Source organism: Phyllobates terribilis, unplaced genomic scaffold (assembly GCF_046119375.1).
Source record: "Phyllobates terribilis strain yellow unplaced genomic scaffold, ASM4611937v1 Scaffold_1__5_contigs__length_1240528914, whole genome shotgun sequence".
In the NCBI taxonomy this organism is placed as follows: Eukaryota; Metazoa; Chordata; class Amphibia; order Anura; family Dendrobatidae; genus Phyllobates; species Phyllobates terribilis.
The window spans coordinates 483,632,219-483,776,397 of record NW_027362761.1 but is presented as its reverse complement, the minus strand read 5'-3'; the positions used below and the strand labels follow the sequence as shown (position 1 = coordinate 483,776,397).

The following is a 144,179-nucleotide window of genomic DNA, read 5'->3' as shown; positions in this document are numbered from 1 at the left end:
ACCCCAAGCGCTCCAAAATTTCTGTTTTCAATTTTCCTTGGTGTCTTGCAAGACCAAGTCATAGTAGGCCTTTTGAGACTCCCCCATCAAGTATGACACCAGCGCCTCTGCCCATTGCTCTGGCAGAAGTTTGTCCTCTTGGCGACCCTCTCAAATACTGACAGAAAGGCCTCTATGTCGTCAGCAGGGGTCATTTTCTGCAGAGTTCTCCTTACTGCCTTCCGGCTGGAAACATGCTTAATTAGGGCCTCCCTTTTGTCTGGCGTTGCTTGCTGGCTTATGGTTGCCTTCACCCAGGATATGCAGTAACTCTTGTAGCAGTCACACGTGTTCGCTGGGAATGCTGCCTGCACTTCTAACACCACCTGTGGTAGAGCGTCTCTCTCGGCTGTACACAGAGGTAGACATGGAACGCTTTCTCTTTAAGTTTCGGATTGGTTTATTAACAATGGCATAAACCAATATAGAGTTCATAAAAATCAACACGGCCCTTCCGGCGTAACAGCAAAGTAAAATAAAACAATACAGCACAGTCCTTGTATCTGCCGGGGTCCAGCCACTCAGGGATAACAACACAGCACAAAAATGCAAGCTCCTCTCTCTGGAGCTAGCCTCTCCAGATACTGAACACCACATGGTTCAAAAGGCTGGCTATTTTAATCCCAGATCACATCCTGGGGTGGAGATATGGTGAACGACCTTCCACCCGCTCTATGGTCGTTCACATAAGCCCAGCCCTTATAAAATGGCTGCTTAACCCCTTGCAACAGTTAGTATGCTGGAGCAAAACCTCTGGGTTCAAAATCACTGACCCTAATAGCCTCAGTGAAACATACCTCCCCTCCAGCAGTTTGGCAGTGACTGTCACAATACACACAAGAAGATATGAACGTAAGTAATGTATATGACTAAAAATACTTTGTGATAATAAGTGTGTACATACAGTATGTCTGGGACATTAATGCCAACAGACTAATCAGTAACAAAACTGAAAGAATGGACACAAGATAAAAAGAAAAGTGAATATCGTGAGTCCTGAAAAATACTAAAAAATGAACTTTATTAATCAAGTAAAAAGGTGTGGAGGACATACAAAAAAAACAGTAAGAGGGCGCATATCATATATTTACTAAAATAATGTATGCAAAAACGTAAAGGGAGACTTACTACTTACTAGAAAATCACCAATATCAACATAACCACAAGAGAAATTTACATGTTGTGGATCTCAAACAGACGCCGCAGGTCAGATTACAGCTAATAGAAGAAATGGGCCGGCACAGCTGTTAGTATAAGTGCAATGGGTAGTTGACACTATTTTGAACAAAAAAAGGGGAAGAGGGTCACACCCCCATATGTACAAAGTACAAGGAAGTAAAGCAAATCCAAAGAAATGGGCCACCACACCATGTTGCGGTAGGATACCTTTTATGCTTTTTTGATCAAAATAGTGTCAATGAAGTACTCTGTTCTTTACAAGTACTATTATTATTTATTTACCGCTGAGTATTTGCTCAATATTTTTATCCTATGGTCTGCCTGTTAAAGGCCAGTGTGAATGTGCACCTACACATTGCACTTACACCAACAGGTGTGCCTGCCCATTTTTTAGGTTTTCCTTTAGTTTCTTGTACTTTGGGGTGTGGCTCCCCCTTTTTGGGCTGTGCATCTTGTGTACATAATTCTCCATGAGCAGATGTAACGCAGTCAGGTCTATGTCCTGTTCTAGCCCTGTCTATTTTGAGGCCTGCTGGTACATAGCGAGGTGAAATACTAGAGTTAGGGACCATCCTGATTGGGTACACCTTGTTGCGTTGGGATGAGCTATGTTTGTATGTTTTTTTATCAAAAGTAGTGTTAACTAAATATTCTATATTATTTAAGTGTATTTTTACTATATATTTACTTACCGCTGGGTATTTGCTCTTTATTTTCATCCTAGGTTTTGCAGGTCAGATGATGCAGCGTAAGAAAAAGCACAGTCAAAAGCAGATTTCTATAAATCCCTCATCTATTTGTAAGACACTGCAGTTTTTGTGCTTTTTTTTGTGCAACATCAAAAACTCAACTTAACCTGAGAGTGCTTGATCTGCATTCTGCACAGCACACAAGCTCTGAATGTGACCTGTCTGGTCCTTGCAGTGGCTGCTTCAACCCCCTAATGACCGCTGGTATGCCTTTTCATGGTGGCCATTAAAGGGCCTTATTCTTCAGCGCCATTTTTTCACGGCGCTGAGAATTAAATAGCTCCCCCCAAAGGTAAGAAAAAAATAAATCTGGATTTTTGTTATAAATGAGTACACATTCACACATGGCTAACGCCACACCTCCACCCAACTGGTCCCTGTACAGACTAGAAAGTCCCTAGCCACAAAACTAAAAACACCACCTCGGCCCTAACTCCCTGAAGGGCTGTTGAGGAGTTTCTCATACCTTCTGAGGAACCAGAGGGGAGGCTGCAACACACTGTCAACAAGGGGAGAAGAGTGTGAAGAAAGATACGAAAACCCTGGGTGAGAAAAACACATTCATATGGGTAGAGAGGGAAAGCTACGGAGAACCAAAAATAAAGGGTACAAAGTATAAACTCCTAGAAACCCAGGAAAATATGCTAAACAGACTCACTGCAAAGAACACAACTGGAGTCTACCAAGCAAGGATAGTCCCTTAGCTGAAAGGCTGGAACTCCTGAACATCTGTATGTGTTCACTTGTGTGGAGCGAGGCCACGCCCCATCTACTAACATGGACGGCAAGTGGGCACATCCAACTAGAAGGCGCGTCCTCGCTCAATACAAGTATATGGAGAGCGAGGCCGGGGGTATGTATAACACCTACATGCCCTCCATTACCGGGTCTCATACCGGCGAATCCCCACAGCGCACAGTGCCTGCGTGACTGCAGACTTAAAACTTTTTCCGGACAGCCCATTTAATTAATTTTTCATCAGCAAGTGTGACCACTTCTATAAAAGCAGAAGTTTGAGCAGTTTGCTGGTTTGAAGCATTCGGGTGTTTATTGACATAACGCCAAGGAGGAGAAACATTAGCACTGAATGAAAATAAGAATTTGTTGCTGCCCACCAATCTGGGAAGGGTTATACTGTATGTCCATTCTCAAGCACTTTGAAGTCCATCATCCTAAAGTGAAATTAAACATTCAAAATGGTTGACAATCTTCCCGGGACTGGACAGCCCAGCAAATTCATCCCAAGGTCAGATTGTGCAATGCTCAGATAAATGGCAAAAACCCAAGAGCAAGTCCTCACAATTTTTAATGTTGAATATCATGGCAGTACAATTAGAAAAAGACTCAATAAGTATTGTTTGTTTGGAAGAATTGCCAGAAGAAAGTCTCTTCTTTCTAAGAACATGGCAGCACAGCTAAAGATTGCAAAGTTGCATCTGAACAAACCACAAGGCATCTGGAACAATGGCCCTTCTACAGAAGAGACCGAAGTGAAGATTAGAGAAAACCAAACACAGCATATCAGCACAAACAACTCATACCAATTGTAAAGCATGGTGATGGAGAGGTAATAATATGGGCTTGTTAACAGCCACCGGACTTGGGCACATTGCAGTCACAAAGTCATCTATGATCTCTACTTCTTTTAGAGTGAAACATGAAGCCATTTATCCAAAATCTGGATGAAACTGGATCATGCAACAGGACAATTATCCAAAGCACAGCAACAAGTCTACCTACAAATGGCTAAGATAAGAAAATCAGTGTTGCCACAGAGCAAACCTCAACCCAATGGAAATGTTAGAACCAAAAAAAAAAAGGAATTGTATGGGAAAAATATCAACAAACCAGATGGTAAATACCCAATCCCAAGAAAAGGCAGCCAGAGAAGAAAGCCATTAAATAATTATACAATTTATTGAGTCTTAAATAGGACAAATATCAAAATATAAAATTGCTACTAATAAACAGTGGTTTCCATAAGAAGCACAACTAGATAAGGCAGATGAAAAAAAGCAAAGGAAGGAGACGATATCACTATAAGCTGCCCCAAGCACCAACCAGATATGTATAGGGCATGTGCATATAAACTGACTAAGATCAAGTGCTACAGATATCATATAATTCTGATTCATAAAATGGTCAATGTTATAGAAGTCAGAGCAATGGTATCAAGTGAGGCTGCAATAATACTCTAATGCCATCAATTGTAGCATCTAGTCACCTGGCATATATACATCACGAATCAGTGGTATATACCAGAGCTCCTTGATATAGTTAGGTAGCTAGAAAACTAATAACCCTTAAAGTAACACTATATAAATATATAGGAATATAAGTGTCTTAAGGGCTATGAAAGATACAGGGTATTAGTGCAAGCAACATTACCTAGAGACATGTTGAAGGTGCGGTGTGCAGGCACAGCTGACAGGGGACTGATAGCGCGCCTCAACGCGCGTTTCGCCTTGATGGCTTCGTCAGGAGGTGTGGCCTGACGAAGCCATCAAGGCGAAACGCGCGTTGAGGCGCGCTATCAGTCCCCTGTCAGCTGTGCCTGCACACCGCACCTTCAACATGTCTCTAGGTAATGTTGCTTGCACTAATACCCTGTATCTTTCATAGCCCTTAAGACACTTATATTCCTATATATTTATATAGTGTTACTTTAAGGGTTATTAGTTTTCTAGCTACCTAACTATATCAAGGAGCTCTGGTATATACCACTGATTCGTGATGTATATATGCCAGGTGACTAGATCCTACAATTGATGGCATTAGAGTATTATTGCAGCCTCACTTGATACCATTGCTCTGACTTCTATAACATTGACCATTTTATGAATCAGAATTATATGATATCTGTAGCACTTGATCTTAGTCAGTTTATATGCACATGCCCTATACAGGGTCGGTCTGGGCTGGCAGGATACCGGGAAATTTCCCGGTGGGCCCCGCCCCCTGCTGCAGAGTAGAGGGGGGAGAAGAGAACAAAAAAAAATCCTGCGGTTTTAAGGGGCACGGGCCCTTTAAAAGCGCAGGCACAGTGTATGCAGGGACGCGCGCACGCAGCGTTCATTACCTGAACCACCGCGGCGCACGTCCCAGTGAAGCAGCTGAAGCTGCGTGTCTCCCTTCGCCGGCCGGCTTATGACGTCATCGTCATGCGCCTGCTGTGAAGGAGGCGCGCAACTCAGGAGAAGGAGGACACCGCACGGGATCGCAGGAAGGTAAGAGGTGTGTGTGTGTGTGTGTGTGTAATGGTCTGGACACACAAGGCAGGGGCCAGCAGGACACACAAGGGGGGGCCCAGCTGGACAGACCCACAAGGGGGGGGCCCAGCTGGACAGACACACAAGGGGGGGCCCAGCTGGACAGACACACAAGGGGGGGCCAAGTTGGACAGACACACAAGGGGGGGGCCCAGCTGGACAGACACACAAGGGGGGGCCCAGCTGGACAGACACACAAGGGGGGGCCCAGCTGGACAGACACACAAGGGGGGCCCAGCTGGACAGACACACAAGGGGGGGCCCAGCTGGACAGACACACAAGGGGGGGCCCAGGTGGACAGACACACAAGGGGGGGCCCAGCTGGACAGACACACAAGGGGGGGCCCAGCTGGACAGACACACAAGGGGGGGCCCAGCTGGACAGACACACAAGGGGGGGCCCAGCTGGACAGACACACAAGGGGGGGCCCAGCTGGACAGACACACAAGGGGGGGGCCCAGCTGGACAGACACACAAGGGGGGCCCAGCTGGACAGACACACAAGGGGGGCCCAGCTGGACAGACACACAAGGGGGGACCCAGCTGGATGGACACACAAGGGGGGCCCAGCTGGATGGACACACAAGGGGGGCCCAGCTGGACGGACACACGAGGGGGGGCCCAGCTGGACGGACACACGAGGGGGGGCCCAGCTGGACGGACACACGAGGGGGGGCCCAGCTGGACGGACACACAAGGGGGGGCCCAGCTGGACACACGAGGGGGGGCCAAGCTGGACACACGAGGGGGGAACCCTGGCTGGACACGCAAGGGGGGGGCCCTGGCTGGACACGCAAGGGGGGAGCCTTGGCTGGACACGCAAGGGGGGAGCCCTGGCTGGACACGCAAGGGAGGGGAGCCCTGGCTGGACACACAAGGGGGAGCCCTGGCAGGACACACAAGGGGGAACCAAGGTGGACCCAGGCAAAGGGGGGTGGGCAGGATGGGTATATGGGGGGCAGGCTGGACACATGGAGGCCAGGATGGATATATGGGGGGCAGGATGGATATATGGGGGGGCAGGATGGATATATGGGGGGGCAAGATGGATATATGGAGGCCAGGATGGATATATGGGGGGGGGCAAGCTGGACTTATGGAGGCCAGGATGGATATATGGGGGAGGGGGGGCAGGCTGAACACATGGAGGCCAGGATGGATATATGGGGGGGGACAGGCTGGACACATGGGGGGCTAGGATGAATATGTGGGGGGGCGGGCTCGATACACATGGGCTAGCATAAATATATGGAGGGGCACGCTGGATATATGGGGGGTGTCAGGATGGATATATGCAGGGGGTAAGGGCAGTATGGATATATGAGGGGAGAGGCTGGACACATGGAGGCCAGGATGAATATGTAGAGGGCAGGCTGGACACATGGAGGATATATGGGGGGGACATATGGGGGCGCAGGCTGGAAACATGGAGGCAAGGATGGATATGTGGGGGGGCAGACTGGCACATGGGGGGGCTAGGATGGGTATATGGGAGGGGGCAGGCTCGATACACATGTGCTAGGATAAATATATGGAGGGGTCACACTAGACAAATGGTGGCCAGAAGGGACATATGGGGGTGCCTGGCTAGACAAGGGACTTCATTACTGTTTGGGAGCCAGATTGAGGAACATACTTTATTAGTTTATGGTGACCAGTGGGGAACATTATTACTTTAGATTCCAATTATTATTACATTATTACTTCTGTAATATAATTTACTTTTTAGGAAATTGTTTTCCATGGGATGGGACAAAAGAGAGGTCCTGTTACTGTGCAGGATGGCACTATGTTGCTTTTTTTCTTCAACTGGTGTAGTGTAGAGGTCGGGGGGGGGGAAGTGGGAATATTCTCTAGAAGAGATCAGTTATTAATAACTGTGTGTTATTTTCTGCAGAGATGATTCCTGGCTGGAAGAAGTGATGGCTGTCTGTGCCAGATGAAGAAGAAAAGCGAAGATGAAGGACTTCACCTAGAGACATCACTGGTGAGTCAGTGTATTACATGTACACTTACACTACACACGTGGTCAAAATTGTTGGTACTCCTCGTTTAATGAAAGAAAAACCCACAATGGTCACAGAAATAACTTCAATCTGATAAATTACAAATTTTTGAAAATGAAGAGATGAAGGTCAGACATTGATTTTCTGCTTCCACAGAATTTAAAAAAAAATTAACCTCATGAAATCGGCCTGGACAGAAATGATGGTTCTTCTTCTTAACTTAATATTTTGTTGAACCTTTTGAGGCAATCACTGCAATCAAACGATTCCTGTAACTGTCAATGAGACTTCTGCGCCTCTCGACAGGTATTTTGGCCGACTCCTCATGAGCAAACTGCTCCAGTTGTCTCGTGTTTGAAGGTTGCCTTTTCCAGAATGTTTCAGCTCTTTCCAAAGATGCTCCATAGGATTTAGGTCAGGGCTCATAGAAGCCACTTCAGAATAGTCCAATGTTTTCCTCTTAGCCATTCTTGGGTGTTTTTAGCTGTGTGTGTTTTGGGTCATTATCCTGTTGCTAGACCTGCGACTGAGACCAAGCTTTCTGACACTGGGCAGCACATTTCTCTCTAGAATCCCTTGATAGTCTTGAGATTTCATTGTACCCTGCACAGATTCAAGACACCCTGTGCCAGGTGCAGCAAAGCAGCGCCAGAACATAACAGAGCCTCCACCATGTTTCACAGTAGGGACAGTGTTCTTTTCTTGATATGCTTCATTTTTCCATCTGTGAACATAGAGCTGATGTGCCTTGCCAAAAACTTCAATTTTTGTCTCATCTGTCCATAGTACATTCTCCCAGAAGCTTTGTGGCTTGTCAACATGTAGTTTGGCAAATTCCAGTCTGGCTTTTTTACTATTTTTTTTTTCAACAATGGTGCTCTCCTTGGTCGTCTTACATGAAGTTCACTTTGGATCAAACAACGGTGGATAGTACGATCTGACACTGATGTTCCTTTAGCTTGAAGTTCACCTTTAATCTCTTTAGAAGTTATTCTGGGCTCTTTTGTTACCATTCATATTATCCGTCTCTTTGATTTGTCATCAATTCTCCTCCTGCACCCACGTCCAGGGAGGTTGGCTACAGTCCCATGGATCTTAAATTTCTGAATAATATGTGCACCTGTAGTCACAGAAACATCAAGCTGCTTGGAGATGGTCTTATAACCTTTACCTTTTAACATGCTTTTCTATAATTTTCTTTCTAATCTCCTGAGACAGCTCTTTCCTTTGCTTCTTCTGGTCCATGTTGAGTGTGGTACACACCATGTCACCAAACAACACAGTGAGTATCTGTAGCCCTATATACAAGCACAGTGAGTATCTGTAGCCCTATATACAAGCACAGTGAGTATCTGTAACCCTATATACAGGCACAGTGAATATCTGTAACCCTATATACAGGCACAGTGAGTATCTGTAACCCTATATACAGGCACAGTGAGTATCTCTAACCCTATATACAGGCACAGTGAGTATCTGTAGCCCTATATACAGGCACAGTGAGTATCTGCAGCCCTATATATAGCACAGTGAGTATCTGTAGCCCTATATACAGGCCCACTGACTGATTACAAGATTGTAGACACCTGTGATGCTAATTAGTGGACACAACTTTATTTAACATGTCCCTTTTGTCACATTATTTTCAGGGGTACCATCATTTCTGTCCAGGCCGATTTCATGAGTTTAATTTTTTTTTTAAATTCAGTGGAAGCAGAAAAGCAATGTCTGACTTTCATTTGTTCATTTTCATAGATTTTTAATTTATTATTACTTTTGTCAGATTCAAGTTATTTTTGTGACCATTGTGGGTTTTTCTTTCATTAAACGAGGGGTACCAACAATTCTGACCATGTGTGTATATAGTATATACAGAACTCCTGTGTATGTCACTGGTGATCACTATATTATGTATACACTATATACAGAGCTTCTGTGTATAATGTCACTTGTGACCACTGTATTACCTGTGCAATATATACAGAGCTCCTGTGTATAATGTCACTGGTGACCACTGTATTACCTGTACACTATATACAGAGCTCCTGTGTATAATGTCACTGGTGACCACTGTATTATCTGTACACTATATACAGAGCTCCTGTGTATAATGTCACTGGTGACCACTGTATTACCTGTGCACTATACACTATGTACAGAGCTCCTGTGTATAATGTCACTGGTGACCACTGTATTACCTGTACACTATATACAGAGCTCCTGTGTATAATGTCACTGGTGACCACTGTAATACCTGTACACTAAATACAGAGCTCCAGTGTATAATGTCACTGGTGATCACTGTATTACCTGTACACTGACACTCTATACAGAGCTCCTGTGTATAATGTCACTGGTGAACCCTGTATTACCTGTACACTGACACTATATACTGAGCTCCAGTGTATAATGTCACTGGTGGTCACTGTATTACCTGTACACTGTACACTATATACAGAGCTCCTGTGTATAATGTCACTGGTGATCCCTGTATTACCTGTACACTGACACTATATACAGAGCTCCTGTGTATAATGTCACTGGTGATCCCTGTATTACCTGTACACTGACACTATATACAGAGCTCCTGTGTATAATGTCACTGGTGGTAATAACAGTGTTGTTAGTATTGTGGTTTGTATTCATGATCAGTATTGTAGTATTTGGTCACTTTGGGGTGGTAATATGTGGTCTGGTCATGGTGTGGCCGTATTTGTTCCTTGTATGTAGTATTATTCGGTCACTATGTGGTGGTAATATGTGATCTAGTCATGGTGTGGCGATATTTGTCTCTTTTGTATGTGGTATTATTGGTGTTGATATAGTGTGGGGGTCGTGATGACATTCCACTCGTCCTCCAGTCACTCCAAATTCAAACTATGAGCATGGGTCAACCATTCAAAGAATGAGTCAGACAACAAGCTGGTTCAAACTCAGAGCACGCTCAGAAGACTACTACAGACAACGTTCTCAGCAATGTTCTATGTTTATTTTTTTACATGCACAAACCTAAATACACTACATAATGGGAGGGGAAAGGGGTTGTCCGGGGCGGGGTAAGCCATGAAAGTCCAGTGTCTGGCCACTCCTGATTGGTCCACATCTCCTTATTTCAGTCTCTGGGCAGATATTGCAGCCGTCAGCTTATAATCTTGTTTCGTTTCTCTGAAATAAGTCTTGGCAACACTGGAACTGTCTTAGTTTAAGTTTCGATTTGAGTAATATGTAGCAAGGAAAGCTTATTGTTATAAGACACAAAATGGTGGTTAGTACATTAGCAAAAAAGCATATAAAAGTTACAAGAATATAAAAGTTACGAAAATATATATATTCTCTTTTTCCCCGACATTCCCCCCTAAACACTAAGCTTTCCCTTGCTTCGGGGCCTTTGAGACTGTCCATGTGTGGGGAGAGGGGAGGTGGATTTCTTCACCCAATCATCTTAGAAGCTGCCCCCTTATGGGACGCCCCCAGACAATCGAGCCCTACCCTGAGTGACACATGGAGTTCTCCCAACTGTCCCTAAACTAAATCTCTCAATTGAACTTTGTCATGGGGGGGCTGGTCAGGCTTGTTCAAAGGAGTGTATTTCTCCATATCTTCTCTTGATTCAGAAAGGTCCCGGAGGTTGGGACAACATTGGTTATATTTTTTCCTGTATAAGGGGACTATGCAGCACAGGACCACCAGACCCAATACTAGTAGACCTCCCATTACTAGACAAACTTGTTGGAGGAATCCCTTGAGCCCTCCCAACCAACCTGAGAAGAAGGAGGTATCTACCCCTGTGTGGTAGCTATCCACCCTGGGACAGACAGTAAGCATATGGAAAGGATATAGAAGAAGGTAGTCATCTTTTATAGACTCGTTCTGTCTTTCTTGCAGTGGGAGGCGTGAATCCAGGTGCTCTTGCCCTCAAGCTTCAGAGCCGTCGGGGTGGTGAGAAGCACAGTGTACGGTCCCTCGAACCGCGGCTGGAGGCAGTCTTTCCGGACAAACTTCTTCACATACACTAGATCGCCTGGGATGAAATCATGTACTGCATCACCTGTAGATTCTGGGAGAGAAGCAGATACTGGAGAGCGGGTGTTAGTCAATTCTTTAGACAGAGCAATCACAAATTTTATCACTCTATCATGTGTTTCAGACAACTCTTGGGGCCTAATCTCTTCTATCTTGGGTGGGGTCCCGAACAAAATTTTATAGGGAGTCAGCCCATGTTTGGCCTGAGGAGTGTGTGTGATATGATACAATACTATGGGGAGTAGGTCGGGCCAGGGGAGGGGATGATCTTGGGTCATTTTCAAGAGCTGGGTCTTGAGTGTGGAATTCATTCTCTCCACTTTGCCTGAACTGGCAGGATGGTATGGAGTGTGGAGGCCCAAATCTGTTCCCAACATGTTCCAGAGTTCTTCGTAGATATTTGTTGTAAAAGCTGGTCCTTGATCCGATTCTATGACTTGGGGAACTCCAAATCTGTAGGCAATTTCGGTGATCAGTTTCTTGGCTGTGACTTTAGCAGTCATGTTGACAACCGGGTAGGCCTCGGGCCAGGCTGAGAACATATCCACGGCTACCAAAACATACTCCTATTTTCCTGCTTTAGGCATTTGGATATGGTCGACTTGTATTCTCTGCCAAGGGTAGTCTGGTTTAGCCAGGTGTTGGAGAGGGACCCGTGCCGTACACGTTGGGTTGCAGGTAGCGCAGACAGAGCAGAATTTTGAGTATGCAGTCACAGTGGAAGAGATTCCGGGTGCAAAGTACAGTTTCTTGATACATGCCAAGGCTTGATTCTTTCCTCTGTGTGTAGGCCCGTGAGCCCATGCTGCCACAGCTGAGTACATGCGTCTAGGCAAGCAAGGCTTCCCATCCACTTGGTAAAGAGTCGAGTTGACCTTTGAATCTTTGCGACCTGCCAGCACAGCTCCTGCCGCTTTCCATTGCTTGACTTCTTCAGTGGGGGTCTTCCTTTGTTCCTCACACAATTTTTCTTCAGGCATCCTGACCCCCCTGGATTCCACTCGTGTCTCCGCTGGACTTGTATGGTCTTCCGCCAGCTGTTTTTTTTGGCTCTTGCTCTAGTGAGCGCCACAGCTACGGTTTGCAGGGTTTCTCCCATCTCTTCTTCCTCTTCCTGCCACTTTGATGACACATTCTCCACTGCTGCAGTCTTGGCTGCTTGGTCAGCTAGGTGGTTGCCCCTGGCTTCTCTGGATTCTAGTCTTCCATGAGCCTTGACCTTGATAACAGCAACCTGAATGGGTAGTTCCAGGGCCTTCATTAGGGCCTTAATCCATGAGACATGTTTCACTGGTGTACCTGCAGCTGTGATGAATCCTCTAGACTTCCACAAGAGTCCAGAATCATTGCAAATTCCATGTCCATACCTGGAATCGGTATATACATATTCGCCTTTGTTCCTGCTGCCAGGTGGCAGGCCTCTGTGAGAGCCACAAGTTCAGCTTCTTGTGCAGACATGTATGGTGGTAAAGCTTCAGCCTTGAGGACTGTTAGGTCCGTTGTGACAGCATATCCCGTGTGGAACTTCCCTTGAGGGTCTGCGAAACGGGATCCATCAGTCCATAGGTGCAAGGCAGGGTCTGCGAGCGGATGTGCCACCATATTCTCTGGAGCAGAAGTCTCTTCCTGCAAAATTTTTATACAATCATGAGGTTCCACCAATGGACCTTCACCCTCTTCACCTTCCCCCCTAGAAGGTGGAAGCAAAGTGGCAGGATTGATAGTCAGACATCTGGTCAGCTGACTTGTCAAGGAGGATGTGAGCAGCGTGGACCGCCTTAAGGCACGTGGGGGCAGTTCGGGCGACAGGGTCCAGGCGGGCTGAGTAGTAGCCCAAAGGCCGATACTTATGATCATAGCGTTGTGCTAGAACTCCAGAGGCATGACCTTCCGATTCCGAGACAAAAAGGTGAAATGGCTGAGTATAGTCTGGTAAGCCCAAGGCCGGGGCAGAGACAACAGCCTGTTTAAAGCGGTCAAAACATAGTCTGTGTTGATGAGAAACACGTGGATCTTCAGCATGAAGCCAAACTGAGCCTTCATTCTTGAGACAGTCGTACAGAGGTTGCATGAGCTTTGAGGCATCAGGGATCCATTGCCTGCAGTAAGTGATGAGGCCAAGGAAAGTCTGCATAGCGGAGTAGGTGGTTGGGAAGGTGATATCCATGATGGCTTGTTTTCTTTCTTCAGTCAGATGTCTAGTACCTTGTGATATACAATGTCCGAGGAAAATGACCTTGGGCAGACACCATTGGACTTTGCCTTTCGAGACTTTACAGTTAGCTGAGTGAAGAAACCAGAGAAGGGATACTGACATCTCTGGCAAATTTTCTTCAGTGCCACAGAGTAAAAGATCATCCACATACTGTAGAAGGGTGACCTGAGGGTTCTCTTGAACCCATGGCTCCAGAATAGATTTCATAGAATGAGTGAATTGGTTAGGAGAGTTCTGGGCTCTTTGCGGAGTCCTGGTCCATGTAAGCTGTGCTCCTTGAAAGGTGAAGGCAGAAAGAAACCACGAATCTTCATGTAAGGGTATACTGAAGAGGGCGTTGGCCAGATCTAACACCGTAAACAAGGTGGCCGTTGGAGGCAGCTGAGACAAAAGGGTGTTTGGGTTAGGTACCACTGGAGTTTCTAAAATGGTAGCTGCATTGACGGCTCTGAGATCCTGAACCAACTGGTATCTTGGAGACTCTCCCGGAGCGGTTTTCTTTTTTACAGAAAAGAGGGGTGTATTGCATGGAGATACACATCTGACAAGGACTCCTGATTCCAGGAGGGAAGCGACTTGGGTACCCAAGCTTTGTTCTTGTGCAGCCTTGAGGGGGTATTGTGGCAACCGTGGGTACCTATGTCCAGGCTTGAGGTGTACTCGGACCGGGGGAACCTGCAGGAGGCCGACGTCCTCTGGCCCACTGGACCACAGAGAGTGAGAGAACTGTGAGGTATCAAGAAGAGTGTGAGGTTGTATGGTCATCATCATGAGAGGGAAGGCTTTAAGAACACAGCGGTCTTCAGTCCCTTGTTCGGAATGAGGGTCCCGCAAAAGAAGCTCCATACCATGGTTTCCGAAGGTAATTGTTGCCTTCATCCGCTCTAAGAGATCGGCTCCCAACAGATTGACAGGGCAAGTTTCAGAGACCAAGAATCTTGTGAGTACTCCGGTGAACGGTCCTGCAGACACAGGGACTGTGAGTGGAGAAGAAATATGTTGGCCTTCTACCCCAACACAGGTGAGGGTATCCGATGATAGGGATACAGAAGGAGGGAGCTGTGCAGAGGAAATGACAGATGTGGCCGCCCCAGTGTCCACCAGGAACTCCAGTGGTTGATGGTCCACCTGTAAAGTGACAGTCCCACAGGCGGCCGTGAGATGCGTAGCCGGGAAAGTGGACACTGGTTGACCGAGCCGTCATTGGCGTGGATGAGATGGTTCACGGGAAGGTCCATGGTTGTGTGGACCGTCACGGAACGACCGGTCATGGTACTGTCTGCGGGTTGGACAGTCTCTGAGAATGTGATTAGGGTTACCACACTCCCAACACAACATTCGTCCTTCAGAATCACGAGATTGTCTTCTATATGTGGGAGGAGTATCATCACCTGTGCCTTTAACCATTACCCACTTGATTCCATGTTGGTTGCCAGGGAGGGGGTGGGTAGCTTTCTTGAGCTTGATATACCATAGCAGGAGCGGCTTTCTTCCTTGGCTTAGTATCCTTTTCCATTTTTAGCATTGATTTTTGGAAAGCTTTAACGATGTCCACCGCGTCGTTGAAAGAAGAAGAACGAATCTCGGGCCGTACTCTCAGGACTTCATCTCTGAGAGCGTCTCGTAGGCCATCTACTAGGGCCTGAACCAACAGGGCGGCCTGCGTCTTGACGTGAGGACTGTATCCGAGATCCTCAAAATGCATGCTGAGTCTTGCAGCATATCTTTCCACAGATTCATCAGGGTCTTGCTGAACATCTTGTACAGACCCAGCTTGATCTGACAAGCGATTCTGAGCCCAGGCTTTTAACTGTTTCATGTATTCTAGGCCAGATTTATACGTACTAAGGGATCCTGCTTTTGTGGAATCCATGGCCTTTTGAAAGCTCTCCGTTTTCGGCTAAGTGAGCCTGGCAATCTGCAGCCAGAGTAGAACCAGCAGCAAGGGCAATTTTACGAGCCAATCCTCCAGCATGGCTCATACAGGTGTTTGCAGGGTTGACTATGGCCCCCACCCGATGTGTAAGGATGTCACCATAGCCTATTGACAGAGTGACAGGGCGTCCTGATGGGTCTACTAGATTACGGGAGCGGCAGGGGTCCCAAACTTCTGAGGGGCTGGGGGGGTGGTGCTCTTTCAGCAGTTGCTTGGAGCAAGGGCCGGAGTATGGGTAATGAATGTGGGGTGGAGGATGCCATAGGAGACGTATGGGGTAAAGGAGGGGGGGGGGCTGGAGTATCTTGAGCCCATCCCTCATCTGGCTCCGTATCGTCTTGAGTAACAGTATGTTGGCGGAGGGAGAGCAGTCTGGCCTGAAATTCTGGGGAGTTGAGGAGGATATCCCCAGGGTTGTGAGTGACTCCCATAGGAAACAGGGGAAGCGTCTCAGCATCGTGGACTGGAGCAGAGGGTGTCACATTAGTTTCAGACGGGTGCTCTGGGACTGCGGGCTTTTCCACCTGTGCTGGTGGCTGGTAATATGCACCGGACGGATCTAGTAGTGGATATAGGCCGGATTGGGGCTTTCCGGGCCTCCCACAACAAGTAAGAGGTGTAGCAAGATGGCCGTTGGAGGGAGGAGGTGGGAGTGGGGGTGGGATTATTCTTGGGGGCAGGCTGGGCATCGTGCAATGGGCGGCCCGCCCAGAGTGGGTTTTGCTCTCCACACACCCGACACGTCCACCCTTCCGGTGATTTGGCGTCGGCGCCATTATAGGGTGGTGACTGAGGGCTCAGTGTAGTGACAGGCATCAAAGGTGCAACGGTCATTTTTGGGGGCACATAACAAATCACATTCTGCAGCTTTCATGTATCCGAACAAAGGCTCGGCATTCTCTGTTCCCCCCTGCACCTTCAGACTTCAAATCACTCGCTACTCTAAGATGTGCTTGAGCCTGGTGCAGAAGTCCTCACCCAACTTTCCCAACTTCTGTGTAACACATTCTTTCCAAACTGAAGGCTGGAGCCTGCCTGTACTAGATAAACCTATCAATTTATATAAATTCTTAACATTCCTAACAGCCTTCTTGCCTTCCCGTGACTCTACTAATTGGATAACCCCCACAGCACCGTCCGGCAACTTGTGAAGTCTCTCAGATTTGAATATACGCAACATTTTCTTATAGAATGCAATGATCTGTCGCGACTCAGATCACTGGTGCAGCCGACAGGTCGCCACCCGTCAGTGTAGAGTACCTCTCAATACACTGATAAGATAGAGAGTACCTCTCAATCTATCCCTTCCCTAACCTTGAATGGCGACTTTACAGTACGACTCACCACGGCACCCTGACTGACAGCAGAACCCCTCCTTATGAGGTTTCTCTGTATAAGACGAAGAGTACCTCTCAATCCGTCTTCTTTCCTACCACGGCACCACCCGTCAGTGTAGAGTACCTCTCAATACACTGATGAGATAGAGAGACACCTCTCAATCTATCTCCTTTGCTAACCTTGAATTTAGAGCAGTCTCTGTGTTAAACGAAGAGCACTCCTCAATTCGTCACAGATTCTTTCTCCCTTACACTACAATTCAGGAATGCTTTGAAACCTCGACTATCAATCACGGGAGGCAGCTATCTAAGAAAAGTACAGTGACCGGGGGAGGAGGAGGTGGTGTGCACACGAGCACGCGCAGGCATGCGACGTCACTCGTTTTAACACTTGCTGGTTCAGGACGTGGTGCGGGACGCCCAAGTTCTCACCACTCGACCGGTCACCCACCCAGATCCAACCTGACAACCCAACAGGAACCGCTGCGGCTGACACACAGGCAAGTGAGACATATAAAATACATCTCAACTTACCGTGTTCGATGGAGGTTGATCAGGCCTCAAATTCAGCCACCGCGGTCACCACCAGGGAAATCAGCGATATGGGTCCGGGAGGGCGGCGTACCGCTAGCCACGCCCCACGTTGGGCGCCATTTGTGGGGGTCGTGATGACATTCCACTCGTCCTCCAGTCACTCCAAATTCAAACTATGAGCATGGGTCAACCATTCAAAGAATGAGTCAGACAACAAGCTGGTTCAAACTCAGAGCACGCTCAGAAGACTACTACAGACAACGTTCTCAGCAATGTTCTATGTTTATTTTTTTACATGCACAAACCTAAATACACTACATAATGGGAGGGGAAAGGGGTTGTCCGGGGCGGGGTAAGCCATGAAAGTCCAGTGTCTGGCCACTCCTGATTGGTCCACATCTCCTTATTTCAGTCTCTGGGCAGATATTGCAGCCGTCAGCTTATAATCTTGTTTCGTTTCTCTGAAATAAGTCTTGGCAACACTGGAACTGTCTTAGTTTAAGTTTCGATTTGAGTAATATGTAGCAAGGAAAGCTTATTGTTATAAGACACAAAATGGTGGTTAGTACATTAGCAAAAAAGCATATAAAAGTTACAAGAATATAAAAGTTACGAAAATATATATATTCTCTTTTTCCCCGACATTAGTGGACTGTGTTGTGTATGGCAGTCATTTTGTTCTTGCTGATATTAACTAGGAAAAGATTTTTTTCCATTAGGCCACAGCCCCACCATCAGTATTCGGTCAGTATTTTTTCTCAGGAGTAGCTGCCAAAACCAGGAGTGGGTGATAAATACAGAATTGGTGACTTGTTTCTATTATACCTTTTCTCTGATTGTTCCTCACCTGCTTTTGGCTCCCACTCCTGAGAAAAATTACTGACCAAATACTGATAGTGGGGCCGCAGCCTTAGAGATTAAATACTTGGACCAGAGCGGCAGAGATGCACTTACAGGGGTTCTCTGGTGAAAACAAGTGTAACATACCTGGCGGCGTCCTTGCATGGTGGTCCATCTCCCACTGTGCAAGAGGGCGCACTTGATCTCCTGTCCAGAATGTCTCTCTGGCTTCCCTCCATGCTGTCTGTTTGTGTCTGTCTCTGCTGCTTAAGGGCGGCGCCCGATCACTTCCTGTCTTTTGTACCTGCTGTGGGTCACACCCCTTGTGCGTCCTCAGCCTATTGCTGTCTGACACTTGGTATATAGCTCAGCAGCTCCCTTCTATCCCTGCCTGAGCATATGTGTTTCTTTCAGTGTGTGCTTGCACTCTGAAGGTGCCAGGTCCCGTCTTTGTTTCCCTGTCCGCCTTTCCTGGAGGCTTGTTTCCAGGCCTGTCTGAACTAAGTCCTGTATGTTTCCTGCCTTGCGGTGTCAGCTCCCGTGTCTGAACTGTGTCCTGTATGTCTCCTGCTTTACGGTATTAGTTCCCGTGTCTGAACTAAGTCCTGTATGTTTCCTGCCTTGCGGTGTCAGCTCCCGTGTCTGAACTGTGTCCTGTATGTCTCCTGCTTTTCGGTATTAGTTCCCGTGTCTGAACTAAGTCCTGTATGTCTCCTGCCTGGCGGTGTCAGCTCCCGTGTCTGAACTGTGTCCTGTATGTCTCCTGCTTTACGGTATTAGTTCCCGTGTCTGAACTAAGTCCTGTATGTCTCCTGCCTTGCGGTGTCAGCTCCCGTGTCTGAACTGTGTCCTGTATCTTGTCTGTCCTGTCTGAACACGCTCCTTGCCTGTTCGTCCCGCCTCTCTGGGGGCAGTATTCCCAGACCCGCTCCTGTATCCCGCTGCAGTGTCGGTCTCCTCCGTACACTCAGTTCCAGTCTGAACTCTCTCCTATCCTTTACCTGTTTTGTCTATGTCCATTCCCTTCCTTTTCCTGCAGAGTCTGTACTCGTACCTAACTCCTGCTTGTTGTCTCTGTACTCCCGTTTGTGAGTTTTTGGTCCACTCGCTACTTCACTGCAAGTACCCTGTGGGTGTCTGGCTCTGTCTTTCCCTTCCTGTCTGTTCCGTGTGAACAGAGTCCTGTCCTGCCCTGCTTCTGCCCGCTGCTCCGGCAGTCCTGTCCTGCCCTGCCTGTACCCTATCCTGCCTGTATTGTTCCTGAGTCCCAGTGTGTACTGGGCCCTATCCTGCCTGTATTGTTCCTGAGTCCCAGTGTGTACTGGGCCCTATCCTGCCTGTATTGTTCCTGAGTCCCGGTGTGTACTGGGCTCTATCCCGCCTGTGTTCCTACCTGCTAGTGCCTCCCCGTCTGCACTCTAGCTGTGCTTGCCTTTACCCGCCTGCCTGCATACCCGCCTGCCTGCATACCCGCCTGCCTGCATACCCGCCTGCCTGCATACCAGTCTGTTCCTGTATTTCCCTGTGTGGGTCAACAGCCGTGTCCGGGGTCTGTCCTGGAGTAGCACCTGGTCCCTCTGCTCGGTTCCTCCTTGGTGCACTGGCGTCGTATGCCGTCGTGCCACCTTGGTCGGATCGGGTAGATACTTAGTTACGCCCCTCCAGGCATACACTCTCCGGCACGGTCCAGTGGAATCACTACCAATCACATGCACACGCCGCTCTAGCCCGGGCGTGTGCATAACAGCATGCTCAGGCCATGGTTCCCGTTGAGCCCCACGGCCTTCGCCCTCTGAGAAGTTTTCCAGCGAATATATGCATTAAAATAAATAAATAAATTTTTTTTCCCTTAGCTGAGTTCCAGGCGAATTACGCACCGTCCAGATGGATCTATCAGCTCTCGTTCCTGCGGATCCGCCACGTTACTATGGGGATCCAAGACAGTGTCGTGCATTTGTGGAGCAATGCATGCTACACTTTAAGGCCTACCCTCTTTATTTTCCTTCCGATTGGGCTAAAGTGGCCTTTATGATGTCTTACCTGGCGGGGGATGCCTTGGAATGGATCAACCCCCTATATGAGACACAGGATCCGATCCTCCGGGACCTAATGGCCTTCCTGGTGGCCTTTCTAATGGTCTTCGATGATCCTAACCCGGAGGCTCCTGCTGAAGCTTCACTTCCCAATATCCCGGAGCAGCCCCAATGGGTAATGTGTGTGGGTAGCGTAATAGTTCTCCAGCCCAATGAGACTACTGCCCACCCAGAATCCTCACAGGGTGACTACGCTTTCCGGAATACTTCTCCCAACCTCAAGAGGCAGTCCAGACGTGCTAGACTTAGAGGCAAGCAGTCACGCCTGGGTCTGTCCTCCCTGAGACCTCCTGAACCCTTCGGGGTGCTACCTGGTAACGAAAGGACAGAGACTTTCCTATTTCCTGTACCTGATACCTCGCCTGCTTCCTCCAGGGAGTCCGACCTAGTGTTCTCCGAAGCAGAAGTTACTCCCGAGTCTCTACACCCCTCCGACCAGGCGGAGGACCTCCAGTTGTGTTTAGAACCCTTCGGGGTGCCACCTGGTGGTGAATGGACAGAGACTTTCCTATTTCCTGTACCTGATACCTCGCCTGCTTCCTCCAGGGAGTCCGACCTAGTGTTCTCCGAAGCAGAAGTTACTCCCGAGTCTCTACACCCCTCCGACCAGGCGGAGGACCTCCAGTTGTGTTTAGAACCCTTCGGGGTGCCACCTGGTGGTGAATGGACAGAGACTTTCCTATTTCCTGTACCTGATACCTCGCCTGCTTCCTCCAGTGAGTCCGACCTAGTGTTCTCCGAAGCAGAAGTTACTCCCGAGTCTCTACACCCCTCCGACCAGGCGGAGGACCTCCAGTTGTGTTTAGAACCCTTCGGGGTGCCACCTGGTGGTGAATGGACAGAGACTTTCCTATTTCCTGTACCTGATACCTCGCCGGCTTCCTCCAGTGAGTCCGACCTAGTGTACTCTGAAGCAGATGTTTTCTCTGAGCCTCTGTACTCTTCTGACCCGGCGGAGGACCTCCAGTTGTTTCCTGAATCCTCCGGGGTACCACCAGATAACAAAGAGACAGTGACTTTTCCTCATTATGTACCTGATAACCCGTCTATTTCTTCCTGTGAGCTTGACAAGATGTACCTCGAAGCAGAGATTACCCTCAAGTCTCTGTTCCCCTCCAACCCAGTGAACGACTGGTCCTCGAATTCCCTGCGGAAGATTCTGGCAGGCCTGAAGAAGAGGGGGCGTAAGGGGGGAGGTACTGTAACATACCTGGCGGCGTCCTTGCATGGTGGTCCATCTCCCACTGTGCAAGAGGGCGCACTTGATCTCCTGTCCAGAATGTCTCTCTGGCTTCCCTCCATGCTGTCTGTTTGTGTCTGTCTCTGCTGCTTAAGGGCGGCGCCCGATCACTTCCTGTCTTTTGTACCTGCTGTGGGTCACACCCCTTGTGCGTCCTCAGCCTATTGCTGTCTGACACTTGGTATATAGCTCAGCAGCTCCCTTCTATCCCTGCCTGAGCATATGTGTTTCTTTCAGTGTGTGCTTGCACTCTGAAGGTGCCAGGTCCCGTCTTTGTTTCCCTGTCCGCCTTTCCTGGAGGCTTGTTTCCAGGCCTGTCTGAACTAAGTCCTGTATGTTTCCTGCCTTGCGGTGTCAGCTCCCGTGTCTGAACTGTGTCCTGTATGTCTCCTGCTTTACGGTATTAGTTCCCGTGTCTGAACTAAGTCCTGTATGTTTCCTGCCTTGCGGTGTCAGCTCCCGTGTCTGAACTGTGTCCTGTATGTCTCCTGCTTTTCGGTATTAGTTCCCGTGTCTGAACTAAGTCCTGTATGTCTCCTGCCTGGCGGTGTCAGCTCCCGTGTCTGAACTGTGTCCTGTATGTCTCCTGCTTTACGGTATTAGTTCCCGTGTCTGAACTAAGTCCTGTATGTCTCCTGCCTTGCGGTGTCAGCTCCCGTGTCTGAACTGTGTCCTGTATCTTGTCTGTCCTGTCTGAACACGCTCCTTGCCTGTTCGTCCCGCCTCTCTGGGGGCAGTATTCCCAGACCCGCTCCTGTATCCCGCTGCAGTGTCGGTCTCCTCCGTACACTCAGTTCCAGTCTGAACTCTCTCCTATCCTTTACCTGTTTTGTCTATGTCCATTCCCTTCCTTTTCCTGCAGAGTCTGTACTCGTACCTAACTCCTGCTTGTTGTCTCTGTACTCCCGTTTGTGAGTTTTTGGTCCACTCGCTACTTCACTGCAAGTACCCTGTGGGTGTCTGGCTCTGTCTTTCCCTTCCTGTCTGTTCCGTGTGAACAGAGTCCTGTCCTGCCCTGCTTCTGCCCGCTGCTCCGGCAGTCCTGTCCTGCCCTGCCTGTACCCTATCCTGCCTGTATTGTTCCTGAGTCCCAGTGTGTACTGGGCCCTATCCTGCCTGTATTGTTCCTGAGTCCCAGTGTGTACTGGGCCCTATCCTGCCTGTATTGTTCCTGAGTCCCGGTGTGTACTGGGCTCTATCCCGCCTGTGTTCCTACCTGCTAGTGCCTCCCCGTCTGCACTCTAGCTGTGCTTGCCTTTACCCGCCTGCCTGCATACCCGCCTGCCTGCATACCCGCCTGCCTGCATACCCGCCTGCCTGCATACCAGTCTGTTCCTGTATTTCCCTGTGTGGGTCAACAGCCGTGTCCGGGGTCTGTCCTGGAGTAGCACCTGGTCCCTCTGCTCGGTTCCTCCTTGGTGCACTGGCGTCGTATGCCGTCGTGCCACCTTGGTCGGATCGGGTAGATACTTAGTTACGCCCCTCCAGGCATACACTCTCCGGCACGGTCCAGTGGAATCACTACCAATCACATGCACACGCCGCTCTAGCCCGGGCGTGTGCATAACAACAAGTAATCACCTCTCCACAGGATCAGTGATGATATTGATTGGTGGGGGTCTGACTGCTGGGACACAATCGGCAGAATGTGGAGCTTTTCTCCCCATTAGACTGGAGCGGCATGTGAGATGCGACCACTCATCCAGTCATTCCCTCAGTGACTGTGAGCGCTGCTCTTTTTTGGAAGCTGCATTTTAAAATGGGGATAAGTGTCCTGTCAGGGATGAAACTTCCCCATTCTTCTGATAGGCGCCTTTTCCAATGTTCGGACCCAAACGATCAATAAGTGATCACCGATCCTGTGGATCCCATGGATCGGTGATAACTTGTTTTAACCAAAGAAGCCCTTTAATGCAAACTACCGTAATTGTACATCCCAGTTATAGTGGTGCACAGTAGATGTGCAGGAGCCGCCAGTCAATGCTCCACTATAACAGGGATAGCGGATAACAGATATTTGCATATGGCTGTAGGTGGGCCCCTAGAGTCAGTTCTCCCTGTGGGCCCCAGACACCCCAGTCCGACCCTGGCCCTATACATATCTGGTTGGTGCTTGGGGCAGCTTATAGGGATATCGTCTCCTTCCTTTGCTTTTTTTCATCTGCCTTATCTAGTTGTGCTTCTTATGGAAACCACTGTTTATTAGTAGCAATTTTATATTTTGATATTTGTCCTATTTAAGACTCAATAAATTGTATAATTATTTAATGGCTTTCTTCTCTGGCTGCCTTTTCTTGGGATTGGGTATTTACCATCTGGTTTGTTGATATTTTTCCCATACAATTCCTTTTTTTTTTGGTTCTATGTTCTCATTAAGGGAAAAATCTAATAGGTGTTGTATCCAATGGAAATGTTGTTGAAGTTCCCACAATGAGTTTTTGACGCTGCATATTTTCACTGTGCAGAAGAACAACACAGCGTCTTACAAGTTGTGGCAAAGTGGGTGGGATTCGTAGAAATCTCATGCCCTTGTGCTTTTATTCTTGTGTTTTTATAGTGTATATTGTGTGGTAAAAATGACCTCACAACATAACTCTCCATGTCAGTACGATTACAGTATTATCAAAGATGTAAATATTTTTTTTTTGTTACTTAAGTTGTGGCAAGAGAAAAAAAAATAATTTTTTAAAAAAACCAAATACATACATATTTGGTTTGTATTGCCATATTCTGAGACGCGTACATTTTTTATTTTTCCATCAAAGGAGCTGTGTGATGGCTGATGTTTTCATGGATATCTTTTTAGGGTATATACAATGTTTTCATAGTTTTATTGCAATTTTTTAGGGAAGTGCTGTGACTAGTGTTGATCGAGCACTAAAATGCTCAGGTGCTCGAAGCTCGGGCCGAGCTCACCGTGATACTCGAGTGCTCGACCCGAGCAACGAGCCCAATGTTAGTCTATGGGAGACCTGAGCATTTTTGCGCCGGCAAAGCCGGCAGTCTGTAGAACACCTAAAAAGTGCCCAAAACGATAGTGACAGTGCTCAAATGACATGGGGACAGCATGGGGATCGCCCCAGGAAGCATTTCTGACCCCCAGGTCACTGATGTCAACAACGTGGTCAGAGGTATTAAGCCACTTTTACGGGCTCACAATAAAACGTTCAAAAACGAAACAAACTGTTTTCCTGTGAAATATGTTAAGGAACATCCTTTCCAGGGTAAAGACTTGTGTATAAGGTAAAATAAATAACCAAAAACAAAAATACTCCTCCACACCTTGGGCTATGTTCAAAAGTAGCATTTTTTATGCATTTTTGCACTTTTGTATTGCTTTCAACCGTGACAAATGCATTCACCGGGAAATGTCATTTTAACATTTTACAACCTTATCTGGCCATATGCAGTGTGACACATGCATACAGTGCTGAAAAGACATGGGAACAGCATGGGGAAGACCCCTGGAAGCATCTCTGACACCCAGGTCACTGCCTAAAAGTGTGCCCATCAGAAGTGATCCTTGCCGCATCAGAAGATGCACACTTGCAACTCTCCCCGTGCAAGTCCTTGTCCCAGGGCAGTATTCAATTGTACCTCCCCCATTCCTTGCAATGCAAGCGCAAGTATGCAGCCTGCCACCCACCCACCCCCAGGCTGCAATACCATACTGCTTGCTTGCACATGAAATTGGACCTTTTAGGCATGTGGAGGCGGAATCTGGCCACCACGTCATGGCTGCGTTGGCGGCCTGGTATCCGTACTCAGTCCCCAGCCGCCCGGCGGCCGGGTGTCCACACTTGGTCCCCAGCCGCCATGGGGCGGCCGGGTGTCCATACTCGGTCCCCAGCCGCCCATATTTGTCCCGGTGCGCCTTATACACAAGCGCGCATACCAAAACATTACCTGTGCCCTCCCCAGTGCATTTAGTGGGAAGGACAGCCTAACCACAAACACGTGGACAAGTGAATGTGGCCAGGGATGGTCTATCTCACTGACACCTTCACCCTGGATTAATATTGTGGAAGCCGGGACACAGTTGGACACTGGGATGCAACACGTCCTCCAGATATAGAAGATTGCGGGTCCTGGGTCAATCAGGCTTCAACACAAAGTTCAGAAGGTAGACAGCAGTAGTGGTCGGCCTCCTACACAACGAGTAAATTATTCATGATCATGAGGCCATCCATCTCCTTAGCTTTCTGTTCCTTGGAATGCAAGCGCATGTATGTAGTAGCGGCTAGGCCTGAGGTGGTCAGCGTTTTGGCGCATATCCTACCTCGTCAGAGGATTGCTGGATGTTTTCCTGCTACTATCCCAGTTCTATGACTCCCGTTAAAACAAAGCTTCAGGTGATGAATGATGGATGAGGTGGTGGCAAAGGAGAAAGAGCAGGAGGAACAGGGACCATTCACATCAATATCAGGCCAGTCAACCACACATGTCTTGTAGGCTATGTTTCTGTACCAAAAGGAGCGGTTCGGCTACACAGTTATAGGGCATACAGTGAGTGCAATGCCTACCGAAAATTTTGAGGCCCCTTGGAAGAGACGTGGAGGTCCCAGTGGAATAAAAAGATAATATTAATGACCCTTGGAAGAGACATGGAGGTCACAGTAGCTTAACAAGACAATTTTAATGCCCCTTACAAGAGCCATGCAGTGCAGCATATTAAAAACATTATTCCCATTATTGGGGAGTGGGTCTCCCATAGTCTTTGCCTATGCCTTCCAAGCAAAAGCTGCCAAAAATTAGGACGGAGGAACTTGCAATGCTGGCAACACGGACCACGGTCACTCTGGTGGTATAGTGGTGGTGGAGGCTGAGGATAAGGAGAAGAGCAAAAAGCAGCCGAAATGAGGAAGCGTATACCCATGTGTGGGTGTAAAGCGGTGCATGGGAATACACCTCCCGAAATAACACAGTGGATTTGACTTTATGTTACTCTGCTGTCATTTGGTGGTGATGAGAAGTCTGGCCCAATCCAGCCCTTGTTCATTTTGATAAGGGTCAGCTTGTCAGCATTGTCAGTTGACAGGCGAGTGCGCTTATCAGTTATAATTCCCCCAGCGGCACTAAAAACACACTCCGATAGCACGCTAGCGGCAGGGCAGGCTAGGACCTCCAAGGCGTACAGAGCGAGTTCATTCCAAGTGTCCAGCTTGGATACCCAATAATTAAAAGGCACAGAGGAATCATGGAGGACGCTGGTACGGTCGGCAAGGTACTCCCTCACCATCATTTGAAACTTTCCACTCCTTGCGAGACTACCCTGCGCCTCAGGGCCTGTAAGCTGGGCGGGTCTCAGAAAACTGTCCCAGAAAGTTGACAGTGTTCCACTGCCTCTGCTGGATTGAAGTTGCGTCTCTCTCGCCTGTACGCCTTGGTTGGGCAACGAACTGTGACCTCTGCCGCTAGCATGTTCAGATGGGAATTTTTTTAACAGTTCTGCAGCAAGGGCCTTCTGGTACTGCCCCATTTTTGTAGACCTCTCCACCTCAGGAATAAGAGAGTGAAAGTTCTCCTTGTAGCGGGGGTCTAAAAGTGTCACCAACCAGTAACGACTGTCACCAAACATTTTGACAACGCAAGGGTCACGGTTAAGGCAGCGTAACATACAGTAAAGTCAGCCATGTGTGCCAGACTGGTAAAGGGCAAGACTTCCTTGTCCTCACCAAGATGACGACTGACCATGCTCTCCTCCTCCTCCTCCCCCCTGTCCTCAGGCCACCCACGCTGAACCGACGGTATGACAGTTGTACAGGTACTACCGTCTACAGCGCATGATACCAGCTCCTGTTCTTCCTCCTCCTCTCCCTCATTGTCCCCCAATGCACGTTGGGATGAGATGAGGCTGGGCTGTGTGTAATCGCCCGCTACGGCTTCTTGATCCATCTCATCATACTCTGGCTGCAATGCCTCCTCTTTAATTCTCTGCAGAGAGCGTTGCAAAAGACAGACAAGTGGGATGCTGACGCTAATGATGGCGTCATCGCCACTCACCATCTTGGTGGACTCCTCAAAGTTTGTCAGGATGGTAGATATGTCAGACATCCAGGTCCACTCTTGAGGTCTTATGTGTGGAGTCTGACCTCAATATCGACGGCCTTGTTGCAGCTGGTACTCCACAACTGCTCTCTTCTGCTCACAAATTCTTTGCAACATGTGGAGGGCAGAGTTCCAACGTGTGGGGACATCACACACCAGTCGGTGTGCCGAAAGCTGCAAACGCTGCTGCAACACAGCAAGGGCGGCGGAAGCTGTAGCCGACTTCCGACAATGAGCTGACAGGCGGCGTACTTTGACGAGCAGATCTGGCAACTCGGGGTACGATTTAAGAAACCGCTGAACCACAAGGTTAAGCACATGAGCCAGGCATGGTATGTGTGTGATCTCGCCTCGCCTCAGAGCCGCCACCAGGTTACGGCCATTGTCACATACGACCATGCCTGGATGTAGGTTCAGCGGTCTCAGTCACAGATCTGCCTGCTCTTTCACAGCTGTCCACAACTCACAAGCAGTGTGAGGTTTATCACCTAAGCTTATGAGTTTCAGCACAGCCTGTTGCCACTTGGCTGAGGCAGTACTGCAGTGCTTCCAGCTTGTAACTGATGTGGTGATATCTGAGATGGAGGCTGAACATGAGGAGGAGGAGGAGGATGATGCGCAGGAGCTGTACACTGTGGGGGCAACTCTGACTGACATAGGGCCCGCAATCCTTGGTGTGGGGAGGATGTGTTTCATCCCAAGGTCCGAAAGGGGTCCCGGCTTCCACTATGTTTACCCAGTGTGCCGTCAGGGAGATGTACTGTCCCTGGCCACAAGCACTTGTCCACGTGTCTGTTGTCAGGTGGACTCTCCCAGCAACTGCGTTGTTGAGGGCACGGCAGATGCTTTGGGACACGTGCTTGTGTAGTGCGGGGATGGCACACCGGGCAAAATAGTGTCGGCTGGGGACAGAGTACCGAGGGACGGCCACCGCCATAAGGTTGCGGAAGGATTCCGTCTCCACCAGCCTAAAAGGCAGCATTTCTAACATAAGCAGTCGTGAAATGTGCGAGTTTAGGACTGTGGCCTGTGGGGCGTTGGCTGCGAATTTGCGCTTTCGTTCAAAGGTCTGGGATATGGACAATTGAACGCTGCGGTGGGACGTGGATGCTGTTTCTTGAGAAACTGAGAGGAGGGGGCATCTTTGCATGCAGTATGGACAGGGGATTGCCTTGCACGCACAACAGGGGGTTCTCTTACACGCACAAAAGCGGAAGAGGCAGTGGTGACACCCGCTGAAACTGGTCGTGGACCCTGGGGTTCGCCCCACAAAGTCGGGTGCTTTGCTGACATGAGCCTCATCATGCTGGTGGTGGTCAGGCTGGTAGTTTTGTCACCCCTGCTGATGCTGGCATGGCAGGTGGTACAAATGGCCTTTTTGGGGTTATCAGCAGAGTCTTTAAAAAAATTCCAGACTCTGGAAGACCTACCAGTTGTACTGGCAACGTCCCTCGTGTTGGTGTTACGGAGAACAGTTGCCCGCCTTCCGTCTGCGGCCACCACACTGCTTCTTCCTGCCTGTTGGGGTACTCTGCCTCCCTCCCCCTGTGTGTCCTCCTGCCACGTTGGGTCAGTTACTAGATTATCCACCACCTCCTCCTCTTCCACTTCCGCACCACGGTCCTCCTCCTCACTTCGTGGCAATTGTGTCTCGTCATCGTCCACTTCTTGTGACAAACTGCCAGCGTCGCCTTCCTGTGGCTGTGGCTGTTCAAATATTTGGCCATCGCTACATGGGATCTCCTCTTCCACCACTTCAAGCGGAGCAGGCGAGGGGCCCAAATATGGAAATGGACCAGTGAACAGCTCTTCAGAGTGTCCAACTGTGGGATCAGTTGCTGTCTGACGACACTCGGCCTGGTGGGAGGAAGGAGCATCAGGGTGAGGAGGAGTATGCGGTCGAGACTCACGGCTACTAACACTTGACCGTGTGGAAGACATACCGGGGGTGGTGGTGCCCAGGTGACTGGAAGTATTATCTGCTATCCAATTAATAACCTGTTCACACTGATCAGTTCGCAATAGTGGTGTTGTTGTGTGCTTCCATAGTAATTCGGTCAAGAACTGGGAGCGAGAAGATGTGGCTGTTGGTTGTGGCACATTTTCACCTTGGCCACGGCCCCATCCTCTGCACGCACCATCACCAGAACTTCCAGTTCCACGTCCCTTGCCACGCGCCTTGCCCATTGTAAATGAAGTAAAATAGCTTACATTCGCACTATCAATGGCAAAAGGGTAATAAAAAGGAGATTAGAACCATGGAAGAGGAAAACCACAGTTCTAGTTATCTGGCCGAAACCAGACTCTTTTAAATAGATATATTTGTGTCTGAACACTCACAGACACACTCAATTTTTTTTTTTTTGGGGGGGGGGGGGGGATACCAAAAGGTTAATAAGACGAGTATTTGTACAGTCTGACTGAGGGAAAAAAAAAAAAAAAAAAAGAGGATTTAGATGAAAAAAAAAAGGATTTTTTCCTGGCCCCTGAGACCTGGGGCTAAGTCTAGCAATTTGAGCAGCAGCACACAGGACTGTAATGCAGTGTTTGTTGGTATAACCACTGCGTCTCCTATACAGCCTGCCTGCCTGCCTGCTATCTGGGATGGATATTAGTCCTAAGAAGGACTGTTTGTTTGATTTTGAAGGCTTTAGAGACCCTACACTACCTATTTCACAGTATAAATCTCTCCCTAGCTCAGCAGCGCTGTCCCTACACTGTTTGATCCGGAGCGACTGTGTCCAAGATGGCGGCGCCCGGTTTTAAATACTCGAGGTGACGCTGTGCAGCCAGCCAATCACTGTAATGCCCACAAACAACATGGCTGCGGCATTACAGTGACTGGCTGTCAATCCCTGCATGTTCATTGGCTCTGTAAAGAGCGCCAAACATGCAGGGCGGAGACCCGAGCTCCCGCCCAAGTAACCCGGAAATGCTCGGTGCTCGCCGAACATCCCGAGTAGCGTGATGCTCGGGCGAGTACTGAGCAGTGTCGAGCATGCTCGCTCAACACTAGCTGTGACCAAAAAAAAATGCAAATTTGGTGTTTCACATTTTGATAGATTGGACTTTTACAGATGTGGCAATGCCAAATATGCTTATTTTGAAAAAAATATTCTTTTTATTAATGGGGACAATATTCAAATTTTTAAAAACATTTATTTTTTTTACTTTTTTTAAGTCCCCTTCAGGAACTTGAAACTACACTCGCTTAAGCCTCATTCAGGTGTCCGTGTTGCAAGTCCGTGTTCTATCGTTTTTTTTCACGCATACATCACATATCCATTATAATCTATGAAGCTATTCACATGTCCTTTCATTGACCGTGTATCCTTTTTTTTCCCGTTATCACAGATGTAAAGGGCCAATCCAATTCTTTGAGTCTGTGAAAAACACATACAGCACATGGATGGCATCCGTGTACTGTCCGTATTTAACATTACAAAGACAGGAAACGCTTTGTAGATTATATATCCATCCGTGAAAAACACTGATGGCAAAAGCAGACACATGAACCAAACACTGATAAACTGATCCAAAACCCTGATGACACCGTTACCATTTTTTCACAGACATGTAAATGAGGACCCATACTGCAGTACAATTATATTGCAGCATATAGACAAAATATAATAATCTTTATTTCTATGGCGCCCACATATTCCACAGCACTTTACAATTCAGAGAGGACATGTACAGACAATAAAGACATAACAGAGGAGTGAGGGCCATGCTTACAATCTATGAGGAATAAGTTCTTCTGTGAAGTCCACAGGCTGGGCCTCGCATGACCACCCATTTCTTCCCCTCCCCCCAACATGGGGGGCCAATCGGATCCGATGCATGTGCACTATTTAAATACCGCTGTCAGTTATTCATAGCGTCATTTAAATAGTTAAGCACCATCAATCGAATCTCTGATCGCTGTAGTTAGGCAAGATGCCTGCTGTATAACACAGCTGTCATCTTTCAGGTATGGTCTTGAGCCTGCTCCATTAATGAGATCCGACATTTGCTGTACCAAAAATTTTGCAAATTTTGCCATTTTTATATCATTCCTGGCCAGTACTTCCGAAGTGGGCAGAGCTAGGTTTGGATGGGAGGTGGCAAAGGCCTCGTGTGAAATGCATAATAATTTGGCTCCAGCAATGTACACCAGTCCCTGACTAGAGTAATATTTCTGGTGGAGACGGTAACTCAGCACATCCATTGAACCGGTCAGTAAGGCGGATGTGAAAAATGCCAGTCTTATTGGATTACAGAAAAAGAGTACCAAATTTGCAGACTTGAAGAACTAACCAACTGGAAAGAGCATCTCCATGATACTTTTCAAGACATGGAAATTTTTTTCACATCATGTTTAAAGGCAACCTGTCATTCGATTTGTGCTGACCCAACCACGGACAGCACGAATCTGAACTTGACTGTACGATTGTTGCCAGGTATATTTTTCTCTGAAATGCTCCAGCATTGATGATGTAGCCAGGAACCAAAGCCTTAGAGCAGTCTAGTCCAGGTGATTGTCAGGTCTCTTCCATGTGTATATTTAGCGAGAGACCTTTCCATCAACTGCAGCAGTGCTGGGGAAAAGCTGGCCGGACCTTTAGACAATTCATGCTGCTTGTGGATTGAGCGACATGGATCAAGTGACAGGATCCTTTTAATACATGTTTATATCTACTCGCTCTAGACACCGACATATGCTAGCTGTCCCTGCTTTCATAGATGACCCGAAAACTGCTCACTGACATTAAACCCACTTTTGTGAGATAACTTTACAACTGTCACACATAATGACTTCTCGAAGAGCAGTTAATCATTCTAAATCAACGACTCCTTACCCACCTTCCCTCCTACTTTTCCAACCCAAGTACTTTCCCTGATTAGATTTCACTTGTTAAGATAAGGATCCAAGCTGTAGACACCAGGACTTCAAATGGAACAACTTTCACAATGCCGTAATGTTACAGTATGAGGCTCAGGTCATAGAAACTCGTATGTATCTTTGAAGTCCCATAGACCAACACAGCATTGTCTAGCATCACCTTTGTGCTGTTCATTCATTGCATAGAGGTTCAATCACGTCATCATTTCCAATGTTCCATTTTGACTATTTCTTACATCCCACGGTACTTTGAAACTTGTAATACAATCCTGTTTATTTTCAACGAATAGAAGATTGAAAAATAAAAGACAGTGCAATTTATATACTCGTGTGGTTGTATCGTGACTTTGTAGTTACCAAATATTAAGACTTTCTATAATATACAGTTGTGCTCAAAAGTTTACATAGCCCGGCAGAATTTTTCCTTTCTTGGTCTTGTTTCAGAGAATATGAATGATAACCAAAAACTTTTTCTCCACCCACGGTTATTGGTTGGGTGAAGCCATTTATTGTCAAACTACTGTGTTTTCCCTTTTTAAATCTTAATGACGACCTAAAACAGATTTAAAAAGAGAAAACACAGTAGTTTGACAATAAATGGCTTCACACAACCAATAACCATGAGTGGAGAAAAAGTTTTTTTTGTTAATCATTCATATTCTCTGAAACAAATTCTGCCGGGCTATGTAAACTTTTGAGCACAACTGTATCTACTATATAATCGGCTTATCCCGTCTGTCTGTCCGTCCAAGAAATCCCGCATCGCTGATTGGTCCGGCCGCAGCCAATCAGCGACGCGGGATTTCAGAACAAGATGGCGGCCGTTAGTGGCACATCTGCCGCACGGAGGTCAGCGGTGATGCAGCCGGGAGATGACCGGCGCTAGCTGGTGTTCTCCCGGCTGCTCGCAGCAGAAGTACCCCGACCGGCGGCCAAGACGGCGCTGCTCCCCGGTCCTCCCGTCACACGGATCACATATGTTTTCAGAAAATACTGCCATTTCGGATCTTCATAAAAAATTTGTTGCAGTGTGTCAGTGAAGCAATTGACACCAGATTGCTGTTCAAAATAGTTACCTACAGGCCAGGTATTTAAAACTGTGGTTTGTCTGTCACACAGATCACATATAAGTTCGCTCCAAATTCAGTCATTTGTTGTGAGCATGGAAGATATTCTCCTCCATTTAAAATGGGCAAGGCACATGGCAAGGGACGGGGAACTAGACGTGATGGTGATGATGGTACATGCAGAGCCAAGGCCGTGGGCAAGCTGAAATTGTGCCACAACAAACACCCACATCTTCTCGCTTGACCTTCCTGTCCCAATTAATAGGAGACCGCAGAACACCACTATTGAACACAGAGCAGTGTCAAAAGGTTATTGGTTGGATAGCAGATAATGCTTCCAGTCACTTAGCCACCACCGCCACCACCTTGTCTTCCACACTGTTAAGTCTCAGTAGCTGTGAGTCTGGACCGCATATTCCTCACCCTGAACCTCCTTCCCACCATGTCGAGTGCCCAGAGACAACTGATCCCACACTTGGAAACTCCGAAGAGCTGTTTACTTTCGCACTTATAGATTCGGGCCTCTCGCCCGGTCCACTTGAAGAGGGGCAAGAGGAGGAGGCAATATTTGAGCAGCCACGGTCACACAAAGGCGAAGGTGGGAAAGTGTCCCAAGAGGTGGATGATGATGAGACACAATTGCCAGAAAGTCAGGAGGAGGACCAGAGTGCGGAAGTGGAAGACGAGGTGGTGGATGATATAGTAACTGACCCAACCTGGCAGGAGGACATGCAAAGCGAGGACAGCAGCACACAGGGGGAGGGAGGCAAAGCACCCCAACAGGCAGGAAGAAGCAGTGTGGTGGCCACAGAAAGAAGGCAGGCAACCGTTCCCCGTAACACCAACACGAAGGAAGTTGTCAGTACAATTGTTAGGTCTTCCCGAGTCTGGGTGTTTTTTAAAGACTCTGCCGATAACCACAAAAAGGCCATTTGCACCACCTGCCAGGCCAGCATCAGCAAGGGTGGCAAAACGATCAGCCTGACCACCACCAGCATGATCAGGCACATGGCAGCAAAGCACCCGACTTTGTGGGCCGAACCCCAGGGTCCAGGAACAGTGTCTGCGGGTGGCACCATTGCTTCTTCCGCTGTTGTGCATGCAAGCCAATCCCCTGTCCATGGTGCATGCGAAGACGCCTCCTGCCCAGCACCTGTCGTTGCACACTGTCAAGTAGCAGCATCAGGAAGCATGTCCACGTCCTTGTCCTAGTGCAGCGTTCAGTTGTCCATACCCCAGTCCTTGGAACGCAAGCGCAAATACACAGCCAACGTCCCACAGGCCACAGTACTAAATTCCCACATTTCACGACTGCTTGCGCTCGAAATGTTGCCTTTTAGGTCATGGAGACGGTAGCATTCCGCAACCTGATGGCGGCGGCCGTCCCTCGGTACTCGGTCCCCAGCCGCTACTATTTCTCCCGGTGTGCCGTCCTGGCATTACACAAGCACGTGTTCCAAAACATTAGCCGTGCCCTCAACAACGCAGTTACCGGGAAAGTTCACTTAACCACGGACACGTGGACAAATGGTTGTGGGCAGGGATGGTACATCTCACTGACCCTGGGTTAACATAGTGGAAGCCGGGACCCAGTCGGACCTTGGGACGGAATACGTCCTCCCGACGCCGAGGATTGCGTGCCCTAGGTCAATCAGGGTTGCCCCCCACAGTCTACAGCTCCTGCACCTCATTCTCCTCCTCCTCTTCAGCCTCCATCTCCAAAATGACCTCATCAGTCACAAGCTGGAAGCACTGCAGCACTGCCTTGGCCAAGCGGCAACAGGCTGTGCTGAAGCTAATATGGTTAGGTGACAAACCACACAATGCTGAAGAGTTGTGGACAGTTCTGAAAGAGCAGGCAGATCTGTCGCTCACACTGCTGAACCTACAGCCAGGCATGGTCTTGTGTGACAATGGTCAGAACCTGGTTGCGACTCTGAGGCGAGGCGAGCTCACACACGTACCATGCCTGGCCCATGTGCTTAACCTCATGGTTCAGTGGTTTCTCAAATCCTACCTGGAGCTGCCGGATCTGCTTGTTAAAGGACGCTGCCTGTGTGCCCATTTTAGAAAGTCACCTACAGCTTCCGCCGCCCATGCCGTGTTTCAGAGCTTTTGCAGCCTCCGGCTCACAGACTGGTATGTGATGTCCCCACGCATTGGAACTCTACACTGCAGATGTTTGGAAGGATTTGTGAGCAGAAGAGGGCAGTTGTTGAGTACCAGCATCAACAAGGCCGTCGGTATTCAGTTCAGACTCCACACATAAGATCTCAGGAGTGGACATGGATGTCAGACATATGTACCATCCTCCAAAACTTTGAGGACTCCACCAAGATGGTGAGCAGCGATGATGCCATAATTATCGTCACCATCCCGCTTCTTTGTCTTCTGAAACGCTCTCTGCTCACAATCAAAGAGGATGCATTGCAGGCGAAGCATGACGAGATGGAGCAAGGAAACATACAGGGTGATTACACACAGCCGAGCCTCATCTCATCCCAACATAAATTGGGTGACAATAAGGAAGAGGAGGAGGAAGAACAGGAGCTAGTTTCATGCGCTATAGACGGTACTACCTGCACAACTGTCATACCGTCTGTTCAGCATGGATGGCCAGAGGACAGAGAGGAGGAAGAGAGCATGGTCAGTCATCCTCTTGGTGAGGACAGGGAAGTCTTGCCTATTCTCAGCCAAGCGTACCAGACTGCTTTTAGGTTACGCTGCCTTTCCCATGACCCTCGCGTTCTCAAAATTTTGGGTGACAGTCATTACTGGTTGGTGACACTTTTAGACCCACGCTACAAGGAGAATTTTATATCTCTTATTCCTGAGACAGACAGGTGTACAAAAATGGGGCAGTACCAGAAGGCCCTTGTTACGGAACTATTAAAAAAATTTCCATCTGAAAACGCTGGTGGCAGAGGTTACAGTTCGTTGGACAACCAAGGAGTACAGGCGAGAGAGACACAAATGCAATCCAGCAGAGGCAGGGGAATACTGTCAAAGTTCTGGGGCAGTTTTCTCAGACCCTCCCATCGCACAGGCCCTGAAGTGCGGGGTACTCTCACAAGGAGTGCAAAGTTTGGGAAGATGCTGAGAGAGTACCTTGCCGACCGTACCAATGTCCTCCGTGATTCCTCTGTGCCTTTTAATTATTGGTTATCCAAGCTGGATACGTGGAATGAACTGGCTCTCTACACCTTGGAGGTCCTGGCCTGCCCTGCCTCTATCGTTTTATCAGAGCGGATTTTTAGTGCCGCTGGTGGAATTATAACTGATAAGCGTATCCGCCTGTCAACTGAAAATGCTGACTCTTTTAAAAATGAACAAGGGCTGGATTGGGCCAGACTTCTCAACACCACCAAATGATAGCAGCGTAACAAACTCAAATCCAGTGTCTTTTTTGGGAGGTGTATTCCCATGCACCTCTTCACACCCACACATGGGTATACGCTTCCTGATTTTGGCTATTTGCTCTTGTCCTCCTCCTTCTCCTCATCCTCCACCACCATATCACCAGGGTGACCATGGTCCGTGATGCAACACCCACGTAATTTTTTTAAAGGGTGTTTATGATGCCCGTAAAAAAAAAAAAAATTATGCAGTATGTTCATGTATACCCCCCAGGGGTAAATGTTTGTCAGCCCATACACTTAGTGCATGGGCATTCCAAGTATTGGAGACCCGCTCCTTTCTAATGGGAACATTTTTTTATGAGGCCCTCTAAGTCTCTTCCAAGGGGCATTGGAGTGCCCCCCAATTTTTGGCAGCCCTTGCATTCACTGCATAGGCCAACATTGTGGGAGACCCTCTCCTTTCTAATGGGAATTTGTCGTTACTGTGGCCCTGCTCTATGTGTCTTTAAATTCTTAGTGGGGTTTTTTCCTAAAATTGGTCAGCCGTTGGACTCACTGCATACCCTATAACTGTATAGCAGACCCCCTCCTTTCTAATGGGAACATGTCATACTTGTTACTGTGGCCCTGCTGTGTGTCTTTAAATTCTTAGTGGGGTTTTTTCTAAAATTGGTCAGCCGTTGGACTGACTGCATACCCTTTAACTGTATAGCAGACGCTCTCCTTTCTAATGGGAGTTTGTCGTTCTGTGGCCCTGCACTATGTGTCTTTAAATTCTTAGTGAGGTTTTTCCCAAATTTTGGCAGCCCTTGCAGTCATAGCATAGGCATTACCACTATAGGAGACCCGCTCCTTTATAATGGGAACTTTTTTTTACTGAGACCCTCCTCTATGTCTCTTCAAATGGGTATTGGGTTGCGTCCAAATTTTTGGCAGCCCTTGCAGTCACTGGATACGCAATAACAGTATAGGAGACCCACTTGTTAATAATGGGAACAACAAAGCATAGCCGCCTGATGGCTCTCTAACAATAGCGAGGGCCGACTGCTGGCCTTTTAAGAATAGTAAGGGCCATCTGATGTCCCTATAAAAATAGGCTTTATGACTTTCAGAGTCCCTCCATCATAAATAAAACAGGATGTGTGATGATGTGTCACACACTACATTGCCAAATAAGGTTGTAAAATGTAAAAATGACATTTCCCGGTGAATGCGTTTGTCTTAAAAAATACCATAAAAAACACCAAAACAATAGGTTCTTTCTTTAGTATTAAAAACAGCGTCACCAATTGAACCTCAATGTAATCACATTGTTCAGCTCATTCACCTCCTGTTCAGCTCATGCACCTCCTCCTCCATCTCCGAAATGACCACATCAGTCACAAGCTGACAGCACTGCAGCACTGCCTTGGCCAAGCGGCAACAGGCTGTGCTGAAGATAACATGCTTAATGCTTAGGTGACAAACCGCCCAGTGCTGCAGAGTTGTTGAAAGCTGTAACAAAGCAGCCTGATCTGTGGCTCTCACCACTGAACATACAGCCAGGCATGGTCGTGTGTGACAATGGGCGGAACCTGGTGACGGAAAAATGACAGCTGGAGTAGATACGGTTTCCTTCTATGCCAGTCCTTTCACCGAGCTAAAGAATATGGCTGTGTTGAAATACAACTTCCACTGAGAAGCTGTTTCAAATTGAAAAACATTGTGCCCACCAGAGGATTTGATTCTGAGGGCTCACCTTTCTTCCCACTCAAGAGCCCCATAGCAGCTGCAAAGTTAGCGCTATCATGAACTCTCCTGAGGTAGAAGCCAAGGCACACCAGAGGATTCTCTTGTGGGCCGGTCCAACCCTGCCGAGAAGCAACCCTGGCTAAGAAAAGTGTGGGGGAAGGTTCCCGGACACTCTATGGCTGCTTTTTTAATGTGGATCGGACGTGCTTATGCATGTTATTTCTCAAACCGCATTGCAGATCAGGCCATTGCCCAACTCTGTATTCATGAAATTAAATGCACAAAGAAAGATGTGTGTGTGTCAAATCACCACCGACAAGTGCAAGTTGATGTTGGATGGGCTGCCATTGCTTCTGCAACAAGCTGCATTAGAGGACTTCCTGGGAGAAATGACACCCAGGGTAGATACGGTTTCCCTCTATGCCAGTCCTTTCACCGAGCTAAATACAACTCTCAGCAAAAAAAGTTGTGGACTGGCTCCGTACCGTCCCTGGCCACATTCACCTGTCCACGTGTTTGTAGTTAGGCGGTCCTTCCCAGTAAGTGCACTGGGGAGGGCATGGGTAATGTTGTGGGACCCATGCTTGTGGAAGGCGGAGACGATACCGGGAAAAATAGCGGTGGCTGGGGACCGAGTATGGATACCCAGTTGCCGCCATCATAAGATTGTGGACAGCTTCCATCTCCACGAGCCTAAAAGGCCACATTTCAAGTGCAAGCAGCTGTCAAAAATTTGGCAGTATAGTATTGCAGCCTGTGGGAGGGTGGGTGGCTGGCTGCATACTTGCGCTTGCATTCCAAGGAATGGGGTAGGGACAACTGAACACTGCACTGGGACAAGGACGTGGACGGTGATTGTTGCAAGTCTGCAATGACAGGTGCATGGCGGGAGGCATCTTCGAATGCGCTAAGGATCACTTATGATGGGCACACTTTTAGGCAGTGACCTGGGAGTCAGAGATGCTTCCAGGGGTCTTCCCCATGCTGTTCCCATGTCTTTTAAGCACTGTATGCATGTGTCTGATGATGTGCCACACACCACATGGCCAGAAAAGGTTGTAAAATGTTAAAATGACATTTCCCAGTGAATGCATGTCTTTGTTGAAAGCAATGCAAAAGTGCACAAACGCATCAAAAACGCTACGTGTGAACATAGCCCAAGGTGTGGAGGAGTCTTTTTGTTTTTGGTTATTTATTTTTCCTTATATACAAGTCATTACCCTGGAAAGGATGTTACTTAACATATTTCCCAGGAAAATCCATTTTGGTTTCGTTTTTGTATGTTTTATTGTGAGTCCGTAAAAGTGACGTAATACTCTGACAATGTTGTTGACAGCAGTGACCTGGGAGTCAGAAATGCTTCCAGGGGTCTTCCACATGCTGTCCTCATGTCATTTGAGCACTGTTCCCATCGATTTGGGCAATTTTTAGGCCCTCTGCAGACCGCCGGGGGGAGCAGCCTGAAAATTGCTCGAGTTTCCCTTAGACTTACATTGGGCTCGTTGCTCGGGTCGAGCACCAGAGTATTCCAATGCTCATCACTAATGGCTATTTAACAGATCTGATTAAAATATACTTCAATGTTTAAAAAACAGATCTAGTTGAAATAACTTTGTCTGGCTGAAAAAAACAAAACTTGTGTCTGCACAACTTTTTTTTTTTTTGTCAACAGATTGCTGCTGGATCCGTTTCAATGGCTGATTACTAGACATGTGAACATAGCCTAAGATAGGCGCAAGCCACTATCAGCAGTTTACCACTTCTGAAAGGTGGCACACTAAAGAATGGTTAGATTGATATCCAACATGCCTTGTTTTTTTCCTCTCATCTGCTAGCAAAATAAAGTGGACCCTTATCACATTGTTAGATGTGTGATGTCCATGGTGGTCTTTAGTAACTAGAAGGTGCAGGGTCTCATTGAAGTGGCAATTTCAGTACTGAGGTCTCTTTGATAGTGGATAGCCATAAGATTCCAGGAGCAAGTAAATAAATTCTTTGACGTTTGGAATGCAGTCAATATCTAAATGAATGTCTGCATACATAGAGCAAATAAACAGGAAATTAAAATGACAGGCGCTGCCTGGTTAATCCACTCTGTATATACATGTATTTATATCATTTTTGAGTACATGGTGAAGGGTGGGGGGGGTAAAAGGAAACGAGAAAAGGGAAGGGAAAATAAAAGGGATCTTATAGGTATTTTTATTTGGATAGCAGTGAAAGAGTTAATGCTGGAGCAATTCTAAATGCTTTCCCTGTATACTTAGTATATACTAATCTCATTGTCGTAAATTAGCTGCAAAAGAGATTAAGAAAGCTATAATCAGCCACAAACACGTGGAGCATGCTGCTCATTATTCCAACCTCTTTACATTTTAAAGTGACATTATATTAATCCAGTATGGACCACAAGTAGACCCAGACTAGAATATTGTGAAATGACCTGACATTCTGCCATTGTCATGCAGCGGGAGCCGCCGGCTTTCACTCATTCCAGCGCAGCTACAGTCACCACTATCAGCACTTTGACTGATAACCGTCTCTGCACTGATGCAGCCTAACATTATTAATCTGCAGATTAATCTGGTGTCCGCTCTAACATCCCTGGCCACGTGCTTGCATAGTGCACCACCTCCCACTATGCAAGACAGCAATCTTACCCATCAGTCCAGCCTGCAAACCTTGCTCCAGTTCATGCTGTGTGCATGTCTCTTGTCTGATTGCTTAGGGCGGCGGCCCGGTTACTTCCTGATTCTTATAGCTGCTGTGGGCGCGCTCCTAATGCGTCCCCAGCCTATTTCTGTGAGTCACTGGATATTTAAACCCCCTCCACCCAGAAGGAGGTGCCTGAGCAACACCTTCACTCAGTTAGTCTTTGCAACTGAATTGCCAGGTCCTGTCCTGTATCTTGTCTGTATCCGCCACTCTGGGGGCTGCATACCCAGACCTGTTACCTGTGACTTCTAGCGTGAGTCACTGGATATTTAAACCCCCTCCACCTAGAAGGAGGTGCCTGAGCAACACCGTCACTCAGTTAGTCTTTGCAACTGAATTGCCAGGTCCTGTCCTGTATCTTGTCTGTATCCGCCACCCTGGTGGCTGTATACCCAGGCTCGTTCTTGTATCTCGTTGCAGTATCAGTTCCTGTCTGAACTGTCTCCTAGCCTGTTACCTGTTTGTCTCTATGTCCGTACCTTCCCTTTTCCTGCAGTGTCTGAACCTGCACCTAACTCCAACTCGTTGTCTCTGTACTTCTGTTTGTGAGTTTTGTGTCCACTCGCTACTTCATTGTAAGTACCTTGTGTGTATCTGGTTCTGCAGGTCCTTTTTCCCTTCCTCTGTATCGTCCTCCTGTGTTCTAGCCATCTTCCTGTATTTTCCAGTCTGTTCCATGTGAACAGAGTCCTGTCCTCTCTGCCTGCACCTTCAGCCCTGCTCGGCTCGGCTTGCTCACCGCGCCAGCGGTTTCCTTCTGCTCTGCCTTGCCCACCGCTCCGGCAGCTTCTCTCTGCTCTGCCTTGTCCACTGCACCTGCGGTTTCGCTCTGCTCTGCCTTGTCCACCGCACCTGCGGTTTCGCTCTGCTCTGCCTTGTCCACCGCACCTGCGGTTCCTCTCTGCTCTGCCTTGACCAACGCTCCGGCGGTTCCTCTCTGCTCTGCCTTGTCCACCGCTCCAGCGGTTCCACTCTGCTCTGCCTTGCCCACCGCACCTGCGGTTTTCGCTCCGCTCTGCTTGCTCACCGCACTGGCGGTTCCTCTCTGCTCTGCCTTGTCCTCCGCTCTTGCGGTTTCGCTTTACTCTGCTTGTCTACCGCATCTGCGGCTCTGTTCCTGTCTCCCAGTCCGTACTGGACCCTATCCAGCCTGCGCTCCAACCTGCTAGTACCTCCCTGTCTTCACTCCAGCCGTGCTTGCCAGCATCTCCCTGTCCGCACACCAGCCGTACTTGCCAGTGCCCACCTGTCCGCACACCAGCCGTGCTTGCCAGTGCCCACCTGTCCGCACACCAGCCATGCTTGCCAGTGCCCACCTGTCCGCACACCAGCCATGCTTGCCAGTGCCCACCCGTCCGCACACCAGCCGTGCTTGCCAGTATCTCCCTGTCCGCACACCAGCCGTGCTTGCCAGTGCCCACCTGTCCGCACACCAGCCGTGCTTGCCAGTGCCCACCTGTCCGCACACCAGCCGTGCTTGCCAGTGCCCACCTGTCCGCACACCAGCCGTGCTTGCCAGTGCCCACCTGTCCGCACACCAGCCGTGCCCACCTGTCCGCACAGCAGCCGTGCTTGCCAGTGCCCACCAGTCCGCATACCAGCCGTGCCTGCCAATACCCACCTGCCTGTATGCCAGTCTAAGCTGCCTGTTCCTGCATTCCCCAGTGTGGGTCAACAGCTGTGACCGGGGTCTGACCTGGAGTAGCACCTGGTCCCTCTGCTCGGTTCCTCCTTGGTTCACGGAGTCGACTGAGCCGCCGTGCGACCTTGGTCGGATCGGGTTGATACTTAGTTACGTAGCTCCAGGCACTCCTCGGTTCATGGTACAGTGGGATCACTAATCACGCTCAGTCCGGGCACGAGCGTAACATCCGCAGGTGAATAGCGTTATCCAACATGACGAGTTCCCTTTAAAAATACATTCCCACACAGTTTTTGAAGCGGTGTATTTTTGCTGAACAAAAAACACAGGGTCTTACAACATTTCTTGCACATCGATTGTCCAGGAGTCTCTAAAATAGACAACCTTGACCAGGCTCCTGGTAGAACATCCAGGACAATGCAAAAGTTTCTAGCAAACACTGCTAGCAGGAGCTTGCTCCATATATACTTTTATTACCACCCCTCTCAAATAATATACAGTGGCTACAGAAAGTATTCAGACCCCTTTAAATTTTTCACTCTTTGTTTCATTGCAGCCATTTGGTAAATTCTAAAAAGTTAATTTTTTTCTCTCATTAAAGTACACTCTGCACCCCATCTTGACTGAAAAAAACAAATGTAGAAATTTTTGCAAATTTATTAAAAAAGAAAATCTGAAATATCACATGGTCATAAGTATTCAGACCCTTTGCTCAGACACTCATATTTAAGTCACATGCTGTCCAATTCCTTGTGATCCTCCTTGAGATGGTTCTACTTCTTTATTGGCATCCAGCTGTGTTTAATTAAACTGATAGGACTTGATTTGGAAAGGCACACACCTGTCTATATAAGACCTCAACTCACAGTGCACGTCAGACCCAATGAGAATCATGAGCTCAAAGGAACTGCCCAAGGAGCTCAGAGACAGAATTGTGGCAAGGCACAGATCTGGCCAAGGTTACAAAAGAATTTCTGCAATACTAAAGGTTCCTAAGAGCACAGTGGCCTCCATAATCCTTAAATGGAATTAGTTTGGGCCATCCAGCTGAACTGAGCAATCGTGGGAGAAGAGCCTTGGTGAGACCGGTAAAGAAGAACCCCAAGATCACTGTGGCTGAGCTCCAGCAATACAGTGGTGAGATGGGAGAAAGTTTCACACAGTCAACTATCACTGCAGCCCTCCACCAGTCAGGCCTTTATGGTAGAATGGCCCAACAGAAACCTCTCCTCAGTGCAAGACATATGAAAACACGCATACAGTTTGCTCAAAAACACATGAAGGACTCCCAGACTATGAGAAAATTCTTTCAGCTGCAGGGACAGGATGACTGGTTGCAATTGAAGGAAACATGAATGCAGTCAAGTACAGAGATATCCTGGATGAAAACCTCTTCCAGAGTGCTCTGGACCTCAGCCTTGCCCGAAGGTTCACTTTTCAACAAGACAATGACCCTAAGCACACAGATAAAATAACAAAGGAGTGGCTTCAGAACAACTCTGTGACCATTCTTGACTGGCCAAGCCAGAGCCATGACCTAAACCCAATTGAGCATCTCTGGAGAGACCTGAAAATGGCTGTCCACCACCATTCACCATCCAACCTTCCCAGAATTAATAGTGCTGGCTTATCGATGATGCACTAAGTCTAATTGGTCGCATACAACCAATTAGAATAAGTTATAACATAACCCCTATGGTGAATAATGCTTGGTCCAGTAAAAACATGTGGATACAGGATAATTAATCTATAACCATTCCAAACCCTAGGCTCCTATACAATTTCATGTGCCACTCACTGTTTCTTAATAGAGTACATTATGACAGATCATTCAATGTACCTCTCTCTACATACTTGCTTTGAGCCTGTTCATACATCCATGTTTATCAGTCTAAGTATGGACCATGATGTATGGACTGGGTGCTGTTCTCACCAGAACTCAAAAGCTTCATAGGCATATGTGAGACTGTGGAGTTCAGGTCAGACCTGCAGTCAGACCAACACATACAGCTTAGTCCTTAAAAAGGGACTGTCAGCACAGACTAAGTCCCACCGCTCAGTGTTTCATGGCGGGGCCAATCATTTAAAAATACCTTCCCACTATCTCCACCCTCCTCCTCTTTGACAGCTCTGGCTTCATAGGTCCAGAGAAGGGTGGAGATGGAGGGAAAACAAGCAAGTGGGAATGAGTATATAAATGATTGGCCCCGCCATGATGCACCAAGCGCATGTACTAGGTTTGAACAGTCACTTTGTGGACAGTCATTCTGTGCTGGCAAGACTCCCTGTAACATGCAGACCTCTAAACTCTACTTGTTCAATGCATCACACACGTTTTTAAAAGGGGTTGTCCAGCTATGGGAATATTCCTACTAAGCATTACAGAATCATAACAGTACAGCATACACATTGCTAGGATTCAGCTCCGATTGTCAGTTCAGACGGTTATGTGACCACAAATATTTGCTTTGCATGCTTAGGGTTGTGTGCCAGCTGCATTCTCAGCAGCTTCTCTCAACAGAATATTGAGAGTAGCGAATCAGAATCTAATCGGCACGAAACTGCACGAATGCAAAAAAAAAAAAAAAAATTGCGGTAATGTAACAACTGTTTGAACCGGTAAGTGGAGCAGAACCCTAACAGTATCTATAGTACACATTGTAGTATATGACAAATAAGACAGTTTTGTGTTTGGAGGCGGTATGCTCCAAAACAAAAGACTGAAAAAATATCTTGAAAGGCTTCCTATTCATTTCTAGTGTTAAACCATTTTACTGTTCATATATTCAGGGTTTTGAGACCCCCCCCCATTTCAGGTTTTGAAAAATGACTGTCAGGTGGGGGAGCACATGTCAAGTATTTGTATCCGCTCCAACGGCGTACTGTCAAATCAAAAGCTTTTAAAACGGCTTCAGAAAAAAAAAAAAGCCCCAGGGCTGGATGACCCCTTAATCTTGTTCTAATTGACATTGTACCATTCAACGTAAATCATAAAATATTTAAATAAAAAATTACCTGGTAAACTGTTACCAAAACCGATCTCATACACTTTAGTGAAATGTAATACACAACCTATATTCTATAGCATTGAAAGATTCTTTAAAACATAACTTTTAAAATCAGGCTGGCTCAACCCTATGGGAATCAGTAGGACCCAAAAACAGATACAAAACTATACAAATCACCCTGGTCAAACAGGGAAAGGACATTGGCCCACAATGGGGCTACCTCAATACTATATAACCATGTTTTGTCCTACTAGTTGCTATTGTGTTATAGTGCATAAACAAGGGCAAAAAAAAAAAAAGTGTTGATCTCACCCATTAGAGCTTAAAGGGACGCCCCTTTGGGCATGATGTTCCTTTAAGCTCAAATGGGTGATCGACACTTTAAATCTATGTTTTGTCCTAGTAGTTGCAATATAGTATTGAGGTAGCCCCAATGTGGGTCAATGACATTTCCCTGTTTGACTTGTACAGTTTTGTATCTGTTTTCGGGTCCTACTGAATCCTACAGTGCCGGCAAAAAAAATCTTTACATTTGCGCGGTAAAAAAAAACTTTACGTGTAAAATCCGCATCATGATTTCACTTCTTAAAAGTGCACACAATTAAGGAGATAATCAAAAACTATATAATAGCAAAACTGGCTTAGTAAAATGTAAATATCAATACTAATTAATTAAAATACTAATTGTAACGAAATATCCGCAATAAAACACTTGAATGTTAAGATTTTGTGGTTCATTGAATTTGTAAAGATTTTTTTTGCCGGCACTGTATATAGGGTTGAGCCAGCCCAATTATGGGGTTAGGGCTGTTCCTGATTTATCCAGGGTAAGTTGTGAATTTTATCTTACTATTAAAAGTTCTGTTTTAAAGAATCTTTCGATGCTGTAGAATATTCAAATCTTGAGAGATTAGAACCTGCTAACCATAGTGGGAGATTAAGCCATATTTGAGATCGTTCACGTGCAGTATTTTTTGCTACAGCTGTTGAGCCAATGAACAACTTGGTAAGTTGCGTTCAAGCTCAGATATAAAACTTGTTAAACACAACTGGCACACGAAAATCTAGAATTAGAGAGGAACAAAACAGTTTACAAAGTGTAATAAGAAGAGTATTGTCTCTTTTCCAATTTCTCTATAGTTTATGCCTCACAAATTTTGTGTTCTTAATCCACAAAAACTTTGCTTTTGGGACAAGGCAATGATATTTTTAAAGTCTGCAAAGTCTGGTTGAAGTGGTTGCCGTAACTCGTGGAAAAAAGCAAGAAAATGGGCGTTATCAAGATAGTCCGTATCTTTGTGGTTTATGTGAACCAGCCTGTAGCCCTTAGTGCTGTAGATCCTCACTAGAGTCAACAAGGGTCACAATTTTCCACCTTCTAATTTCGTATTAGGCCCCAAACTAAAGTGACAAAGCTGTTGAATTTTTACGAAACGCTCACACTTCAGCACCTTTATTTATTGTCCAATGAAGAAATCTGTTTTGACATCTGGCTCAGACAGCCCTGCAAAAAAAGTTTTGAAGGTACATTAAAGTGGCTGATTCTATACCTAGAGATGTGACAAATTTTATTTCAAAACCCTTTTATGCACGATTGTGGCATTACACCTTCTGGAGGTCCTCCAGTGGATCCAACTTGATGTTCTTGCTCCTACAGAATGCTTGGACCACTGCTGCCAGCAATGTTTGTTAGTCTATATGTGTCCCGGCTGTCAAAACAGCAAAGAACCCAAGGAAACTCATTAAAACTAGTGATGAGCGAGCATGTTCTGTTAACCCTTTCGGCCGAGTATCTTCAGCGGTGCTTGATGTTTTCGTCACACAGTGCTTATGATTTGCGACTGTTTGACAGCTTTAATACATGTGAGAAATGCCTAAGAAACAGGCATTCCTCACATGTATTAAAGCGGTCAGTCGCAAATCATGAGCACTGAGTGACGAAAACACCCGAGCTACGGTGAAGATACTCGAAAAACACCTGAGCATGCTCGTAAATCTCAAGTAACAAGCATGCTCGCTTATCACTAATTAAAACCACCAAGAATGCCACCATTTTGAAGATGTCATTTATCTCCCAGCTGTACTTTTCAATTCTGATTCGTGTTTTTTCTTCTTTTCTTTCCACACTCACTAAAAATACGCAAATTCACCTATTTTACTGGCCTAGTAACAAAAGCAAAGTTTTTTTAGACTAACTGCACAAAAGTATAAAAAAATTGCAATTTAGTCAAAGCCACTAACCAGTTAGAAACAAACAAAGAAACCTCCTAAAGTCTGTTTTACAATTTATTTATTTTTTAACAACTAGTATATGGGCTGAGGTGGTTAATTGTTCATCTACTAACCCACCACCCATTGACTGCAGTAATACTGATCCAGAACTCCACTTCAGAGTAACAAGTAGAGGCCAATCTCAAGCTCTTCCAGTTTAGTCGATGCTTCTAGAAGAGTTCTGTCCGTCCTCAAGGTCATACTCTTCTATAAGTGAGACACTAGCTGATACATCACAAGTACTTCAGAGTATCCCAACATCTTATTAGCAATAAGAAAACAACACAATGTACTTAAACAACTTTATTAACACAGCCAAGCAGTGATTAACATTCACATCTATTATCACATCATACAAATGTAAATACAAAATTACTACAGTACAATATATATATTCTCTGCATGATCCAAAATATTTGGTGGCCCCAAAAACGTTTAAAATTCAGCAGCTTATCAAAAACTAAAACCATAAGTTTTCTTCTATTTAAAGTGTAGTTCAATAAGCAGAGGCAAACTTGAGAAATATCGCTTAATTTATTAGACTGGAGGTAAGAAACGTGTGGCTCTTCAAAAACTAAACTTCATCTCTTAAGTATGCCCTGGCAACACTGGACTGTTCAGCGGCTGAACTAGTCGAGCCCAATGCTGAAGAGCCACAGGTTACACAATCCTGTATTAGACTGTTAAATTGGATGAGCATATAAGTGTAAAAGTTATCTTTCAGGGTAGGGAAACAATCAGATATAAAGCTTTTATTCAGTAATGCACTCAACCTAAGTTGCCAGCAGAAAGATGCAACCATGTTATGTGCCCATATCAAAAGGATTGCGGAAGTGCTAATGAGAAGTGCCTTTCCCTTTTATGTATGTGCATATTGCTTTAGAAAAATATAACTATGATTGTTTTATCACATGGCTGTTTGAACTGTTTTTAATCACAGTGTTACGATTCGATTATTGATGGCTATCTATTCCAAACATAGTGCTTTAAAAAGTAGCCCCTTCGGAGAGTGGTCCTCTAATTTGCCCTTGGGCTCCTGAGAAAGACTAGGTTTCTTTAAAGGACAATAAAACATTCTTTTGATTTGGAGATCAGTCACATTCATTAAAACGGCACCTGGACAATGTTCAGAACCACCCGCTCTCAGATTAAAGAGTAAAATACATAAAGATTAAATGGCAACTCTTAAAAATGGTAGTCCGGCCCCTTGACCACACCACCGGGGACGATTGTAAAAAGTATAAGAAGAGGAGTTTCAATAGTGTTCTTGAGAAAGCACAAAAGGCGTTGTCTTACCACTTTCATTCTGACACTTAAAGATTCCCCACCAGAAATGTGACAAACAAGCCTGGACACCCACAATACACACAGATCTTTAAAGAATGGGCAATCAACAAAGCACATGTAGTTAGTCAAACTCGCACCATGTACGGGCATTTTGTCACAAGACGTTTGGAAGTGACGGAAAATGAAATACTTTCCACGACTGCAACAATAAAAGCATTGAAAGAACATGGTGAACGTTGTGAAGAACACAACGCAAATGAACACACGCTTTTCATGCGACCTCTTTCCATTTACAGCTATCCCTCTAAACATTTTTTTATGAAAGGTCTCTGGGTGAAAAAAAAAATGAAGTTTGAAGAGCATATAGGAATTGAAAACTGAAAAGAAAAAAGTAAGACTATGAGATTTCTTGGAATTGACAGGTATTAACTCTCACTTTGAATATAGACTTACCATGCCTTCTCACAGTTCTCTCTATATGTAGCATAGTGTCATACAGTTGTGTATACTTGTTAGGATTATTCACCAAAAAACAAAACCAATGCCCTGTAGCACCAAGCGTTTACAAGTCAGATCCCAACAACTATGTTAAAAAGTTCGCAAGTGGAAAATTGTGTTGGCCAGCCACTTATGGCAACTGTACTACTATACTAAAAGCGCTGTACTCCTGGAACAAAATTGTGTCACTTTAACAAAAATAAAGAGGAGAAAAAAAACCAACCCCGTCACGGAGAGTTTATGAAACCTGTTGATGTTCTTCTCCGACTAACTCCTAAGTGAACCCAAGCTGTTTATAGAGTGAGTGACCAGATCATTTATCTGGATAAAGTTTGCTTTCTGTTACCAACTTAGGTTGATGGGCAGTTTTTTTGATCATGGTTAGAGTCCTTCTACATAGGGAAGCTCAAACAAGAAAAAAAGGTAGATATAAAAACAGTAAACACAGACCTCCTGAGGTTCCTACAACATAAAAATATTCAAGTAGAGAATCTACATCACATAGCAGCGGCTATTTCTGTAGTTTAGCACTCTAACAGCACTTTATTCAGTGTGAGAGACAGACATTGTAAGCCGTGCTTTTAGCATGCCAAGAGGCAGAAACACTGGAATGTAACAAGACAAAGACCCACAATTCTATAAACATTCCATTGACATTCAAAAACTGTCAAGACGAGACCACAATAGTAAGACGTTTTATATATCCCATGATGCAAGAATCAAGGAACTATTGATGATTAACAAAAAAAAAAAAAGGCAACCCTGTCTCCTGTGACCATTAAAGCGGATAGATTGATATTACAGTGTAAAAAAAAATGGCTTTTTGTAAAAGAAATTTGAAATAGTCAAAAAAAAAATTATCTTTGACATGACCCGTCTTTCCCCTAAAAAATAAACGTTTGTATTTGAATGGTTTTATTATTATTTCTCTCATTCTCAGATTTCCTGGAGACCATGTAGTCAAACAGGGAGTTCACCATTTGCTTGTTCACCTGGGAGCTTTTTTGTAGAAATTAAGTTTACTTTATTACAAAGCATTCTTTATAAGGTTTTTAAGATTTAAAAAAGCATCTTAAAGAAGTTGTCCATTACTTTTACATTGATCGGCCTAGAAACCGACACCGTGCACCCCCACCAAACAGCTGTTATCGTTATCTTCTTGCAGTGGCCGAGGCAGGGTACTACACATCCGACTTTTATTGAGTTGAATAGGAGGCGGATGTGCAGTTAGAAGCCCTTGCCACTTCAAGTACACAGCCAGCTCCGCAAGCAAGTACTTCCGGCCGGCGGCCGCCACCGATCACAGCTAATTGGCGGGGGTGCCGGTTGTCAGACCCCAGCCGATCAGATATTGATGCCCTATCCTTAGGATAAGCCATCAATGTAAAAGAAGTGGACAACCTCATTAAATGCAAAAAAAAAACAAAAAAAGGGGGGCCATGCAATATAGTTGGACTTTAAATCAAGTGAAGAATAAAAGAAGTCAGAGCCACTTAGATTATGGGCCAACTATAAAATAATTGGAGATGAGACTTTTTACCGTTTTGGATATTCTAAAAGTACTGTAGAAATAAAAGTACAAATTAAATGAAGAAAAAAAAAAAAAAAAGCCCCCAAAAAACAAACACATTTGTGACTTTTTCCACTAATCATTTTGTGTCATATTACTTAAAAAGAAGACTTGAAGAGGAAAAAAAACAAACAAAAAAAAAGATGGGGTTTGTCTAAACTTATGTAGCAGCATTATATACTTCCATGGATTGTTAGATTACAGTGCTTTTAGTATTTTAAGTCCTTTTATCTCCTGTTACCATGTACAATTTAGTGCAATAGTTCTAAACTATTCAACAAATAAAACCATGCAAATTAGGGAAATTTTTTTTTTTTGTTTTACAAAATTGATTACAAATGTTTCATTCGCAAAACGAATTAAAACAAATATAGTAAAAATGGTTATGGCTTAACATTGCTTGCAAGCGTTTAGAATCTGCTCTAAGAAAATGGAGCGTGTAGGCTTAACTCTGACCCGCAGAGTTAAAAAAAAAAAATAAAAAAAAATGTCTTTAAAAAGGAGATTTCTTTATCATCATGGGATACCACTGAGGCAATCTGAATTAATAAAGACTTGCACTTTTACATGGACACCTTCATTAAGAGTGCCAGTTAAATTTCACATTCACAGTACATAAGAAAATACACATGGAAAGAAAAATAAAAGGTTAAATTAATAAGGGTTTATTCACAGGAATACAAGTGAAGAAAAGCAACAAAAAAAGCAGAACAAAATGAAATGGGGGAGAAAATAAAGGGGGAAACAGAACAAATCTTTCATTCTGATGCTATTTAATTTGCACCCCAATGTATCTGCTTAGGGTACAAAGGGCCACCAACATGCGCCAATAGAGAGCAGATACCTTGCTTCTATGAACTCAATGATATATGATCATGCTTAAAAAAAGAAAAAAAGGGGAGTAATACATTGAAGTGAAAATCACTAGTGGAATATACCAATTACCTCGATGTCTAGTATTCAAAAATGCGCCACCAACACATATGCATCCCTCTTAGACTGCTCTTACTCCACAGAACTTGTAGTAATCACTAGTACTTATCCATGCAAAAAGCACACCACACTGACAGCACGGAGGCAACAAGGTTTTCCACATGTAGATCAGTTTCCACATTGTGATACAATACATCTTTGTTTCTCAAAATTGTCAGATGCTGGAGATATCACTATTTTTATTTGATTTTTTTAGACCTCTTTCCATCAGACAGGCTTGCATTACAGTGTGGCAGGCCCAATTGACAGGTTAAGGGCTAAGGTCTAACCGTACTCTGCAGCACTTAATGTAGATATCCTTAAATTATACCTAAGAAACCTATTAAAAAAAAAAAAAAAAAAAAAACCAGACAATGCATATTTCATCTGTAAACAAACAAAAAAAAAAAGTCCTGGCGCATATGGTAGGTGTTGGCCTATCTTAATGTGTGATACAAGCATGCTACTTAACTCACTAAATTTTATTATTTTACCCACTAACAAATCCTGGACTGCAGACTCCTAAACAAGGAAATTCCTTATGACACTGCACACTAAGGTGCAAAGCACTTTGCGATCTCAAAAATCGGTACAGAATGCCTTGGTTTTATTTTTGTTTGTTTTTTTTTTTGCTGCCAAAAAACCTTGCAAATTAACATTCAGCAAAGGAGTGACTCTTAAAAAAATATATACTTCTATTAAAGATTTATAGTAAACTAAAAATAAGGAGTTTCTTTTTACTAGTTACTCCCCACCTCCTGAAAGAAAAAAAAAAAAATAATCCTCAAAAAAAACCCGAAAAACTAAATTTGGCATTTGGTGGATGTCGATTTTATGCAGATCTTAAATTTATGATGTCACAGGCATCTGAAGTGCGATTGCTATTACCTGCACTTAACACACGTAGCAAGCTGTGTTTAACTTCGCCAACTTCATCTAGTTATGTCTTCATTAACATGCAAACACAGAACTCCCAATTAGTGGGATAGTTAGGCAACCCTTTGCTTTAAAATATACGCAATTTACTGCTATAACCCCATTCTGAAGATTTCCTCTGAAGTGTGCAAAAATTATTTTCCTCTTCCTCCACCCCCTCTAGAGTCCAATTTTAAGGTACTCGTTCGGAGTACCATTCCCCGTATACCAGAATGTGCTGTTTGGCGATTAGAATTTGCTTCTTCACATCCAGTGCAGATTTGTTAAGGAGACATGTTTCCACCCACATAGGCTCCAGACGTTTAAACGTTTCCCGACATCGACTTAATACAGTGACGGCAACACCTCCCTCCCGCCCCTCCCAGTAGGCTTTGGGATTGAACTGTGTTCCCTACTGGTTTGCCCTTCCCCCCTACAATAGGGTAGCTTTTCCCTGGGTGCAGAGGCTCCCCCGCTGTCTCCCAGACTGAAGGACCTATGGGAGATAAAGAAACATCAGGTTAACTTCATAGTTTATCAGCAAATTCTTATGGCGCATTTTGACGTGCTAAATTCAGCCTATCAGTACATCTTAACAGGTATAGCCGGGACTTTATGAAAAACAAAAAATGTGGCTAAGCACCAACAGGCAGGTAGATGCTACTTACCTGCCTGTTGTGCACGTCGCTGGTCTTACCCTCGCAGGGAATTCAGCTGCCTCTGCTGACATCACGTCGACAGAGCGGCGGCTTCTTTTCTGGTTGACAGTCCGCTCCCTCAGTTGGGCTGGGAATCTGGCTGCCAATCAGAATGACATCGGAAGTCCCGCCCTGCCAACAGAGCGGAGAAGAATCTGCCGCTGTGACATCAGCAGAGGTGGCTGGATCACCGGCACTAGCGTTCATAGACAGCGCCGAGCAGAACAGGCAAGTAAGTAGCAGCTACCTGCCTGTTAGTGCTTAGGCACATTTTTAGTTTTTCATAAAAGTCCCCGATATCCCTTTTAAACTCATATCTATTACATATCCCTTGCCACTCATTCTCTGGCCAGTTTACACAGGCCGACTAGCAAAGGAGGAGGACCGAACCATCACCGATAAGTTTGTTCGGTCCTCATACAGCAGGTTATTGGCAGCACCAACTAACGTGTTGCCAATAAAAAAAAAAACATCAGCACAGTCAAATGAGCACGTTGCTCGCTCGTCAGCTGATCGCAATCCTTATACAGGTGAATAATCGGGAACTATTGTTCCACAAACATTCGTTTGCAGATTTTCTTCTTGTTTAAGCACATAATTTGTGAAAAACATAGGCAACCTAAGAAATGACAGAATGAATGAAAGTAGTGTGAAGCTGAAGTACACCACTTACAGCCAGGAATAAACCAGTGCAAGCCGAGAACCAGTTTTCTCGGCTACTTACCCCTAATGTTGAGACTGCAGCTAGAGCACATCTAGATTAAACTCCATAGTAAGCTGCAAGACGTTCTTTAAGAGGAGGCGGAAACTGGTCCGAAAAACGTCTCCAATTTTCTTCCCCTACTTGGTTTTTAAATCCATGAAGGATCTACAAAGAAGGTAAGCAATTAGGCTGATAGAAGTCAACTGGATACCTACATGTTAACAGGCAATTCTGCAGCCACAACTACTTAAACTTGAACAGTCATTTAAATTTTCCTGTTGGGAGGAGGTAGCAAAGTAACAAATTTGCCCTTAAAGGGAATGTGTCACCCCCTGGCTGATATCAGACCTCTACTATGGGCATACAGGTTATAGAAAAGTAAATCTATACATACCTGTATAGCTTATAGCAGAGGTCTGATTGCAGAGAAATCTGGTTTTATAAAGGTTTTTCCAGAGGCTTGGCGTCCCCCTCCTATCTGCTTACTATTCCCCTAAATCGCTGCCTCTGTGCTCAATTATTCCCCCCGTCCCTGCACGTCACAGGGCCCTGTGACGTTCCCTGCTCTGCCTTCCCTCCCGCAGATGCGCAAAGCGCTTTGTTTCCCTCCAGCCCCATTCGGCTGCGTACTGCCAGGGGAGCGGAAATCTCAGTGACTCACTGTCACTTGAGCAATACAAGGCTGTGGCGCAGTACACAGCCAAATGGGGCCGGAGGGGAACAGTAAGCAGATAGGAGGGTCTTGCTTGGCGTCCCCCGAACACCAAGCCTGTGGAAAACAGACTTCATAAAACCAGATTTCTCTGCAATCAGACCTCTGCTATGGGCCATACAGGTAAGTATAGATTTACTTTTCTAGCACCTGCATGCCCATAGTAGAGGTCTGATATCGCCCAGGGGGGGGTGACACATTCCCTTTAAAGGAGTTGTTCAGTAGTGCCAAGTAGGCAATTATAAAATTACAAAAAATATTTACATTTGAGGGTGATGTGACATTGTTAGGGATGTCTATGTTTTTTATTATTTTAGAATGGCCACTTTAGCTGTTAAGTGGTTTATCACTAATCCCTTTAAAAGGCAAGCTTTGAACATGTTAAACGAACCACTTTATGGGAAAGGGAGTTCAGAGTTGTAAGTAGAATTTTTTAATTTATATTTTCTGTTGCGGAGATCTTAGCTTGTAAAGTTTAGGTTATAGTTTATGTTAAGCGAGAGAGATTATTCTATAGGGCGTGTACTCGTTACTTTAAAAACAAACAAAAACAAACAAACAAACCAACCTGCTCTAAGCTATTGTAGGGATGTGTTCTCCCCCTGAATGTTGCTGTCTGATTATGATTGGTTAACGTGATACTAGGAAAGAAGGCTAAGAAAGAAGGCTAAGAAAGAAGGCTAAGAAAGAAGGCTAAGAAAGAAGGCTAAGAAAGAAGGCTAGGGAGGAAGGGAAAGGAAGGACGGAGGGAAGAAAGGAAGGGGGGTGTGTGTGTGTGGAGGGGGGGGGGGGGGTAAAGGAATTTTGAGAATCTCAGGTAATCCACCCCCCCCCCCAAGACTTCAATTATAACCTAACATTTACGAGTTAATATCTCAATAGAAAGGAGAGAAAAAAAAATATTAGCACTACAGCCACTAATATAACATACTCAATATGGAATCCTCCCCCACCCCACCTTGACATACCCAATCAAAAGGAAGGCAGTTTCACTGATAAAGGGGAAGGTGGGGCAGGGGTGTGTCAAGAACCTCTAATGTTAATGTCAGGAATTTATGGATTTCAATTTATAAAAGATCCAGCTTTTTAGTGGCATCTCTAGCTTTTAGGCCCTTGGTACAAGTAGTCATTAACATTTATGTCTGTGTCTGCCCCTTCTGTTGGCCACACACCTGGACCAAACAACATTCAGGGTGACACTTTATCCTCTTTTGTAACCGCCCTTTTGTCTCTCACTAACTGGTCAGCACTGATGTTTAGGGTGGTGGGAGGGCTATAGACAAGATATATAGCAGAAAGAATTTTTATTGAAGATTAGTAAATCAGACTTGCTGTGTAAAAAAAACAAAAAAAAAACCACAAATCACTACCTTACAAAACATGTCCCGGAGGTCTTCCTTTGGATTAATCCAAGATGCAACAGCATCACAGAAAAAAATAAAATCCTGTAAATGAAAAAAGTATTCAATGAGACCACCACTTACAGATAAGCTACAGTAATACATTATTCATGCAGGAAAGGAAAGCAATCGGAGAGGCCTTGTAGGTTGCCTAACTCAGGAGTAACCATAGATGAATTAGGAATAAAGTCTCCAGACAATTTTGTCAGGAGAGAATATCTTTCCACTAAAGCAAAGAAAAGCAATAACACATGGTGACTATTTAGAGGAATGGCCCACTTGGTAAAATTCACTGCTGTTAGCTACTTTGAACACTTAAGTGCAAACTCCATAACACTTGATATTCAAGGAAATAACTAACCAATAAAGCTTGACCAGCACCCGCTCACTTCCACACTGGGAGTCGCTCATTGGCAATGACATTATGACCCCACATATCTGCATAGATGAGTGTATGATCAGCAGATTGTTTCTTGTTTATTAGACTAGTGGATATAAAGTGTTATAAAAGGTTACAGATCTCCAGTGCGGATATCACCATCAGACCAGGAAAAGTTAAGACCACACCTGAGTAAGAGCGTTTAGTCGAATGAAACATGTTTTTGAGCTATTTTTAATGCTGTATCATATGAAAGTTCTTCTGAATAAATAGAATGTTTTTCATGGGGAATCGAGTGCTGAATCATTGTTTTATTGAGGAGTATGCTGCCGTAAGAGCTGGCCCTACTTCATGTTCCGGAGCACAGTTTCAAATGGCTGAATGGTGGGGGGGTGGGAAGGAAGAACTGGATGATGCCGAGCCGATCTCCAGCTCTTTGCGCCTGAACCATATCTCACCAACAATACTCAACTCCAATGCAAAAGTGAGTGGCTCCAGAATTTCCCTGTAATGAGTCTACAAGAGACCGTAAAATTCTTACCTGAACTACACCTCCAGGATTTACAGTGATCATCGTACAAATTCCACGGAAAGCAGAATCTTTCTCCTCATTGTCTCGAATATTTCTTAATGAAGTACACCTACAAATAACAGCACACCTTATTTACTCCATGGAGGCTCGAGCTCACTGAAATTAACTGTGTAGTAGAGTGATCGCCTAAAATTATTCTGTTTAGTGCTACACTATAAGCAAACTGAATCAAGTACAGCTAAGTGGTGAATCTACACTGCCAACATAACATCTAACTCTACTGGAGAACTAGTTGGAAATCTTATTTCAACCAAGTCTTAAAAAAAAAATATATATATATCTATATAAAAAGCCTTTGGGAAGCTAAGACTCATACAGTGTGATAATTTGCTGATACAGTAGACATTGGTGCCAGTGTTACCAGTCTAGTGTAGGACGTAACACATTGGCGTCTGATATGTGCATGCAGCATGTCTGAAAACCATAATTGATGCCCTTTATGTTTACCTATTGCTCGCACACAGTGGAGGCGACAGGTTGTAGATACTTCCATGGATATCTAGGAATTAGTGGCTTAGTGAGGCAGTGTCTCAGCTTAGTCACTGGTAAATATACAAATGGCCGCCTCCTATCTGTAGTGGCGATGGGTAAACTTTAGAAACAAGCTTTAAACACAGCAAGCATGTGACAATCTTATCCCATGCTCCCATGCATCAATTAGTCGTTAGCCACAACAGAAATGAGAAGACTTGTATATGACAATGCTTGGAAGAAATAAAAATTAAAAATAAGTGACAAAATATAGGACAAGATTAGTCACATGTCTGACAATGACTAAGGATTGTGTAATAACTGACAAAAAAAAAAGAAAAAAAAAAAGACAAAATAAAGTCTAAAAATGTGAACTGTAAAGAAAACATGAAGAAATGAATGTAAAAAAAGATTGAAGAATACACACCAGGGTCTTATAAACTGCTGTAGCATGGGGGCCACCTCTTGAGGACAAACGTAACCAAGACGACCAATTGTTATTGCTAAGGCAACGCAATCACGGTTATACACCACCAAACGCCAACCAAGACATGAGCAAATGAGGGGGGGAGGAGAAAAAATAAAGAAAAAAACAACAAATAACTCAGAAACAGAAAACAGAATCTGTGTATGATAATAAACATAAGATATCACTAGTGTCGTTTATGAGCACCACCTCCGCAGAGGGAGTGACATATGGCATAACTGTCAGAAGGGGTTTAGGGCTGGAGAGGAGTGGAGGGGTGGAGAAAGGAGGGCTGGGAGAAAAAGGAAAGAAAAACGAGAGAACACTTAAAACCCAAGGCCTTCATTCTCTATTAGACAGCTTTTATTTCTTGGACACAAGCATTTGTTTTTTTAGCCAAATATGGATGTTTTAAGAAAATTAAATGTTTTATCACTAATGATCAATATCAGGGTAGAGAATATTGGGCAATTTGGTGGAATCCAGAAACAGGTACTGAGGTCACGATACGGCACAAGAAAACTATTTTTATGTACAGCAAGGTAGAATCCAGGAGACCAGGCGATTAACACTAAGGGTATGTTCACACGGCCATTAGGGTGATGGAAAATCTGATGACAATTGGCAAGAGAATCCACAGTGGACATATGAACATTGGACCTACAGGTAGATGTTCAGACGTGACCCATTAATTGGGACAATGTGCATGGAGTATTGGACGGCTTTTCTGAGCAGAATCAATAAAGGACAGTCACCTTTTCTGCAATGTGGATTTCAATTTCAGGCTGAATAGCATTATAAAACTTCTTTAATATCATTGTAAGGCGGACTTACAGATTTTCACACAAACCGCATGAAAAACCTTTTGAAAATCCAACGTGTAAACATATCCTTAGGCCTCATGCACACTTCCATATTAATGACTCTTTGACACGTACTGATATTTCCGGTACCGGAAAAAACAGTACCAGAGATATGTGTCCACCTGTGTGAAAACCTTGTGCTGCACCAGGAGCACACATACCGGAACCTGGGAATCAGCGGTAGTTAGTGCTGTTCCCAAGTGCCGGGTGCTGTACGCTGCCCTCATCATAGTCCCCTGCCAGAGCTGCGATCAGCACCCGCAGGGGATAACGATGAAAGTAGTATTGTCTGCTCCCGGTGTCTCCACCTGTAAAAAATAAGAATAAAATAAAAAATCCATATACTCCCTTGTCCTAAGTGTCCCCAGCTGTAATCCATATGACCGCTTAGCAGAGGAGTTGGGGAGAATGACTTGCTCCAGCGAGAGGTGTCCTGTCACTCATTGAGCACAGCTCCGGGGCCGCTAGCTGGAGCAAGTCATTCTCCCCGGCTCCTCTGCTGAGCGGTCGTATGGATTACAGCGGGGGACACTTATGACAGTTAAGTATAAGGATTTTATTCTTATTTTTACAGGTGGAGACACCGGGAGCAAACACTACTACTACTCTTATCATTATCCCCTGCGGGCGATGATCGCAGTGCCGGCAGGGGACTACGATGAGGGCAGCATTAAGCACCTGGCACTTGGGAACAGGGCTAACTGTACCGCTGATTCCCAAGCGCAGTTACGTGTCACGCGGATGGCATCAGTGTGCGGTACGCGTTTACACGGACCCATTGACTTGAATGGGCCCGTGTGATTTGTGCTGCCGGCCAAAAACAGACATGCCTACACGTGGATCACACGGAGACACGGTCTGTGACACACGTGTGTCAGTGTCTCCGGTACGTGTGGAAACTGTCACATGTACTGGACACACTAACGTGTGAAAGAGGCCTAAGGCTGTGAAGACTGCGATTATCAGGGAGCCACAATACAGTACACACAAACTGAAGACATATTCCTGTAACTCTAAATGACTTTTCATATGGCAGATGTGTGTGTTAAGTACTGTATTAATCCAACATTTTAGAAAGAAACATTACAGCAGCACAAGGAGAGCCAACAGCTATTGAGCCAGTCCGATTACCTGGTAATCTGGAAGCATTCCTAAACCCGTTTGCCAGTGTAAGCATGTCAGGTTTTCAGATAATTTACACACGTGGTCAAAATTGTTGGTACCCCTCGTTTAATGAAAGAACCACCCACAATGGTCACAGAAATAACTTGAATCTGACAAAAGTAATAAATTTAAAAACTATGAAAATGAATAAATGAAAATCAGACATTGCTTTTCAACCCTGCTTCCACAGAATTTAAAAAAAAAAATAAAAAAATTAAACTCATGAAATCGGCCGGGACAGAAATGGTACTCTTAATTTAATATTTTGTTGAGCAACCTTTTGAGGCAATCACTGCAATCAAACGATTCCTGTAACTGTCAATGAGACTTCTGCACCTCTCGACAGGTATTTTGGCCCACTCCTCATGAGCAAACTGCTCCAGTTGTCTCGTGTTTGAAGGTTGCCTTTTCCAGAATGTTTCAGCTCTTTCCAAAGATGCTCCATAGGATTTAGGTCAGGGCTCATAGAAGCCACTTCAGAATAGTCCAATGTTTTCCTCTTAGCCATTCTTGGGTGTTTTTAGCTGTGTGTGTTTTGGGTCATTATCCTGTTGCTAGACCTGCGACTGAGACCAAGCTTTCTGACACTGGGCAGCACATTTCTCTCTAGAATCCCTTGATAGTCTTGAGATTTCATTGTACCCTGCACAGATTCAAGACACCCTGTGCCAGGTGCAGCAAAGCAGCCCCAGAACATAACAGAGCCTCCACCATGTTCACAGTAGGGACAGTGTTCTTTTCTTGATATGCTTCATTCTTCCATCTGTGAACATAGAGCTGATGTGCTTTGCCAAAAACTTCCATTTTTGTCTCATCTGTCCATAGAACATTCTCCCAGAAGCTTTGTGGCTTGTCAACATGTAGTCTGGCAAATTCCAGTCTGGCTTTTTTCTGATTTTTTTTTTTTCAACAATGGTGTTCTCCTTGGTCGTCGCCCATGAAGTCCACTTTGAATCAAACAACGACGGATGGTGCGACCTGACACTGATGTTCCTTGAGCTTGAAGTTCACCTTTAATCTCTTTGGAAGTTAGCCTGGGCTCTTTTGTTATCATTTGTATTATCAGTCTTTGATTTGTCATCAATTTTCCTCCTGCGGCCACGTCCAGGGAGGTTGGCTACAGTGCCATGGATCTTAAATTTCTGAATAATATGTGCAACTGTAGTCACAGGAACATCAAGCTGCTTGGAGATGGTCATATAACCTTTACCTTTAACATGCTTGTCTATAATTTTCTTTCTAATCTCCTGAGACAACTCTTTCCTTTGCTTCCTCTGGTCCATGTTGAGTGTGGTACACACCATGTGACCAAACAGCACAGTGAGTATCTGTAGCCCTATATACAGGCCCACTGACTGATTTCAAGATTGTAGACACCTGTGATGCTAATTAGTGGACATAACTTGATTTAACATGTCCCTTTTGTCACATTTTTAGGGGTACCATCATTTCTGTCCAGGCCTATTTCATGAGTTTAATTTTTTTTTTTTTAAATTCTGTGGAAGCAGGGTTGAAAAGCAATGTCTGACTTTCATTTGTTCATTTTCATGGCTTTTTAATTTATTATTACTTTTGTCAGATTCAAGTTATTTCTGTGACCATTGTGGGTTTTTCTTTCATTAAACGAGGGGTACCAACAATTTTGACCACGTGTGTATATGCCAGGTTAACCCAGTATATCAGACTGTATGGAAAGATCATACCGAACAGACAAAACTATTATAAATGAGACTTTAAGGACTCCCATCTTCCTCAATATAGGCTCTGTGCACATGGTCCTACCAAGGTAAAAACCTGGACTACAGGTATGTTCACACATTCAGTATTTGGTGCAGAAATTTCTGCATATCTTGGCAGCAAAAATGTTGAGTAAGATAGGTCTGTTTTTTTTTTAAGCTTTTTCCCTACTCGCGGAGAGTATTGACATGCTGCCGAATGAAATTAGCACCAAATCTGCCAGTCACAAATAAGCAACATGTGCATGAGACTTCAGGTTTCTCATTCACTTTGCTGGCAATAGGAAACCGTTCCTGTTTTGAGACAAATCTGAGCAGGAAAAAACAAACAAAAAAAAACAACAAATCTGCAACGTGTGCACAGGCCCTAAAGAAAGTCTATTTAAAAGTGCCATTCCTGAGGAAACCATTTTCAGAATAGCAGTTGAATCAGTGATTACAAAAAATGTGAAATGATTGGACTATTGTCTACGGAAGATACTCATTCTTCACTGTCAAAAAAAACACCTGGGCGGAGGGAAGGCTGACATGTCTTTTTTTGCTGAAATTAGAAGATTTACAACAAAAAAAAAAAGCTAAAATTTCAAGATGGGAAAATTGGCAATCGAGCTCGGTGAGTATGTGGCACGTGATCTAAGTGGGTCTGCCGAGAAGCAGCTTCCTAAATATTACAGTGGCTTTCCACTGCATCATTACAAAGCACTCTCGGCGTTAATGGCTGCACGATTTTGCAGAAACAGAGTTGCCATTAACGGTAATTTGTAATACATTTCTAATGATGCAGCAAAAGGTTTTCACGATAGTTAGGAAGTGGCTAGATCGGAGAGAGGACAACTGAGCTCCAAAACCAATGTGAGGATAGCACGTTTTTTTAAAAGGACGTTCCACAACACAGAGGGTTCTAGCACCCATAGTAAATGAATAGGCCTCAATGGTAACATCCCATACAGGAACATCGATGTCCACATGACTGCTGAGTAGAAGCTTCATTAGCGTAGAAATCACTTATGAAAGAAAAAAGAAAAGGACATTGTCTCCATGACATCAGAATAAAAGTTAAAAAAAAGTTGCACTGGACATCACATATCTACTACTTAGGGAGGATGAAAGGGGTTGTAAGAGTTCTATTAAATGTGAGATATTGTCTGAATATTTGTTGGCTTTAACCTTGAAGGACAATAGACTAGAGCGATATGCTGGAGTCACGAACACCAATAACAGCATGACAAGAGGTCAGATAAGAGGGCACTTTGTGTTTTAGATGTGTTCTCTCATACAGAGACAGATGGTTAATGCGAGAGACAAGAGAAATGGGAGGAGGAAGATGTTGGAAAAATAGTATAAAAAAGTCTATAAGCAAACTAAACAGATACTAGAAGTCAGCAGATTTGTATAGAAGCAGAATAAAACAAAACCTATGTCCAGGTGACAAACTATGCAACATTCCCATTGAACAGGCATTTGTGAACAGTAATGTCAGCATGCATTTAAAGCAAGGGATGTAATTTCAGTATAAAAGCTCAGTGTGGGACCCTTTTCTTAGGCAGCGTTAAAATGAAGAATTCAGGATTTTGCTCAGTTCTTAAATAGGTTCCTTGTGGTGGCGGTTCATATATTCTTGGAGAATACACCATCTAACCTTCTGCTCTATGATGGTAGTAAGAGAATGGCCCTCCTAAGACTACTCATGTACTTGAGGTGTGCAGTTGGAACTAGACGTTTACATATACTATATAAAAAAAAAGACATATGCATGTTTTTTTCAATATCTGACATGAAATAAGAATAAACCTTTCCCGTTTTAGGTCCATTAGGATTACCATAATTTTTAATATTTGCCAAATGCCAGAATGAGAGAGAATGTTTTAAGGCATTATTATTACTTACTGCAAAGTCAAAAGTTTCCATACATTTCATTAGTATTTGGTACCATTGCCCTTAAACTGAATGACTTGGGTCAAACGTTTGGGATATCCTTCCACAAGCTTCTCACAATAGTTGGTCGGAATTTGGGCCCATTCCTCTTGACAAAACTGGTGTAACTGATCCAGGTTTGTAGGTGGCCTTGCTCGCATGTGCCTTTTCAGCTTTGCCCATAAATTTTCAATAGGATTGAGATCAGGGATTTGTGATGGCCACTCCAAAACATTGACTTTGTTCTTCTTAAGCCACTTTGTTACCATTTTGGCAGTATGCTTCTGGTCATTGTCCATTTGGAAGACCCATTTACGCCCAAGCTTTAACTTCCTGTCAGATGTCTTGAGATGTTGCTTCAGTATTGCCACCCAATCTTTTCTCATGATGCCATCTATTTTGTTAAGTGCGTCAGTCCCTCCTGCAGCAAAACAACCCCACAACATGATGCTGCCTTCCCTGTGTTTCACAGTTGGGATTGTGTTTTTAGGCTTCAAGCTTTTTCCTCCAAATGTAACGATGATTATGCCCAAAAAGTTAAATTTTAGTTTCATCAGACCACAGGATATGTCATAAAAAATTAAGGCCTCTGTTCCTGTGTGCATCCACAAACATTAATCTGGCTTTTTTATGTTTCTTTTGGGGTAATGGCTTCTTCCTGGCAGAGTGGCCTTTCAGCCCATGTTGATACATTACTCGTTTCACTATGGATATTGACACAATACAGAGTCCGCCATCACCTTCACAAGGTCTTTCGCTTTTGTCCTTGGGTTGATATGCACATGTCGGACCAAAGCACGTTCATCTCTGGGACACAGAACCAGTCACCTTCCTGAGCGGTATTAATGGCTGGACATTACCATCTTGTTTGTATTTGCATATAGTTGTTTGTACAGATGAACGAAGCACCTTCAGGTAGCTTGAAATTGTACCCAAGGATCAGCCAGACTTGTGCAAGTCCATAATTCTCTTCCTGATATCTTGGCTGATTTCTTTAGACTTTCCCATGACGCTACACAAAGAAGCAGCATGTTTCAGGTGTGCTTTAAAATACATCCACAGGTGGGTCTCTAGTTGACTCAGATGTTGCCAAAAATGAAGCTTCCAAACACATGACATCATCATATGGGCAGTCCAGGATGGTTTAAAGGCATAGTAATCTTAGTGTATGTAAACTTTTGACTTTGAGAGTCCTCAGAGGTTGATACCATATTTTCAGTTAGCCATTAAAAGGTAACAAGTTGCAAGCTTTCGAAACTACTCAGGTTTCTTTATCAGGCATAGTATAACAAAATCTGAAGAGTCACATATATACACAGCAAGACACAAAAATAACGCAATAGATGAGACAAGAGACGTAAAGCAGAGCTATTACTAAGGGAGGGGGAAAAACATTTGTGGCCGTAAATATTGGAATAGTTCATAGATCAGAAGCGTGAAAGTTTTATTGTTCGGTGATTGAAGTTTATTCCGGAGCGGTGATGCCCCCACAGGTCTGAGGAGCACATTCTTTAGTTGATGTAGAATGACAAAACCATGCGACACATTCATTCCTGCTCTGAAGGTGTCAAAGGTAGTCACGAATTTATATTCCCAAACTTTTCTGGCAATCTGAGATTTGAAATTACCTTTTAATACGAGTAATTTCATATCCGTGATGCTGTGATCAGGGAAACAAAAATGTTTGGCCACAGATTAATCTACTCTTTTTTCTTTTATTGTGTGGCGATGAAAATTCATCCTTGTTCTAAGTTGTTGTCCTGTCTCCCCTACATACAGACCCCCAGCTGGACATTTGGTGCATATATCAAGTACACTGCATTATACTATTCTCTCTTTCATTCTGGCATTTGGCAAATATTAAAAATTATGGTAATCCTAATTGACCTAAAAATGGGAAAGGTTTATTCTGATTTCATGTCTGATAAAAACATGAATGTGAGTCTTTTTGTATAGTGTATGTAAACTTCTGGTTTCGACTGTAACTCAGAACCTACAAGTTACTGCAAATTATCTAAAAAGCATGGGGGCGGCTCTATCCTACTGTCCATTGAACGCTTATTTGGCTTGACAGCCATCTCTGACTCCCAACGCTAGATTGGCTGAGCCCAGTGTCCATGTGTTCTCACAAATTAATTAATATACACAGCCTTGAGGACACTTTATAAATCATGTATTTTGGGCTAAAAAAAAAAAATTTGCAATAGGGTTTCATTAAAAATTTTGCAGTCTGTTGCTGGCTGCAGAATGAGCTAATGACAGTCGTCAGTGAGCTTGTTCTGACCGTGTATAAAACTCTTGCAACCGACTTATAATCACATAAAAGATCAGCTTTTCTATTATGTGTAGTGTGGTCATAAATCAGCTGAGAGGAGCGCAATAAAAGACAGAAAAGCATTATAACCTGTCAGAAAGACCTCACCAATGGTTCCTAAAATGACAATGCATGAAAACAAAACACAGCCTTACAATTAAAAACAGCTACACTTTTAATGAAACCCAAAACCAAACATTTTATGCATGTAGTTTTATTTATTTATTTTTTTTTAAATACATCAATAGTACACATGAAAATAAGAAACTTTGTAATATATTTTATCAGAGATCTGCTACTTTCTCCTCCTGTATTGAGCTTTCACTAAGAATTCATGGATAAAATGTTTCAGAGATCACTGAAAGCAAATTCTTCCATTACGGGTATAGGAGATGACAATTGTTGCTTTAACATTTCTATGGAGAACTGGAACTTATTTCAGGAGAACTTGCAGCAGAATGTTTGTCTTCCTCTAGCTCCTCCCCTCTTCATAGAATTTTAAAAGCACCAACTATCATCTCATATCCCAGTAATTGGAAAAGGAGTCCTCACTTAACAGATTTTACCTCAGAATGTAGAGTGAAGGCTCAGTCCAGTTGGGGAAAGTTTAAAGTTACTTATTTTAATGTATATTATTTAGGAAATTCAAAACTAAAATGACCATTACCCTTTAAATGGAATCGGTCACCAGGTTTTTCCCCATATAACCTACGAGCATCACCTGTACGCTTTATGTGACAGCATTCTAAAATGCTGTATATAAGTCTCCAAGCCACCATGCAAAACCTTTTATTATACTCACCTACGAAGCGGTCAGGTCCGATGGGCGTCGCAGTCGTCCTCCTTCTCTGCTTTGTGTGGATGATGCATCCTACGTCATGCACAGTGTTCCCCATCATGCTCCTGCGCAGGCACATTTCTCTGCCCTGCTGGGGGCAGAGCAAAGTACTGTTCTGCACATGCGCAGGGAAAGGCCAAGGCACGCCAGCGCATGTAAACTACGGTACCTTGCTTTGTCCTCAGCAGGGCAGAGAAATGCACCTGTGCAGGAGCGCGACGGGGAACACTGTGGATGACATAGGACGCGTCATCCACCCGAAGCAGAGGAGGAGGCGACACACCAAGACCAGCGACGCCCATTGGACTGCACTGTCCCGTAGGAGAGTATAATAAAATCTGTTTTTTTGGGGGGGTTTTGAATGGCAGCTTGGAGACATATATAGCATTACAGAATGTTGTAACAGGGCTGAAAGGTGGTGCCCTTAGGAAAAAACAGGTTACAATCTATAAGAGGGACAAATCCCTACCAAATGGTAATATATGCGCACCTTCTTCATTTTAACACCTTTTTTAATATAAACTCCATTAGTTTTCAACTGCGGGGAGAAGGTATGCCATAAAAAAAAAAATATATGCTAAATTTCCTGTACACTTATGTCCCACAATGAATTTTTAGCCAAAAAGTACATCACATTCAACATATACAAAAGAAAATACAAAAACTAAAGAAAACTAAAAATACATTAATATATGAACCCTCTAATATTTATTATTGGTACCAGTATAAATAGCTCCACTATATTTCATATTTGGGTTAAAAAACATATACCAAAGTGGGATTATACCTGATTAGGCTTCCATAACAAAATATTTTCAAAAATGTACCTCTAAATTTGGCACATATAAAAAACAAGAACTATGATATATGCTTTTCATTAGTGACTTTGTGTTCACTACTGGCACGACCCAATAGGTTTCAGTCTCCAGCACTGTATAACATTGTGATTTTGTCATTGCACAGTGCTGAAGACGAAACCCCAGAAGAGAGCACCATCCGTGGCCGAGCCGTGGCAGCTACTGATCGCATACTCGTCAATCACAGTGCAGGCTCCTGCACTACAAACAATCTCATCTCTATAACTGGAGGTGCGCTTTATTAACATGCTAAAAGTATAGTTCTGTCTTATTAGTTGGCTGGTGGTAGGCTTTCTACAACAATTTTTGATCAAGAAAAAAAAACAAAAAACAACACATTATATTAATAAAAAAGGGATAAAAGATGCTAAAATAAAATGGATGAGTCAAGGCTACAAATCTGATGGCAAACAAATGACATCAGCTCAGTCAAAAGACAAATGAACCCAAGTCTGTGCCTGCAAACACCCGGCAAGTGGTACCTGTATTTTCTAAGAGAGTCTTTGGTGTGTTGGGCCGGTTAATGATTTCTACAAGTTGATGCAACACCAGTGGAATATAAGGCTGCATCTCAGCTCCTAAAACAAACAAAAAAAACCCCACAAGATCAAGGATAGACCTTATATTCAGTGGATACTACAGCACACAATAATACACGTCATGTAAGCAGATTACTATTACAATGGTTGTCCAATGAGGTGAACTTGTGTAGTAGAATACGACGTGAGCTAAAAGACAATTCTTTCATATACTTTCATCAACCAACGCAGCAGCCAAATCAAAGCTGAGCGCCAGCTTTCACTCTTTTGCCCCTTTGTTACCATTTTTGGATATAAAGTATTTGGAAGAAATATTTTTAAATATAACTTAATGTAAAGTTAACATAAACTAGCAACTTTTTTATTCCTCTTCAAAAGGTCTCAGACTCCTGTAAAGCTAAACAAACCTTCAAAAAAGGACACTATCTTTTCAGCAGTAGACCAATGTGACCTCATGACCCTCTCAGCCACTGAATAGGAGAGCCCCGATTTCTGCGCAGCAGTAGGCGTCATGTTTTTTTTTCCCCCGCCTCTACATAGATTTTTTTTGAACAAGCATCTTTCTAAATGAAGATCTGCCACAAAAAGTTAGATCTACCTACATGTACGATTATTTAATCCCTTCCCGGCTGGGTGATATTCCACTTGTTTTCTGTTACCACTCAATGTACTGGAAAAAACATTTCAAGTGCTGTGAAATTGCACACAAAAAAGTAAAAAAAAAATTGCAATTGTACAATGGTTTTACAGGTCTTATTTTTACATAATTCATTACATGGTAAAATAGATTTGGCAATAGGATTCTCCAGGTCAGTATGAAGTTGATACCAAACTTAGATTAAAAATAATGTATACAAGTGTTGTAAAAAAATTCAGGAAAAGCAAAAAAAAAAAAAAAAAAAAAAAAAAAAAAAAAAAAAAAAGATTGTGTCGCCGTTTTCTGAGACCCAGAACAGTTTTATTTGTCAGCCGATGGTGATGTGTGAGGGCTTTTTTTTTCCCAAGTTCTTTGGAGTATATACACAACATTTTGACCGCTTATTACTGCATTTTTTTTGCAGTGTTGCAATGTCTGAGAAACCGCAATTCTGGCATTTTGATTTTTTCTCTCATTATGCCTTTTATTGATTAAGTTGATTTTATACACACTGCTCAAAAAAATAAAGGGAACACTTAAACAACACAATGTAACTCCAAGTCAATAACACTTCTGTGAAATCTACCTGTCCAGTTATGAAGAAACACTGATTGTGAATCAATGTCTCCTGCTTTTGTACAAATGGAACAGACAACTGGTAGAAACGATGGGCAATTAGCAAGATACCCCCTATAAAAGGAGTGGTTCTGCAAGTGGTGACCACAGACCATTTCTCTGTTCTCATCCTTTTTGGCTGTTTTGGTCCCTTTTTCATTTTGCCATTGCTCTCACCCCTAGAGGTACAGTAGCATGAGGCGGTGTCTACAGTACAACCCACAGAAGTTGCTCAGGTAGTGCAGTTCATCCAGGATGGCACATCAGTGCGAGCTGTAGCAAGAAGGGTAGCTGTGCCTGTCAGCACAGTGTCGAGCATGGAGCAGATACCAGGAGACGTGGAGGGAGCCATAGGAGGGCAACAACCCAGCAGCAGGACCGTTTCCTCCTCCTTTGTGCAAGGAGGAACAGGAGGAGCACTGCCAGAGCCCTGCAAAACGACCTCCAGCAGGCCACATATGTGCATGTGTCTGCACAAACGGTTAGAAACCGACTCCATGAGTGTGGTATGAGGGCCTGACGTCCACAGATGGGGGGCTGTGCTCACAGCCCAACACCGTGCAGGACGTTTGGCATTTGCCACAGAACACCAGGATTGGCAAAGTCACCACTGGCGCCCTGTGCTCTCCACAAATGAAAGCAGGTTCACACTGAGCACATGTGACAGAAGTGACAGAGTCTGGAGACGCCGTGATCTGCTGCCTGCAACATCCTTCAGCATGACCGGTTTGGCAGTGGGTCAGTAATGGTGTGGGGTGGCATTTCTTTGGAGGGCCGCACAGCCCTCCATGTGCTCGCCAGAGGTAGCCTGACTGCCATTAGGTACAGAGATGAGATCCTCAGACCCCTTGTGAGACCATATGCTGGTGCGGTTGGCCCTGGGTTCCTCCTAATGCAGAACAATGCCAGACCTCATGTGGCTGGAGTGTGTCAGCAGTTCCTGCAAGATGAAGGCATTGAAGCTATGGACTGGCCCGCCCGTTCCCCAGACCTAAATCTGGTTGAGCACATCTGGGACATCATGTCTTGCTCCATCCAACAACGTCACGTTGCACAACAGACTGTCCAGGAGTTGGCGGATGCTTTAGTCCAGGTCTGGGAGGAGATCCCACAGGAGACCATCCGCAACCTCATCAGGAGCATGCCCAGGCGTTGTAGGGAGGTCATATAGGCACGTGGAGGCCACACACAATACTGAGCCTCATTTTGACTTGTTTTAAGGACATTACATCAAAGTTGGATCAGCCTGTAGTGTGTTTTTCCACTTTAATTTTGGGGGTGACTCCAAATCCAGGCCTCCATTGGTTAATAAATTTGATTTCCATTGATGATTTTTGTGTGATTTTGTTGTCAGTACATTCAACTTTGTACAGAACAAAGTATTCAATGAGAATATTTCATTCATTCAGATCTAGGATGTGTTATTTGAGTGTTCCCTTTATTTTTTTGAGCAGTGTATTTTCTCCATTTTTTTTTTTATTAGTAATCAGGGAAGGTGAAGGGGGGAGGGGACAATTCAACATTTTTAATATTTTTATTATTTTGCAGTTCTTTTTAAGGAACTCGAGGATGTGATTTTCTGATTCGTTCATACTATATACTTTAATACCACAGTATTGCAGTATATAATAAAATTTGAGGTCTTGTATGGATGCCAGCTGAAGGCTGTTATGCAGAGAAGAGCCTTCATGACAGGCGCAGAGAGTCTTCATCAAACCCCTGGCTTCCATAGCAATCCATCAGCACCCAATGACAGTGTTACAAGGGACAGAAAAGCGTGTAAAACTGAAAAAAAAACAGACAACTATAAATGCTGAAGTCAGATTCAGAGTAGCAGTTAAGGTGATGACAGGAGCAGGCAAAGCTCAGGTGTCAAGAGGCAGATGATGGCTGTATTGCACAGCCATCATCTTCCAATAAGGAAGGCCCAGTTTCAGAGCATGCTTCAAGACAGGGACCCAACATGACATACTATTACGTTATATGTAGGGAAAGGGGTTCAAAATATATCAGCTAACAGAAGTTAAAAGAACATGAGAAGACTTTCAAAAAAAAAAAAAGTTAAATCAAAAATGTATGTAAACTTGAACATTTTAGTAATTTTAGTTCAACTTTATTAACTTTCTTACATAAACCATATATTCAATGGTTTTCACACATTTAGGGAATGCTTAGGAAGAGGTCAGCCATAAACCAAGAACCATGTATCAGAGATAGAATTTGAGATTTATTAGCACTTGTGCAACACAAAACTGGAATAGTTACTGCCCATAGAGCGCAAATTCTAAAATTCACTGTTCAGAGAACCTTAAAAAAAATGAAAGCAGCAGTCAACTACTTCATTTTCTTATACATCACTTTTGATAAGTTTTTCCACTCAAAAAAGTCAGATGTTCTTTAAATGCAGTACATAAGGGAGCAAACATTTACATATCTATACTAATGGACCTGACACTACATAGAGTAGTTGAAGACACTATAGTATAGATTTTATTCAAGCTTTACTATTAAATTTACTGTCAATTCTATATTAACAAAAAAATAATAGTCATACATACCCATCTGTATAGATATTTCACCAATTGCCCAAGTAGCATTGTTGCACACAGAAATTAGCTCCGGGTTTAAATTTGTTCCTAAAATGGGCATGAAATCCGCTAAACGAAAAAAAAAAAGAAAAAAAAGTGGTGTAAAATGTACAAAAAAAAAAAAAAGTCATATCAAATACAACTACCAAAGTGAAAAGATCAAATCTTACCAATGCACGCCTTGACATGTTGAAAACAAGCCTTGGTTAGATCTCCCAATAAAGCAAAAGAACTCTGCCGTACCTCTGGCATTTTATCCTAAGGGGCAAAAAGTAGGAAACGTGTTTTATGGGCGTTTACACTCCTTTACTGGTGTAAATTATAATAACTGACATTTTGCAATGTTGCTACAAAAGTAATTAAATGGAACCGGTCACCAGAAAAAAAAGCTATTAACCTGCAGATATGAAGTTAATCTGCAGGTTAATAGCGTTATTGTGCCGCCCGGCGCCTGCACTTGGTCAAATGCTGTGGGGAGAAAATTAACTTTATTCCCCCCAGCAGCATACCAGTTTCAATCACGGGGGCGGCTGGCTGTTGGGGGGGGGGGGGGGGTGAGGCACGGTACAGACGCCACGCTCCATGCACAGAGCGGTGACTGAACCGGGAACACTGCCGAAGGGAATGGAGTTAATTTCTCCCTGCAGCATTAGTTGAAGTGCGGGCGCCGGGCAGGTTAACGCTATTAAACCTGCAGGTTTACCCCATATATGCAGGTTAATGGCGTTTTTTTTCTGGTGTCAGGTTCCCTTTAAATTGTCACTTTCAACAAACCTAACATAAAATCAACAAAAGAATGAATATAACATTGTCAAAATTTCAAAAATCAGAGAAATTTGTTTTCATTCTCAACTAATGAGGCACTTTTCCTCCCCCTTGCCTTATGAACTCATCATCCATCCTGAAAAACTCCTCAAATCAGTCTTGGTCCATGTAAGAGGGCATTTCATAACAGTGAGGCGTCAGGTTATACTCCTATTATATTCTGTACACAGGGGAGGGAGGAGGCTCAGCAAGACCGGGCAGGCACGAAAAGACTAAATGAGATCCATCTGCAGCTTTCAGCTAATGTAACTCACTTCAGTGCTGGTTTCACAGCTACATAGCAGAGTACTGCTGTATAAATGTTCTCTACAGAGAAAAAAGAGCAGAATCCCTCAGTGTGCGCTGTGTATAAGAGACAACATGGCAGTTTATCTCCACCCACTGGCTCAGAGAAAACAGGAAATTAGAAAATAGAGCTTGTAGAAGGGAAAACTGGTGAAAAATGCAGGATACAAGTCATAAAGGCCAAAGCTAGTGCTATTCCTCATGTAAACACACAAGGCATCTTATTAGGCCAAAGCTAGTGCTATTCCTCAGGTAAACACACAAGGCATCTTATTCTGAAAAGACTAATGCACTTTAAATATATTAGCATTATAAATTGTATTTAACGTGCACTAAGTATCAAAAATCCAGTACATGCAGCGAGGCCCAATTAACAATCATGCTTCAATTTGTAACAATGTTCTTAAACTCAGAGTATTCTTGTATAAATTAAATTAATGAAGAGCTGTCAAGAAAAAAAAAAAAAAAAAAGTTGTCAGTCATCATTGCTTTTGTACAAAAGTCATGACTAGTGTGAATAGCCCTCAATGCCATTTTTTTTTTTAATCTGTGCACATTCTGCAATTTAGGCTGTGTGCCCACGTAGCGCTTTTCAAGCGTTTATGCTGCGGAATTTCCGCAGCGGAAACGCTTGTGAAACGCTAGGTAATCTGCCCCCCATGGTCCCCAAGGGGATTCTGCATGTTCTATGCACATTCTGCGTATTTTTCCGCAGCGTTTATGTTGCGTACAAAAATACGCAGCATGTTCATTAATTTTGCGGAAGAGCAGCGTAATCGCAGCCATTGACTTGCATTGAGACGCATAGAAACCGCGACTGTACATTTGTACAAGCGGCTTCTATGTGTCTCTATGTGCGGATGGTACCCAGTTCTGGAGGAGAGGAGACTCTCCTCCAGACCTGGGTACCATTGTACCTGTAAAAAAAAGAATAAAATAACAAATAAAGTTTATACTCACCTTTCCGAAGGCTTCTCTCTGAATGCCGGCATGGCTGAAGGACCTGCGGTGACGTCACAGTCACGTGACCGCAGGCCCTTCACCGCTCTGTCTCGCGATATGCCGGCAGCCGGGAACCAGCCAGGAACGAGCGCTGCAGCCACGCCGGGGCCTCGGGGGTGAGTATAGCTTTATTTGTTTTCATTTTTACGGTTCACACTGTATAAATCCATGCCGTTTGCATGGATTTATACAGTGTGACCTAGTTAGCATCACTTGGAAAGTGCTTGACATCGCCTGGAAAGCGCTTGTCAATCTGCATGCGGATCCACATGCGTTTCCGCATGTATTCTGCAGGAAAAACGCATGCACAATCTGCATGCGTTTTTTCTGCCAGGGAGATGCAGAAATGCTGCAGAAATTTTCTGCTTAATTTCTGCATCGTGGGCACATAGCCTTACTACATGAAATGCTGTTAATCACCAATAGTTATTTATTTATTAGATGTATCTGAATAAGGTTACAGAGGCAAAATGTGGATAACTTATTATGTGGACTGAATATATCAGATGAAGCAATATAAATATAAAAAGGTATGTACAGAGTTTTTGGAAGAGACCAAAAAAATGAAACGTTCTCTAGTGGTAACCGCTTCAGGGTACGCTTCCCCTCTGGGGAGTTTTTCGCTTTATGAAGCAGTCAAAGCATTTTGGAAAAGTGTTTTTTTTTTTTTTTTTGCAGCCTTTTGATTTTACAGTGCTTAGTTTGGAGCAGATTCCATCAGGAGCCGCTGTAAAGAATTGACATGCACTTTGACCTGATCTGAAACGCTCAGTGTGCACATACCCCAAGTAGTAAATTCCCAGCGTGCTTACCTGCATGCACTGATACATTAAACTTAGGATGTTACTCCTGGCTACAAGCTGCTCTATGTTGCCACCAAGCCCTTCTGCCAAGCCACTGAGTAAATCTAGAGCCACAATCATAAAATCTTTATCCGGAGACTCATACTGGTCTGGCTGAGCATTGTGCATCTGCAAATAGAAAAAATAAAATAAGTACACACAATGCGCTATTCAGTTGTCATAAACAGGGTTTATAGGTATATACACATTCTACGATGAAACGCATGTTAACCAAACCAATAATACATAAATGAACATTGGGCTGCTGGAAGGATAAAAGAGGCGACGCGCTCTCTTCTTCCCTTATCTGCAGAAAGATGTCCCAGCAGATGGCTACAGGTCCGACTCTTGAAGCCACCAGTGGATAACTTCTTTTATAAGCTGCTACTTGATGATCGCTATGGTGGAAATGTGTATCATGTCTATTCACATACATGTCATACACAGCTGGGCTACATCCACCAAAGTGCACAGCCGCTTTCACCAGTATGAGGGTCCTACACCCTCCCAAGACATATATAAACTGCTAGTAAGATCTCCTGCCTCTATCCTTGAATTTTTACATTTAATGTATATTTTTAGGATTATTCAAAAGTAACAAATTCAATAATGTACCGATGAAATTACCAATTCTTGCTGAAGAGTCTTTTGTACCAAGTTCACACACCGCTGGTACACAGGTTCACAGTAAGGTAAGAAACCAGACTGAAGTGCAGTAGCAACAGAAGATAGGCACTGAAATGTGAAAGATATAGCAAATTACTTTACCAATTAAACACTGAAAGTTTTATTTTTTCTAAAAAAAAAAAAAAAAAAATTATCAGTTAAGTGTTACAGATAAAACAATTCTTTGTTCCCACGCTGTCATACTTGGTCATTCTATTCCGGTATTTGATGGTAATAAGGATTGCAAGCCAAATGACTGCGGCATCCAAAGAGGTTACTATAGATCACACATTACACGAGGTGTTGCACTCGCCTGACGTGGCGATCAAACAGGACAGCTACTGCCACCGGCGTAGGGTCACCACATTACATCAAGAAATAAACAGGGAATAGGGGTTCGCAAACATAGGACTGGAGAAATACTGCCAAAGATAAAGTGTAAAGGGAACATGTCAGGGAGGTCAAGCTGCCCAAACCACTGCAGTATGAATAAAGCCTGGATGAACAGTAGCAGCTTTCCTCCAAAATGCTCCTGAATTTCAGAGATAACAGTTTAAACACTCGGCAGGGGACCAAAGGGAGAGACTAGACTAGTCCGGCCCTGACCCAGCTCAATTTTCTCCACCCCACTTGATTCTCAGATCTCTCCCACCCACTTGATTGTCAGAGCCATGATGTGTGTGCACAGGGAGAGACCTGTCAATGACCTGGAGCAGTGGGGGAGAAGCCGGTCGCAGGATGCTGCCGACTACTCTGGCCTATATTTTCTTTGCAATGCTGGACCGTTTCAGAGATATACCTGGCTGCATTCATGCACCCAGGCTTGGTCGATATGAAGCTAGTGACAGGTTTACTCTAATATGGACTAAAAACAAAATTATCATTAATGATATTATAATATACCCCATATACAAAGCACGCGCGCTCGAGAGTGAGTTTGACAGTGAGTGTGTACAGCCTATTTAGAAGGAAGAGAACATGATCTCTGGCGCCACCTATTGGACATAGCAATCCTATAATCATTATCAACCCTTTAACGAGCCTTGCTACATGACTTAGGATAAGAGGCCAAATCAGAAACTCCATTTGCAGACACGCGTTTCAGGGTGTTGAGCCTCCTGTTTTGCACTAAGGACATCTGATTTGGAAAGGTAATAGGCCTCTGACTAGGACTCCAAAGGGGTAACAAGTGTGTTTCTATATATGTATACACCATTGCAAGATGTCACCTCGAGTAAAGGAAAGAGATCCTTGTCTTCATCCTTTAGTACGTTCCATTTTTGGATAAGGGGAGGCATCAGCATCTGGATATATTCCTTAAAGAAAAAAAAAAAAAAGAAGAGGGGAATGTTAGGTTAACCCCTCCAATAAAATTAGATAATGAACCCCAATATGCACAATGAGGTTCAGTGAGCCCATACTTACTGGCTTATTTAAGTGGTGTCCAACAGAATCTGCTAGTGTTCCTATAGCATCATAGAGGATGAGCAGGTTTTTATGCTGGTATTTACTGAACGCGAAGACCAGAGTATCCAATATGTAAGCCAAGTAAGGGACAAGTTCAGTACAAGCCTCCTCTTCTAGGGTAGCAAAGGCACTAGGGAATAAAAGTTCATTTCAGTATGTGGAAAGCTCCATAGACCCTGGGTGTAAGCATTTGGGGGCTGTGAGCATCTCTGGGGGGTCCAAGCCGTGGAATCTCCACCGCACATTCACTGCACTGTAGTGGGTAGTTTATGACAAAAACAGCAAGAAGAAAAAATGCCATGCAAAAGAAAAGCGGAAACATGTGTAGGTAGTGACAGCAAATATGTCCACCCACAGATCTCTACCAGAGGCGCTGATACTTTGAAATTTAGCTTTAGGGAAAACTAGCAGCAAATCCAGGTACATTCACAAGCTGAAAGCAGCAGATCAGTGGGCCACAATGACTCAACCGGCTGACAATTCACAAGTCATTTGACTAAAGTCACTTATCACAGCATAGACTGATTTTCTCCGTGTAGTTTCATGGTGACAGACAAGATTTTTATGAATTCTTATGTAAATTGCCTCTTCAGAGAAAATGAGGACTTGAACTCTATAGCACCGCCTACAGGAAGCAGCAATCCTACATGTCACAATCAACCCTTTAACGAGACATGCAATAGGACTTAGGATAAAAGCCAAATCAGAATCTCAATTTGCAGACACTGTGTTTCGGGCTGTTGGCCCTCGTCAGTGCAAAGTATGAGAACTGATTCGGCTAGGTGAATTCTTACTTCGTATAATTTACATAGTTACCTGCAAGCAGCTTCCTGTACTCGCTTGTTGCTGTCGAGGATTCTTTTTAGCAGCTCTGTCATTAATGGCTTTAAATACATGTCTGGGGGCTGGCTAACTACCCAGTGTGCATAGCGACTAAGGGTCCAACAGGTAATGGAGCGCACTAGAGCCTTCTTATCAGAAAGGCACTGAATAAGGTGAGGGATGAGCTCGGGGAGATACGGGATCATACCCTGCATGCAACCTGAAAGAAAACAAACATTACAAGAGAATACAAATGTAATATTGACTCTGCTTTATTACATTCTCAAAAAAACAAGTAATTAGTTTAACAGTTGTGGATTCAGTATCATTCAACTGACCATACGCTGGTTTCACAAAATTACTGCAATCTGATTTTCATATTTAAAGACTATTGATCACAAATTGTATTCATCACTGGGGACCCCCATTCTAGCGAACAGTGGAGGTCCCAGTAATTCAACCTTTATCATGTAGCAAAAAGATAACTATCATTCAAGGCAAACACCTTTCATACCAAGTAACAAAAAAAACAGGATCATTACATGAGCATTTTTTCTTAAAATGTCAGAGCCCACAACATATACTGTCCGCATTTGATAACTCAGAAAAAAAGATGATCCGGTGTCACGGATTACACATTACAACATGCTTTTTGTTTAAGTCGTCACAGTAGTATAGTAACAACGGTAAGATCTTACTTAGAGACATTTGATTCCCTATCAGTAAGTCTCAATTATAAAACGTTATCTGCTAAGGGTAGTAGCAAAAATGATAGGATGGGTTTTAAAGAATAATCCCTGTTTTCATATACCATGGTATCAACCAGGTCTATAGAATTAAAGAAGTACTCCAGTTTTTCTTCCCATTATTGCACCCTCCACCTGATCGTGCAGTTCAGCCCCTTATGTTCTTCCCTTTAACTTCCAACTTGATTCCTAGATCTCATCCTACATGCTATTCCACTAAAGTGCATTGATGCAATACTAAATCACAATGCTAGGTAACAATACCATCTCAGCTCGGATAACACTGAACATCATTCCACCATGTTTTATAGTATACAGTCAGGGAGGCTTAACTGTGGCCTCGGAGATAACTGACAGGAGCTTTCTAATCATCATCAGTAACTATGACAGGAGTCTGTCTTCCCTGTGAAGATGGTGTGGTACAGCCTACATAAAAAGCGTTCTGGTGATTGAGATGGTGATCCCCTTCAGAGAAGCATGTAAAGCATACAATTCTGAGGGTTTACCATCACAAGACAAGAAGAAAATTTATTTTGAGAAAGAAGAGAACAACCAAATCAGGCCATAGTTTTATATTAGGGCACTACTGGCAGGATGGAGAAAAAAAAAAAATAAACAATGGAGTGTTTCTTTAAATAGGGAAGGGATGCCTACGATACATCTTGTGTTGGGCTACGTAAAAATATCCTCAAATGGTGTTGCCATAAATGCATGTTGAGAGTCCAAAATAGGCAGACATCTTTACTCGACAGCAAAGAAAAAACCTGGAAGTCTGAAACGTAAATTGATGTGCATGCAAAATGTAAATACATGTTCACACAAGGCTACTAGACAGAGAAAAACCAAAAACAAGCAAAATACCCAAATCACTGTGCAATCTATCAATTTACTTCCAGTTCAAAAATAATGATAAATAATAAAGGGTATTTAGTTAACATAATTTTGATCAAAATAATGTAAAAGCCATCTAGCCACGTCACGGCAACCCTTATGGGACAGTCCTAACTCGAATATTAAAACCTTACCATTTGTCAAATGACATACATATGGATATGCCCTTATCCATATGTATGTCACTTGACAAATGGTAAGGTTTTAATATTAGAATTAGGACTGTCCCATAAGGGTTACCGTGACGTGGTGGGATGGCTTTTACATTATTTTGATCAAAATTATGTTAACTAAATACCCTTTATTATTTATCATTATTTTTCCACTGTGCGATTTATCCATTTACTTCCAGTTATTTGGGTATTTTGCTTGTTTTTGGTTTTTCTCCATCTTTAGTCGACTGTATCTTTGTGCATTTTCAACCAATATGGCAACGTCTAAAAGACATGCATATCTAATACAATCAATGGATTAAAATCTACCCATTTCTGTAATTTCTGAGATAACATTGGTATATTACTGGCCATCTATTGTCAGGCTTAGTGGGCAGAGTGAAAACATAGAAAATAGCAGATAATTAATACCGTCACCAAAACCTTTTTAGTAATAAACAGAACATAAAAATTGACAAACAATAAATCAGTCTCTGACGACGTATTCAATTAGGACATACAGTTATATGAAAAAGTTTGGGCACCCCTATTAATCTTAAGCTTAATGTTTTATAAAAATTGGTGTTTTTGCAACAGCTATTTCAGTTTGATATATGTAATAACTGTTGGACACAGTAATGTTTCTGCCTTGAAATGAGATTTATTGTACTAACAGAAAATGTGCAATCTGCATTCAAACAAAATTTGACAGGTGCATAAGTATGGGCACCCTTATCATTTTCTTGTTTTAAATACTCCTACCTACTTTTTACTGACTTACTAAAGCACTTTTTTGGTTTTGTAACCTCATTGAGCTTTGAACTTCATAGCCAGATGTATGCAATCATGAGAAAAGCTACTTAAAGTGGCCACTTGCAAGTTGTTCTCCTGTTTGAATCTCCTCTGAAGAGTGGCATCATGGGCTCCTCAAAACAACTGTCAAATGATCTGAAAACAAAGATTATTCAACATAGTTGTTCAGGGGAAGGATACAAAAAGCTGTCTCAGAGATTTAACCTGTCAGTTTCCACTGTGAGGAACATAGTAAGGAAATGGAAGAACACAGGGACAGTTCTTGTTAAGGCCAGAAGTGGCAGGCCAAGAAAAACATCAGAAAGGCAGAGAAGAAGAATGGCGAGATCAGACAAGGACAATCCTCAGACCACCTCCAGAGAGCTGCAGCATCAACTTGCTGTAGATGGTGTCACTGTGCATCGGTCAACTATACAACGCACTTTGCACAAGGAGAAGCTGTATGGGAGAGTGATGCGAAAGAAGCCGTTTCTGCAAGCACGCCACAAACAGAGTCGGCTGAGGTATGCAAAAGCACATTTGGAGAAGCCAATTTCTGTTTGGAAGAAGGTCCTGTGGACTGATGAAACAAAGATTGAGTTGTATGGTCATACAAAAAGGAGTTATGCATGGCGGCAAAAAAACACAGCATTCCAAGAAAAACACTTGCTACCCACAGTAAAATTTGGTGGAGGTTCCATCATGCTTTGGGGCTGTGTGGCCAATGCCGGCACCGGGAATCTTGTTAAAGTTGAGGGACGCATGGATTACACTCAGTATCAGCAGATTCTTGACAATAATGTTCAAGAATCAGTGATAAAGTTGAAGTTACGCAGGGGATGGATCTTTCAGCAAGACAATGATCCAAAACACCGCTCCAAATCTACTCAGGCATTCATGCAGAGGAACAATTACAATGTTCTGGAATGGCCATCCCAGTCCCCAGACCTGAATATCATTGAACATCTGTGGGATCATTTGAAGAGGGCTGTCCATGCTGGGCGACCATCAAACTTAACTGAACTGGAATTGTTTTCTAAAGAGGAATGGTCAAAAATACCTTCATCCAGGATCCAGGAACTCATTAAAAGCTACAGGAAGCGACTAGAGGCTGTTATTTTTGCAAAAGGAGGATCTACTAAATATTAATGTCACTTTTCTGGTGAGGTGCCCATACTTATGCACCTGTCAAATTTTGTTTGAATGCAGATTGCACATTTTCTGTTAGTACAATAAACCTCATTTCAAGGCAGAAACATTACTGTGTCCAACAGTTATTACATATATCAAACTGAAATAGCTGCTGCAAAAACACCAATTTTTATAAAACATTAAGCTTAAGATTAATAGGGGTGCCCAAACTTTTTCATATAACTAAACTATAGGATGAATAGGACAATGTTTTTAAAAACAATGCATACAAACACTAACCTTCTGCAATTGCACCAAGAACCAAAATTCCTGATTCTTTTACTACCCATTCAGGATGGAAAAGTAATTCTTTCAATAGAGGCAAAATGTGTGGCAAAAGATCATCCCGAAACACATTCGCAAGCACATCAAGAGCGGCAGCAGAACACTTTCCTGGAGAAAAAGACAAAGCCATGCAGATTAACAAAACTGAATCGCTTCTAAAGAATTTTTTGGGGGTGAAAATTTAATAGGTTACCATCAGTTTGAAAAATTATATATACCGTATTTTTCAGACTAAGACAAAAAGCAAATTTATAAGAGGAAAATAGGGGGAACATTTTTTTTTTTTTAATGTGAAAATAGGGGTCTGTCTTATAGTCCAAAGTTAGCTTACGGAATGGTGTTCATCAGCGATGGAGCGGGTGTCACAGGAGGCAGGGTCGCCGCTGCAGGAAGCTGGTGGCGACAGGTGTGGGCTGGAAGGAGGGATGTCCCGGCGATGCGAGGCAGGAGCCATTCATCTCCTAGCGGTGGGCTACAGGAAAACGTCGGTGGTGCAAGGCAGGAGCAGAGTCCCCGCAGAGCACATTGATCTCCCAGCGGTGGACTTCAAGCAAAATCTGCACATGAGCAGATACCATTTTGCTGTAGCCCACCACCGGGAGGTCGATGTGCACTGCAGGGACTCCGCTCCTGCCTAGCACCGCCGGGACACCCCCTCCTCCCAGTCCAGGGGCCATAGAGTCTTTCCACTCCTGCTACCGACAGCTTCCTGCAGCACCAACCCTGCTCCTCTGACCTCGCTTCCATTGACGCCCCCGGTAAACTGCATTTGGGCTATAAGACGCTTCCCCATTTTCCTCCCATAGTCCGAAAAATACGGTGTGTGTATGTATCCAAACACACATGTATACATACATACACACTGGCAACTAATCAGGTCATGGTACCCCCAGCAATCAGTCAATACACTGCTTTGAGTTGTGCAGCTCCAGCACGAATGCAAGCACTTGTGTATTGACCACAGACTGCTCTATGCGCGTGGCTCATGCAGGAGCTGCACACTTCAGTGCAGAGTTTTCTTTACTGATCGGTGGGAGTCTCAAACTCCTGATGACGACTACATAGCCCCTATAATTTATAAAAAGATTTTCACAAGGACAGTTACACTTAAAGGCCAAACGACTAACTTATATTCCAATCAGATATTGTATCATCATCATCAAGGTCATCATCATCATCTTCATCCTCTTCAATTCCATCTTCTTCATGTGGCTGTGCTACTGTTCGTGATCTGTGAAACCGAGGACGTATGTCCTGCTCACTGTCGGGAACAGCTTCATCTTCTTCCACATCCCCCTGGATTATGACATTTAAAATGGCACACAGTGACCACCACTACACAGTTAAGTGGCATTATTATATAGAAATTCTAAACTATCCACTCACCTTGAGCAATATAATATCTATCTCTGAATATTTCATTCCATTAACCAACACCGGTATCAACCTAGGAGACAAAAATGTCTTTATTTAGCACACAATCACATGAAAGTCTTCTGCGTCAATGTATGGCAAATGAGTGGAAACTACAGAGAGAAGGTATAATACAGAGATCTGAACCTCCTCTGTGTTGTGCATACACCTCGGATTTTAGCTTACAAATATGTGACCAGAACACTGCAATGTAACAGATGCCTTCTACAATAATCAGTATTTTTCCATAAAGCATAACATGTTGTCTACTTTATCAGACAGCATCACACAGTAATACTGCCTGCTCAGAATGAAATATGAGAAAATAAACTTACTTTGCAAGATGTCTGCAGAGGACTTCTTTACAAATGGGTTGCTCGGCCAGAGTCAGCCAAAACTCACACGCCTCCAAAGCAACATTCTCATCCTGATCCTGTGTTCTTTGTAGCATGTACTACACATGGGGATTGGTAAAGTAAATGGAAAATTAAACCAGGTAGAGACACCACCAGTCACACATGACCGCATAATGAAGGACCATTTACACAATTCTCAGGGGTCTCATCTAACTGCATGCTGGTCTGTCATAAAACATCAAGTTTTTTTTCTTTTCCTCTATCTTTACACTCAGTATGGTTAATCGGTATAAAAATACAGATGCTAAAAAGTGAAGTAGGGGGAGAAAAAACCCAAAACCTCACACTAACCTCCACAATATTGTGCATGTGGGGAAGCAGACGATCCATTCGGACTTCAAGCAGCATGACGAGAGCTCTGCAGACATTTTTACGAACTTCTGGTTCTTCATCGGTGGCCAAAGCGAACAAATTCTGTCAGAAGAGTAAAGTTAACTTAATTCAGTTCAAAATATATAAACAAAGTTACAAAGATGTGAAAAGTGAAGAACGTCATTCTATAAATTATCGTAATAATCTGAAAAACTAAAGCTGCAAATGACATGTTAAGCACCTTGTGATCTAAAGTAAAGTAAAAGTAATCTATAAAACATAAACCACATCTTATAGGAAAGTCCGAAAAACTAATTTTCACAAGCAAACTCTCCCTTGCACCTTTTTCAAAATACTAGGTTTAAGAATAACCCAGAGCCCGGTAGACATGGCAGCGACCAATGTACCCCACTGGCATATATACATACAGCACTGTAAGTTCCATTGAAGGAAGCTGCAAACAAAGGCCCCGAATGCACATAGCGTTGTGAACTCACAAATACATTATACATGGAATAGTAAGAGATGAATGAAATAGAACAAACAAAAGAAAAACTACTATAGTTCTAGAGAGACTCGGCAAGTACACAGTTGTGGCCAAAAGCTTAAAGACTGACATTTTGTTATTCGCAAAGTCTGCTGCTTCAGTGTTTTAAGATCTTTAGTCAAATGTTTCCAAAGTTACTGAAGAACAATTATCAGTGTTTCATAAGTTAATAAACGTTCGAGTCTTAACATAAAGTAGATTTGTCAAACATTTACAGCGTAGACCCTTATTTTTCAAGACTTTGCAATTCGCCCTGGCAGCTACAGATCAGCTTCTGGGCCAAATCCTGATAACAACCCATCCTTACCTCATCAGTGCTTGGAGTCAACGCTCTCCCTTTTTGATGACTGGCTACGGGTTCTCAATGGGATTGAGATCTGGGGAATCTCCTGGCCAAGGTTCCAAAATTTCAATGGGTTTTACTCACTGAGCCAATTAGTTATAAATTTTGCCTGGTCTCCATCATACTGGAAAAAGCTTTGTTCATCACCAATTTTTGCTCCTGGATAGTTGTATGAAGTTGCTCTTGTTTATATACCATTCTTTATATAAGGCAGTGTTCTTGGGTAAAATTATGAGCTAGCCCCCTCCATGGATGAGAAGCTCCCGAACGAGTGATGCAAGATGCTTTACTGTTGACATGACAAAGGGATTCATGATTGTGCTCAACTTTTCTTCTTCAGACAATCAATCATTCTGTAGGAAGTACAAGGATTGGACTGCAGAGGACTGGGGAAAAGTTATATAAAGTTATGGTCTCTGATGAAGCCCCCTTCAGACAGTTTAGGACATCTGGAAGTTTCCAGTATAATGGAGCACAACACCATAAGGCAAAAGTTGTAACTAAACATTGAATTTTTGGGTCTTTGCACAGGAAACGACCCAGACCTCAATTCCATTGAGAATCTGTGGTCAATCCTTAAAAAATAGGGTGGACAAAAACAGATATTGTGATAAACTCCAAGCACTGATTAGATAGGAATGTGTTGCCATCAGTCAGGATTTGGTCCAGAAGCTGATATCCAGCAGCCAGGGAGAAATACAGAAGTCTTAAAAAATAAGGGACAACAGTGAATATTGAGTTTTTACATAAACTTCATGCATTTGTCAAAAAAAAATTGAAAACTTATGAAATGCTGATAATTGTACTTTAGTGACCATAGACCCATCTGACAAACCCTGAAGCAGCACACTTTTGTGAAAACAAAAATCTGTGTCAGTTTCAAAACATTTGGCCACAACTATAGTGCCGTATGGCTGGTACAGGAACGGAGGGCGTGAGCGCATGACCGAATAAAGAAAGACCAAAGAATAGTAGTGTCATTTAGATCCTACATCAGGCACAGCCATAGTATTCTTGCAAGCATAATCGCTTGATAACATAAGACATTGCAAAAGACCCCTAAACCTTCTTGAGCTAATTTCATCAATGGGGGTAGGGATACAGAAACCAATGGAATTCAACCTATAACCTAATGTGATGAACAAGTGTAAAGATTGTGAGCAGCCGCAGTGTGTGGAAAAGGCCATTTATTGTGAATATTTGTAATGCAATTGGCTAAATGTGGTCACCATGTGGGTCTACTGTCCTATTTATACCTTACGTCTCTGGCATTTTACTTGTGGGTTCCTACCTCAATAAATGAGTCAATATGCAGCATAAGTGCTTGGGTTCTTCCAATGATGAACTGATTAACACAGGCAACAGCATGCGACCTACATGGGAATAGACAATCGTTATACTTGGAAAAGTCACACTTGTCACAGCATGGGTAACATAGGTCCATGCATGCATTCACACTGCATGTTAAAAAGGTGTGACTCCATTATTACTCTCCCACCCAATCTAACATCAGAAGCGGGACTTACTAACTAGAATTGGGCCCAACCATGATACAAGCTGGGCGGAATACAGAGATCACAGCACCTCTACTACCCAGTATAATGTCAGAACAGGGGGAAGAGTAGTGGGTGATGAGCATGCAAGCACTGATTCTTTTATTTACCATTCCCATCAAATCGCTGCCTTTTTTACATCCTAATAGAACAGGCCAGTATTCATTAGGAAGTGAATAGGCAGAGCATGATCCCAAAGTACAAGCAGACACCCCGCTGCTAGTACAGACAGCAGCAGGGACTGAACTGTGTCAACACTGTAGTGAGCACTAAACCCTTAGACCATGGTCAATAGAAACCTCAGCAAGTAAGGACTTCCCTTCCCCTGTGACCTCATTGGCTCCCTATAACAGGGCTGTGGAGTCGGTAAGCCAAACCTCCAACTCCTTAATTTCCAGGACACAGACTCCCTCATACACGGCTCATGTTTAAGTGATGAATTTACTGTAGCACAGATTCATCTCAGCTAAAAGTCTAGACCAGGGGTCTCAAACACGCGGCCCCTGAGGCTGCTTTATGCGGCCCGCAGGCACAGACCCCTTGACGATCCCGACCTGGTCCAGGAGGAGCCGCCGACAGCAGCGCTGAATTGCCACACAGAGACTGTTTCCCAGCACTGCATTTCCAATGCCAGCCGCCGGCCAATCAGAGGCCAGCAGCTGATATCTGCGTGTCGGCGCAGCGAGTATGACGTCATTGCCATATGCAGATGTCAGCTGCTGGCCTCTGATTGGCCGGCGGCTGACATTGAAAATGCTGTGCTGGGAAACAGTCTCTGTGCGGCAATGCAGCGCTGCTGTCGGCGGCTCCTCCTGGACCAGGTCGGGATCGTCAAGGGGTCGGACTCTGTGGTGCCTGCGGGCCACATCTGCAGGAAGGCCGCCGAGGGAACGGAGGACAGGTGAGAATCATCTTTTTTTTTTCTATTTTATGTGTGTGAAGAACAGCACAGGGGGCACAGAGCCACAGGACGGGGACCTGGATGGGGCACAGAGCCACAGGACGGGGACCTGGATGGGGCACAGAGCCACAGGACGGGGACCTGGATGGGGCACAGAGCCACAGGACGGGGACCTGGATGGGGCACAGAGCCACAGGACGGGACCTGGATGGGGCACAGAGCCACAGGACGGGGACCTGGATGGGGCACAGAGCCACAGGACGGGGACCTGGGATGGGGCACAGAGCCACAGACGGGGACCTGGATGGGGCACAGAGCCACAGGACGGGGACCTGGATGGGGCACAGAGCCACAGGACGGGGACCTGGATGGGGCACAGAGCCACAGGACGGGGACCTGGATGGGGCACAGAGCCACAGGACGGGGACCTGGATGGGGCACAGAGCCACAGGACGGGGACCTGGATGGGGCACAGAGCCACAGGACGGGGACCTGGATGGGGCACAGAGGCCACAGGACGGGGACCTGGATGGGGCACAGAGCCACAGGACGGGGACCTGGATGGGGCACAGAGCCACAGGACGGGGACCTGGATGGGCACAGAGCCACAGGACGGGGGACCTGGATGGGGCACAGAGCCCAAGGACGTGGACCTGGATGGGGCACAGAGCCTCAAGACGTGGACCTGGATGGGGCACAGAGCCTCAAGACGGGGACCTGGATGGGGCACAGAGCCTCAAGACGGGGACCTGGATGGGGCACAGAGCCTCAAGACGGGGACCTGGATGGGGCACAGAGCCTCAAGACGGGGACCTGGATGGGGCACAGAGCCTCAAGACGGGGACCTGGATGGGGCACAGAGCCACAAGACGGGGACCTGGATGGGGCACAGAGCCACAGGACGGGGACCTGGATGGGCACAGAGCCACAGGACGGGGACTGGATGGGCACAGAGCCACAGGACGGGGACCTGGATGGGGCACAGAGCCACAGGACGGGGACCTGGATGGGGCACAGAGCCACAGGACGGGGACCTGGATGGGGCACAGAGCCACAGGACGGGGACCTGGATGGGGCACAGAGCCACAGGACGGGGACCTGGATGGGGCACAGAGCCACAGGACGGGGACCTGGATGGGGCACAGAGCCACAGGACGGGGACCTGGATGGGGCACAGAGCCACAGGACGGGGACCTGGATGGGGCACAGAGCCACAGGACGGGGACCTGGATGGGGCACATAGCCACAGGACGGGGACCTGGATGGGGCACATAGCCACAGGACGGGGACCTGGATGGGGCACATAGCCACAGGACGGGGACCTGGATGGGGCACATAGCCACAGGACGGGGACCTGGATGGGGCACATAGCCACAGGACGGGGACCTGGATGGGGCACATAGCCACAGGACGGGGACCTGGATGGGGCACATAGCCACAGGACGGGGACCTGGATGGGGCACATAGCCACAGGACGGGGACCTGGATGGGGCACATAGCCACAGGACGGGGACCTGGATGGGGCACATAGCCACAGGACGGGGACCTGGATGGGGCACATAGCCACAGGACGGGGACCTGGATGGGGCACATAGCCACAGGACGGGGACCTGGATGGGACACATAGCCACAAGATGTGGACCTGGATGGGGCACAGAGCCCCAAGATGGGGACCTGGATGGGGCACATTAGTACAAGATGGGCGCCAGGATGGGGAACGTTGCCACAGGATGGGGACCTGGATGGGGCACATAGCCACAGGATGGGGACCTGGATGGGGCACATTAGTACAAGATGGGGACTTGGATGGGGAACATTACTACAAGATGTTTTCCATTATTACTATATGATGCTAATTGTAAGACAATATTACTGTATGTGGCCAATTGGGGGAAATAAAATTGTAAAAAAAAAAAAAATAAAATAAAGCATGAAAAAATATTGGGCACTAAAAATGCTGTTTTATATGTAAACTAAAGTAAACACAAAAAAGTGCACGTTTATTATCGCCACATCCATAACGACCCAAGCCATAAAAAATAAACACGGCAAAAATGTTCAAAAGGTGTATACAAAAAAAATGGTAGCACTAAAAATGTCACATTGAACAAAGAATGCGGCCCCCCAAATTCAAATTTTTTTCCATGTGCGGCCCATATACCCAGCCGAGTTTGAGACCCCTGGTCTAGACCCTTAGATCAGGAGAAGGACAGACAGACATTTATAGGACATTTCATAACTTTCCCAAATTCTTATGAAAAAATATTACCCACAAACTGCATTGAAGTACTGTGCCCAATTTATTATATATTTTAGGAGCTGGAGTCGGTCCATTGTATACCGACTCCACCAAAATGGACACAGACTGACTCCACAGCCCTGCCCTACAATGCAATTGGGGGAGTAAGAGCAGACTGTTTTTGACCTGTGGCCCAATAACATCCTACAGGTTTGCCATAGATCTAACACTCACTGTAACTGACAAGCCGAAATCACGCACAGCACTACATAAGTAGTGCAGTTTATTATACATGTGAGCTATTTATTTTCAGTTTTTGTGGCTCTAAGCTCATATAAAATGTAACTATAAATGGACATTTCAACAGTAGTAGATCCTTCCCAATCTTATAGCATCCAGTTATCAAATCTATCTATACAGGGATTCTTAAAATAAAAAAAATAAAAATAAAAAAAACACTTTAAAAATAATTATTCCATGAAATAAATGTGACAAAATGCATAATTATTGCATTGCCCCAAAGCACACTGCAGAAATAAACACTGTCTCTCCTCTGAGAGAAGTAATACTTTAGGCCAGAAAGGTGTTTTTTGGGGGTGGTGGTGGTGGGGGGGGGGGGTTAATTGTGAGTGGAACAGAATGAAAAATTCCATCTCCCATTTGTGACAATTAATATATCCATTACGTGGGGGTTCCCTGTACATATATCAAAATGTCCAAAATTGACAGGGAATTAATGTAAACATTTTTAATTCCCCTCCTGCCCCATATATCATGTCCTTATTACATAAAAGGGAGAATCTGTTCACACGTCTCTTGGCAAAAGGGGAAAAAAAAAAAAAGAAAGAAAAAAAAAAGCAGATTTTGTTGGCTTTTTTTTGCTGCATTTTTCAGGATCCCAAAATTCTGCTTTGCTTTCACCATACAAGCATGAACAACGCAAGACTTATGTGAAACCGTAAAAAACGATTTGGGGTTAAAAAGGGCAATTTGAACAATTTAGTGGAAAAAGGTTATTTTTTTTTAATGTCTGAAAAAAATAGTGGCTATTCTGAACAAAAAAAGTCTATACGAGTTCATGAAAAAATACACAATTGCAGATGTAAAAAAACAGGGGGTGGGGGTGTAATTGGCCAGGCATTGTTCAATTTCACCAATTTAATTACACTGTACTGATACTAACATCCATGCCCATGTGAGGACACGAAAACATTTAAAACATTATGGTTTATGTTTGGGAAAGGGGAGGGGGGGATATACACAAAAAATAAATGGGTTTCACATTCTGCTGTAACTGCTTTTTTCACTAAAAGCTAATAGCAACGTTTTTTGCTTTTTTTTTTTTTTTTTTACACTTGCTTATTGCTTTTTATGGGTGAAAAAACGATGCAAAATGCTGAAAGAAAGGGACATGCTGCAGTTCAATAATAGCTAGGTACTGTAAAAAGCAGTTTTTAATTTGCATAAAAAAAAACAAGTGTGAGCATAATGTTAGTCTAGCAGAAGTCGGATAATATCTTAAAGCGTTCCAAGACCATCAGTAACTACTGGAATCCTTACAATCTGGCCTCGGACCGCACCATTCTACTGAAACTGCCCTGACTAAAGTCACCAACTACCTACAAACCACCAAATCCAAGCAGCACTACTCTGTCCTCTTCCTGTACCCGTCATCGGCCTTCAACACAGTGGGTCATTCCCTCTTACTACAGATTCTCTCATCTCTTGGCATCACAGACTTGGCCCTATCTTGGATCTCCTCATACCTAAGTGACTGGACATTCAGTGACTCCCACTCAAACACCACCTCCTGATCTCACCCCCTGTTGGTGTCCCCCAAGGTTCAATTCTAGGACCCCTGCTCTTCTCCATTTACAACCTCGGCCTGGCACAGCTCATAGAGTCTCACGTCTTTCAGCTGATGACACACAGATCTACCACTCCGGACCTGATATCTCCTCCTTACTAACCAGAATCCCACAATGTCTGTGCACTCTCTTATCCTTCTCTGCTATATTTCTAAAACTGAACATGGATAAAACTGAATTCATCATCTTTCCACCATCTCACTCAGCCCCCCCATCTGACCTATCTATCAAAGTCAAATTGCTGCTCACTCTCCCCAGTCCCTCAGGCTCGCTGCCTAGGGGTAACTCTGGACTACGAACTCTCCTTCAAACCACATATCCTAGCCCTTTCCTCCTCCGGCTGCTGACTCCAAGTCAAAAAGATCTCCCAGATCTGCACATTCCTCAATCACAAATCTGCAAAAACACTAGTGCCCGCCCTCATCATCTCCCGCCTCATCTACTGCTCTGTGGCCTCCCTTCCAACACGCTCGCATTCCTCCAATCTATCCTAAACTCTGCTGCCCAACTAATCCACCTGTCCCCCCACTATTCCCCGGCTTCTCCTCTCTGTTAATCCCTTCACTGGCTCCCCATTGCCCAGAGAATCCTGTTCAAAACCTTAACCATGGAACACAAAGCCATCCATAACCTGTCTCCTCCATACATCTGTGACCTAGTCTCCCGGTACTTACCTGCACGCAACCTCCAATCCTCACAAGATCTCCTTCTCTACTCCCCTCTTATCTCCTCTTCCCACAATCGTATACAAGATTTCTCCTGTGCTTCCCCCCTACTCTGGAACTCTCTACCCCAATATATCAGACTCTCGCCTACCGTGGAAACCTTCAAAAGGAACCTGAAGACCCACCTCTTCCGACAAGCCTACAACCTGCAGTAACCCTCGCTGCTCGACCAGCTCTACTGTATCCTCAACCATCCCTTGTAGATTGTGAGCCCTCGAGGAAAGGGTCTTCGCTCCTCCTGTACCAGTTGCTGCCCCGTTTTTGTTCAAGATTATCAATTTTGCCATGTATAGCCCCTTTTTCACATCTAAGGCGCTATAAAAATAAATAATCCCCAATATCACTGCTGAGACCAAACAACACTCACACAGTTTGCATTATTTTCTTAATTAGAATCATTGAAGCATCTGTTAACATTGAATTAAGCTGCGCACAGAAAACTGAACCTAACAAAACAATTCCTCCCTAAACTTTTTCTAGTTCTAACTAGATGAATAGCTTAATCAAGTGTAGATATTTAGAAACCATTTCTCCTCAGTCCTATGAGTTACACGTTTCCCCACATTTGTGGTTCATCAGGGACAATATTATGAACGAGACTTTCTGGCCTTAACCTCTCCATAATCCTCACAGTAAAGACTGTTTATTACTGCACTTTGGGGTGAAGCAATAATTATGTATCAAGGTTTAATTATTTAAAAGTATTCGTAATAAAGTATTTTTAGAATCAGCATCTCTCTCTATATTCACACAAAATGTTAAGGGAAAAAAGTTGTTTCCCCAAAATGCTACCAATAGATACTATAGCTCGTTGTGCTAAAAGCAAATCCATACCTACAGTTCAGCAACTCAAAACAAATTTTTCTTAAAGTGTATTTTTTGAATAAAATTTGGCCATCTAGTGAATAAAATATATTATATATATATATATATATATATATATATATATATATATATATATATATATATATATATATATATATATATATATAAAAAAAAAAGGTCCAAAAACAGATTTTTTTGTTTGTTTTCCCCCCTGAGAGTTAATAAGTAAAGCATTTGGTAGTATGGACCTCAAAATGTTGCCACAGACAAATAACGAATCCTGCAAAAATCAAGAGCTCATACAGCTTCATTGCCAAAATAAATTAAAAATTGTGTGTACATTAATCCCAAGAAACAAACCTTATTTAAAGGGTAATGCTTAAATTACGTAGCCTTAAGAACAACTAAAGTAAAAAAGGTATAAAAGTTTCAAATGACAGGATCCAATCACATATTGGCAATTAATTATAAGCCACCTATTGATTAATGGGAATAATTATTAGTCACAAACAGGTTAGAAGAACTTAAAATGAAAACACGGCACCTTATTTTTGGACTGCTATGTTTAAAGAACTGCAAAAACTTGGGGATCATAACATTGAGAGGCCGCTCCAAAATATCGCTGTCTAAAATTTCAGCGGAGTCTTCACAGATCTTCTGAAGAGCCCCGAAAGCTCCCTGGAAAAATAAGACAGATCAGACTTTAGAGAACACATCACCTGCAGTTGGCACAGCTTACAGCACAAGAGATCTAGAAGGACCAAAGACTGGAGCAAAACAGTTATATCACATACAGAAATGGCCGATCACTCATCTCATAACAGTGACCAGAGATCTGCGGACAAAGATCCAATGGATTTATTAACGTGAACACATAAGCTCACAAAATCTACTTGTGGACAGAATACGGCCTCAGAACCAGAATGAGTACGTCTGCATTTATTCTGCCTTAGGAAAGAAAGTTAAACCAAAAAAGTGTAAAATACCAAAATAAACTTCTACCTCCCCAAATGGTGAGGCGGCGGTGGTGATAAGAAGAGGGACTAGACAAAGGACTGAGGGGCGGGGTAGCTGGGGAAGTGAAGCAAGTACAAGAATTTTTCTTATGTTCCTGTTATTTTACTCTGGTCCTGGAGAGACCCCAGAGAATAGTGAGAAACATTTAATTCACAGAGAATAACTGAATTGAATTTCTCTGAAGAATCCGTGCAAATAGGCAAATTCGAGTTTTGCTTGATCCGCTCATCTTTTTTCAATGCAAGTCACTTCTGCAACAGGTAAAACTGCAAAGTTCTTTTAAAAACTTTGCAGCTTACTTCTTACTAAAAGTCCTCTTTGGATTCAGAGGAATTTTTAATTCTATTTTGTACTGCTCGTTGCCTGGGTTACCACCCACTACTGCAAATCAGAGGCGGCTGGTTTCCTAAACAAGAAGTGCTTGCAAGCTCTTTGCTACACAGTTTGCAAGCCCTGCTCTAAAGCTGGCCAGATCACTTGCTTAATCCAGAAAGTTTGCAAGCCCTGTCTTAAAGCTAGCCAGATTGATTGCTTAATCCAGAAAGCTTGCAAGCCATGCTATAAAAGCTAGGCATATCACTTGCTTAATCCACATTCAGAACCCCTGCGCTTCTTTGATGCTGTGGAAGAAAGCCTTTGCTAGAGGAATCAGAGAGCACAGTTGGGACCAGAAATGCAGTTAATTAAACAATTAATTCAAAGGCACAACAACCCCCAGCAAGCATGAAGCCAGGAGGCTTGGGATCGGTGCGTTACTGAAGATGGAAGAAGAGAATAATTCTTGAGGCTATGTGCCCACGATGCAGAAATGCTCAGGATTTTTTCCTGAGAGTTTCTGCATCTCCTTGGCAAAAAAAAACGCATGCGGATTGTACATGCGGTTTCCTGCCAGGGACATGCGGATGTGAAGCGTTCTTCACATGCATTTCAGCATGCGGGTTGACAAGCGCTTTCCAAGCGATTTTAGCATCACTTGGAAAGTGCTTGACAACTTGGTCACACTATATAAATCCATGCAACCGGCATGGATTTATATAGTGTGACCCGAGAGAATGTGAAAAAATAAAAAATAAATCTATACTTACCCTCCGATGGCCCGCGCTGTCTTGCTTCGCTCGGTCCCGGCTGCCGGCAGCGGTGGATTGAAGGACCTGCCGACATCAGCGTCGCGTGACCAGTCACATGACTCTGCAAAGTGCCGGGAAGCAAGGAGGAGCGCACCGCGGGCCGCCGGAAGGTAAATATACATTTATTTTTTACTTTATTCTTTCTTACAGCTTTTTTAATGGTACCTGGGTGTGGATGAGACTCTCCTCTCCTCTACACCCGGGTACCATCCGCACATTAGAACGCGCCAATTACGCAAGTACAGATGCAGTCTTGCAGAAAACATGCGTTCTAATGCAAGTAAATGGCGGCGAAAACGCAGCGCTTCAGCAAAATAATTGGTAGTGCTGCGTTTTTTTCCGCAATGATAATCCGCAGTGGAAATTTCCGCAGCATGTGCACAGCACATGCGGATTATCATTGGGGGACATGGCAGGCCTTCTACCATGCGTTTTTGCCGCGGCAGAAACGCTTAAAAAACGCATCGTGGGCTCACAGCCTTAAAGAGTAACTGAAGTTTGTTTTCTTTCATTGTGACCAACATGGAAATTATGAAACTTTATAATTTACTTCATTATACGATTTGGCTTCTTTGCAGTTCAAAAATATGATTAGAATGGTCTCTAAATCTCTAGTGTCCTCCAGGCTTTTCTTATTGTTGTGCAATGTCTGTACTCCCTGTCTAGGTTATTAGAGTGCGGATTCAGTCTGCAGAGGAGGAGGTGGCGCCACTTTCCATGTTAAGACACAATGGAGCAAAAAATTTTGAAAATTTAGCTACTCTTTAAAAGGGAACTCATCAATCAATTCATGCTGCCAAAACCATTTATCAGAGCCTGGCTGCATGATTGAAGCCAGATCTATTCTTCTCTGAAAACGGTCCTTTGTTTCAGGGACTAGCTAAGAAGAGACTAGACTAGTCCAGCCCTGCCCCCAGCAGCCTTCTCCCTTCACTGATTTGATTGACAGGTCTTATTCCGTGTGTGTAGGGAGAGACCGGTCAATCAAGTGGATTGATGCAGGGCAGCGCGCCGGAGTAGTCACATCTCCGGCTATGGTCTCTGGCCGGACCTTTAAACTAGGTTTTCTCTGAAATGTCAGAACGTTTTAGAGAAAAACAAACAGGCTCCGGTTCATGTCGACCGTTGTTTGGCAGCATTAATTGACTGACAACTTCCCTTTAAGTATCGGTTTTCATTCTTGAAGATCTACACTATATTCACATACAGATCCAAAACAACTGTATACAGAAATCTCAGAATGGAGTTTGTTATCTGCATTCCACATCTCCCAGGAGAAAGCAGAAACTTTTGGCTTATTATCCCCAACATCTGGAAAGCAGAAGAATTTTTGGTGGAAATAAACAGATTGCATCATAATTCTAGAAGTGAAGTCTTACAGCAACAGAAAAGAAAGAACAATATACCCAATACGCTCTATAGGCAGAAATATGTGCGTCCTTCTCTACATTTGGATTATTCACCAAAATTCAAGGGTCTTTCCAGGTTTATGTAAATAATGCTTAGGTATAGGTGTAAAGTTCTAAAATTACTAATACATTGCTGGACATTATTGCTTTTGTGCTCAAAATTGTATGTACTTTGCAAAACTGACATCTTGTAAATGTTTGACGCTATTTAGCAAGCCATTGTAGGAACCTGCAAAAAGACTTACAAAAAGAAACAAAAACCCACCTCACACGTGTTGTAATCTTCAGAATCCAAAAGCCCACATAATTTTGGCAAGAGCTCGGGCCAATTTTGTAGCTCACCCTTTGATGCAATTGTTGTAATTAGGATGCCTGAAAGAAGTTTAAAGTTCACAAGCCTAAAACAATGATATTTTTAAGTCACGGGGAATAATCAACATTATTGTAAAATTTGTACAGGGGGAGAGAGAGAGAAAAAAAAAAAAGCACATACCCACTGTCGCTCTGATAAGTGGAGACGAGTCCCCGATGTTGTTCAAACATTCACTCTTAATAAAATCGGTCACGCCATTTGGAAAATTGTGAAAATGAGCCTTTACGTTATTTTTTAGGATCAGCCCGCTCAAAGATCTTGTAGGTTCATCTGGAATAGAGAAAGGTTGGGAATTTTGTTACATTTGGCTTTAAAATATGATTTCTGCTTCATCTTCTGTTACATTTACCCTCCAATCTACAAATGGAGATCCTGAGGATACGTCCATCAGGTTGTGGAACACAATATAAAAAAAGATTCAGCATTGCCCTTCACAATAATACATCAAGTGTTAAAATAAATCTGTCAGCAGTTTTCTGTTATGCAAACAGAGAGCAGCATGATATAGGGGCAGAGACCCTGATTCCAGTGATGTGTCACTTGCGGCTCTGCTTGCTGTCATTTTAATACAAATCACAGTTTTCTCTGCTGTAGATCTAGCAGAGCTCAGAAGGTGGAGCGCTGAATAACCCCATCCACTCCACTGATTGGCAGCTGTGTACACTGTGCATAGGCAGAAACTACTAATCACTGGTGGTTGTTGGGTTACACACAGCATTTGACTATGAGGTATGAGACATCTAGTCCTGTTGTAAAAAACTCCTGCTAATAAAACACTGTTTCTACTGAAAGCGCAACAGTCTAGTAAGTGCCATCACTGGAATCAGGCTCCCAGACCCCACATTATGCTGCTCTCAGATTACATAGCAAGAACCTACAGACATATTCCTTTAAGGCAGGTCACAAGTAATGTACACGTTAGAGAGCAAAATTAAGATACCACAGGGCAGAAGACAAATTAAAAGCCCTTGTTATATACAGAATCCATTAATGCAAGTCCGTTTCATTTACACCTTTATCACTAGGACGGGTGGAGGGGGACATCTGTATTTTATTAAGTGCTCTACTTAAAGGGGTTGTCCAGAATTTTCATAAAAGGTACCAGGAATTAAAAAGAAATAAAATGACCACTACTTATTTCTTCATTCCCTCTCTGCGCTAACAGCGCCACTCAGGTTTTCACCACCAGTCCTGCACGGATGATGGCACAACCATTAGTCATGTGACTTCTGCAGCCAATCACACGACATTAAGGCTATGTGCCCACGATGCAGAAATGCTGCAGATTTTTCCTGAGCATTTCTGCATCTCCCTGGCAGAAAAAAAACGCTTGCGGATTGTACATGCGGATTATACATGCGTTTTTTCTGTCAGGTAGAAGCGTGAGTGAAGCGTTTTGCACATGTGATTTCGCATGTGGGTTGTCAAACGCTTTCCAAGCGATTTTAGCATCACTTGGGAAAGTGCTTGACAACTTGGTCACACTATATAAATCCATGCAACCGGCATGGATTTTCAAAGTGTGACCTAGTTACGATGCTGCAAAAGCAGCAACATTAGAAATTTTTTTAAAAAAAAAAAAAATACATTATACTCACCTTCAGATGGCCCCCGGTCTCCTCAGCGATACGTCTGGTATCTTTGGTAGCTCCCGATGCTCTAAAAAGGACTTTCCATGACATCATTTAGTCATGTGATGGTCACACAACCATCACCTGATCGCTGACGTCAGCAGTCGCGTGACCGTCACATGGCTAATTGATGTCACGGAAGGTTTAACTACAGGTACTATGGTACCCGGGTCTGGAGGAGAGTCTCCTCTTCTCCAGATCTGGGTACCATCTGCACATTGAATCGCTTAATATCCGCATGTGCACATGTAGTCATGTGGATATTAAGCGTTTCAATGCAAGTCAATGGCAGCAATTACGCTGCGTGTCCGCAAAATTAATGGTAGTGCTGCGGATTTTTCCGCAATGATAATCCGCAGCGGAAATTTCCGCTACATGTGCACAGCACATGCGGATTATCATTGGGGAACATTGCAGACCTTCTACCAAGTGTTTAAGCGGCGGAATTATCGCTGTGGAAACGCTTAAAAAACGCATCGTGGGCACACAGCCTAAGAATAGAAAGGCCGGGATTAGGGAGGGGCAATGGCGCTGGACTGGTAGTCGTCCTCTTATTCTATAACGGTTCCTGCTGTTGGATAGTTTTTTTTTTTTTTTAAAGACCTTTAAATTACTAAAACTCCATTTTAAAAGCACACCACCCCAACAATCCTGCAAGACTGGTTTTATTCTTTTGCCAATAATCAGGACACAAAAGGAGATCTATGACAATCACGACATGGAATAAAATATGTTTTTCTAAAATGCTGAAGTGTTGACAGGATTCACTGTCCTCATACCGACCTGTGCTGCAGAGGACACTGGGTAGTCTGCAGAAACAGCCTAGTGGTGAGAAATACTTATGGCACATAAATACAATATCGCTGCCGACATTGTACAAATACAGCAACAGGTTATCCTGCCAGCAAAGGCTGCCCTCCCACACTGCACGGGAGAACACACCACAGGGGGCACATACTTCTTGTTATAGTAAAATTGTTTGTATTAGGCTTATTTTTTTCAACTTTAACAAGCAAAGAAACCACACGATTCTTCCTCCCTACACGTCTCCATGCACTGCAGTGTACATGGCTGTGTTAGTAAAGACGTTAAACCCAAAATCGAGATCCAAGGAGCAGTCGTAGTACTTTACATGGCAGCAGCGCTCCCCAGAGGTCTGCGCTCCAAGTCTCTGCAGAGTGCAGTCAAAGAAAAAAGGTGTTAGAGAAGTGCAGTCTTCATATAAAATCCAGAAAATCAGCGTACAGAAGATGGATAAGAATCTCGAAGGTTATGTATCCTGTGGCACCCACTTAGCAGATGGTCAAAAACATATTTCATAATCCTCATAGCTAAAGTATGAGTAACACACAAAACTCACTCATGAACAACCATCTTTAAATGGAATGTGTCAGCAGGTTATTGCTAGGTAATCAGTAGTACGGTGTAGGGGCAGAGACCCTGATTCCAGCGATGTGTCACTTATTAGGCCGTGTGCTGCAGTTGGTTGCACAATTGGTGTTTTATTAGCAAGAGACTATCACTACAGGACTAGGTGTCGCACGCCAGGCAGTCCAGCTAATCTGTGTAAACCTGGCCCCACCACTAATTGGCAGCTTACCGACAATGCACAGTGTATACAGGAAGCTGTTATTGGTGTGATCAGGGTTATACAGGGCTCAGCATTCTGTCCACTGCTATAGCAGAAATTCTATCAAAATCAAGCAGCCCAGTAAGTGACATCGCTGGAATCAGGGTCTCTGCACCTACATCATGCTGCTCTCAGATCCATAGCAAGAACCTGCTGACAGATTCCCTTTAATGGCAGAATCAGCTCTACTTCATGCAAATAAATACAAAATGCAGAAAACAGCACCAGATGTGAATTACACAAAAAAAAAGGCAGGCCTCCCACTGCGACAAGTGCAGCCCTCTGCTTCCTGTAAGAAGTTTAACACGGGGTATCAGATTTTTAAAGGAGCAGTAATCTATTTGCATAATTGGGTGTAAAGCTGCCCCAACGTGCAAAAAAAAAAATATCCAACAGATCTAAAACGTGAAAATGAAAAATAAATAGATAATAAAAAAAAATTCAAGATTATTATACGTAAATCACAGACCGTTCAGTGTTTTTGATCAGAGTTTTGTCGGTGTTTGGTCCGGGTGTCAGTTTTTACCATCAGTGATTTTCATGTAGGAATAAATTATAAAGCTTCTCCTATATTAATGGCAGACATCACTCAGCCTGTACACGATGCCATCCGTGTGCTGTCCTTCCTTTTCACGGACCCACAGGTTTGTATTGGCAATTTACATTCATGACGTGGCTCAAAAACAGACAGGTCTCCATGGGCCTGTGAACAGCTTTAAAGATTACACGGATCTGCAAAAACTCTCTCTTCAGGTGTCAATTAGTGATGAGCGAGCGTGCTCGTTTAACCCTTTAACTGGACACACTCAGGTGCTTACCGAGTATCTTTGGCGCGCTCGTATAAGATGTTTGAGTCCCAGTGTCTGCATTATTTACAGCTGTAAGACAGCCTCAACACATGCAGGGATTGCTTGTTTGCTAGAGAATCCTCACAGCTGTAAATCATGCAGACACAGGGACTCAAACATAATATTACGAGCACGCCGAACATACTCGGCAAGCACCCGAGCGTGCTCTGTGAAGCACGCTCACTCATCACTAGTGCCAGTGTTTTTTGAATGGATCCTATTACTTTTGCTGAATTGGTTCTAGGTTTTGAGATAATTAATCCATGAAAATAATGCATTCCCCCCAATGCGACTTGTGTGTGATAAATGCAATAGCTTTTGGTCTTTTGACTGTAATTAACTATTAAATATCTCACAAACTAGAGCCAATCTGGCAAAACCAGAGTCATATTCTTAACCAGCACCATAAACTTAATATAAAACTGCACATCATCGGCACCAAAATCAATGCAAGGCTACAGCCCCACTATCAGTATTTGATTAGTATTTTTTCTCAGGCGTGGAAGCCAAAACCACTGATGATAGGGCCGTGGACTAACACATACTATCGATTATATAAAACCCAATAGAGGCTAACCTATGGAAAACCAGAGAAATTTATTCAATAATAAATCTAGACTTTTTTTCAAAACCTCCCTATGCCCAAAAGTGGGAAAAGGAATTAAAATACTCAACATTGTGATGAAAAATGGCAAAAAGCTATTAGGCTATGTGCCCACGACGCAGATTTTAAGCAGAAATTTCCTGAGCGTTTTTAGGCAGAAAAAACGCATGCAGATTTTACATGCATTTTTTTTTTCTGCCAGGGAGAAGCGTTTAAGCGTTTTTACATGTGTTTCTGCATGTGTTTTTTCAAGCACTTTTCCAGGCGATTTTAGCATCACTTGGAAAGTGCTTGACAAGTTGGTCACACTATATAAATCCATGCAACCGGCATGGATTTATATTGTGTGACCGAGATTTCTGCTTAAAATACTGCACCTATAGTATAAAAAATAAATAAATTATAAAGTAAAAAAAATATTCATAATCACCTCTCCAGCGACCCCCAGTCTGCTCATGGAGGCGTCCTGCGGTGTACTGGCAGGACCTGCGGTGATGTCATTTAGTCAGCTGATGGTCACGCGATGGCTGACGTCAACGGTAAGGTGATGGTCGTGTGACCATCAGCTGACTAAATGACGTCACTGCAGGTCCTGGCGGAACACTACGGGCCGCCGAGGAACGAGGACGCCACCTGGAGCAGACCGGGGGCCGCTGAAGAGGTGATTAAGAATATATTTTTATATTTTTTAATTTATAATTCTTTTTTAACTTGCAGGTACCATGGTACCCGGGTCAGATGAGAGTCTCTTCTCCAGACGCAGGTACCATCCGCGCATTGAACCGCATAACATGCGTATGCATACATGCGGATGTTAAGGGGTTCAGTGCAAGTAAATGGTGGCGATTTTGCCACGAAATCTCACAATAAATGGTTGTGCTGCGGATTTTTCTGCTATGACAATCCGCAGCGGAGATTTCTGCAGCATGTGCACAGGACATGCAGATTATCATTGGGAAACAGGGCAGACATCTTAAGTGATTTTTTTTTTTTAAACGCATTAAATCCTCATCGTGTGCACACAGCCTTAACCTTACATATTCTTCAATCATTAACACCTCATTGCAGGAGTCATTCTTCAAACTTATAACCAAATGGAATTACACACCTTCTAGACTACATTTAGTGTTTGTAAATTATTCAAATCTGTGTTGGAGAACGTGGGCTGATAGCAAATATACAGGTGCATCTCACAGAATTAGAATATCATCAAAAAGTTAATTTATTTCAGTTCTTCAATACAAAAAGTGAAACTCATTATAGAGTCATTACAAACAGAGTGATCTATTTCAAGTGTTTATTTCTGTTAATGTTGATGATCATGGCTTACAGCCAATGAAAACACAAAAGTCATTATCTCAGTAAATTAGAATAATTAAAAAACACCTGCAAAGGCTTCCTAAGCGTTTAAAAAGGTCCCTTAGTCTGTTTCAGTAGGCTCCACAATCATGGGGAAGACTGTTGACTTGACAGATGTCCAGAAGGCAGTCATTGACACACTCCACAATGTCCGAGAGTCTGGAGGAAGAGTGGAGAGGCCACAATCCAAGCTGCTTGAGGTCTAGTGTGAAGTTTCCACAATCAGTGATGGTTTGGGGAGCCATGTTCTGCTGGTGTAGGTCCACTGTGTTTTATCAAGACCAAAGTCAGCGCAGCCGTCTACCAGGAAATTTTAGAGCACTTCATGCTTCCCTCTGCCGACAAGCATTTTGGAGATGGAAATGTCATTCTCCAGCAGGACTTGGCACCTGTCCACACTGCCAAAAGTACCAATACCTGGTGTAAAAACAACAGTATCACTGTGCTTGATTGGCCAGCAAACTCGCCTGACCTTAACCCCATAGAGAATCTATGGGGTATTGTCAAGAGGAAGATGAGAGACCCCAGACCCAACAATGCAGACGAGCTGAAGGCTGCTATCAAAGCAACCTGGGCTTCCATAACACCTCATCAGTGCCCCAGGCTGACCGCCTCGATGCCACGCCGCATTGATGCAGTAATTGATGCAGAAGGAGCCCCGACCAAGTATTGAGTGGATTTACTGAACATACAGTACAGACCAAAAGTTTGGACACACCTTCTCATTTAAAGATTTTTCTGTATTTTCATGACTATGAAAATTGTACATTCACACTGAAGGCATCAAAACTATGAATTACCACATGTGGAATTATATACTTAACAAAAAAGCGTGAAACAACTGAAAATATGTCTTATATTCTAGGTTCTTCAAAGTAGCCACCTTTTGCTTTGATGACTGCTTTGCACACTCTTGGCATTCTCTTGATGAGCTTCAAGAGGTAGTCACCGGAAATGGTTTTCACTTCACAGGTGTGCCCTGTCAGGTTTAATAAGTCGGATTTCTTGCCTAATAAAAAGGGGTTGGGACCATCAGTTGTGTTGTGCAGAAGTCTGGTGGATACACAGCTGATAGTCCTACTGAATAGACTGTTAGAATTTGTATTATGGCAAGAAAAAAGCAGCCAAGTAAAGAAAAACAAGTGGCCATCATTACTTTAAGAAATGAAGGTCAGTCAGTCCGAAAAATTGGGCAAACTTTGAAAGTGTCCCCAAGTGCAGTTGCAAAAACCATCAAGCGCTACAAAGAAACTGGCTCACATGAGGACCGCCCCAGGAAAGGAAGACCAAGAGTCACCTCTGCTTCTGAGGATAAGTTTGTCCGAGTCACCAGCCTCAGGAATCACAGGTTAACAGCAGCTCAGATTAGAGACCAGGTCAATGCCACACAGAGTTCTAGCAGCAGACACATCTCTACAACAACTGTTAAGAGGAGACTTTGTGCAGCAGGCCTTCATGGTAAAATAGCTGCTAGGAAACCACTGCTATGGACAGGCAACAAGCAGAAGAGACTTGTTTGGGATAAAGAACACAAGGAATGGACATTAGACCAGTGGAAATCTGTGCTTTGGTCTGATGAGTCCAAATTTGAGATCTTTGGTTCCAATCACCGTGTCTTTGTGCGACGCAGAAAAGGTGAACGGATGGACTCTACATGCCAGGTTCCCACCGTGAAGCATGGAGGAGGAGGTGTGATGGTGCTTTGCTGGTGATACTGTTAGGGATTTAATTCAAAATTGAAGGCATACTGAACCAGCATGGCTACCACAGCATCTTGCTATTCCATCCGGTTTGCGTTTAGTTGGACCATCATTTATTTTTCAACAGGACAATGACCCCAAACACACCTCCAGGCTGTGTAAGGGCTATTTGACCAAGAAGGAAAGTGATGGGGGGCTACGCCAGATGACCTGGTCTCCACAGTCACCAGACCTGAACCCAATCGAGATGGTTTGGGGTGAGGTGGACTGCAGAGTGAAGGCAAAAGGGCCAACAAGTGCTAAGCATCTCTGGGAACTCCTTCAAGATTGTTGGAAGACCATTTCCGGTGACTACCTCTAGAAGCTCATCAAGAGAATGCCAAGAGTGTGCAAAGCAGTCCTCAAAGCAAAAGGTGGCTACTTTGAAGAACCTAGAATATAAGACATATTTTCAGTTGTTTCACACTTTTTTGTTAAGTATATAATTCCACATGTGGTAATTCATAGTTTTGATGCCTTCAGTGTGAATGTACAATTTTCATAGTCAGGAAAATACAGAAAAATCTTTAAATGAGAAGGTGTGTCCAAACTTTTGGTCTGTACTGTACATTTCAGTAGGCCAACATTTCGGCTTTTAAAAACATTTTTCAAGCTTTTATAAAGTATTCTAATTTATTGAGATAATGCCTTTTGTGTTTTCATTGGCTGTAAGCCATAATCATCAACATTAACAGAAATAAACACCTGGAATAGATCACTCTGTCTAATGACTCTATATAATATATGAGTTTCACTTTTTGTATTAAAGAACTGAAATAAATTAACTTTCTGATGATATTCTAATTTTGTGAGATGCATCTGTAAAAAACATTTTGGGTCTGCCCCAAAATTTAAAAAAAAAAAAAAAAAAAAAAATGGGAGGAAGCTTTTTCACCTAAAAAAAATTACACTGATTTTTATCAATGGAAGCACCTTTTGCACTCCCATCATTAGATATAGTGAATTCTCCACCTAAATCCAGATCTATTATTCTTCATCTATATTATTTTAGTATCAAAGAACCTACTAGCATCTAATTGGAAGTCTTCCAATATCCCGTCTATTGATGAAAGAATTGATAACGTAACAACTCATGATTCATTTCAGCTAGCGTACGCGGTAAGAAATACTCCAAAACTGCAATAGATGGGATCTGTGGAACAAAGTGTTTCCTTCAAAGTCATTGCCGTCATTTTATGGTAAATAGTAAAACCAGAAACTTTAGGCTATGTTCACAAGTTGTATTTTTGCTGGGGGTTTTTCCTGCAGGCAAAACCGTCTCTCTTGGCATTGAAAAAGCAAGTTTTGATGATTTTTTACTGCACTTTTGGCAGGGTACATTTATCTCTTGTACATGCATAAAAAAAAAAAAAAACTCCAACCCCTCCCCCATTAACCTCTCCCATTCCTAATATTAAAAATGTTGTAAAATCTCAATAAAAGTTTGTCGAAACAATACTTCCTATTTGCAGCTTTCCACAATATAGAAAGAATCCAGCACCTGTCTAGATGTGAAGATAGTGATTTTTCTTCATGCCATACAATCCAAAGTGTAAAAGGTGACGTTTCAGTCTATGACACTAGATATTCATCAGACAAGCGGATTGCACGGAAAATAGAAATATTAGACTAGCTCTATATGAAGAATGACATTGCTGCGGCTGAGCAGGCGCCTATGCTGCTTTTCATACATACAAAAATATATAAATTAGCGCATACATCTCAGCAAATAAGGGGATTTGTACTGCAACATGGTAACCCTAAAGAGTCTTTCCATAAAGGCCAAGGCTTAGCAACTGTGTCAATTAACAAAGAGGGGTCATTGTAAAGCAAACTTTACTCTCCAGCCTAGAAAGGCCAAAGAACGTCATAGAAAGAAGTAGAAAAGCCAGAAACCGTTCTAACACCAAACAGGATTCAATAGGGGCGACAACCTGCATGCACAAAAGGCTGTATTGAAAGAGGCCCCTCAGCCTTTTGTGGGGTGGGCCGTGGTCAGTCCATCTCGACTATACAATGATAACGCTGCGTGTACAGCGGGACCACGTCACGCTAACAGAAGATACAATGTACACGTTCCCACACTAACAAAGCTAAACAGCTGGACAAGAGAGTTACTAAAATGAAGAACAAAACAGAAGGAGTAGGGATTGCACGTCCTGAAGCTTTGGCTAAAGCTTTCCCAATCTATTCCACACCAAGGCCCTGAATCATCATTCGGGGTTTTGTTTTTAAAAGCATTTAACATAAAAAAGATACAAAGAAAAGTGATTTTAAAGTGGCAGAGAGTTCATGAATTTTGCACAAAGTCAAATAAAAACACCCCTTTATTTCCAGGTTTTTCATGGACTTTTTACAAAACGTGTGAATTTTTTTTCTTCCCAATATGTTACAAACATTGCACAAGAAAAATCACAGAAAAACAGCCTCATCAATTCCAGGTCAGATTATTAATGCACTAGCAAGATGCAGGAGACCGTCAAGATTAAGGCGGGGGCAGCACAGGTGCAAAATACTGATGGAGCAACCACTCACAAACCTACCAATTCATGGAGGGGTGATTGCCTAGTATTAAAAATGCACACAGATGGGGCTCGCATAGGGCGCCAATCACACAGATATGTATGATGCCCAATGGGACTGGACAAACAAAAAACAAGATGCACGACACAAAAAAGTCACTCCACAAAAGCACTGTGGAGTAGTCAAGGGCTGAAAAAAGATCATAGCGCAGATCCTCCAATTTGCAGAGCAATGTAAAGATTTAATACATTGTACAGCCACCTCGTGATCAATTAGCCCAACCCAGGGTTTCACCTATAATTATGACTTCTTCCGAAGTGTGATCAGTGTACATCAATAGCAATTTACAATAAATTATAAAAGGGGTTGTCCACTACTTTTTACGATTGCCCCAATGTATTTACCCAGTGATTAAAAGTCTTTTTGTAATTACCTTTGGTAGTCTTTATTGCCTGTGAGCGGCGCTATCCTTGGCAGCTCACAGGCATCACGTGACCCCCGGCTGCAGCCGGCTCTGACATCCGCTGGTGTCACGTCAAGTTCCAGCGGCAGACGGGTGTGACTCAGTGCTGCGTTCCAATGTGAGTGATGGGCTGTGGGTGGGTTTACCCCGCGCTTCACACCCGATATCCACCGCACGCTCTCCCTCTCCTCATTCATTGGGAAAGCGCGAGGTGGATGCTGGGCTGTGACGCGCAGGGTTGCCCCGCCCACAACCCAGCAGCCACCGCGGGGACAGTGTCACGCCTCACTTGACATGACATCAGCAGAAGGAAGAGCCGGCTGCCGCTGGGGGTCATGTGATGCCTGTGAGCAGCCAAGGATAGCGCCACTCAGAGGCAATAAAGACTACCAAAGGTACCGTATACACTCGGGTAAAAGCAGAGGCACCTAATTTTACCACAAAAAAACTGGGAAAACTTATTGACTTGAGTATAAGCCTAGGGTGGGAAATGCAGCAGCTACTAGTAAATTTCCCAATCCTGGCATGCGCGGCCCCCTCGTCCCCCAATCCTGGCATGCGTGGCCCCCTCGTCCCCCAATCCTGGCATGCGCGGCCTCAAAAAAATGTGCTGAAAACTCAGCTTATACGGTAATTGCAAAAAGACTTTTTAATCACAGGGTAAATATACTGGGGCAGTCGTAAAAACTAGTGGACAACTTCTTAAAGAAATTCCCAGAAAAAAAACCCCCACACATTGTAAAGCCCACCATACACATTAGATGGCTGCCAGACATCTCAGCCGGCTCTCCCATACACAGGAGCGCTGGTTTGGCTGAGCACTCCTGTGTCTCTGTATGAGACAACAGCCGCTGGGAGACAATATAACTGGTGGGCTGTAATTGGACATGCCAAATTGACATTTCCCCTGAAAAATTGCCTGGGGCTCCCATATGCATTAGCCCATCAGCCTATACAGTCGACGTTAGTCTATGTATGGGGGCTTAACAGGTTTAAACGTTCCACAGATGTGTGCATATATTAGACACTATAGTCATTATTGTAAGGGGGGAGGGGTATGTCATGATGAAACAAGAATATATTGGTTGGGGTAATTTATCAGCCTTTCCATGAAGTGGCCAAGCGTGGAACTTGGCTAAACTTAAAAACATAGGTAAACGAAAAAAAAAAAAAGCACTTTTAAGCATAACTATAACCATTCTTACTCTGCTATTCAATCATTGGCCTGCATTACGGTTCACCCTCCCCCCCCCCCCCCCCCCCCAATTATATGTTTGCCATTGACGTGTCAAATCCAAGAAATCAGATTTAAAGGCATCTCTGCCGACATCTGAGAGGGAATCTAGATTATGAGCCCAGTAACTGTCGGTAAAGCTGTGGAATGTGATATAAAAGCATAAACAAATATGCAGAATCAAAAATGCATCGAAAGCTCGTTGAGGGAACGCAGTCTAAGGATTTCTTGTGCAGCATGAAACGTTCCAATTCCACGTTCAATGTGTTTGTGAAACGGAGAGAAGATGCTGCACATGACATTAGTAGGAAAGATCACAAAGTTACAGCATCCTTTAGAGACGCAGAGGACTACCACAACAACTGCGTTTATAAATGGCAAGACAACTATAAGCCAGCACCACGAGGATCCATCAGAAGACCCAGAGATCACACACACTACTCAATGTCCAGCTCAGAAAGCGACCAACGCAACCGCAGTCCCAATCCTTCATCTATTTTAGGTCAACAAGGGAGATTCCCAAGGCGAAGAAGACACGTAGAGAGGGACAATACAGCAGGAACCAGACGTTATACGATAAGATCACAAGTGGGTCACCCTCCCTGATTGAGGTATTTAGAAAGAACCTGAGCCCGGTTGACCTGTCTTTACTCAAAAAGGGACTTCTTTTTGTCCGACCTACAAGCCAAATACTTTTGAACTTGACATGGACCTTCAGCGTTTTGATAGAACTGTCTCAAAACGTATTTCTCAAATAATTCTAACCATTCACATATTGTCACACACTCTGACAAACTGATCAAATTATCGGATGTGAGCCTTTACAAAAAAAAAAAAAAAAAATCTAAAACTGTAAACCACAGAGGTGTCTCCAGCCTTGGATACATTTATTGAACTAGTAAAAGGACCTTTTCAATCATTAAAAGTCAGATCTAGAGAAAGATAAACTATATTGTAATTCCAATGTCACAGCCTTAGATCGACAATCACTTGATATTCTATTTATCGATAGATATTATTAAACCAAGGGATAAAGGAGTGCGACTGATTATGGACCGCACATATTATACAGAGGTGGTTTTAATACAGCGAAATGATAAAAGTTTACAGACTCCTCTCTAGTGACTCCCAAACCAGACCGTAAATCAAAGATCATCCGTTCAATTGACCAAAACGATATAGCCAAGGTTTTTAACAAAAAAAACTAAAGATTTTCTTATAACTGATTATATTACACCATTATGTGTTCTCCCTAAAATCCATAAGAATCTAAAACCACCAGACCTATAGTGGCCTCCAAAGATTCACTTCTCTTGCCACTGTATTTTCCTTCAGAAGATGCTTACTCCATTTGTCAAATCCAGGGCTGTGGAGTCGGTAAGTCAAACTTCCGACTCCTCAGTTTCCATGCCATCGACTCTGAATCCCTTCATACATGGCTCATGTTTAAGTGATAAATTTACTGTAGCATGGATTAATCTCAGCTAAACGTCTAGACCCTTCGATCAGGAATAGGACATTTCATAACTTTCCCAAATTCTTATGAAAAAATATTCTCCACAAACTGCATTGAACTACTGTACCCAATTTATTATATATTTTAGGAGTCGGTCCATTTTATACTGACTCCAACAAAATGGGCTCCGACTCCACAGCCCTGGACTCAAATCTACAAAATCATTCCTACTAGACATGGGATCCTTCCTAAAGACAATCTCTGATCTTTGCCAAGTAAACGTAGATACAATCCTGGTGACTTGACTTGACTTGAATAGTCTGTATACATCTATTCAACATACCAAGGGTATCAGGGCGGTACATAAATTACTTCTTACATCACCATGCTTGTGAATGACAGTTATGTAATGACTTAATTGGCATGGTTCTTACTGAAAACTTTTTTTCATGATACATTTTATTTACAGATACAAGGCACCGCGGTGGGGTCCAATGTCAAGTCTTCCTACATATATATTATATTATATATATATATATATAATTTTTATTTTTGTACACAGTACATCTGATGAAGGTCCATAGGACCGAAATATTATTAATATTCTGAGAGGATCCTTTGTTAAATAAATCATTACCATTTCTTCCCTTACGAGTGCCAAGTTCTGCATCTATTATATACAGGGTGGGATCCTATTTGTGCACTGAAGATATTAAGTGACTTATTCTAGTTTATACCTCAGTAACTGCCCGCAGTGCCAATCCAATATAGCCTCCGTTTGCATGCAATACAAAATACATGGAATGTTGTCTCCCCGGACACATTCTCCAGGAGCAGCGTCTGACGTTTTGCTAGTCTGGCTTTTAGCCTCGAATGTAAATTTTCAGAATGCGTTTCTTGCAAAATGACCGATGTTGTTGCAAAATTGCATGAAAGTCTGAACACTTCATGGTATATAAATCATCCCCCCCCCCTCTCTTTCAGGTATGTGCGTTTGTCAACTGTGGCGACTGTCCAATCCGTGAAAGGGTTAATACTTTACGCTAGCAACATACAAACACTACAATGTAAAGTGTAAGCGGCGTTTTAATTTTAACCCAATAAATCAATAGTACTCGTGAAAAAAATTTTTTAAAGCAGGATTATTTTTTTTTACAGAAAAATATGCTAATAAATGTAAAGCGATGACAGAGCTAATCCTCCCACTCCACACTGAGAAGCAGCAGGTAACACCTTGTCACAGGCTCGGTGGTTCATCTGCATAAATGCTAAAAAAACGTCGTTCAGGAAAGACTAAAGACGTCCAGCTATTACAATTTATGTATCAAAAGGCTACAAAACACAAGCGCAGCCATTACCCTGCTGTTGCTATAGCAATAGTAGAGGAAGAAAATCATGTCTCTTCTGGCTGCTTGCACAAATTACTCTCGGATCTATCGGAGTAAAGTGTGAAAGCTGTAGATGAGTGATGGCGCTCAGGTGGGCGTCCGCAGCCATAAGAAGGATTTGTTCAGCAGGCACTTATTGGGGGGAGGGGAGACTTTTTTGATCAAAACTTAATCACTGCCACAGGAAAAATACAAAGACTTTACTGAAAGACCAAGGATAGGGACTAGTGTTGAGCGAGTATGTTCTATTAAACCTTTCGGCGAGTATGCTCGGGCTGAGCTCCGAGTATTTACAGCTGCTCGGTGATATGGTTGAATCGCTCCCTGTGCATGATTTGCAACTGTTTGACAGCTTTATTACATGGGAGGAATGTCTATTTCTTACACATTCCTCACATGTAATAAAACTGTCAGTCGCAAATCATGCACACGGGAGCGATTCAACCATATCACCGAGCAGCTGTAAATACTCGGAGCTCGGCCCGAGCATACTCGCCTAAAGGGTTAATAGAACATACTCGCTCAACACTAATAGTGACACCTTCAGGTTTTTGTATTATATATTTTCGGCAAATTTTTTTTTAAATAATTTTTTCAATTGGGTCTTTAAGGGATCATCCAGACTTGGGATTAAAGTCTACAGTCATTCCGAGTGAAAATCACAAATGTGACTGCCCACTTACGGGAAATACAGGGAAATCGTGACAGTGTGCACATCTGTAGCTTGCAGTTCTGGAGACAGCAGTTGGTGACTGCAGCCTTTTCATTTCAGCCCAGACAATCCCTTTAACCTTTTCGCGCCAGAGCCTGTTTTTGCCTTTGTAACCAGGCCAATTTTTTCAACTCTGACCACTGTCACTTTATGAGGTAATAACTCTGGAACGCTTCAACGTATTCCCCTGATTCTGAGATTGTTTTTTCGTGACATATTGTACTTCATGATAGTTGTAAAATTTCTTCGATATCACTTGCGTTTGTGAGAAAATTAGAAATTTGGCGAAAATGTTGCAATTTTCAAACTTTGAATTTCCATGCCCTTAAATCAGAGAGATATGTCACACAAAATAGTTAATAAATAACATTTCCCACATGTCTACTTTACATCAGCACAATTTTGGAACCAACATTTTTTTTTTTTGTTAGGAAGTTCTAAGGGTTAAAAGTTGAGCAGCGATTTCTCATTTTTCCAACAAAATTTACAAAAAGATTTTTTTAGGGACCACATTATTTGAAGTGACTTTGAGGGGCCTTTATGAGAGAAAATACCCAAAAGTGAAACCTGCACCCCTCAAGGTGCTCAAAACCACATTCAAGAAGTTTATTAACCCTTCAGGTGCGTCACAGGAATTTTTGGAATGTGGAAGAAAACAATGAACATTTAACTTTTTTTCACAAAAAATGTTTATTTTCACAAGGGTAACAGGAAAAAATGGACTACACAATTTGTAGTGCAATTTCTCCTGAGCACGCTGATACCCCATGTGAGGGAAAACCACTGTTTGGGCGCACTGCAGGGTTCGGGAGGGAAGGAGCGCATTAGACTTTTTGAATGTAAAATTTGTTTGAATAATTAGCGGACGCCATGTTGCGTTTGGGGAGGCCCTGATGTGCCTAAACAGTGGAAACCCCCCACAAGTGACACCATTTTGTAAACTGGACCCCTTAGGGAACTTATCTAGATGTGTGGTGAGCACCTTGCACCCCCAGGTGCGTCACAGAAGTTTGTAATATTGAGGCATAAAAATAAAATTTAGCGGTGTCCTTTTTTTCCATTCGTGCACAAAATCGTGGCCAACCGCACTTTTATGCACGCCTAAAAAAAACTGACACCGTGGGATCACAGGCCAGACGGCATCCACAGTGCCTATATCTGCCTCATTACAGGGAATCTTCCGTCATGGGTTCCGTCTAAATCACGTATTTCAGAGATTTACACGGAAACCCCGGTGTAAGCGCTCAGCGCAGAGCACAGGATAAATGTGAGCAGAGCCTTACTGCGATCTTTGGGAGACATAATAAACAAATCAGTAGCAGGTGAAGAATTGGTTTTATTTATTATTTTACGCCGTTCCTCGTGTGGTATAACTGATTAGATTACTTTATTCTTCGGGTCGGTGCGATCACAGCGATACCAGATTTATATTGGGTTGTCACACACTAAAAGACGCTTTTTTTTGGCAAACACTAGCTTTTGCATCGCCATATTTTGAGAGCTATAATTTTTCCATATTTCGGCCGACAGTCATGTGAGGGCTTGTTTTTTGCGGGACGAGTTGACATTTTTATTGGTACCATTTTTTGGGTACGTGTCATTTTTTGATCGCTTTCTATTCCGTTTCTTGGGAGGTAAAATGAACAAAAACAAACAATTCAGGAATTGTTTTTTTGAGGGTTTTTTATGCCGTTCTGCGTGTGGTAAAAATGATAAGGCAGCTTTATTCTTCGGGTCAGTACGTTTACAGCAATACTACACTTACCGCATATTTATTTTTTATGTTTTGCCGCTTTTACACAATAAAACAATTTTATAGAAAAAATACTTTTTTTTTTACATCGCTTTATTCTGAGAGCTATAACTTTTTTATTTTTCGGCTGATGGAGCTGTATGGCGGCTTGTTTTTTGCGAAACAAGATGACGTTTTCAGCGGTACCATTTTTATTTCCATTTTGCTTTTTGATCGCATTTTATTCCACTTTTTGTTTGGCGATATGATGAAAAAGCATAGTTTTTTGCTCCGTTTTTTACGGTGTGCACAGGAGTTAGTGTGACAGTTTTATAGATCGGGTTGTTCCGGACGCGGTGATACCAAATGTGTTTGTACTTTTTTTGTTTTTGCATAAATATAAGGATTTATTGGTTTAATATTTTATTTATTTATTTTTATTTATTTGTGATTTTTTTTTTTTTAACAGTTTGAAAAGATTTTTTTGACTTTTTTTATTTTATACATTCTTACTTAGTCCCTGTATGGGACATTAATTTTTATTTTTCTAAACACTGTTCTCATGCAATGCAATAGACATGTATTGCATTGCATTGCATGAGAGCTCAGCTGACAGTTTTACACTGTCATTAGTCATTATCTCCTGCTAAGACTCAGCTGCAGGCTGAGTACTCCAGGACACCGGGCAGACCCGGAGGCGGTCATGTGACCTCCGGAGGTCCTCTCAGACATCAGCGGGCCGTCGGAGAGGTCTTTTAAATGCCACGATCGCTATAGATTGCGGCATCCAATCAGGTACCGATGATGTCCCCTGTCAGAGCTGTCGCTCTGAACTGCACCCGAAGCGCTTGCAGGACCCTGGGGGTACTGAGCGCTGCGGGACCACCGACCGTTTATAAACGTCAGCGCTGCACAGAGCCCAGGCAGCGCTGACGTTTATATACAGTGGGCGGTCGGGAAGGGGTTAAGCACACATCAGCCATTCTGGCAGGAAGAGTGTAAGGGTAAGTGCATGTGACAGCTTTTTAAGGCAGATGAACTGGTAAAGTTTTTTTTTTTTTTTTTTTTAAGATTTAGATACTTGGGAAAAGTTGGACAATTTTTTTCTGAAGAATTGTTTTAGTGTTTGTCATTTCCTGCTTGGTTTTTTAACATATTTGGCCACCAGCGGTTCATCTTAGTGTTTTCCCAGCATTTTTGTGCAGTTTTTTTTTTTTTTACTGCCATTTTTTACTTTTTTTATTATTTCTAAATGATGAAGAAATCACTAGCGATTTTTGAAGCAAAAACGTTGGTAACACACATCTTTTCAGTCTCTCCATTGACTTGTATTGTAAAGTATTAGGCGTCTTCGGGGCAGAAAGCACCTGAAGAATGGTCAGATCACTTTTAACAGCTTGATCTCTTTGGAAACCTGAAGTGGTTAAAAGGTCAAGAGAAAAGACTAAACAGGCAAGTCATTTTTCATTAAAAAGGTATCAACCACTGAGGACTCTCAAATCTAAATAATGTTCATAAAAATGCACACTCATTCGTTTCAGAGTTTAAGTAGCGCTTCTTCAGGCGGTTGTCAGAGCGCCTGAAGAAGATATCGTGTGCACATACCTTGATCTGTCTACTTCTGGATTCCTCTCAGGTGATTTATAATCATAAGAAAGATGAGCGGTGATCATAAATCAGCTGAGAGCAGATAAAGTCCCCATCACAAGCTTACTGACAGTTTCTTAAACTGAATGTGCAGCCAGCAATAGTGCAACACAGACTATAGGAGGAAAGCAAGCAGGGCAACATTTTTAGCGAAACCAGTTGCTATCATTTTTGCTCCCCCAAATAAAAATTGCCCCTGAAGGCATCCATGTCCTGTAAGTGATCAGAAAAAAGTGGTTACTAGGAACCATGTATAAAACAGCAGTCGCTGAGAAACAGACCAATTATTTCAATAGGCAGAAGGGTTTAGTGGCTGCCCTCAGAGCTGCGTGCGCTCCACACCAGCAGTGTTTAGCCTGGAAACACTTGTATCTGGGAGTTTAGCTCCATTCCACATACTATCTGCATTTTGAAATGCATGCAAGAACTAGAAATTGTGGGTTTTTACTTTTCTGCCCATTCAAACATTTTGTATGCAAGATTTTATGGCGGTTTTGATAAAATATAGAAAAACCGCCAGTCAAGTCTCTGTCCACATCTACATCACACACACAATAACGGAGCATATGTATCTGATAAAATAGAAATATATACCATATTCTTCTAATTAAAAGACGCAATCTTCTCCCCAAAAAAAGTGTGTGTGTGTGTCAGGGAGGCACAGAAGCCAGAGTCGCTGATTCAGGAGGCTGGCAGGAGGAGTGGGGTGATGCTGCAGGCCCCGTCTACTCTGAAGATGTTGGCGCCGGTGAGAGGAGGTCCCCTCCATCACTGTGGTGGGCTTCAGAAAAATGGCCGCTGGAGGCAGCGCATGCTCAAATTGAGATCTCGGAAGACGAGCCACTCCTCCTGCCGCCGACCTCCTAAATCTGCAACCTGAGATGACACGGCCTGCAGCATTGCCTCACTTCTGCTATCACCGCCAACATCCTGAAACAGCGACTGACTTCTGTAACCCCGCTCCATTGCTGCCGCTCCCCAGATAAGCCACCATTAAAAACGGATAAGGCACACCACCATTTGATTTAAAAACGTTTTTACTATTTTCCACCCCACGGTCTTACACAGCACCATACCAACATAATCATCATTGTCCCCATTGGGGCTCACAATCTAATTCCCCCATCAGTATGTCTTTGGATTGTGGGAGGAAACCAGAGAACCCGGAGGAAACCCACACAAACACGGGGAGAACATACAAACTCCTTGCAGATGTCCTTGATATCGCAGCTTACATCCTCCCCCTCCCTGTAGAATGACCTCTGTAGAGATCAGAGCATGCCTACAGCACTCTCCTGCACAATCCAACGGGTCAGATCCTTGTACTGCTGTCTATGGTCCATAAACTGCTGTAAAGCACATTTACCAATGTTAAAACAGCTTAGGTATGAAGGTCTTCCACATATACTAGGTATAGGCAATCCTTGTAAGCCTCACAGTAATAAGTTAATAACAGAGTGATGGCTTCCGTGTGCATTCACTTTTCTCAATTCACAACAGAGAATTTAATTCACACGGGATAACGAAAACACAGATCTGTCATCCCTCATTGACTTGTTTGGAATGGCCAGCACATGGATGAGAAAAGTGGTCGTCTGACTACAGCCCTGCGCATCAAAGTCTGCTCCCGAGTTCAAACAGCAACTTCTCACTTAGCTCTGAGGATTTTATTCCTGTGCTCAGGCCTTGTCTGGGCTAAAGCAGCTTGTATAAGCACTCATGCAGACGTACGTGCAAATTGGTCAAAGCACAGACTGCTAAGTGATGGACAGCCGCAGGTCTCCTGACCAAAGCGACAGTCTCATAGAAATACATGAAGCTGTCACACAATCCGGTTGGGAGAGCCGCAGCCAGTCCGTGAATTGCGATCCAAGATCGGACCAAAATCCACAGATGTCTGAATGAGCCCGAACACTCTTGCTCAAGAACAAAGATTGATCCCCTCTTCCAGAAGGTATGAGAAGATCCTAGCAGACAGTTGTATCCCACCCATTGTAAAGGGGACCTTACCTTCAGACTTTAGCTTGGTGAGAACAAATATTAAGTAGTTGTTGAAGTCTGGAAACTGGTTAAGCTGCTCCAATTTCTGAGATGAACAGTTAAGGTCAAACGTGCCAAAAAAAAATTAGTGAAAATATACAGGTTACACAGTACAGTGGTCAATCCATATGGAAACCTTTAAAAGTGATGGGATCAGCCAAAAGTCATCTAATGTGTATGGCCACCTTAGTGTAAAGTCCATAAGAAACGTTAACCCTAAGGCTGTGTTGCCCACTATGCTTTTAAGCGTTTCCACAGCGGCAATTCCACTGCAGAAAAGCTTAAAAAACGATTGATAGAAGGTCTGCCATGTTCCCCAATAATAATCCACATGTGCTCTGCACATGCTGCGGAAATTTCCGCTGCGGATTATCATTGCTGAAAAATCTACAGCACTACCAATTATTTTATTAATGGTAAAAAATACATTATACTTACCTTCTGATGGCCCCCGGTCTACTCAGCGATCCGTCCTGGCTTCCCGGCAGCTCGCGATGGTCTAAAAGGACCTGCCATGATGTCAATTTAGTCATGTGACAGGTCATGGCAGGTCCTTTTAGACCACCGCGAGACACCGGACGCATCGGATAATGACACCGGGGGCCATCAGAAGGTAAGTATGATATTTATTTTTTTACCATTCTTTCGGTCACACTATATAAATCCATACCGGTTGCATGGATTTATATAGTGTGACCAAGTTGTCAAGCACTTTCCAAGTAATGCTAAAATCGCTTGTAAAAGCGCTTGACAGCCCGCATGCGCAATGTTCAATTACGCTTGTCCCTGGCAGGAAAAACTCATATACAATCCGCATGCGTTTTTTCTCCAGAAACGCTCAGGAGATGCAGAAACGCTCAGGAAAAATCCGGAGCATTTCTGCATCGTGGGCACTTAGCCTTAACAAGTTGCTTCTCATACAGCGAAATCAGATCTCATTCTTTGCTCTGAGGAGGGGCAACTCCCCCAAACACAATTTCTGCAAACAGATTCTGGCTTGGCTTTTATTCCAAATCGTATGGCTAGGCTCGTCAAAGGATCGATAATTACTAGTAGGATTGCTACTTCCAACAGGTGGCGCTAGAGTTCTAATCCTCTTCCTCTCCGAAGAGGCAATTTGTATGGTCAACTTAAGGAGCAAGAATAGAAATTTGTACTATCACGCTTTCAATAGTGAATAATGACTTATACTCTTCCATTTATGAACAGTCTCCAAATTTTGGCTTGCTGCTAGGGAACAGAAACAGTCTAGTTTAGAGACTGAAAAAACCCACAAAGATCCAAAGGCTATGTTCACACAGCGTTTTTTCTCCATCCAATACCTGCCTTCTTAGCTGTAAAAACGCAGTGTTCAAAACATACATTTTGCACTTTTTTCACTTTGGAGGGCAGATTACATGTGCGCTTTGTCTTCAGTACATGTTTAATAAAGTTAGTTTTATTCACCAACTCTGCTGCAAAAAACGCTGAAAGAATTGACATGCTTAAGATTTCGAAAAAGACGCTGCAGCTCTCAAATTCAGTCAGAAAAATAAAACGAAGCGTGTGCATGAGATTTCTGGAAGCTCATAGCTTTTGATGGTACTGTAAAAAGCAAAAAAAAAAACAAACCATGTCAAAAGTGCTGCATGTGAACATAGCCCAAAGTTTTGCAACGATTGAAGTCTGGGCAGACACAAATCTTCCTTCCTCACTGAGGTTACCAATATGTACCAAGAGCCAGGAGCCTATGTTCAGGTTGTTTGGCTCAGTATATTGTCTGGACTGGTTACACTGTAGCAAATCCACAGTTTTACTATACAGTGGACAAGCCCAGGACAAAGCTATGTTCACATTATGCGTTTTTGCTGCATTTTTTCCGTAGGCAAAATCTGCTCTCTTGGCAGTAAAGAAACAGCTTAAAAAAAGCAGGTTTTTATGTGTTTTTATTGTCTCTTGTGCATGCTGATAAAATTTAGAGCCCTCCCAAAAATGTGGATACAACTTCCTTAGGTTTTTGCACCAAAAACACGACAAAACCTGATACCTGTGTTTTTGCACTTACTCATTGCTTTCTATGGGTGAAAACACTGAAAGATGTGACATGCTGCAGTTTGCCAAATCAGTCAGAGAAAAAAAAAAAGTGAGATTTCTGAAATTTCATAGCCTTTGCTGGTACTGTAAAATGCAGCTTAAAATTTGCATAAAAAGCAGCAAAAACGCAACGTGTGAACACAGCCTAAGAGTTTACAACGTCTAATGACCTTTCACCCTTCACACTGCCCTAAAACTGACTCTTACCAATCACCTGGACACAATCCTTTAATCTCTAGCCCATATGGGCCTGGTAGCCCTTTAGTGTGACCACTTAGGTAACATCCCATGAACAGCAGTACGTGGCCCCTGGGTCACTCATTACATGATCCCATTCTGACGTGATTGATCCAAAGGACAGTGATCCCCCCCACAATGAGGTTCAGGTAAGATGTCAGCCCTTTTGTACGCACTATAAATAAGAGCGTATGCCATGTATGTAAAGTATATTCCTCCGCAGCGGCTATTTATACTCCTGATGATTGGTTATATTAATAACTCAGTAGAAGGGTGAAAAAAAAAAAAAAAAAAAAAAAAAAAAGAAAAGCAGCTTTGCCACCCGTCCGCTCCTCTATAAAAGGCGTTTTATACAGCAATTTACACAGGAAAGAGCAGGTGACACACGTAATTACTACTAGAAGGGTAATAAATGATCCATAAAAGTGATGTAATGGTAAGATCTGTCCATAATGCTCACAGTGGATTAAAAGTAACGCCAGGCATGAGAGTCAGGCAATGCGGTCCCCAGCAGCTTCATCAGGAAACCTCAGGGTACAGGGACAAACACTATTACTGCTCTTATATACAGGCCGACATGACTGATAGCAGCAGCCCAGGAGCCAGCATTGCCAGAATACACCATGGAGGGCATTGACGATGGCAGATGCTTGCCCCCAGCAGACACCACTGCCTAATACGTTAGCAAGATACCACAGACATCTACGATTCATGGGTGAATATGGCAAGCAACAATCTGCATTGTAACCTGAAGTCGGAGAAATATGACACGCACCACACAGTGCAGGTTTGTGATGTTTGATAGCAGCATGCCTTAAGTGCGGCATTTTACGCATTTTCACCTATGTTCCACTATCGGGCAAAAGACAATGTGTAATTAAAAAAACGCTTACAAATTCATGAAACTCAGGGAAGGGATTAATCATTGCTCCGGTGTCAGTTTTCTGGTGTAAAAGTTGCACATTATGATGCACTATATAGATGTCATAATTTGTGACTTTTTGTCAGAAGTGGACGGGGCTGAGGAAAGGGCAGCGGCCAGGCAGTGCCCAACATTCACTAGAATAGATATATAGAATAGATATATAGATAGATATAGATATAGATATATATATATATATATATATATATATATATATATATATATATATATATATATATATATATATATATATATATATATATATATATATATATAAAAAAAAAACAAAAAAAAACTACGGTAGAAAAGTTGTGAAGTCATTTTTTGGAGCACATAGCAAGTGACGCCCTAATTTATTAAGAGGTATGCACCCCTATGCATCACACTAGAGTATAGAGTTTCTTTTTTTATTTATAAATAAGATAGGAAAAAATACTGATCTTAATTTCAAGCTGTTTAAAAAAAAATAAAATAAGTGTCAATCTGACCCTTCCACTTCCCTTACGTGCGATATTCCATGAAGTCCACGGCCAGGCCCATTATTTCTCAGAACAGGTGTCCCATAGCCAATGTCTTTAAATACAAGGGTTTTACTTGCAGAGATGTTTGACTGACCCATTCATCTGACTGGGTCTTACTGAAATCTTCGTACTTGCCACCAAAACCACCCAAATCACTTGGAGAAATCCATTTACCAATCTGAGGCTATGTGCCCACGATGCAGAAATGAAGCAGAAAATTTCTGCATCTCCCTGGCAGAAAAAAAGCATGCGGATTGTACATGCATTTTTCCTGCGGAATACATGCGGATTGACAAGCGATTTCCAGGCGATTTTAGCATCACTTGGAAAGTGCTTGACAACTAGGTCACCCTATATAAATCCATGCAACCGGCATGGATTTATATAGTGTGACTGTAAAAGAATGTTTAAAAATAAACCTATACCGGGGGCCGTCGGAAGGTGAATATTACCTTTTTTTTAATTTTATTCTTGTTTTTACAGCTTTTTAATGGTACCTGGGTGTGGAGGAGAGTCTCATCTTCTCCACACTCGGGTACCATCCGCACATTAGAACGCGCCAATAACGCAAGTACAGATGCAGTCTTGAGGTATTGGTGCGTTCTAATGCAAGTCAATGGCGGCGAAAACACCGCGTTTCCGCAAAATTAATTGACATGCTGCGGATTTTTGAGCGCAGCATGAACGCTGCGGAAAAATCGGCAGCATGGGCACAGCACATGCGGATTATCATTGGGGAACAATGCTGCCCTTCTACAATGCGTTTTTAATGCGTTTCCGCAGCTGCAAAAACACTGCGGAAACGCGTTAAAGCATCGTGGGCACACAGCCTGACATGAGAGTATCCTGTAAAGAGATCGTGGATATAGCCGAGCAACTCCGATGTCCCTGTACTCTCCTACTTCAGGCCCCACTGGATTTAAACCATTGATCACTGACCCTACATCCCACAGATGGAACGTTATATAGAATACCCCTTTAAATAATTTGCTCTCTGCCTGAAGCCACGCTCTGCACTTAATACCCCATTTACTCCAACATAATAATATCTGCCCATGAAGTAAATCAGCACAGCTACAACAGCCAATTGTGTGGGTGCTGCCAGTGTGACCCCATACAGTGCCCGCGTACTTCTCCTGTATGGTAAGGCATATTCCTGGCCCATGCCCGGACGGCAAAAAGTACTGAACTGCATAATTTGCCAGTGTTTGGTCATGTGTCTGGAGCAGTGGGGATTACTAAAGTCATCCCAGATAAGAGCTGTTCTCTCCTAATCCCAGGATTCCTTCTTCCTTCACGTCCTCTCACTTATCTAATCTGCGACAGCAAAAACACCGGCATGATGATTTCTGTAGCTTTGATCCATCACCTCCATTAATGGCCACTAATGCAGAGTTCAGATATTTTAGTATAAAGGGTGACATAGCCCGTAACCCCTTCTCCACCGACAGTGGGATTCTTGTTTCTGTGATTACTGTGGAAAGCAAAATCCAACCTGCCCAATCTATTTCTCCTGTGTGTTAGAGCCATAGACATTGGATTGTCCCCAGGAGTCTGCCCCAAATCACAGGTCCCCTGAAGAGTCACTAACATGCTTATAAAGTGTTACACTATAAGGTCAGAATCCTCACCGCTCCCAATACCTGCCATCCAGCTGAAAAGGACAAGAGGTGCATTATCGGCACAGGTGGGGGGGCTGATTGGATGAGCAGAGGATTGACATGTCTCTTGCTACAATGCCCCTCCCAATCGTCCTCTTCAGCAGAATACCAGCTAACACATACACCACAATGTGAATCATCTCGCACCAAGCATCCACCATTATAACCCTAAAGGACATTTCGTACGTGATCTTAAGGCTCAGTGTGTATGAGGCCCACATTGCTATCACCTGCTATTAAAGAGCCACTCCAACATTTTCTTTTATTGCAGTGCTGGAGTGGTGCTACTAACCTAAGGTCCCTGACAGGAGTATTATACTCAGCAGCCAGCTTCACCTTCTATTGGCGCTGCTCCAGTCAATCACCAGCAGTGTATGACCTGCCGGATCCCTCCAGTGTTTGCTGGACGAGCCGGAGGTCACTTTTCAATGCAAATCTATGAAAGTCTGGTTTTGACTCTCAGACTTACATTTAGAGCTTGGGACCGGTACCCTGTCTTCGGATCAGTCACAAGGTGGCGCCGTGCAAACCGGAGCTACCCAAATAAGTGAAGATGTAAGTGGGTAAGTCTAAGACCATGGTCAGGGACCTCACATTAGTAGCACCCCCACCTCCCAGCTGCAACACCGCCACAACCCTCCCCCCCCAGCTGCAACACCACCACAACCCTCCCCCCCCCCAGCTGCAACACCGCCACAACCCTCCCCCCCCCCAGCTGCAACACCGCCACAACCCTCCCCCCCCCCAGCTGCAACACCGCCACAACCCTCCCTCCCCAGCTGCAACACCCCCCAGGTGTAGGACTGCCACCACAACCCTCCTTCCCCCCCAGCACGCAGTGATGTGTGTGCAGAGCCCCCAGCAGACGGTGCGGCCTAGGCCGGGTGTGGCGGGAAGGCGCTGCTGGGGATCCGCACGCACTTCCCGACCGGCAGCCGCCGCTCCCCGCACAATGCGGCCCCGATCAGTCAGGCCAGAGGCAGAGATTGGGCTCCAGCATTCGCGCACAGGCCGCAGCGCCTCCTCCTCCGCCCTGTCGCCGGCAGTGAGCGGCCCGCCCGGCAGCGCCACAGTCTGGAGGAAGGATACTTGTTGCACGGATCTCTGCGTGGTCGTGTCCGGGGACTGAGACTCTTTGAGCAGCTGTAAGATCTGCTGGAGCCCCTGCTCGTCCGGCTTCCACTCGTACTCCATGCTGCGGGACACGAACACGGCGCGGACAGAGCACAGAGAGGGGGAGGCGGCCTGGCCGGGAAATGGAGGGAACAGCGCGGTCCTAGTGCCCGCCGGGTAATGACGGGAGGCCGCCTGGTCCTAGTGCCTGCCGGGTAATGACGGGAGGCCGCCAGGTCCTAGAGCTCGTCCAGTGCTCACAGGAGACTGCGTGCTGTCCTAGTGTTAATGACGGGAGGTCACGAGATCGTAATACCCGCCTGGTCCTGACAGGAAGTGGTGCCCGCTCTGTACTGACAGGCTATGTGCACACGATGCAGAAATGAAGCAGAGAATTTCTGCAGCGTTTCTGCATCTCCCTTGCCAGAAAAAATGCATGCAGATTGTGCATGCGTTTTTCCTGCAGAATACATGCGGATTCACATGCGTTAACGCATGTGTTTCCGCATGTGGACTGACAAGCTTTTTCCAGGCGATAGCATCACTTGGAAAGTGCTTGACAACTAGGTCACACTATATAAATCCATGCAAACAGCATGGATTAAGGCTGTGTGCCCACGTAGCGTTTTTCAAGCGTTTTTGATGAGGAATTTCCGCAGCGGAAACGCTTGTAAAACGCTTGGTAACCCGCCCCACATGGTCCCCAATGGGATTCCGCAAGTTCTATGCACATGCTGTGGATCTTTCCGCAGCGTTTATGCCGCGTTCAAAAATCCGCAGCATGTCATTTAATTTTGCGTTTCCGCAAGCAGAATTGCCTTTGTCCAATGCATAAAAAACGCAAGGCAATTCCGCATGTGGAAAACGCGCGAAAAATGCGCGATAAACGCGTGCGGAATTCCGCATGCGTTTTTCCGGGAGAGGACTTGCAGAAATGAAGCAGAAATTTTCTGCTTCATAAATGCAACGTGGGCACATAGCCTTATACAGTGTGACCGTAAAAATAAAAAAATAAAGCTATACTTACCCCCGATCCCCCGCCGCGTGTGCTGCAGCGCTCGTCCTGGCTTCTTCCGGGTTGCCGGCATCTCACGAGACAGCCTGCGGTCACATGACCGCGACGTCATCTCAGGTCCTGGAAGGAGAAGCGCTGCAGGGGCCGCCGGACAGGTGAATATAAACTTTATTATTTTATTCTTTTTTTCACAGGTACAATGGTACCCAGGTCTGGATGAGAGTCTCCTCTCCTCCAGAACTGGGTACCATCCGCACATAGAGACACATAAAATCCGCTTGTACAAATGTACTGACACGGATTCTATGCGTCTCAATGCAAGTCAATGGCGGCAATTCCGCTGCGCTTCCGCAAAATTAATGAACATGCTGCGGATTTATGAGCGCTGCAGAAAAATCCGCAGCATGTGCATTGACATTGCGGAATGCCATTGGGGACCATGGGGTGCGGATTACCAAGCGTTTTTGATGCATTTCCCTGGCAGAAAAAACGCATGTGGATTGTACATGCGTTTTCCCTGCCAGGGACATGCGGAAGTGAAGCGTTCTTCACTTGCATTTCTGCATGCGGGTTGTCAAGCGCTTTCCAAGCGATTTTAGAATCACTTGGAAAGTGCTTGTGACAACTTGGTCACACTATAGAAATCTATGCAACTGGCATGGATTTATATATTGACCGAAAGAATGGTAAAAAATAAAAAATAATCTATACTTACCTTCCGATGGCCCCCTGTGTCTTGCTTCACTCCGTCTTGGCTGCCGGCAGATCGCGGTACACTGAAGGACCTGCCGACGTCAACGTCAGCATCGCGTGACCCGTCACATGTCTATGACGTCAGCGCAGGTCCTCCAGTCCATCGCGAGCTGCCGGCATGAGAGGAGGAGCACACCGCGGGCCGCCAGAAGGTAAGTATATATTTATTTTTTATTTCATTCTTTTTTTTTTTTCAGTTTCTATGGTACCCGGGTCCAGAGGAGAGTCTCCTCTCCTCCACACCCGGGTACCATCCGTGTATTCCGCATGTGCTTATCTAGTGAAGCGGAATACATGCGTTCTAATGCAAGTAGTGCTGCGTTTTTTTCCGCAATGATAATCCGCAGCGGAAATTTCCGCAGCAAGTGCACAGCACATGCTTATTATCATTAGGGAACATGGCAGACCTTCTACCATGCGTTTTTAAGCGTTTCTGCAGCGTTTCTGCCGCTGCGGAAACGCTTAAAAAACCCATCGTGGGCACACAGCCACAGATGGTTTCACAAAAAAATGTGATGCAAAAAGTGGTGCATACCACACACTGGCACCAATGAATGCTACATCTTGCCATGAAAGAAATACAAGTTTTTTTCATTAAATTAGAATATCATCAAAAAGTTAATTTCAGTTCTTCAGTGCAAAAAGTGAAACTCATATATTATACAGAGTCATTACAGAGTGCATAGCTCCCAACCGTTCCTGTTTCCGCGGGACTGTCCCTCTTTGAGGGCTCAGCTGTGGAGCGTGGTGGGGCGGGTTGTGGCGGTGGAGCAGCTGGCACAGGTACACGTGTGCCCGCTGCTAAAGTGAATGAATATTCATGCCGATGGGAGTGGAGAGGAGTGAATATTCATTCTCCTTAATAGCGCACACTGTTAATCGTAACCACCGGCTTCCTGCTGCAGCTCCGCTATCTTGTGTGCCCGCTATTGTAGAGAATGAATATTCACTTCTCTCCACGCCCATGGGCGTGAATATTCATTCTCTTTAGTAGCGGGCACAGAGGATCGAGGAGCCGCAGCAGGAGCACGGCCGCTGCTGTGTGCGCTATTAAGGAAAACTATTCACTCCTCTCCACGCACATAGTCCCTGCGTGGAGAGGAGTGAATATCCCGGCAGCTCACCATAGCGTCTGAGGGCACATGGCAGTGACGTCATGCGCTGCTCAGAAGGAACGTGAGTAGAAGTGTTTATTTTTTTTATGTGTGCAGTGATGGGGGGCCATGTATATCAGGACTGGGGATCAGGGGGCTGTGCATGCCAGGATTGGGGATGAGGGGGTCGTGCATGCCAGGATTGGGTCTGAGGGGGCCGTGCATACCAGGATTGGGTCTGAGGGGGCCGTGCATACCAGGATTGGGTCTGAGGGGGCCGTGCATACCAGGATTGGGTCTGAGGGGGCCGTGCATACCAGGATTGGGTCTGAGGGGGCCGTGCATACCAGAATCAGGTCTGGAGGGGGCCTTGCATACCACGATCGGGTCTGAGGGGGCCATGCATACCAGGATTGGGTATGAGGGGACCCTGCATACCAGGAATGGGAATGAGGGGACCCTGCATACCAGTGAAAACCACCACCCCTTTAAGAAGGACTTTTCCCTGTTATTATTCCCACGTGCAGCAGTAGTTGTCCCCGTGTGAGTATAATGTCTAATGTAATGTTGATGCTTTTATGTGTTCTCTGTATTGTACAGTGCAGTAGTTGCCTAGTTACAGCAGCATGGCAGAGCTGGCCAGGGGGAGGAGCGTAGCAGGGAGGAGCAGAGGCAGTGAGCTTAGAGACCGGAGACAGGAAGTCAAGGGGCAGTGTCCGGGCGGCCATGCCCAGGACAAGGTGTCAGAGAAGAGCTCCAGAGAAAGGGAGCTTGTGTGAAGACAGGGGTGTCCCCGCAAAGAAGGAGTCAAGGCAGTGGGGGCCGTAAGCCCATGAGTGAAGACCTGCTCGCTACAGGTCGGGACCGAGGACATGTCGAAGCAGTGGGGCCGTAAGCCCATGAGTAAGGACTCGTGATGGTGTAAATGCACTCAGAGAAGAGGCCAGTACATGATACATCAAGGGTCCATGTGAGTACCAGAGAGTCCGGCAGCCAGAGACCTGAGCCAGGGTTAGAAGGTGCACGGATCCGAGGACAGAGACTAGGCACTAAGCAGAGTCCGGCAGCTATAGACCCAGGCCATGGTTAGAAGGTGCGCGGGAGAGAGAAAGAGTGCCGACATCCCTCAGCAGGAGCTGAGGACCAAACAGAGGCTGTGGAAAAGGGATGTACATATATATATATATATCTGAGTAGCACAGCGAGAGAGAGCAAGGACTGTGGAAAAGGGATAAGAGGCTTATCCGAGTAGCACAGCTTCCCTAGGACAAGCGGCAACCAGGACAGAGGTTGTGCTGAAGGTGAAAGTCTGCCTGCGGTGATAAACTGAGTCGGAAGGTAGAGAAACGGCTTATTGTCCCTGCATAAGACCTGGGCCTGAGAATATCTGCTGCACCTGCCTGTATACTGCAATCTGTCAGTAAAGTTGGTTTTATTTTAAAGCACTGACTCTATCCGTTTATTCATGTGCGAGGTGCCGGGGGTGCTCGCTGAAGGTTGCTCAGTAGACTCGCCCACGACTACCACCCCGTGCCACCTCGTTACACCAGGAATGGGGATGAGGGCCATCTGCTGAATGCCCCTCATTACCAACACCACTCTGACAACTCCTCCTGCGAGGAGAGAAAGAAATGGTAAATGGGCGTGGATTGGGGTGTGACCAGGGGAGTGGCCAAAATGATCTGTCCCTCTTTCTCTTCAAAAGTTGGGAGGTATGAGAGTGATCCATTTCAAGTGATTATTTCTGTTAATGCTGATGATTATGGCTTACAGCCAATGAAAACACAAAAGTCATTATCTCAGTAAATTAGAGTAATTAACAAAAAACATCTGCAAAGGCTTCCTACATGTTTAAAAAGGTCCCTTAGTCTGTTTCAGTAGGCTCCACAATCATGGGGAAGACTGCTGACTTGACAGATGTCCAGAAGGCAGTCATTGATACACTCCACAAGGAGGGTAAGCCACAAAAGGTCATTGCTAAATAAAATGGCTGTTCACAGAGTGCTGTATCCAAGCATATTAATGGAAAGTTGAGTGGAAGGAAAAGGTGCATAAGCAAGCGGGATAACCGCAGCCTTGAAAGGATTGTTAAGAAAAGGCCATTCAAAAATTTGGGGGAGATTCATAAGGAGTGAACTGCTGCTGGAGTCTTTGCTTCAAGAGCCATCACACACAGACATATCCAGGACAAGGGCTACAAGTGTCGCATTCCTTGTGTCAAGCCACTCATGACCAATAGACAAGGCCAGAAGCGTCTTACCTGGGCCAAGGAGAAAAAGACCTGGACTGTCGCTCAGTGGTCCAAGGTGTTGTTTTCAGATGAAAGTAAATTTTGCATTTCATTTGGAAATCAAGGTCCCAGAGTCTGGAGGAAGAATGGAGAGCAGCAGATTAGCTCCCGGGGGGGCAGAGGGGGCGGCCGCCCCCTCTCCCATCAGTCCCCATACCGTCCTCTGTGTCTGACGTCACTGACTTCATCACTTGGCGCTCGGCCCATTGTGCTGAAGATGTGTGCGGGCCGGGCGCTCAGAGCAGCAGGGGAACGAAGAGGAGAGAGAGGTGAGTATTGTGCTTATTTATTTATTTTTTCTTATGGGGGGGGGGGATTATGTTACAGACTGCCTATGGGGGTGGGGGGATCATGCTACAGACTTCCTGGGGGGTGGGGGGATTATGCTACAGACTGCCTATAGGGGGGTGGGGGGACTATTCTACAGACTGCCTATGGGGGGTGGGGGATTATGCTACAGACTGCCTGTGGGGGGATTATGCTACAGACTGCCTGTGGGGGGATTATGCTACAGACTTCCTATGGGGGGTGGGGGGATTATGCTACAGACTGCCTATAGGGGGTGGGGGTATTATGCTACAGACTGCCTATGGGGGGTTGGGGGATTATGGTACAGATGGCCTATGGGGGGGGTTATGCTACAGACTGCCTATGGGGGGAGTGGGGGGATTATCCTACAGACTCTGCCTATGGAGAGTGCATTATACTATATTGAGGACTATCTGGCGCATTATACTATATGGAGGTTATTTATACAGTGTGGGGATTACAGTTAGGGTCATACAGTGTGGGAAATAATGTGGGGTCTTTGCACAGTGTGGGGGCCATCATACACTGTGGGAAATAATGTGGGGTCTTTGTACAGTGTGGGGGCCATCATACAGTGTGGGTAATAATGTGGGGTCTTTGCACAGTGTGGGGGCCATCATACAGTGTGGGAAATAATGTGGGGTCTTTGCACAGTGTGGGGGCCATCATACAGTGTGGGAGATAATGTGGGGTCTTTTCACAGTGTGGGGGCCATCATACAGTGTGGGAGATATTGTGGGGTGTTTGCACAGTGTGGGGACCATCATAGAGTGTTGGAGACATCAGTTTGGAGGCTACTAAGGGGTCAGGAAACTGTGTGTGGGGGTACTATACAGTGAGGTGGCATTATACTATGTATAGGAGAGCATCATACTGTGTATAGGGGAGCTGTACATGGGGGGAGACTCAGGACGTTATTAAATGTTAAGTGGGCACTTATCGTTATAGGGGAACTCAGGTTATTGTGACTTGTCAGAGGGGCACACAGAGGACACTATTACTTTCTAGGGGGCAAAATGTGGGCACTGTTTTCTAGGGCACTTGCACACTGCATTACTATATTCTAGAGGTTTGTTTTACCATCTTGAGAGCACACAGGTGCAGTAATAGGGGCACATACGCAGCAACAGAGGCTCAGTATTGGGGTGTCAGCTGGAAGAGGTGTTTGTGCAGGTTGGGAATAGATGGGGACGAGGCCTGAAATGTAAGGAGTCAAATGTGTCTTTGTTGTAGCTTCTGCAGACCTGGGCCAGATGGAAAAGATGGGAAAAGTGAACAATTTAATCAGAAAGAACGTCAGCTGTAAGTTACTATATATAACTGTGCTGTGATCTCTTATATGTTCTGCAGGGCTGGTATCTAGCAATATGTCACCATATGGCGGTAATAGCAGTGCTGGTCTTAGTATAGAGATCATTTTCAGTAACAGCGCTGTCATCTGCAGAGGTTTTCCTATATGCACTATCTGGGTGCGCCACTATTTTTGTGATCAGGGTTACCTGGTTAGGTGCCCACTCAGAAGTTTGCCCCCCCCTGAACCAAAACCCTAGCTATGCCTCTGGTGGAGAGGCACACAATCCAAGCTGCTTGAGGTCTAGTGTGAAGTTTCCACAATCAAGTGATGGTTTGGGGAGCCATGTCATCTGCTGGTGTAGGTCCACTGTGTTTTATCAAGACCAAAGTCAGCACAGCCGTCTACCAGGAAATTTTAGAGCACTTCATGCTTCCCTCTGCCGACAAGCTTTTTGGAGATGGAAATGTCATTCTCCAGCAGGACTTGGCACCTGTCCACACTGGCAAAAGTACCAATTCCTGGTTTAAAAACAACAGTATCACTGTGCTTGATTGGCCAGCAAACTCGCCTGACCTTAACCCCATAGAGAATGTATGGGGTATTGTCAAGACGAAGATGAGAGACACCAGACCCAACAATGCAGACGAGCTGAAGGCTGCAATCAAAGCAACCTGGGCTTCCATAACACCTCAGCAGTGCCATAGGCTGATCGCCTCCATGCCACAGGACGCATTGATGAAGTAATTGATGCAAAAGGAGCCCCGACCAAGTATTGAGGGCATTTACTGAACACACATTTCAGTAGGACAACATTTCGGATTTTAAAATCATTTTTCAAGCTGTTGTTATAAAGTATTCTAATTTACTGAGATAATGACTTGTGTTTTCATTGGCTGTAAGCCATAATCATCAACATTAACAGAAATAAACACTTGAAATAGATCACTCTGTTTGTAATGACTGTGTATAATATATGAGTTTCACTTTTTGTATTGAAGAACTGAAATAAATTAACTTTTTGGTATTTTAATTTAGTGAAAAGCACCTATATGTCTCTCACAGTATGGCGATACAGAAACAATTTTTTTTTTTCAAACAGCATACTTCCCAACTTTTGAAGAACACAAAGAGGGTCAGATCAGAGCCGCGGCACATTTTGGCCACACCCCAATCCACGCCAATTTACCATTTCTTTCTCCCTTGGCAGGAGGAGTTGTCAGAGGGGCGCTGGCAGTGAGGGATATTCAGCAGACTCCCGAGACTGCAGGTTGTACACCAAATCCAGGACTGTCCGCTGTATCCAGGACAGTTGGGACTAGAGATGAGCGGATGGATTCCCGGGTCTTTGGTCCAGGTCAGTGCTACCTGGTGGCTGGACGGGAGGCCGCGAATCTCTTATCTTCCGTGGCAGCGCGATATCATCTGTGCGTCCTGCTCATCTCTAGTTGGGACCTGTAGATTATTTTTTGTTCCCTCATTCACAGTCGGAGCCACCAGAAGTTTCTCATCTTTATGTAGTTTCACTATATGACATCCGGCTTTTTTGTGTCTGTAAGGCCGTGTTCACACGTTGCAGAAATACTGTGTTCTTTGTTTTCTGCAGGATCCGCACCAAACTACACAATAACAATCTTCTCCCGCTTATTTGATGCATTTCTGGTGCAGATGTGAAGCCGCGTTTTTAATGTGCTTTATATAGTATAGAAAAGCTTTGATTCTTAGTAAAGTATCTGCATTTTTTTACATACGTTCTTTTTAGGCTCCACATAAAAGACGAGAGTGATAAAAGCACCAAAACCGCACAGTTCAGCAGCGTCTTTAGACCACAGGGGGCGCAGTTCTCATGAAATCACATCCACTTTGCTCGGACAGTTAAACACAGCAGAATTTCTGTGCAAAAAAAGCTTCAGAAAATACGCAGCATTAACGCTACATGTGAACACGGTCTAAATCAAGCAAAGTGGGTGTGATTCCATGAAATCTCCGCTCTCTGTGGTCTGAAGACTGCTGAACTCTGCGGCTTTGGCGCATTTTCTCTCTAGAGGCTTCTTCTGAAAAAAACACATGAAAAAAAAAACGCTGTTGAATTTTTAAGCGCAGAATCAAAGCTTCTGTGTACTATTAAAAAAATGATAAAACTCTGCTTCATATCTGCACCGAAATCGCATCAAATAAGCAGGAAAACCCATAAAAAAATCGCAACAAACACAATAATCAGAGAAGAGTGTTATTGCGCCATGTGGTGCGGACACCTGCAGAAAAAAAGCAAAAAGAAAAGATTTATGCTACGTGTGAACACAGCCTCAGCTTTACAGTTTTATTAATTTTTTATGGTTTTAATAGAGAAAAAAATATATCAATCATGCCATTTTTTTTCATTATGATTATAGGGATACAAATATGTCTGTGTTATTTGCTGATTTGTGATGTTCATTATTTAAAAAAAAACATAAAAATGACTTTTTTTCATTATCAAGTGTTTTTCATTTTTATTTTTTAGTAATTTTATAGGATGAAAAAATCTCTTATTTTCCCTCTAAAATACAAATACATACATTGTACATAGTAGTTTTTTCTATCAGTACAATCTGCCTGTAGTGAGAACCTGCAATACAGATCAAGCACACAAAATTCTCCCCTTTATATCATCAGAGCTTGTGGTGCAGCAGCGTAAGCACCTGTCTGTAATGTTAAGGTCGTGGGTTTGAGATCTGGGATAACTCAAAGAAAAAATATGATGCTTTTATAATTGCTCATTATTTTTACTCATTTTATAGGAGCAAAAAAAAATCTTTTTCTTCACCTCAGTATACAGGCACCATAAAAATACATTGTTATATACATAATGTATGTCTATTGATGTGTATAACCTGCTTCTGATTCATTGCCTGCAATAGAGGTTGAGATTACCAAATTCTCCTATCTACATCATTGAGGGCTGTGCCTCTTGGATAGAGCACCAGCCTGCGAATGAGGAGATGCAAGTTCAACTCCTGGGAGACCCAATCACAGGAGGGAGAAGCAGTGAATATATAATTTCATTTATGCACTGAGCAGAGAGAAGCAGCCTCACCCCCCAAGGAGGAGAAGCCCACCCGGAGCTACGCTACTTTTAACTGTATCAGCGTATGGTGATTCAGTTAAACTCTGTGCAGGGCATGGAGACACGATCTCTGTGCACTGCCGCTATCGGCCCATGACCTGGGGGGCCCGATGCCAGCGGCGGCACTGGGCCCTTCCCCTGCAAGTTAAACTGTATCGGGTATGCCGATACAGTTGAAAGCAATGGTGGAGGAGGGAGCGTCAGCTGACACTTCCTTCCCCATCATTCTTCCTCAGCGTCTGACGTCTCAGCACAATGACATCACTACATGACGTCCTCTACGCTGAGAAGTGCGACGCTTCAGAAGACAAGCAGCGGAGACCGTAGCAGCGGGGAACGAGGAGGAAAGGTGAGTATTTTTTTTTTTTTTTAGAACATTATGGTGGCCATAAAACTGTATTGAGGACTATGGGGTGCATTATACTGTATGGACTGTGGGGTGCATTATACTGTATGGACTATGGGGTGAATTATACTATGTGGGCTATGGGGTGCATTATAGTGTATGGGCTATGGGATGCATTATACTGTATGGACTATGGGGTGCATTATACTGTGTGGACTGTGGGGTTGCAATATACTGTACAGGCTATGGGGTGCATTATGCTGTATGGAGGGCTATGTGGGAGCCTTTAAACTGGTTTGTGTTGGGTCCATCATACTCTGTGTGGGGGCCATTATACAGTGTGGAGACATGAGGGGCCATTATACTGTACGTAGGCTCATTATACTGCATGGAGGACTGTGGGGGGGGGGGTTCACAGTTGGGGGATCATACTGTGTTGGGGTCACCATACTTTTCCGGGGCAGTTGAGGGGTGGGGTACAGTTGGGTCATCATACTGTGCGTGTGGAGGAATTCACTGTAGGGGTATCTTAGTGTTTGAGGGGCACTTTTGTTGATATCAAACTTTACGATTGCAATGAAAGGGGAATCTAGGGCTCCAGTAGGAGAAAAATTAGAGGGCACCCAGTACCACATAGTAGGTGCAGTAATAGGGACACATATATGGCAGCAGCGGATCAGCATTGGTGTATCAGCAGGATGGGGATAGATGGAGATGGTGCCTTAAATGTGAGAAGTCATATGTGTCTTTGTTGTAATCTCTGCAGCCGAGTCCTGGCTGCAAGAAGTTGCCATGTCGATCTGGGCCAGATGGATATGACGGGAAAAGTAAACGACTCCACCATAAAGAACGTCAGCTGTAAGTCACTGCCTATAACTGTACTGTGATCTCTTACATGTTCTACAGGACTGGTATCTACCAATATGGCGGTCACCATATGGCGGTTATATCAGTGTTGGTCTTTATATAGAGATTTTTTTTAGCAACCGCGTTGTCACCTGCTGAGGTTCTCCTACATCCACTATTAGGATGCGCCACCATAGTTGTAATCAGGGTTACCTGGTTTCACCCCCACCCCCCGAAGGTTTCACACACACACACCCGAACCGCTAGGTTCAGATAGGGGTGAGACAGGTTACATGAATTCTTTGGAATCCTGGGGGAATTGTTACTCAGGGTGACTATAGACCATGTGCTGCAGCTTCTCTCAGGCACACAGGGGTATTGACCCTCAGGCACATACATGTAGGTTGTTTCACTTGCTGATCAGACACACTTGACAAGAGTCGGTAGAACAGTAGCATTTAATAAGAAGCCGCACAGCCAGTGCAAGTTAAGTCTTATGAGCAACAGGCTCCAGTGACAAACAGTACAGTTTCCTTAGCAGCTCAGCAGTTCACAGTCTTCCCAGTAGTACAGGACAGCACAGTTCTAATGCAAAGGCACATTAATGAACACAGCATTCCTTACAGCACAGTGAGATGGAGGAGGGGGGAGAGTTTTCTGAGGGAGATGACCCCTGTGGCACCATTTCTTCCAGTCCTTATCTTTCTGCCTGACAATACTCTGCACTGCTAGTTCAGGAACTCTACCTGACCTGTGCTTAGCTTCACTCCTGACTTGAATCCTTTTCACTTGCAGGGGCGCTTCTGTCAAATACAGAACACACACACCACCTTTCTCTTCGGCTCCAGCCAAACAGTAAACAACTTCCCCACAATCCCCCTGGGGCTCTGCTAAAACACTGCCCTTCTCCTGTGACTGTGTTAACCCCTCTAGTTGCTGGATGCTTCTGGAGATCAACACTTCCTGTCTCATGTGCTTGTGTTACTCCTAAAAGTTGCTGAATGCTTTTAAAGCAACAGCACTACTTCTGCATGTCACAAATATAAATAAAACTCACTTTGGTTCCGCCATACTAGTAGTGACAGAGAATGAAGACAGTGCTTCATTTGTGCAGAGGCAGAATTGATGTTTTGCAGCTAATCAATTTTTTACCACTAAAATGTTATATATTCACGTTCCAATATTATAAAATTCTGTGAGGCACCTGTGGGTTCAAGATACTTCATATACCCCTAGATAAATTCCTTAAGCAGTAAAGTTTCCATTATGGATCACTTGTGGGGGTTTCTGCTGTACTTGCACCTCAGGGGCTTGGCTAATGGAGCCCACAATCTATTCAAACGGAATCTGCGTTCTAACAGCCAAGTAGCGCTGCTTCATATCCGATCCCTGCTGTGGGCTGAAACAGTAGGGTACCACATATAGGGCACTGCCACATTCGGGAGAAATTGCATAAGAAACTGTCTTGTCTATTTTCTCCTATTATCCCTCGTGTGAATTAGCCAGAAATTTTAGCAGAAAAACCCTAAGTTTTTCGTTTTCGCGGCCTAATCTTATAAAATTCTGTTATATAGTTTGTGGGTTAAAAATGTTCACCACACCAATAGATGAATTCCTTATGAGGTTTAATCTGCCAAAACTTGCGGGTGTTTCTGCTTTTTGCCACCTCAGAGCCTCTGCAAATGCAACACGTTGTCAAAATTTGCATTCCAAAAATTAATTAGTGCTCTTTACTTTCCAAGTTTTGCCATGTGCCCAAACATTAGTCTTCAGCCACATTTGGGGTAATACTGCATTCGGGAGAAATTGCATAACAAACTATGGGTCTATTTTCTTCTATTAGGCTGTGTGCCCACAATGCAGATTTAATGCGTTTCCGTGGCGGCATTTCCGCCGCGGAAACGGATTAAAATCACTTATTAAGATGTCTGCCATGTTTCCCAATGATAATCTGCATGTGCTGTGCACATGCTGAAGAAATTTCTGCTGCGGATTATCATTGCGGAAAAATCTGCAGCACAACCAATTTGGGAGCGATTTCACGACGAAATCGCGCTCATTGACTTGCATTGAACTGCATAACATCCGCATGTATACATGCGGATATTATGCGGTTCAATGTGCGGATGGTACCCGGGTCTAGAGAAGAGGAGACTCTCATCCAACCCGGGTACCATCGTACCTGCAAGTTAAAAAAGAATTATAAAATTATAAAGTAAAAAAAAAATAAAAATATTCATACTCACCTCTCCGGCGGTCCCCGGTCTCCTCCCGGCGGCGATCCTCTCTCCTCGGTGTCCCGCGGTGTACTGGCAGGACCTGTGGTGACGTCATTTAGTCAGCTGACGTCAGCGGTCGCGTGACCATCAGCTGACTAAATGACGCCACCGCAGGTCCTGCCAGTACACCGCGGGCTGCCGAGGAGAGAGGATCGCCGCCGGGAGGAGACCGACGGCCGCCGGAGAGGTGAATAAAAGTTTTTTTTTTACTTTTTAATTCTTTTTATTTACACTAGATGCACAATTTGAAGCAAAAATCTCCTCATAAGTTGGTCACATATTGTGTGACCAACTTTTCAAGCCCTTTTCCAAGTGATGCTCAAAATCGCTTGGAAAACCGCTTGAAAAAAACACATGCATAAACGCATGTAAAAACGCTTGAAAACGCTGAAAAAACGCATGTAAAATCCGCATGCGTTTTTTCTGCCAAGGAGATTCAGAAATGCTCAGGAAATTTCTGCTTCAAATCTGCATCATGGGCACGTACCCTTAGGCTGCGTGCCCACGCAGCATTTTCCAAGCTTTTATGCTGCGGAGTTTCTGCAGCGTAAACGCTTGGGAAACGCTTGGTAATCCGTCCCCATGGTCCCCAATGACAAGCCGCAATGTCAATGCCCATGTTGCGGATTTTTCCGCAGCATTTATAGTATGCTGCGCTCAAAAATCCGCAGCATGTCCATTAATTTTGCGGACACGCAGTGTAATCGCTGCCATTGACTTGCATTGGACTGCGTGACATCCGCTTCACTACATGTGGATAAGCGGATATCACACGGTTCAATGTGCAGATGGTACCCAGGCCTGGAGGAGAGGAGACTCTCATCCAGACCTGGGTACCATAGAAACTGTAAAAAATAGAATTTAAAATAAAAAATAAAGATTATACTTACCTTCCGATGTCCTCCCGGTGTTTTGTCTGCTCCGTCCGGTCTCTTGCATTGCTTGCGCTGTTGTGAAGGACCTGCCATGACGTCATTGAGTCATGTGACCTGACACATGACTGAATGACGTCACCACAGGTCCTTCACACCACCACAAGCAATGCAAGAGACCGGACGTGGCAGAGATAACACCGGGAGGACATCGGAAGGTAAGTATAATCTTTTTTTTTTATTTTTTACCATTCTTATTCTTTTTTTTTAACTAAATTGGTCACACTACTATAAATCCATGCCGGTTGCATGGATTTATATAGTGTGAACAAGCTGTCAAGCACTTTTCCAAGCGATGCTAAAATCGCTTGGAAAAGCGCTTGATAACCCGCATGCAGAAATGCATGCAAAAACGCTTGACAAACGCTTCTACCTGGCGGGAAAAACGCATGTAAAAACCGCATGCGTTTTTCCTGCCAGGGAGAAGCGTAAAAAATATGCAGCATTTCTGCATCGTGGGCACATAGCCTAACTCCTCGTGGAAATTATAAATTTGGAGCTAAAAGAGAATTCTAGTGGAAAAAATGTAAATTTTTGTTTTCACATCTAAATGTTATGAAGTTTCATGAATCATCCGAAGGTTAAAAATGCACAGTACATGCCTAGATGAATTAATTGAGGCATCTAGTTTCCAAAATGGGGTCACTTGTTGGGGGTTTCTGCTGTTTTGGCATGGCCGGGGCTCTGCAAATGCAACATGGCGTCCACAATCTATTCCACCCAAATTGCACTCCAAAAATCAAATAGCGCTCCTTACCTTCTGAGCCCTGTCATGTGCCAAAACAGCAGTTTGTGACCACATATGGGATGTTGCCATCTTTGGGAGAAATTGCGTAACAAATTATGGGGTCCATTATCTTATATTAACTTTTGTAAAAAATGTGCTCTTTTGCCAGCTCGTCACTTCTAATTAGACCCGGCGAGGGAGCGCACTGTCACTGAGCATTGAAAAGAATATTGCACAGTGACCAGGGAGCTCGTACTGAGCCAATGGTGTACCGCCAATGGCAGCAGACCACGCGCCACTGCTATGGGGCCCGTGACCGGAAGGGGGCCCGTGACCCGGGAGGGCCCCAAACAGCGTGGGAACCAGGAGGATAGGTGAGTATTGGGGGGAGGGAGGTTGCGGCGGCGGAGGAGCGGGTTGCGGCAGTGGAGGAGCGAGCACACGCAGTAGCCGCTGAAGCAGCTATCACGTGTGCCCACTGCTAAAGGCACATGAATATTCCCTCTTCTCCACTCCCATGGGCGTGAAGAAGAGGGAATATTCATTCTCTTAAGTAGCGGCCAAGGAGGAGCGCTGAGCCCCGGCTCCTGCTGTCAGTGCCCGCTGTTAAAGAGAAAGCATATTCACGCGTCTCCACGCCCACAGTTCTGGCATGGAGAATCGTGAATTTTTCCGGCAGCAGCAGCAGCTCACCTTGGCTTCTGAGAGCGCGCGCTGCTCAGATGCCGACATGAACTGCAGCAGACAGGACGCAGCGCTGGAGCAGAGGTGAGGACGGAAAGTGAATATAAGTGTTTATTATTTTATGTGTGCAGTGATTGGGGCCATACATAGTAGGATTGGGGATGAGGAGGTCACACATACCAGGATTGAGGGATGAGGAGGCCACACATACCAGGATTGGGGTGATTGGAGATCCCACACATACCAGGATTGGGGAGGGGGATTGGGGAGGCCACACATACCAGGATTGAGGGATGAGGAGGCCACACATACCAGGATTGGGGGGGGGGATTGGGGAGGCCACACATACCAGGATTGGGGGGGGATTGGGGAGGCCACACATACAAGGATTGGGGAGGATTGGGGAGGCCACACATACCAGGATTGGGGGGGATTGGGGAGGCCACACATGCTAGGATTGGGGAAGCCACACATACCGGGATTGGGGAGGCCACACATACCAGTATTGGGGAGGATTGGGGAGGCCACACATACCAGGATTGGGGGGGATTGGGGAGGCCACACATACCAGGATTGATAGGGATTGGGGAGGCCACACATACCAGGAATGGGGGACTGGGAAGGACACACATACCGGGATTGGGGAGGCCACACATACCAGGATTGGGGGATTGGGGAGGCCACACATACCAGGGTTGGGGAGGCCACACATACCAGGATTGGGGGATGAGGGGGGGCACACATACCAGGATGGGGAAATTTACCAATAGCTGCTGCATTTCCCACCCTAGGCTTATACTCAAGTCAATAAGTTTTCCCAGTTTTTTGTGGTAAAATTAGGGGCCTCGGCTTATACTCGGGTCGGCTTATTTAAAATATATGGTATTTTAAAATCAGTGAGTACGTGGTGCCCATAATACTGCAGGACTGTGGGGTGCATTATACTATATGGGGGCTGCATTTTACCCTATGGGGTGTGTATTATACTGTATGGAGGACTATGGGGAGTGCATTATATTCTATGGAGGACCATGGGAAGTTCATTATACTATATGGAGGATTATGGGGGGCGCATTATACTATATGGAGGATTATGGGGGGCGCATTATACTATATGGAGGATTATCGGTGGTGTATTATACTCTATGGAAGGCTGTGGAGCCATTATAATATTTTGAGGGCTATGTGGGGGGCCATTATACTGTATGAAAGCAAGTATACAGTTTGAAGGATTGTGTGGGGTCCATTACACTGTTTGGAGGGCTTGTGCGGGCCATTATACTGTATGTAGGCACATTATAGTGTATGGAGAGCTTTGGGGGTCACAGTTGGGGGATCATACTGTGTTGGGGTCACCATACTTTGCCTTGGGAGCTGAAGTTGGGTACAATAGGGTCATTATACTGTGCATGTGGAGGCTAATGTGTACGAATGCACCATGGGGGTATCATACTGTGTTTGGGGTGCACTTTTGTTGGAATCACACTTTATGGGGCAATGAAAGAGGAATCTAGGACTTCAGCAGGAGGGAAATTACTGTGTAAAGGCTGGAAAGTAGTGAGATCTGCTCTTCTGTGACACAGACAAACATTTTTTTTTTTTTTTGGGGGGGGGGTCCAATTAGAACTTCTGCTATGGGGCCCCATGATTCCTATGTACGCCCCTGTACTGAGCATATATTGGAACTGACAACCGACTTGTGCTCAGTAGAGCAGGGACTTGCCCAGCCCCTGAAAAGGACGTGACAACGCTTTGTTTCGGGTGGAGACAGAGGCTGTAGCTGTGACCGCAGACTCTGCCCCCTGATGGCGCTTTGTTTCAGGGTAGGGACAGAGGTTGCTGCAGTGACCCCAGCATCTGCCCCCTGATGGCGCTTTGTTTCAGGGAAGGGACAGAGGTTGCAGCAGTGACCCCAGCATCTGCCCCCTGATGGCGCTTTGTTTCAGGGTAGGGACAGAGGTTGCAGCAGTGACCACAGCCTCTGCCCCCTTATTACGCTTTGTTTCAGGGTGGGGACCGAGGCTACAGCAGTGACCACAGCCATTGCCCCCTGATGACGCTTTGTTTCAAGGTGGGGACAGAGGCTGCAGCAGTGACCACAGCCTCTGCTCCCTTATTATGCTTAGTTTCAGGATGGAGACAGAGGCTGCAGCAGTGACCGCAGCCTCTGCCCCCTGATGACGCTTTGTTTCAGGGTGGGGACCGGGGCTACAGCAGTGACCGCAGCCTCTGCCCCCTGATGGTGCTTTGTTTCAGGGTAGGGACAGAGGTTACAGCAGTGACACCAGCATCTGCCCCCTGATGGCGCTTTGTTTCAGGGTAGGGACAGAGGTTGCAGCAGTGACCCCAGCATCTGCCCAATGATGGCGCTTTGTTTCAGGGTAGGGACAGAGGTTACAGCAGTGACACCAGCATCAGCCCCCTGATGACGCTTTGTTTCAGGGTGGGGACCGAGGTTACAGCAGTGACCGCTGCCTCTGCCCCCTGATGATGCTTTGTTTCAGGGTGGGGACCGAGGCTGCAGCAGTGACCGCTGCCTCTGCCCCCTGATGGCGCTTTGTTTCAGGATAGGGACAGAGGTTGCAGCAGTGACCCCAGCATCTGCCCCCTGATGACGCTTTGTTTCAGGGTGAGGACCGAGGCTACAGCAGTGACCGCAGCCTCTGCCCCCTGATGACGCTTTGTTTCAGGATAGGGACAGAGGTTGCAGCAGTGACCCCAGCATCTGCCCCCTGATGACACTTTGTTTCAGGGTGAGGACCGAGGCTACAGCAGTGACCGCAGCCTCTACCCCCTGATGACGCTTTGTTTCAGGGCAGGGAAAGAGGTTACAGCAGTGACACCAGCATCTGCCCCCTGATGACGCTTTGTTTCAGGGTGGGGACCGAGGCTACAGCAGTGACCGCTGCCTCTGCCCCCTGATGGTGCTTTGTTTCAGGATAGGGACAGAGGTTGCAGCAGTGACCCCAGCATCTGCCCCTGATGACGCTTTGTTTCAGGGTGGGGACAGAGGCTACAGCAGTG

At 44.4% G+C, this 144,179-nt stretch overlaps 1 protein-coding gene across 2 annotated transcripts; it reads right to left on the bottom strand.

Annotated features, from left to right (window-relative positions):
• Nucleotides 1–48,476: 48,476 nt before the first annotated feature.
• TNPO1 (transportin 1) lies at nucleotides 48,477–125,730 on the bottom strand. Of its 2 annotated transcripts, none has more exons than XM_073679629.1 (24): nucleotides 125,460–125,730; nucleotides 118,927–119,002; nucleotides 98,071–98,220; nucleotides 97,843–97,949; nucleotides 94,569–94,702; nucleotides 87,205–87,286; nucleotides 85,003–85,125; nucleotides 84,631–84,749; nucleotides 84,269–84,329; nucleotides 84,010–84,178; nucleotides 82,838–82,990; nucleotides 78,820–79,045; nucleotides 77,962–78,133; nucleotides 77,766–77,852; nucleotides 76,486–76,605; nucleotides 75,841–75,999; nucleotides 73,087–73,174; nucleotides 72,887–72,985; nucleotides 69,020–69,115; nucleotides 58,813–58,888; nucleotides 57,864–57,963; nucleotides 56,914–56,988; nucleotides 54,853–54,996; nucleotides 48,477–53,926 (listed from the first exon to the last, which is right to left on the bottom strand). In XM_073679629.1, the coding sequence occupies exons 1-23, from the start codon at nucleotides 125,562–125,564 to the stop codon at nucleotides 54,889–54,891; spliced, it is 2,685 nt and encodes an 894-aa protein (XP_073535730.1). In that variant the 5' UTR covers nucleotides 125,565–125,730; the 3' UTR covers nucleotides 48,477–53,926; nucleotides 54,853–54,888. The 2 variants fall into 2 exon arrangements, with proteins under 2 accessions (XP_073535730.1, XP_073535739.1); XM_073679638.1 differs by having other exon boundaries at nucleotides 76,498–76,605; nucleotides 125,460–125,727.
• Nucleotides 125,731–144,179: the final 18,449 nt, after the last annotated feature.

Bases quoted from the DNA above. Each gene is read 5' to 3' on its own strand.
- TNPO1 (XM_073679629.1), bottom strand. From the start codon at position 125,564: ATGGAGTACGAGTGGAAGCCGGACGAGCAGGGGCTCCAGCAGATCTTA. The intron at 84,330-84,630 runs GTAAGTTTATTT...TTTGTCTCCTAG, and splicing joins CTCTGCAGACATCTTGCAAA to GTTGATACCGGTGTTGGTTA. The intron at 56,989-57,863 runs GTAAGAATTTTA...TTTCATTTACAG, and splicing joins ATCCTGGAGGTGTAGTTCAG to GATTTTATTTTTTTCTGTGA.